The sequence below is a fragment of the Phoxinus phoxinus genome, assembly GCF_949152265.1.
Source record: "Phoxinus phoxinus genome assembly, chromosome: 16".
Classification (NCBI taxonomy): domain Eukaryota; kingdom Metazoa; phylum Chordata; class Actinopteri; order Cypriniformes; family Leuciscidae; genus Phoxinus; species Phoxinus phoxinus.
The window spans coordinates 5,032,647-5,176,825 of NC_136891.1; the positions used below are offsets into that span (position 1 = coordinate 5,032,647).

Genomic DNA, 144,179 nt, shown 5'->3' on the forward strand with positions numbered 1-144,179 from the left:
GCTTGCTTCTGCCTCCACAGAGGATCACGTCTGGTTGTACCTGTCGCGCTAAGGCACAAAAAAATTGGTGAGGTTGGCTCATGAAGGCCACCAGGGAATTTGCACGCACAAAACAACGCCTTAGTGAACTGTACTGGTGGCCAGGCATAGATTGTCTGGTTAAAGAGCACATACAGACCTGTCAAATGTGTCTGTCCTCTGACAAAACTCCCAACACCTCTGCTGCGCCACTGTAGCCAGTGCCTTTTCCATCTGTACCATGGGACAAGGTAGCTATAGATGTGGTGGGCCCATTTGAAACCACTGTGTGGGATTGTCGTTATGCGCTGACATCGGTTGACTATCACAGTAAGTGGTCTGAAGTCACTTTCACCACTTCCATCACTTCTCACAGTGTTATCACCTTCTTGTCATCTGTGTTTAGTTGATACGGCAATCCATGTACTATCGTGTCTGATAACGGAACTCAATTCATGTGAGCCGAATTTGCTACATTCCTCAAAGAGAGAAACATTCGGCACAAACGTACTTCTTTCTTCTTTGTACCACCCTGCCGCGAATGGAGCTGTAGAACGCTTTCATCTCGTGCTGAAAGGCTGCATTCAGTCTGCTGTTCTGGAAACTAAGCCGTGGAAACCTACAGTCACGGAATTTCTCCAAGTGTATCGTGCTACACCACATTCTGCCACAGGACTATTCCCGTTTGAGTTGCTTCATGGCAGAAGGATGCGAACGCGTCTTAATATGCTTCCTCCTCTCACCACGCGTCAGGATGCTACTGCGCTTCTTCAGCGAGTTTCTTTGCAACAAAAGAAAATGAAAGCATACTCTAACTCCAGACGTGCAGCTCGCACTCCTGATTTCAAAGTGGGAGATTGGGTGCGTGTGCGCATTCCAACTCATGTTCCAAAAGCACACCCAAGATTTACCAACCCACATCAAGTTGTTCTTAAACTGGGTGCGTGTACTTATCTGTTATCAGGCGGGAAGAACTGGCATACTTCTCACCTGGCTCCTTCTGTTGCACCTGTTTCGGAGACTACTGACATGGATGCTGTGGACTTGTCTTTTCAATTTCCTCCTCCGGAGCCTCAAGCTCCTAATAGGGTTTCTACCCGTGTGAGACGACCTCCTTGTTGGCTTGAAGACTGTGTTACTTAGTCACCTTGCATTGCGTGACTATAAAGGATGAGTAATTCATTAAGTCACCTTGTTGATGATTTTAATATGAATACTACATTCTTATAATTCTTGTGAAACTTATTTTTGTTCTTTAGTCTGATTGATATAAGTAATTATGTTACATAACCAAGTAAATGCTTTGGTAATTTTGTAACTTTGTTATTGTGTTCCCCTTTTGTTCTTAATTATCTGTGTAGACAGTTTGCTTTAGTTTAAAGTGATGGGGGAATATGTTGTGTTCTTTTTGCACATTGGCCAGTAGGTGGCGGTAGAGGTTCGTGATATGTGTATATTGTGAACAGGAGAATAAGAGAGTCTGAAGCATTGCACCCAAGGGGGTAATCCATCAGCCCGAAACCGAAGCTTTCCTTGGGGCTGCCATTGATTAGCAGACCATCACCTGCTGTTAGCATTCCATTGACTCAAATTCATATTGGTGTCACTTTGACAGCGAATAACTTTACATCTGAGGCGTTTAACATTTAACATCCATATGTCCATTATTTATTTCTATAAAGAAACACGACAATGTGAAGACAATAAAAGGCTCCACTACCTTGTATCTTACGTTATGGCCCCGTAGAAGCAGTTTTTGTAAAAATAGGCTAACGATTGCGTCATAACCACTCGACTCTCTAACGCACAGTCGAGAAATTACCGTATAGACCTGTGGACAATCTCGCAGGCAATCAGGGGGACGTGGAGGCATAAAGTCCGATAAAGTCAAGGGAGAAGCCCACAGAGAGTCATAAAGTTGCTTCTGGTGCTAGCTCATGGACAGCTAATACTCACGCTCTCCGTCTGCAAGATTCGGAAGGGAAGTATTCAGATTTCTCTCGGCACAGCTACTAGAAGACTTACAGCTGTCAGACAGGTTGCTCACGTCACATCTACGTCATCAAGCTCAGTTTGAGCCTGCGCAGTACGCTCAGCCATCAGGAAGTGAGTGCTTCTAATTGACTTCACTTTTCTCCGTTGAAGCCTATGGGGACGTATCCTTTTTATATACTGTCTATGGTTGCACCAGCTGTTATCTGCGCTGTACTATTTTGCTACTTCTTTTGTTCATTAAAGAATTCCTTATTCAAAAATGTCCTTTATTCCTTCTTACTAAGTATATAACAATAAGAAAGCAGAGGATCACAATCTTCTGAATTTTCTGAGAAATATGAATTGTTCGGCTACTTGATTTCATTCTCAAAAAAATAAAAGGTTAGTAAATATTTTTTTGTGTGTGAATATCTGTTCACTTTCATCAGTGCATGATATTTGACATTACATGAAGCTTTTAATTAAACCTATTTTGTTAAGCTTATATGTTTTCACTTAATGTGGCCATGTGGGCCTATATTCACTTGTGACATATTAATCTAACCTGAATTAATTTGAACCGCTTTTGTTTGTTGATGTTGAAAACTTGGAACCCTGACTTATGATTTAGGCCACTAGTTGGACTGACTGACGTATCTTTGACAGTTCATTTATTTACGATTTTAGATCACCCTTTAATCTTAAATTCTAAACAGGGATCACAACATACAACTCGTGTCTGTACTGTACTGGCGTCGGTGCTGTCTCATGTCAGACTTTACATTTTCCCGGCTCTAGTCTAAACATGATGCTGAACAAAACAAACTGTGATTGATTGCTTTCCATGTCGGCCCGACGGCCTCTTGGGCGGTCCTTGGCCAATGAAAGCTGCGATGCAGTCCAGACCTTCTGCTGTCAGTCTGAAGCTCTGGGTACGCAAGACTAGATGCATCCTAACTCTCAAAATATAACATTTACCTTAGTAAAAAACAAACAACAACAACAACATAACGTGTTCTTGTGTTTATTTTGTTAGCAAATATGAAGCAGACTTTATTATGATGTTATTTCCACTCGTGTTAATTATGCTATTCATCATTCAAATTCACAAAAACAGTTACAACACTCTATTATCTCCTAATTATAATGTCTTTTAGGTTACACTTTATTTTAAGGAGTCATTGTTACAGTGTAATTATATATTTAATTACTGAGTAATAATGAGCAACTACATACTTGCTAAAGGGTTAGGATTTGGATTTGGTTCAGGGTTAGTTGCATGTAATTATGCATAATTTACTGTTACTGTGGTAACATGTAACATATGTAAAAAGGACACTGTTAAATATAGTGTGACTGTCTTTCATTTTTGTGAATTGTCATTCTAAGCAAAGATAATAAAGGAGACAATATTTTTAACAAAAGGCCAAATAGATCTCCAATACAAACATATTTTTGTAACAAATACATGCATTTTCATATTAACAGTCTTCAGGAAACAAGTTAAACTGGTTAGTTGCTGTCTGCAGTATTTTTAGGCTAACAATAAGCTTCACCGACCTTTTGAACCAGGGGTAAGATATTGCATATATAAAGGGATTAATGCATGAATTAGTGTAAAATAAACACAGTACAACAGAGATGCTCACAGATGACTTTTGAAATAGTTTGACATTAATAAGCATACCTATATACCAGGGGACCCAGCAAATGAAATACACTAAGACAATTGTGCTCAATGTTTTTGTTGCCTTCACTTCTGATTTCCTGGAGGATTTTAGATTTTTCTTTGTAAAGTTGGAGATGGATTTTGCTTGTCTCAAGGCCACTGCAAGAATTCTTACATATAGGATAAAGATCACTACACGGACCAATGAAGCTCAATATCAAGTCGACTGATCCCCAGACGTTGCTGACAGCCACTGCACATTCTCTAAAACAGATCACAGTTGTCCCTGTCAAGTTTAGGTGTCCAAAATTCACTGGTACAAGATAATAACAGATGGATACAGTCCATCCTAAAATTATGCAGATCAGTGTTTTTCTCATTGTCATTTTGGACATATACAGGAGTGGATCACACACAGCAAAATAACGATCAATAGCCACAAGAACGATGTTGATGAGGGACACAGACAGAAGAGTGGACATAATTATATGAAAGATACGACATTGCGACTTTCCCATATAAAAACACGAGTTAATGCTCCTGACGCTTTCAACAGGCATCACACAAATTCCCACCAAGAAGTCAGATACGGCCAGTGAGAGGATGAGGAGGTTGGTCGGTGTGTGAAGCTGCTTGAAAACTGTTATAGAGATGATGACAAGTAGGTTTCCACACACCGTCAGCACAGAGACTGCAGATATGTACAAGAAAAACAGTACATTGACATAATTCAAATGAAAGTCCAGAGAGCAGCTTGTATTCCAGAAGGGAAAGCAGTGATGCTCAAGATATTCCATGGAGAAAGTCTTCACTGCTTTAAACTTCAATGCACATGTGATATTAGGACCAGGCTAATATGATATGACTGCAGATCCAAAATCCTAAAGATGGTTTCACTGCCAGTTTGCTTATATAAGTCAAATGACAGGTGTCGTTTATGGGAGTGACCAAGAATTGTAAGCATTCATACAGTCATAAGAGTTTACAATTATCATACAACTACTACAATCTATTTTTATGTGTCAATCTTATATTGTGTCATGTTGATTAAAAAAAGTAATATTGCAATTAAAACAAATTTTTACCCTGGTTTCACAGACAAGGATTTAAAGGGGTGGTTGATTATGATTTCACTTTTTTAACTTTAGTTAGTTTGTAATGAGCATAAAAAACATCTGCAAATTTACGATGCTCAAAGTTCAAAGCAAAGGGAGATATTTGCTTTTAAAGAAATTATTTCTATTTTAGGACCTCAACAAATGGCTGGTAGGACTACACGACATTCCTCCAAGGTTGGTGACCTAGAATGTACATAAACCCCGCCCCCGGGAACATGATTTATAGATTATCATGACAGAATATGCTAATCTATGACTAGAAGATAACTACACATAAGCTACATAAATTAATCAATTACCATTCAGAAATGTCCTGTTGATTCTACATGTTGTCACTCCTTCTTGAGTCTCTCCATCATTGTCGGAATCCAGTTTGAACATAAAAGGCTAAAAGTTTTTGAAATTTTCACTGTGAGTGCAAGCTCTTGAAGCTCCGCCCACTGTGCCACGAGCAGCAGCTCATTTGTATTTAAAGGAACAGACACAAAAACGATGCGTTTTCTCGGCAGACGTGACGTGAAGCTCAGGCTTGGCAGACGTGACTCATGTGCTTCCTCCATGCACTCAGAACAGTCAATGTATAAAAAAGGAAGACCACCTTCTTCGCCATGGCAGGACTGATGATGGGCAGTTCTGGGATGACCCCTGGGATGACAGGGGGTTGCACAGGGACGGCCTCTGGGATGACAGCAGGCTGCAAGGGGACGACCACCGGGACGACAGCTGGCTGTTCGGGCACGGCCTCCGGGATGACGGAAGGTTGCACGGGGACGGCCTCCGGGACGACAGCGGGCTGCTCGGAGGGGACGGCCTCCGGGACGACAGAGAACAGAGCTCTGGGCTGGGCGGAATCAGCGGCGGATGGAGCTCTGGACTGGACATCACCAGCCCAGGGTCGAAGAGGGGCCAGAGTGGAGAATGGTGTCGGGATTCCTCTCGACCACCTCCTCCACTGTGGCCTCCACGGGTCCCGCGAAATCTGACCAACCGGGTCCCCTCAAAAAATTGTCTCCTCTCCCGCTCGGTGGCTGGGGAAGAGACATTAAAAAACATACCGCTGGATCTTTGCATGACCTTCTGTCACGATCCACACTCAAGAAGACAAGGGAGATCCAATAGCAGTAAGTTATTTTTAATAGGGTAATCCGTACTCACAAAGAAGTCCAGGCAAGGGTCAAATCCAATAGGGCAATCCAAAAAACAAGAACACAAACAGGGAACACCGGGAACAGAAGTGGCGTGATAATAGCAAAGGAGTCCGTGACAAACATTGAAACAACCAGTGTATATATACACACACAGAACTAACAAAGAACAGGGAACAGCTGGGAACAATGATGAAGGGGAACAGCTGAGTGCAATGAACAGTGATGGTACAGACAAGGATTGTGGGGAATGTAGTTCATCATGTGACAGACACCGTGGGGGATGAGGACCTCTAGTGGACACCAAGGAACATGAACCAGACACCGTGACAGGCAATATATGGCAATGACGTTGCGTTGATGGAGGGGTTTGCATTTGCAATAGAGATGTCTTATTTAAATTTTAGGTCCCACTTTATATTAAGTGGCTTTAAGTACTATGTACTTGTCTACTATTTGTGTTCATGTTTTATTGTAAAACACTTTTGCTGCTATTGCGGTGTGATACGGGTAAGGTTAGGGACAGGTATGGTGGTATGGTTAAGTTTAAGGGTGGGTTAAGGTATAAGAGAAGGGTCAACCGCTGTAATTACATGCAAGTATTTAAAAAATATAAGTACAATGTAAAAACATGTATGTACACAATAAGTCCATTGTATTAAATTATTAATTTCAATGTAAGTACATAGTACTTAAAGCCACTTAATATAAAGTGGAACCAAATTTTACAACATGGAAATGTGTAGCCGCCGCGCTGGTTATATGTTGTGTTATGTACAGCTTTTTTTCGCACTCTTGTCTGCGGCGGTTTCAGAAATAATAATTTTCTGCTCGTCCCGGCACTTTGCAACAACACAGCATTGTTTCGGCATTGGATGACTTTCAGGATGTTTCCTCTAACAACGTCTGAAGTTTACATTTTACGTGGCGTGAGAGTCACATACCACGCAAAATCCGATCGTTCAGTCTGAAGCTGATGTCCTGATATGTGATTTGAATAGGATGTCAAACCACATACACGGGTTTCTGTGCAACGTCATCACATAGATGCGCGCGCATCTAAGAGGCAGAAAGCAACAGTCTTTACGGCTATATCTAGCAGAAGCAGAGATAACGCGGAGCTGTAGTGCTGTAAACTAACCTAAATGCATAGGGTATGTCATGTTTTTATGATTCGCAAACTTAGTTGGACAATTTCATACTAGTCAACTAACTAACGTTTTACATAATGTTATATTAATATGCAAATGAAACACAAGCAAACAGATTCAACTCTGAAATTGCAGTTTATTATTGAGTCAACAAGAATTTACAAACAATGCGAAATCTACGTTAATTACAATGTTCTTTTACAGAACTCGGCATAACATATAGCGGTCTTGCCTCTTGGATGCGCGCGCATCCGGTATTGTTTGTATACAAGAAACCTGTGTATATGGATGTAGCTGGAAACGGATTTCATGTGCTTTTTTGTACTGACAATCTGAACGTAGCCCGGGATAATAAATAGAAGGAAGAATTGCAGTAAGAGCTAGAGAAGCTAACGTTAGCTCGTTCGGATCTTTACCACATATTAACTTTAGTTTGTCAACATTTTGCGCTCTCTCCTGCTTACTAAGTCTTTCTCTATATGATTTCGCACCTACCACGTGTTTTTTCAGTGGTTTATTAGTGTAACAATGTGTTCAGTAGTACATAAACAGTGCAATCCATACTGTTGTTTACATCCGAGTACCTCCATAATGGCCGCGCATCCGGTTTACCGCCCAGTAGGTGAAAAACCTCTATACGAGGGATTTATAGATTACCATGACAGAATATGCTAATTGAAGATAGTTAAATCCACATCAGCAACATAAATTCATCAACTAACCATTCAGAGACGTCCTGTTGCTTCTACATGTTGTCACTTCTTCTTAAATCTCTTCATCATTGACTGACTCAGTTTTAATATTAAAGGCAGAGCAGCTGGTATTTTAGTGTGTCTGCGTGAGGTAATCGCAGCTGCTAACACACACAAGCTCTTGAAACCCCGCCCTCTGCAGCAGCTCATTTACGTTTAAAGGGCCAGGCACAAAGCGGTGCGTTTTTGCAAACCCTCAAAAAGTGACAACTTGAACAGGCTATATAAAAATATCTGTGGGGTATTTTGTGCTAAAACTTCACACACACACTCTGGGGACATCAGAGATTTATTTTACATCTTGTGAAAATGGCATTTTACCACCCCTTTAAGCAACTACTTGCTAAAGGGTTAGGATCATAATTTGTTTAAGGGGTTAGTTGCATGTAATTATGCATAATTTACTGTTATTACTATAAGTAAGTACATGTAACATATGTATCTCCCAGCATGATGAACCACTACATTTAAAAAAAAAATAACAGACATAAGTTACAAAACATTCTTTGTAACAGAGTTTAATAGTAACAAGGACGCTGTAAAAAATAGTGTTACTGTCTTTTATTTCTGTGAATTGTCATTCTAAGCAAAGAGAATGAAGGATGTATAAAGATTAAAGATAATATTTTAAACAGAAGGCCAAGAAGATCTCCAATACACCCTAGTGAAAAAAAGTATACTTTCTTGTATTTGAAATATATTCCCTTTTTCAATAGTACATTGCAAATATACTAACAAAAATTGTACTATCTTTAAATATATTAAAAGTATATTAGCATCATGCTTTTAACTATTTTTACAATACAACTTTTAACACACTTTAAAATAACTTTAAGTATATTTTCTAAAAAGATATTTTAGAAAAATATAGGCTACTTGAAGTGAAAATTCTGTTTATTTTTTTAAAAGTGTATTTATTTGCACTTTATTAATAATTAAAAACAAGCACACTTTTAATATATTTCTAATTTCCTGAACACTTTGGTTTCATTGTAATGATGTAAATGATCTTTGAAAAGTTTGAAAAAAACATTATGAACATAAAGTTACTTTGTCTTTAAAAAAAAACACGTCCAAATGATAAACGTTCAGTCTATGATGGATAAATTTAGTAGTTAATCCGCGAATCACATGCGTGCCGAACCGTGGGGCAGCTGGTCCGTACGGATCATAGATCAACTGCGATCCGTTGCAACACTAATGCATAGGCATTTCATCACCCCGAATTATAGTAAAAATCTGACCCTGTCAAAAAAGCTGCAGTGCTTTCTGCAATTGGGTCGGTTCATGTTCACACCGTAAACGAACCGTACCAGAGTTTGTTTCTAACTGTACCGAGACCACCTCTTCAGCTGGGTCTCGGTTCGGTTGTTTGGTCCGCACCCGAGTGCGAGTGCTGTATTCACACCTGCCCAAAAGATCCGCACCAAGGGGGGAAACAAACTTGAGTTCGATTCAATCGAACCAAACAAGGCAGGTGTGAAGAGATTTTTGAATCAGGCCTATTGAAAGGTGATTGACAGTTAGCAACGTGTCCATTTCAGGCGTCTAATTTGTGCTGCCTTTGAGACTCCAACATTTTGAGGTTTATGTTGGTGGTGGGTTACACCCTGTGGTGGTCTTCTCTGACCACAATCCTCTTACTTTCCTCTCTTCTCTTCAAAATACTAACCAGCGCCTTATGCTATCTTTTTCTATAGCCTAATAACCTGTCTATTAGGCACATCAAGGGGTCCGACAACGTCATGGCCGATGCCTTGTCGTGGGCTCGTGATGACTGTTAAGGGGTGTCTATCTCGTCTCCAGTCTCTGATTCTTTTCTCTTGTCCCCTGTCTTTCCATTCTTAAACTGCTAGGAGGGGGTAGGGGGAATTAGGTGGGTTGGCGGTGGGGTGAGTTCGGTCCTTTCTTGTGGGGGCTGTTGTATTTTGGGTGAAGGGTGATGAGAGTTTGGTTTGGTCTAACATTAGTCTTTCGGGGTAATAGGTTAAAAAGGGTAATGGGTTTAGTCATTTATTGTTTTTTGGGTGTAGTTTGTTATTGGGTTTGTTTTTGTTTTTAGTATTGATTATGGGAAATGGTGTAATGAGTGGTATGTAGGTTTACAGAGTCCCACATGGGTCTCTGTCTTGTGGGGGGAGTGATGTCACGCCCGGCTTTGCCGTGCTGGGTGTGCTCACTCCACCATGAACAGAAAATATTTAGGCCGTCTCTCTCCCCCCAAGCTGAAGGGGGAGCTATCTGTTTTCGGTCCATCTGACAGCAGCTGATTGGCGGGACTGTTAAAAAACATCTCCTGTCAGTTGCTCTAGGATCCGGTTGCTCTGTGCTGCGCATCTCTGCTTTGCTCTGGCCTCCAGGCTGGTGGCAGCATCATCCTACTCCTTTTTGCATTACACATAGTCTACACTTTACTGATCTTCACTACACTTTTGATTAGTTTTCGTTTGCTTCTAATTTACTGACTTGATACACTTATTGATTCAAATGATGATTTCATCATATAATTTAATGTTTAATAGATTATTTTGGATTTAACTTAACAAATGGAGTGGTCTCCCCTATGTCATTGCTACTGTGAGCCAGGTAGTCGTCACATATCAATATACAACCCTCTAATACTCACAGGTTGCTTTATTGCTGCAAAAAATATATCTGTGACTTTTTGATTGAACTTTGCTCACTGTAAATTGTGTTGGGCTTTTTCTAATCTCATGTTCAATGTTCAATGACGACAGACAAGAGGATAAAAATGGACACTGATGTCTAGTTTGATGAGGATATAGTCAAAGTTTAGCAAAGGTAAACTGAGAAGTCAGCGGAATTCTAATGCATTTCTATGCAAATTATTATACATATATTCAAACATGGATACAAAAAATGTTAATCATTGATTAATTTTATAGGAATTATTCTTCCCTTTCACAGATCCTGTGATAAAGAAGTCTTCAAATAAGTGTCTGAACCACAAGCCCTCATTTGCAGAAAATGAGTTGTACTCAAAGTGACTGTCCACTTGAAGATGTGAGATTCAAACTCTTCGGTTTCTTCTTTGGTTCAGCCATTTGTAAGCCTCAGTTTGTAAACAATGCATTATTCACTTCTGCACATTGTTTTTCCGTAACTTTTTTTAATTTATTTTTTTAAGAAAATTGCATTTTGATGCTTATTTATTTAGCGATGTAATATTCAAAGTGTACTTTTCAGTAATACAGGTATAACTGAAATGTTCGACAATTTTTTTAATAAATATAGCTCTGCCATAGCATTTCACTGATCTTTGTTATAATGTATTTTGTTTAAGAGATTATATATGCTGCTGTATTTTTAGCAATTTTTGTATTTTTGCAATGTACACAGCAAGATACTATATTAAAGGTTTCTTGATTTCAATGTCTGTGTATGTCTTAACATTTATATTGAATTATTTTTGCACTTTTAATAGACCATTTTGAATACTGAATAGAACAGCTTTAAACTATTAGTGTAATGCTAATACATTTTTAATGAGCTAAAATGCTATTTAAATGTTCTTGAAGTACATTAAAATTAAGCTTCAAATATATTATAACTGTAGTTTAAGACATATTAATGTATATTTTTAATGAACTGTAAATACACTTGAATGCACAAAACCTACTTGAAGTGCTTACATTCTAGCACAATTGAATACATTAAAATATAGTGCAAATAGCTTAAAATTGATCTTAAGCATATCTTGAAATACACTTAATATACTTGAAGTTGTTTCAAAATAATACATTCAATACGCACTTAGTATAGTACAATTTAAATATATTTCTTTTTTCACCTGGGTATATTGCTTGTTTCGAAGACACTTAATGAATTTGTAATGTATTAGTAGTTGTAACACAAATAAAGTACACTTTAATATCACTAATCAAACATGTAATTAGTCCCTACAGGCATATACTTAAAGTATACTAAGTATACTTAAAGTTGTTCCAATTTAGTACATTAAATACACTTAAAGTTATGCTTTATTTAATTACTACTAAAATATACTTAGTACAAAATTAGTTGTTTTAAAATAGCACACTTCAAGTTAACTAATCATTAACACACTTGAAGTATACTGATAATTAGTCTGGCTGCAAGTATACTTAGCATATTTTTTCTTCACCAGGGCAAACATATTTTTGTAACAAATACATGCATTTCCTATTAACAGTCTTCAGGAAACAAGTTAAACTGCATGGTTAGTTGCTGTCTGCAGTATTTTTAGGCTAACAATAAGCTTCACCGACTTTTTGAACCACGGGTAAGATATTGCATATATAAAGGGATTGATGCATGAATTAGTGTAAAATAAACACAGTAAAGCAGTGAGTTTCACAGATGACTTTTGAAATTGTTTGATGTTAAGCATACCTATATACCAGGGGACCCAGCAAATGAAATACACTAAGACAATTGTGCTTAATGTTTTTGTTGCCTTCACTTCTGATTTCCTGGAGGATTTTAGATTATTCTGAGAGACTCTTTTCTTTGCAAATTTGGAGATGGATTTTGCTTGTCTCAAGGCCACTGCGAGAATTCTTACATACAGGATTAATATCACTGTACACGGACCAATGAAGCTCACTATCAAGTCGGCTGAACCCAAGGCGTTGCTGAAAGCCACTGCACATTCTCTAAAACAGATCACAGTTGTCCCTGTCAGGTTTAGGTGTCCAAAATTCACTGGTACAAGATTATAACAGATGGATACAGTCCATCCTAAAATTATGCAGATCAGTGTTTTTCTCATTGTCATTTTGGACATATACAGAAGTGGATCACACACAGCAAAATAACGATCAATAGCCACAAGAACGATGTTGATGAGGGAAGCAAACAACAAAATGTACATAATTATATGAAAGATACGACATTGCGACTTTCCCATATAAAAACACGAGTTAATGCTCCTGACGCTTTCAACAGGCATCACACAAATCCCCACCAAGAAGTCAGATACGGCCAGTGAGAGGATGAGGAGGTTGGTCGGTGTGTGAAGCTGCTTGAAAACTGTTATAGAGATGATGACAAGTAGGTTTCCACACACCGTCAGCACAGAGACTGCAGATATGTACAAGAAAAACAGTACATTGACATAATTCAAATGAAAGTCCAGAGAGCAGCTTGTATTCCAGAAGGGAAAGCAGTGATGCTCAAGATATTCCATGGAGAAAGTCTTCACTGCTTTAAACTTCAATGCACATGTGATATTAGGACCAGGCTAATGTGATATGACTGCAGATCCAAAATCCTAAAGATGGTTTCACTCAGGTTGCTTATATAAGTCAAATGACAGGTGTCGTTTATGGGAGTGACCAAGAATTGTAAGCATTCTACAGTCATGAGAGTTTACAATTATCATACAACTACTACAATCTATTTTTATGTATCAATCTTATATTGTGTCATGTTGATAAAAAAAAGTAATATTGCAATTCAAATGATATCCCCCGGTTTCAGAGACAAGGCTTTAAAGGGATAGTTTACCCAAAAACGTTTTGTTGTTGTTGTGAATATCTGTTCACGTTCATCAGTGCATGTGTCACATTGGTTTTGTGTTTTGGTTCACGTTCATATCTTTTATTTTGTAGTCATGGTCCCTTGTTTCCTGGTTTTGTCATGTGATTCCCTTGTCCTCATGTGATCGTGTCATGTGTTACGTTCTCATTGGTTCATTGTTTGCTTGTTCACATGTGTTCCTTGTTTTCATAAGTCTTTAGGCTTGTTCGACTTCATGCAGCTCTGCACAGACCGATCGGTGGCTGACCTGACTTGAAGCAGTGCATGCCGGTTAGAAATTTTGTCACGATCACGTGTGTTTCGTGTTTATTCTCACTCCTTTAGTTCCACTAAAGCTCACAAATCAGTTTTTTTATAACAGTAAACACTCTTTGGAACTATACGGTTATTCGGACCACACGTGTGTCTTTTAGTCACGTATAGTCCGTAGTCATCCCTGATTGGTCTTAACCCCAGTGACGGGTAGGTTTAGGGGCGGGGTTAGGGGTAGGCCATGTATTGAAATGTGAATGCTGTTCCATGTTTATGGTTTCTAGTCAAGTTTCTAGTTTGTTCATTTTGTGTTTTATGCTTTGGATTAGCCTAGCTGATGGTTTAGGTTTCATGTTTTTTGATACTATTATAATAAAATGCACTGGTTTTCATCTGCTTCCATGTCAGCATTGTTACAGCAGGATGTTTGACATTATACAGGTGAAAAATATACAAATTTGAATATTGTGCAAAAGTTCATTTATTTCAGTAATTCAACTTAAAGCTACACTGTGTAACTTTTTTAGTTTATTCTTAGCTAAAAACACTTAGTTCTTTCAAAAATATATGTGCTCATTAATGTATATTTACTTCGTTCAAGTAATAAAGTATTCTCGTGAGTGTATAATATGCCATTAAAAAATACATACGGGTGAAGGGTTCGAATGCCGGTCGCCATGTTGTCCCTCCATCTTGAAAGTACATTAGCCAAAGAGGGACATACCCGTTAATTCAAGCTTCGCCTTTCGTGTTTTAACACTAGATGGCACTGTGTCGAATGTGAAGAGGGGGATTGCTTGAGACTGCTATATAAAAACCTGAAAGCATTTTTGAAAGTCTGTTGCTGATGGAGGATCACTCTTATTCTCGAGGATATGTATCAGAGTCGCCAAGGAAGCGAAAAAGAGAATTAAGACGGCAACGCAACAGGCAAATCAACAAGACAAATGAGACGCAAGCACACACACACACAAACTCATTAAAGTTATCAAAGGTGACATTAAAACGTGTGTAATGTTACAAAATATTTCGTTTTTAAATAATTGTTTTTCTTTTTAATTTTTTATTCATCAAAGAATCATGAAAAATTGTATCAGTTTCAAATAGTTACCTGATAGCTGATGTTAGCAATGAAATGGTAAAAAAATAACGAAAACATAAAACTAATATTCACTGGATGGTCGTATACCTTTTCACAGCTAGATGGGGGTAAAAATCACACAGCGTAGCTTTAAAAGGTAAAACTAATTACTGTATATAGCCTCATTACATGCAAAGTGAGATATTTCAAGCTTTTATTTGTTATAAGTGTTGTGATGTGGTCCAAGAACAACGCCTTTGGTTTATCTTAGCTTTATTGAACTCAGCTCCGCATGTCAAATCACTCTCCCTTCCGTTCCCTTCACTTCCCGCTCTCGCAACCTACCGCGATAACACACCCACTATACTACATCACTTCCCTTTTAAATTTTTAAGTTTATAACTTAAAACAACCTATCTACTAAATTAAGTAAACAAAAACTTTTCTTTCCTTCAAAGTAAACACAGAAGGTACTATATAACTAAATAACAACTTCAAGCGACCATATCCTTGAACTTAGCTGGCTTCTTCACAACACGACCACTTCTAGTCGTTAACGGCTTCTCCACAGGAACAGTCTCTGGCAACTTTTCTTCCTTTTTTGACATTTCTTTCTGCCCTAGCTCAGTTTCACTTTTCAGATGTGAGGTAACCCTCTCCTCCTCCAGCTCAGGAACAGGTGGATCCACGGACAATGACGCATGTCTCATGTGTTTAACATTTCTTTTGATCAAAGATCCATCTTCTGTATTTACAAGTTCAAATGAGCTGTCTGACGTTTTGCTCAGAAGGACATACCTAGCACTTTTAAAATCCAACTTTCCTTGCTCCATATTTGCGACATAGACTACATCTCCCACTTTGAATGAATGATCCTTTGCTTTGTTTGTTTTATCTGCATTGTCTTTCATTTTCTCTTTGTACACCCGATGATGTGTTTTTACTTCCTCTGTGATCTGTTCTTGTAACAGGTCCAGGCTTGGTAACTTTGTTTGAATATCTCTAGAAAACATAAGAAATACCGGTGTTTCTCCCGAAGCACGATGAGGAGTGGCACGATAAGACATCAGAATTTTTGGAAGCTCTTCTTTCCACACTTTGCTTTCACACTTGCATGCTTGAAACGCCTTTTTTAGATATCGATGGAATCGTTCAATCTTCCCGTTACTCTTAGGATAGTAAGGTGAAGCGCGTATGTGCTTGATACCTCCATTCTTGAGAAATGTGTCAAACGCGTGACTGACAAACTGTCTGCCATTGTCAGTTACAACTTCTGACGGATACCCAAAACGAGCAAACATTTTCATCAACTCTGCTATAACTGTTTGTGAGGAGATGTCAGCTACTACGACTGCCTCAGGAAAGGAAGAGAAGTAGTCAATAACAGTCAGAATGTATTCACCTTGAATTGGTCCTACTAAGTCAATTCCCAGTTTTGTCCACGGCCTTGGGGGCAGCTCAAGTGGTTGCAGCGGCTGGTCTTCCTGAAGTGGTTGATTCATTATACATGCTGCACAATCTCTGACTATTCTCTCAACGTCCAAGTCCATGTTGGGCCAGTAAAACTTACACCTCAGGTACTGCTTCGTTCTCACTACACCCTGGTGTGTCTCATGAGCGAGTCCCAATGCCTTTTTTTACAAAAGAAGAGGGAAGCACAATTCTACCTCCACGAAGTACAAGTCCATCATATAGTGACAATTCAGTCGCACAACGCTGATACGGAATGAACACTTCTGGAACTGGATTTGGCCACTGGTTTGTGTGAACTGCTTGAATGAGCTGCTGAATAATTTGATCACGTTCTGTTGCCTCTTTAATCACTTCAATTGTCAGCGCCTGTAAGTCATGAGTCTGCACCAACAATACTTTCTTCACATAATCCTCCACATATTCAGTAGTTTCAGTCATGGGCAAGGGACGCCTGGATAGAGAATCAGCAACATTTGTCTTACCGACAATGTGCTCTATTTTATAATCATATGGCTGTAACCTCCATCCTAAACGCTGAATACGTGGTGGAAGCAGTGTTGCTTTTTCAGGATTAAACATGTGAATAAGCGGTTTATGATCAGTCTGTAATGTAAATTTTCCTCCCCACAGATATGTTCTGAAACGTTCAACAGCCCAAACACAGCCAAGAGCTTCACGCTCAATTTGGGAATATCGTCTCTCTGTGTCAGTTAGGGAACGACTTGCATAAGCAACTGGTTTGTTGTCTCCATCGTCTTGTCTTTGAAGCAGTATAGCCCCGAGGCCAACAGGGCTAGCATCGCTCATCACATATGTTGGTGCATTAAGTTGAAAATAGGCCAGACAAGGTTCGCTTGTTAGAGCTACTTTCATGCTGTTGAATGATTGTTCAGTCTGAGTTGTCCACTCCCACTGAATATTCTTCCTTGTTAATCGTCTGAGTGGTTCTGAGATGTTGGCAAAGTTAGGAACAAATTTCATTAGATATCCACATGTACCCAGAAAAGATCTCAACTGACTTACATTTTGTGGCCTAGGTGCTTCACTCACAGCTTCCACTTTCCTGGGATCAGGTTTAATTCCTTCAGAAGTTACTAAATGACCCAGAACCTCTACCTGTTTTAGTCCTAAGGAGCACTTATCTTTGTTCAGTTTAAGTCCTCTTTCTTTGAATCTTTCAAACACTGCTCTCAATCTTTCCTCCAGCTTACTGTCAGTGTCAGCATACACTACTACATCATCCATGTACCAAACTACCCCTGGTAGTCCACAAAGTATGGAGTCCATGGCTTTTTGATAAGCCTCTGGTGCACTAGAAAGGCCAAAAGGAACTTTCCTGAAACGGTAGCACCCTCTATGCGTGATAAAGGTTGTTCGATTTCTTGACTGCTCTGCTAAATCAACTTGCCAAAATCCTTTCCTGGCATCCAATTTGGCAAATACTTTTGCACCTTGCATCGCTTGTAGAATGCTATCAACTGTAGGAACTGGATGCCTTTCACGAATGACTGCTTTATTGACCTCTCTTAAATCAACACACAGTCTCACCTCTGTGGTGTCTTTCTTTGGTATCAATAAGAGGCTGGAGATCCATTCAGCACCTTCATTGACCTCCTCAATGATTCCATCTTCAATCATCTTATCGAGCTCTTGATTGACAGCTTCAATCATGTGATATGGAACTCGTCTTAGTCCTTGTGCCACCGGTACTATTTTCTCATCCACAGTAACTCTGTGGAAATATCCTGAAATTTGTCCAAGTCCTTTGAATAGTGACTCATACTCTTTGGTCAGGTTGCTGAACCTGTCTGGGGAATTGTCCACTTTGTTCACATCCGACACATGTAAAACTCCCAGCTTAAAACATGCATTCCTCCCCAGCAGTGGTTCTACAATTCCATTTATCACATAGATGGTGTCTTTTATGGTTCTGTCTTTGTATTGTAAACAAGCATCAAAGGAACCTATGCATTTCAGTGGATTATCTTGTCCGTAAGCAAAAAATCTCTTATTCGTTTTGCACAGAGTGATGCCTTTCTGTTTGAAGATAGTCTTGTACAGTTGTTCACTGATGACATTTTTTCCACTTCCTGTATCCACAATCATTTTGATTCTTTGGCCTTGCACTTTTACTGTCTCTTTACCTTCTGAGTCGATGGAGTAGATGAATTCCTCTGAATCATCCGAATCTAACTCATGCACAGTTCTTATGTTTTTTTCTTTAAATCCTGGCTTGTCTCTCATCTTCTGATCTGCTTCTTTTTTTCTACATGTCCTTGCAAAGTGTCCGATTTTCTTACAATACAAGCATTTAGCTGTTTTTGCTCCACATTCATTGAAATTGTGCGTGGCTAACCTGCATCTGTGACATTTCCTGTCTTTGTCTGCACGCGATTCATCTTTGTTTACTCTCGGTCCGTTTGCATGCGTTCGCTGCGCGCGCACTGTGTACTGCTTAGTGTAGTGCACTTGACAGTCTATCAAATTGCTTGACTGCTCCGACAGCATCTTTGACTCTGCTTGTGCTGCCTCAAAGATTTGCGCCTTTTCCAAAGTTAATCCTTCCTCTTGCAGCAATTTGTCACGCAGCCGTTTGTCTACACTCTTTTCTACCAGTTGATCTCTCAGCATATCTGACTCCAAACTCGCACGATTTGGCCAACTCCCTCAACGAATTCACGAATGCATCAACTGTCTTGTCCAACGATTGAGCTCTTTGTCTAAATTTATGACGTTCCATAACGACATTCCTACGAGGAGTGAAGTATGCATCCAAAGCAGCCACCGCTTGTTCATATGTATTTTTCTCACCTGGCAGATTGGCAAAAATCCGCTGTACTGGCGCTCCTATACAATGCAGCAATGTGGCTCTTTTCACTTTATCCTCTGCTTCTGTTAATCCGCTCGCTATTTCAAAGAAAGTGTACGACTCTCTCCACATCTTATACTCCGTGTATAAATCCACAACTCCGAGGTTAAACGGTCCTGGCGGTGTTAACTGTGCAGATGCCATCGCGACTTCTTTTTCTTTCTTTCAAATGTAGTCCAATGAGAGTACAGATTTTCCCTTTTAATCCTCGTCGCCAAATGTTGTGATGTGGTCCAAGAACAACGCCTTTGGTTTATCTTAGCTTTATTGAACTCAGCTCCGCATTTTTTTTTTTTTTTTGGTTTATCTTAGCTTTATTGAACTCAGATCCGCATGTCAAATCACTCTCCCTTCCGTTCCCTTCACTTCCCGCTCTCGCAACTTCCCGCGATAACACACCCACTATACTACAATAAGTTTGATGATTATGGCTTACAACTATGAAAAACTTTTCACAATATTCTAATTTTGAATTTGGGGTTTTCATAAGCTGCCATAATCATCAAACTTATAACAAATAAAGGCTTGAAATATCTCACTTTGCATGTCTATAATATATTAGTTTCACCTTTCAAGTTGAATTACTGAAATAAATGAACTTTTGCACGATATTCTCATTTTTCAGAGTTTCACCTGTAAAGCTTTTAATTAAGCCTATTTTATTAAGCTTATGTTTTCACTTCATGTAGCCATGTGGGCATATATTCATTTGTGACATTCATCTAACCTGAAGTAATTTGAACTGCTTTCGTTTGTTGATGTTGAAAACTTTGAACCCTGACTTGTGATACAGGCCAATAGTTGGCAAGCCTTCAAATGCTTGTTAAAGTCTAAAAATGGACAGTGTTTAGTAGTTTATAAATGGAGAAAAAAGTGTAACCATGTTCAAACTTTTTTACACTGTCCATTATTTGTGCACAATGCAAAAATCATTTCAGTAAGAAAGCTAGTGCTAGTGCAAAACAATGTACAAGAGCAAAACAATAAATCAAAATGACATGGAAAAGAAGTCAGTCAGTGAATACATTGATATCTGATGAGTTCGGTTCAAATATTCTCATTGTTATAATGAGAGAAAGGGTTTTTCTAAACCATGGATAGAAAAGGCCATATATGATGGGATTTATGATTGAGTTAATGTAACATAACCAGACAAACACTTCAAAAAGAGCACCTGGGGTGGAAAAGTTGATATAGGGATCAATCATAGAGTTAATAAAAAACGGCAGCCAGCAAATAATAAAGGCACCCACGACCACACGAGTTTTTGCTGCTTTACGCTCAGATCGTCGAGAGCTTTTAAAAACATTCTCATTTTCATGATGGTTTGTTACCAATTGTTCTTACATATTTTTTTGCAACTATACAAATCCTCACAAAATGTCCAACCATGACAGAACAAGGTAAGAAAATAGTTTGAAATGTGTCTAAAACTGACCACAGTTTACTGAAAAGTAGACTGCAACTTATCTTGAATTAATGCAATTTGTATTTAATGTCATGCATAATGCACAATAATACACTGTGTGCCAGAGAAAATACACTGTCTTTTATGTGATCTTCAAAAGGAAGCATGTGCTGCACAGTGAGATCAGAAATGGAATCAAACAGTGAAAACATTGATATCAGACGAGTTTGGTGCAAATATTCTCATTGTTATAATGAGAGAAAGGGTTTTTCTAAACCATGGATAGAAAAGGCCGTATATGATGGGGTTTATGGTTGAGTTAATGTAACATAACCAGCCAAACACTTCAAAAAGAGCACCTGGGGTGGAAAAGTTGATGTAGGGATCAATCATAGAGTTAATAAAAAACGGCAGCCAGCAAATAATAAAGGCACCCACGACCACACCGAGAGTTTTTGCTGCTTTGCGCTCAGATCGTTGAGAGCTTTTAAATGTGCTTTCATTTTCATGATGGTTTGCATCACCAATTGTTCTAATGTGTTTTCTTGCAATTACGAAAATTCTTGCATACAGCCCAACCATGACAGAACAAGGCAAGAAAAAAGTCAGTAATGTATCCAAAACAGACCACAATGCATTGAAAAGTAGAGTGCAACTTCCCACACAGTACATGGATTCAATAAATTCCTCCAGTCCTTCCACATTAGCTTTTGAGTACACTAAACTGTATGAATATAATGCAGCCATGGTCCAACTTATCAGCACCATGACCCATGCAACAGGTAAGGTTATTCTCCTAGGGTATTGAAGTGGATAACACACAGCCTGATGTCGATCAATAGCAATAAAAATGAGATGAAAAATAGACACAGATGTGAGAAATATGTCGAAACTGGAGTGGAGTAAACAATAGGTATCTCCATAGTACCAGCAACCATTGACAGTATGGATCATACTGAAAGGCATGAGCACTAATCCAAGCAGAAGGTCCGCAACAGCCAGAGACATCACCAGGATATTAGTGGGAGTCTGGAGCTGTTTGAAGTGCGCTATGGAGATGATGACCACCGAATTTCCTAGAATAGTCATAGTTATCACTGACACGAACATGAGATATAACACAGTCTGAGTGGACACAAGGTGTGTGCCTTTAAAACAAGAGTTGTTTACTGCAGGAAAACAAAACTCAGTGGGATCGTATTCTTGTGAAGATAAATCCATCCTGCCTGTCTCAGAAAACAAGAACCTATAAAATTGTGTTTTATTTAGTCTAGTTAGGGCTTTAAATACTCTTCATGCTATTCTCTGACCCTCCCACATCATCACAGGGCAAAAAAATGACAATCAAGTCCATTTCACAGACTGAAATTATATTATTTAAAATTTCTGTTTCGTCCATTACTCAATAATCATTCATCTTGGTACATAAAACAATTATATTTCAAGTAAAATTGTGTAATTGGCAAGAGAAATGAAAGCTATACAGCCAGAGTCTCGTCTCGTCACGCCATGTCTGCCACACTAGAGTCTCGTCTCGTCACGTCATGGCCACCACATAAAGAGTCTCGTCTCGTCACGTCATGGCCACCACATAAAGAGTCTCGTCTTGTCACGTCATGGTCGCCATATCAAAATATCGTCACGTCATGGCTGCCATGCCAGAGTCTCGTCTCTTCACGTTATGGCCACCGTGCCAGAGTCTCGCCTCGTCACGTCATGGCCACCGTGCCAGAGTCTCGCCTCGTCACGGCTGCCACACCAGAGTCTCGTAACATCATGTCATGGCCGCCACGTCAAAATCTCGTCACGTCATGGCCACCATGCCAGAGCCTCACCTCTTCACGTCATGGCCGCCACACCAGAGTCTCGTCACGTCATGGCCACCATGCCAGAGCCTCGTCTCTTCACGTCATGGCCGCCACACGAGAGTCTCGTCTCTTCACGTCATGGCCACCACACCAGAGCCTCGTCTCTTCATGTCATGGCCGCCACACCAGAGTCTCGTCACGTCATGGCCACCATGCCAGAGCCTCGTCTCTTCACGTCATGGCCGCCACACGAGAGTCTCGTCTCTTCACGTCATGGCCACCACACGAGAGTCTCGTCTCTTCACGTCATGGCCGCCACACGAGAGTCTCGTCTCTTCACGTCATGGCCACCACACCAGAGCCTCGTCTCATCACGTCATGGCCACCACACGAGAGTCTCGTCTCTTCACGTCATGGCCACCACACCAGAGTCTCGTCTCTTCACGTCATCATGGTCGCCACATCAAAATCTCGTCACGTCATGGCTGCCATGCCAGAGTCTCGCCTCGTCACGTCATGGCCACTTTACCAAAGTCTCATCACGTCATGGCCGCCACACCAGTCTCTTAACATCATGTCATGACTGCCACGTCAAAATCTCGTCACGTCATGGCCACCATGCCAGAGCCTCGTCTCTTCACGTCATGGCCACCACACGAGAGTCTCGTCCTTTCACGTCATGGCCACCACACGAGAGTCTCATCTCTTCACGTCATGGCCACCACACGAGAGTCTCTCTTCATGTCAAGGTCGCCACGCCAGAGTCTCGTCTCTTCACGTCATTATGGCCACAACACCAAAATCTCATCACGTCATGGTTTGCCACAAATCCCCTCTATCACTGGATCAGTTTCAGGATAAAGGAGACTGATGGACAGTGTGATTGATCCACCTCTGAGGTCAGTACGAGCAGCGATTGGGTCGAGTCCAATGATCCCAAATCCAGTGTTCTCATAGCCCCCAAATCTGGTGGAGGCAGCGACCGCTAAAGCTCCTCCTGAGATGGCGGCGTGCGCTTGTGAACTCTGTTTTATATGTGCTTCTTGTTATCTCTGTGTGCCCTGTCATGGCCAAGCAGGCTGAATATTACCTTTCTGTCTGCCCGGTCACAGCCAATAAAGTCAAATCTGAACTCTCTGCCTGCCCTGTTATTGCCAAGGAGGCCATCTATGAACTCTCTGCCTGTCCAGTATTGGCCAAGGAGGCCATTCTTGAACCCTTTGTCTGTCCAGTCATGGCTACAGAAGCTGATTTTGAACTTACTGAGCTCCCTGTTATGGCAATTGAGGGTGTAAATAATCTCATGATCGGTTTCAGCTCCGCCTGCTCTATTGTGGGGGTCTTCAGTCCTGTCTCATCCGCTGTTGTGGTCTCTGCTCCGCCTGCTCTAGTCAGAGCATGGCACACGTAGAATTACTACCATTGAGATAAATTAGGTTTAGGGCAAATATGATGATTCGATTAAATTTTAATCCACAAGCCAGTGGGACTAAATCAAATATCAAACTATTCGATTTTATTTCAATTCCTTTGGAAATTGAATCAGGTTCAGTACTTGTAAAAAAAATAAATAAAAAAAAATCAAGAAAATAAATATCTTAACTTGTGTAAACTTTAGAACCCATTTGGTACATTACTATTTATGACATTACTATTAACATGATACATTTAGGTAAGTTCTAGCCTACTGTATATTTCAACATACCTTCTGATGTTCATTCTTTTTTTTGTGTGTTATAATTTTTTTTTTCAGCATTCAGCATTCATGTTTTATTCTACCATAAAAAATGCAGCAGTAACTCTCTAGGGATTTAAAAAAAAGAAGCTGTTACTTCTCTTTTAGGCTGAACAGGAAAAGTAATCTACTCACAACTCCGCTTTCACAGCCACCTTGAGGGTATAATCGTGCTCTTGCAAACGATTATAACCCATTGCAAACTATATTACTCTTAACTTTCAGGGAAAATGTTTTTAAACGAAGACTGAAAGAGTTGTTTCAAGCTTAGTGATGGTGACGTTGAAGTCAATTGCTCTACATGGAGTAGTTGGTACACTACATGGTGTAGTTTCATTTATAGCCTAAATTTATGTTTTGACTTCTGCGGACTACATTTGCGCTTTAAAATTCATAAAAGGTGTTCATTTGTGAAGATTATTGAAATTAACAAAACATGTAAGTATCATAAACTTTGTTTAGCCACAGAGCTTATTTTCTGTAATAATTCAAAAGCCAAGGGGAAGAAATCCTATTGGATTTTTGTTAAGGGAACCAGCATGATGCGAACTTCTGGATTGGCCTACAAAATTACATATACTGCAGCACTCTATACACATACTGTTTATAAATGTGTGAGGATTTCCTAATTTTTGTTCATACAGGTAAACGAGTGGGCCGGTTTTGGACCTGGCATTTATGTACAGTATGTTTATGTTTAAAATAGTCATGTCTGTTTCACAGTACTGAACTAAGATGGATGGACTGTTTTTTTTTTTCTGTTTTTTTCAAAAGGTTGAATTTTTATATAGGCCACTGTTTTGATATTTTTCACAGATAAAACACATAGTATTTTACACTGTTCTTTATTTATGTGAGGTCAGATCGTTGAGAGCTTTTAAAAACATTCTCATTTTCATTATGGTTTGCCTGACCGATTGTTCTTACATGTTTTTTGCAACTATAAAAATCCTTACAGTCCAACCATGACAGAACAAGGCAAGAAAAAAGTTTGTAATGTGTCTACAACTGACCACACTTTACTGAAAAGTAGACTGCAACTTCCTATACACTATCTTGATTTAATGCAATTTGTATTTAATGTCATGTATAATGCACAGTAATACACTGTAAGTGTGCCAAAGATTAGATAGATCACCCTTTAATTGATCACAGATGAAACATCTGATTTTACACTGTATTTTATGTGATCTGCAAAAAGAAGCTGTGCTGCACAGTGAGATCAGAAATGGAATCAGAAAGTGAAAACATTGATATCAGACGAGTTTGGTGCAAATATTCTCATTGTTATAATTAGAGAAAGGGTTTTTCTAAACCATGGATAGAAAAGGCCATATATGATGGGGTTTATGGTTGAGTTAATGTAACCTAACCAGACAAACACTTCAAAAAGAGCAACTGGGGTGGAAAAGTTGATGTAAGGATCCACCATAGAGTTAATAAAAAACGGCAGCCAGCAAATAATAAAGGCACCCACGACCACACCGAGAGTTTTTGCTGCTTTGCGCTCAGATCGTTGAGAGCTTTTAAATGTGCTTTCATTTTCATGCTGTTTTGTATCCCCGATTGTTCTAATGTGCTTTCTTGCAATTACAAAAATTCTTGCATACAGCCCAACCATGACAGAACAAGGCAAGAAAAATGTTAGTAACGTGTCCAAAACAGACCACAATGCATTGAAAAGTAGAGTGCAACTTCCCACACAGTACATGGATTCAATAAATTCTTCCAGTCCTTCCACATTAGCTTTTGAGTACAATAAACCATATGAATATAATGCAGCCATGCTCCAACTTATCAGCACCATGACCCATGCAACAGGTATGGTTATTCTCCTAGGGTATTGAAGTGGATAACACACAGCCTGATGTCGATCAATAGCAATAAAAATTAGATGGAAAATAGACACAGATGTGAGAAATAAGTCGAAACTGGAGTGGAGCAAACAGAAAGTATCTCCATAGTACCAGCAACCATTGACAGAACGGATCATACTGAAAGGCATGACCACCAGTCCAAGCAGAAGGTCCGCGAGAGCCAGAGACATCACCAGGATATTAGTGGGAGTCTGGAGCTGTTTGAAGTGCGCTATGGAGATGATGACCACCAAATTTCCTAGAATAGTCACAGTCATCGCCGACACCAATATGAGATACAACACAGTCTGAGTGGACACAAGGTGTGTGCCTTTAAAACAAGAGTTGTTCACTGCCGGAAAACAAAACTCAGTGGGATCGTATTCTTGTGAAGATAAACCCATCCTGCCTGTCTCAGAAAACTATAAAATTTTGTTTTATTTAGTCTAGTTAGGGCTTTAAATACTCTTCATGATCTTCTCTGACCCTCCCACATCATCACAGGGCAACAAATGACAATCAAGCACTCATTAAAAATGAAGAGTAAAAAATATACAGACTGAAATGACATTATTTAAAATTTCTGTTTTGTACAGTACTTAATAATCTTACATGTTGGTACATAAACAAATATATATATATATATATATATATATATATATATAATTGTGTAAATGGCAAGAGAAATGAAAGCTTTACTGTTTATGTCATGGCAAATCCCAAAAATATCTGGAATTAATTAGCAAAGATAGCAGCCAATTAGTCACGTTATCACCATTCTCTGATGGTGCGTCCAAATTCAGAGGTTGCATCCTTCAAATGCGGCCTTCGTTTCCTGTGAAATGAAGGATGCAACAGATGGATCCTTCAAGGCCTTGCCTATAGGCCTACCCCAGAATTCATTGTATGCCAGTGACGACAGGATTTTATTTTTGAGAGAAATTGCCGAAATACACTTTTAAACGTAAGTATTGGGTTTCAACTTACTCAAGTATCTAATAATACAAAAAAATAATAATATTTAAAGTGGTTCAAATGTTAACATATTGACTTACTAAGATGCAATACTCTTATATACAGAAAATGACCATGGTGAACCCTGTTTTGAATTCAGACAGTTAAATATAACTTAAAAAAGTCTAGTAGCCTAAAAACGTTACTGCCGCTCGTCAACCGCAGCTGTCACAGTTGCTTGGCGACTACAATCCTCTGTAGGCTAGACCGTCCCATTTAACAATGCTCATAACAAAGGTGTTACCTTTTAAGTCCGTGTCCTTCAATGGAATCTCTGTTTCAGAGATCTGAGAGAGTCCTTCATATCTCTGTTTCATGGACTGTTGTATTTAGTTCCTTTTGCCCTTGACTGAATCCGAAATCGCCCCCTAAACCCTCAATCACTATTCCCTACATTAGTCCACTAATAAAATTCACTTGAATGAGTGAATGAAAAGGAGTGAGTGAATTTGGGTAGCCGTTGAGAGTACATCGGCTGTACACTCGTCATTGCGGTGCAATGTGGGATAGAATGGGTGCACTCAATTACGTCCACTATAGTTTCGGACATCACTGCAAATGGCTGTTCCCTCAAATAATGCCCAATCTGAAGGTATAGGGGGCGATTTCGGATTCAGTCCTTGTCTCCATTGCTGTCTTGTCTTTCTATAACAACCCTTGGTTGCTACCAGCTTCACCTGCTCCAGCATGGGGGTCTTCAGTCCCATCTGCTCTGCTGTGGTGGTCTTCGGCTCCACCTGCTATTTCTAAGATTTTTTTCTGAACTTGTGTAAACTATAGACAGTCACAGAACCCTGTCACATTCAGAGCAGTGGGCAGCGATTCACTGCGGCGCCCGGGGAGTAATTGGGGGATAGGTGCCTCGCTCAAGGGCACTTCGTGCTGGTATTTAGAATCAAACCCTCGACTTGTGGGTTACAAGTCCAACCCTCTAACCATTAGACCACAAATGAAGAACAGGTTAAATTAAAATATAATGAATATGTAATATAGTGCATATATTTAGCAGAACGCTCCTCTCTGGAGTTTATAGCTGACTATCAAGCTATGTAGGCCTACATGAAATGGTTTTTCTGAGGTAAACTTAGAGTGACATGGTTACAAGCTATTATTTTGACGTCTTTCCACAGTCGAAACATTGCTTGAGCGATTATATGAGGCATGAATAATTTTGGTTAGTTGTAGCCTATATTTCAACATACCTTCTGATGTTCATTCATGTTGATGCCCGTCCTTTGGATGAGATGTTAAACCGAGGTCTTGACTCTCTGTGGTCATTAACAATCCCAGGATGTCCTTCGGAAAAGAGTAGGGGTGTAACCCTGGCATCCTGGCCAAATTTGCCACTTGTCAGGGTTCTGTCACCTCTGTTTGGATTATATCTGGTTTGGTGACAGAGCTCTGACATTCCCGGTTTGTCATGTGTTTGTGTTTAGTCTGGTTTGTTGTGAGCACATGGCTTGTCTTGTATTCCTTGTGTCATGTGCTCTCTTGTCAATTGTCTGGCCCCTCCCATCTTGTTACCTGTTTATTGATTAATTTGCCCCACCTGCCTTGTTCGTTACCTTCTTTTGTTTGCTTCCTATTTAGTCTCCCTGTGTTTGCAGTCCTGTGCTGGTTCGTTATCTATGTTCCCTTGTGTTTCATGTTTGTGCTAGATGCCTGTCTCGGTTTCCCCCACGGGGAGTCTTTGTTTGTAGTTTTTTTGTTTTGTTTATTTACTTAATAAATATCCTTCATCAGCACTTGAATCCTCGCTTCACTATTGTACCAATCCGTGACACCCCTTGGCCTCTGTCCATCATGGCCTCCTAATCATCTCCATATACTGATTGGCTTCATCACTGTCTCCTCTCCACCAGTAATGCCTAGTTCACACTACAGGATTTTAAGCCCGATTTAAGCCCGATTTGAAAATCATTGAGCTCGCCGGCAGGTCGGGGTGTTAACGCGTGCAAATCACGGGGGATTAGCGGCCGATGAACGCTCGCCAATCTGTTAGTATGAAGGAGCCAACAACGCATCAAAGACGCTCGCAGACGCCTCGCAGACGCGTCGCCGAGCCCAGAAAAATATCTAGCATGCTAGATATCCGGAGCTGTCGCATGACTCAACCACATGTGATGTCATGAGCTACAGCCAATCAGAGCAAGGCATGGGTTGAGGTCACCGGGAAAATACTTGTTTTTTTTTTCAGAGTAAATCATCGCGCAAACAGTTTGCAGCACTAATTTCTGTCTGACGTCCATATTCAAACAAAGACTAGCGTGTTGTGTACTTGTGTTCTTCTTTGCTGGGTAGTGGCGCACGTGCTGTATTGCGTCATTTCCAGTTCGTTTTAAAGCGTGATTTTTCATGACAAAACGTGGTTTGTAGACAAGATATAATCGTTGGGTGACAGAGTTGTTGTCAACTCGTGTAGTGCGTTACCTTCTGTTGCGGATCAATCAGGTTGTGTAGTGTGGTGTGAACAGCTAACCAACTTGAACACTCCTGATTTCACAGAGAGCAAGTCATGTAGTGTGAACCGCACAGTTCAGCCCGACGTTTTAAAATCCTGTAGTGTGAACTTGTCTTAAGCTGATGTGTGGTGGGCGTTTTGGCGCAATATGGCTGCCGTCACATCATCCAGGTGATGCTGCACATTGGTGTTGGTTGAGGAGATTCCCCCCTTTCCATATGTGAAGTGCTTTGAGGTCCCAGAAAAAGCGCTTTATAAATGTAACATTATTATTAATTATGTTTATTTTGTGTTATAATTGATATTCTTTTTTTTGTTGTTCATAATTTGGGATGCAATATGTATTTTGTCACACATAAAAGAGTGGTGCAGGGCTGACATAATTTTGTAGGCCAAAACCCAGAAACGGGTTAGCATTTTAGCACTTACAGTTCCATTGTTCTGAAGTTTTTTTTTAGTGGGTTGTTGGTTAAGTGCTTGAAATAAGGTCTTTGGCAAACACAAGCTCATTTGTTCATGTTTTATTAAAAAAATAAAATAATAATCATCAGTAATACCCTCTTATGTGTTTTTATTTAAAACAACAAATTAGCTAACAAATGGGACTAATATGTTTAAATGGGACTACAGAGGTTGCAAATGAAATGTCATCAGACAGGACAGAAACTCATCTACTCACAACTCCACTTTCACAGCCTCCTTGTGTTTATAATCGGCTCTTGCAAATTATTAAAACTCTAAATTTCAGGGAAAATGTTTTCAAACAAAGATTGAACGAGTAACTTGTCGGAAGCTTAGTGGTGATGATGTTGAAGTCATGCAACCATGGTGTAGTTCGTTTATAGTCTATGTTTAGATTTTGACTTCTGCCGGCTGTCTTTACACTTGAAAATGTATAAAAGTTGGGTTCATTTGTAAAGATTATCATGATGAACAAAATAGGTGAGAATCATAAACTTTTGTTAGTTACAGAGCTTATTGTCTGCAATAATCCAAAATTCAATGAAAAAAGAATCCTATTCGGTTTTTGTCGAGGGAACCAGTGTGATGCAAACTTCCGGATTGGCCTACAAAAATACATATACTGCAGCACTCTATACACATACTGTTTATAAGTATGCGAGGTTTTCCTAATTTTTCTCCTCATGTCCTACTAAATGAGTGGGCAGTTTATGACCTGGTATGTATGTATGTTTATGTTTAAAAAAACAGTCATGCCTGCTTCACAACATTTCAGTAGGCCTATTGTGTAAAGTAGAGAAGATCTCGTCTCCCCCCCCACCCACAAAAAAAACACAGTAGTGATTGAACTAAAGACGGACAACTTTTGCTTTTTCCCCAAAAAAATGTTTACATTTTTATATAGGCTTATTTTTTTCAAAGATAAAACACATGGGATTTTACACTGTTCTTTATTTATGTGAGGTTAGATCGCAATTAAATAAAGTCAAACAGTGAAAACTGTGATATCAGACGAGTTCAGTTCAAATATTCTCATTGTTATAATTAGAGAAAGGGTTTTTCTAAACCATGGGTAGAAAAAGCCATATATGATGGGGTTTATGGTTGAGTTAATGTAACCTAACCAGACAAACACTTCAAAAAGTGCAACTGGGGTGGAAAAGTTGATATGGGAATCTATCATAAAAATAATAAAAAACGGCAGCCAGCAAATAATAAAGGCACCCATGACCACACCGAGAGTTTTTGCTGCTTTGCGCTCAGATCGTTGAGAGCTTTTAAACACATTCTCATTTTCATGATGGTTTGCCTGACCGATTGTTCTTACATGTTTTTTTGCAACTACAAAAATCCTCAGATACAGTCCAACCATAACAGAACAAGGCAAGAAAAAAGTAAGTAATGTGTCTAAAACTGACCACAATTTAGTGAAAAATAGAGTGCAACTTCCCACACAGTATATGGATGCAATAAATCCCTCCATTCCTTCCACATTAGCTTTTGAGTACAGTAAACCATATGAATATAATGCAACCATGCTCCAACTTATCAGCACCATGACCCATGCAACAGGTATGGTTATTCTCCTAGGGTAATGAAGTGGATAACACACAGCCTGATGTCGATCAATAGCAATACAAACGAGATGCAAAATAGACACAGATGTGAGAAATAAGTCAAAAGTGGAGTGGAGCAAACAGAGAGTATCTCCATAGTACCAGCAGCCATTGACAGTACGGATCATACTTAAAGGCATGACCACTAATCCAAGCAGAAGGTCCGCGAGAGCCAGAGACATCACCAGGATATTAGTGGGAGTCTGGAGCTGTTTGAAGTGCGCTATGGAGATGATGACCACTGAATTTCCTAGAATAGTCACAGTCATCGCCGACACCAATATGAGATACAACACAGTCTGAGTGGACACAAGGTGTGTGCCTTTAAAACAAGAGTTGTTCACTGCAGGAAAACAATATTCAGTGGGATCATATTCTTGAGAAGATAAATCCATCCTGCCTGTCATGTTTTCTTAGTCTACGGAAACATGAATGCATTCTGCTTTAGCTGGACTGGTTAGGCCTTTAAATACTCTTCAGCTCTTCTCTGACCCTCCCATATTATCACAAGACAACAAATGACAATTAAGAACTCATTAAAAATGAAGAGTTAAAAATAAATATACAGACAGAAAATACATTATTTAAATTTTCTTAGCAGACAAACGGCTAATAGTGACACTCAAGTTACCACGCCCTTAATTATGCAGAACTTTAAGGCTTAATACAATTTAAATTGATGAGACATGATCTCACAGTTTTCATGATGGGCAAAATTAGCTATATACATCAAAAGCACTTTTTGTACCAGGCTGTAAACATATTTTTTTCTGCTGTAAAGTTGGGCATTTTAACATGGGGGGTCTATGGGATTGACTCTCTTTTGGAGCCTGTCTCTAGCGGCCAGTCGAAGAATTGCAATTTACTTCACTTCCGTGTTGCATTCAAGAGAGAGACCGGAAGGTTGCCACTTGGTTTATACATATAAAAGTATTGTTTTAATCAGTGATATTTTTTGTCATTGAGATAGTGTTTTATTTTACATTTTTATATTTTCACATAAGTCAGCAGAAAACGGAAGTTTCAATTGTCTTTTCTTCCTTATCTCAAACAAGAAAAAATGTAGGGCGGGACTTTTGTCCAACGGGAATTGATTAGATGGTTGTGGTTTGCTTTTGGTGATTTCATATGTGTGACAGATTGTCCCACCCTCGCGCCAGTAAACACGTCATCAGAATAAATAAATTAATAAGGCATTTATTTAGCGCTTTTCTGATGTACTACTGTACACCCAAAGTGCTTTACATTCATATCAGGGGGTCTCTCCTCAACCACCACCAGTGTGGTGGGGATTTATGTATGGAGGTGTAGTGACACAAGTGACGCTGGTAGGTCACATAATAATGACAACATGGTGGATTGTAGTACGTCCGGATTACATTCATACTATAGAACATACTTTTTTAACGGTCAAGAAGTAAGTTCATATTCAAATGTAGTACCTACTTGGACAGTATGTGATTTTGGACACACCACTGCAGTTCCCTATCAGTCGGTCACTATGATGTATGTCTACTTCCGATCTACTTCAAGTGAAACTAAACGAGCCAATACACATTGGCGTGCAATCATTTGCAACAGCTGCTCAGCCTCACAGCGCGGGTATATATGAGCAGCAGGTGTGATTGCACTTCAGATTTTTGCTTCGGAGCCAACTGATGCGGTTTAATTTATCTAATTTTGAGTGATCAAACAACGAGCAAGCTCTTCAGGAAGATCTCTCGTGTCTGGTGCGGGCGATACAGTGCGGCAGCGGGGTCAACTTTCTTTTCTCTTTTGTCTTTGTTTTTGTGCTACTGGGCAAAACAAAAAAGCTGTTTTCACAGCTGGTAACGGTGCGCCAAGAGCGCTAAATAGCCGTTCTTACAGCTGGTAAGACCGCCGTGAAGAGAGACAGCGCACGACAGGTTGCACATTCCTGTCTGTGTCCGCTGCGACCATTCCCCTGCGTGCTTCAGTACCAAGAAGAGCATTCACCTAAAAGAGCTTACATGGGTGTGAGTTGCGTCTTTCTAAAGGAAACATGTGAGATTGTGTTCGTGGGTGGTTCATGTTTTCACGGGAACATGACCACGTCGGCACGCCGGTTGACTCTGCTTTCTCCAGAGAGCTTGAGTCCCTTCTGTTGTTGGCCAGCCGCTGCTTGTGTGTAAAAGCACAGCTGCAGGTCTGCTCGACACTCTGGGACATCAGCGTGTTGTGTGCCGTCGAGCTGCCGGGCGGTCCCCATGTCTATTATCCGTTGTAGCGCCCTCCCTGGTGGCCACCAGGAGAGGTCTACTTCAGTAGAATAGCTTGGGTGATCCTGAGAGCTGAGGGCAGATGTCGATTGCTACATCGGAGAGAGGGGCTGTTTCTTTCTGGAAATGAGGATGATGCTAAGTTCCCACTGTAATCGTGTGTGTGCTTATGCTGAATCAGATTCAGAACTGACAGCTGATGTTTTCCCGGGTCTTTCTCGGACATGCATTGAAAACTTGTGGTGCTATATTGGTGCCAAAATATGGAACACCAAAAGTGGCAAATTTTGCATAAAGTTTTCACCTCTCTCACTACCATTGATGGTGGGGTGGCTGTGCCTCTGGCAGGCCACCTCTACCCTGCATGCAAGGCCAAGGCACTCTTATTGCACGAGGGTAGTTCTGAGCCGGGGTTGAGCTGTGCTTGTCGACGGAGCGTGTTCAAGTCACAGCGCTGGCCCTCGATCAGACGATGTCCACCTTGGTGGTCCAGAAGTGCCCCTAGCTGTCCTTGTAGAGGTGTGCGAGCTTGTCAAAGTACGCTTTCTCGATACTCCCATCTCATGAGGTGGCCTTTTCGGCGACACTGTTGAGAACTGGCCCAGCAGTTCTGCCACCGGCTGGGGTGCCACGTACAACCGGCATGCAGTGTCAGGGTTTGGACGGGCCCCTATCTGCATTGGCATGTCAACTTCCTTGAGTTGCTAGCAGTACGTCTCTCTCTGAGCAGCTTAAAAAGGCCGCTACAGGGCAGGGACGCGCTGGTCCGTTTGGACAACACTGCAACCGCTGCGTACATCAACTGACAAGGTGGTCTACGCTCCCGTCGCATGTCGCAACTCGCCCGCCATCCCCTCCTCTGGAGTCAGAAGCATCTGAGGTCGCTTCGAGCCATGAATGTCCCCAGTGTGCTCAACCGTGTGGCCAACGAGCTGTCACGAGCTTTCGGGAGAATGGCGACTCTACCCCCAGGCGGTTCAGCTGATCTAGAGAGAGTTCGGGGAAGCTCAGGTAGTCCTGTTTGCCTCTTCAGAGACCTCACACTGCCAGTTGTTTTTCTCCCTGACCGAGGGAACACTTGGCACGGACGCACTGGCACACAGCTGGCGCCGGGGCCTCCGCAAATATGCGTTTCCCCCAGTGAGCCTACTTGCACAGACCCTGTGCAAAGTCGGGGAGGAAGAGCAGCAGGTCCTTCTGGTGGCTCCCTATTGGCCCACCCGGACTTGGTTCCCAGAACTCATGCTCCTTGAGTCAGTCCCTGGAAGGATCTTCTGACTCAGAGACGGGGCACCCTATGACACCCGCATTCGGACCTCTGGAAACTCCATGTCTGGTCCCTGAACGGGACGCGGAGGTTCTAGGTGACTTACCCCCAGAGGTACTTAACACCATCACTTCAGCACAGGCGCTGTCCACGAGTTGTGTTTATGCCTTGAAGTGGAACCTGTTCGTCGAGTGATGTTCTTCTCACAGAGAAGACCCCTGGAGATGTTCGATAGGGTCCGTGCTTTCCTTCTTGTAGCAAGGCTTGGACTGAAGACTGTCCCCCTCCACCCTCAAAGTACATGCTGCTGCTAATCATGACCACATAGATGGCAAAATAGTTGGAAAGCACGACCTGGTTGTCAGGTTCACTAGGTGGGCGAGACGATTAAATCCTCCTCGACCCCCCTCCATACCCTCTTGGGACCTTTTCCCGGTGCTCTGAGCACTTCAGGATGCTCCCTTTGAGCCTTTGCAGTCAGCAGACTTAAAGCTTCTTTCCATGAAGACTTTGCTGCTGGTTGCATTGGCCTCTATCAAGAGAGTAGGGGACCTGTAGGCATTTTCGGTTGACGAATCGTGCCTAGAGTTCGGGCCGGCTGACAACCACGTTGTACTGAGACCCCGGCCTGGCTATGTGCCCAAGGTTCCTACCACTCCCTTCAGAGACCAGGTAGTGAACCTGCAAACGCTTCCCCTGGAGGAGGCAGACCCTGCCCTGGCTTTGCTCTGTCCCGTTCGCGTTCTGCTTTTGTACGTGGACAGAACTCAAAGCGTCAGGACCTCAGACCAGCTCTTTGTCTGTTACGGAGGCCAGCAGAAGGGAAAGGCTGTCTCCAAGCAGAGGATGGCCCACTGGATAGTGGATGCCATCGCCTTGGCTTACAAAGCTCAAGGCGTGCCCTGCCCGCTCAGGTTGCATGCACACTCCACGAGAGGCGTTGCATCCTCCTGGGCACTGGCACGTGGCTCCTCGCTAACAGATATCTGTAGAGCTGCGGGCTGGGCGACACCTAACACGTTCGCTAGATACTATAGCCTATGTGTAGAGCCGGTCTCCTCCCGTGTTCTCACCCTAGACGGGTAGAAACACAGAGAGGCCCGGCTCTGTCGGCTTGCAGCAGCTTATCGGCTTGGCTCCTCAGCAAAAAACTGAAGTGCAATCACACCTGCTGCTCATATATACCCGCGCTGCGAGGCTGAGCAGCTGTTGCAAATGATTGCACTCCAATGTGTATTGGCTCGTTTAGTTTCACTCGAAGTAGATCAGCTCTCTAGCGAGATTCCTATTTGTCATTTACGACATACGTCTCCGTTCCCTCCTTCCGGGAACGAGGGTTACATACGTAACCGAGACGTTTTCCAAGGAGGTCTCCCATCCAGGTACTGACCAGGCTCAACCCAGCTTAGCTTCAGTGGGCAACCAGTCTTGGGCTGCAGGGTGATATGGATGAGAAAAGATGTCACTGCCATAGGGAGGGAAAGTTTTTTTTTTTTAGTTGCCTCCCCAAAAGACAAATACATCCTATCACCCTACGTTTAACAGACATCACTGGTTAAGTGTACAAGAGGGAAAAAGAGCTTTATATTCTTGCCCTAACCAAAAATACGTCTTTGGGACCAATTTATAACCCCATCCCCTATTTTTTATATATATAGGCTACAATACATCTTCAGCTGTATATAATCTAATTTTTTAAATAGCAACTAGAAAATCATGTATTTCTGGCCAGCTATTGCTATTGCTATTGAGAAGAATAAAAATGCAAAGGGATATCTTTCTCCTGGAAGGCATTTATAGACCTCCTTGGGTTAAAATAAATACTGAAACCTACTGAGGAAATATGCACTAAGCTTTACACAAGCATACCACTATTGCATGTGAACTGAAAATTGATTAAAACCTTTTTTTTATTTTTTTTATTCAAGTGACGTTTCATCATTCTGCATGCAACGTGTATTTAATGTCATGCATAATGCACAGTAATGCAGAGTGTGCCAGAGATCTGATAGATCACCCTTTAATTTACAGCAGTACAGATTAAATATGATTTTACACTGTCTTTTATGTGATCTGCAAAAGGAAGCATGTGCTGCACAGTGAGATCAGAAATGGAATCAAACAGTGAAAACATTGATATCAGACGAGTTTGGTTCAAATATTCTCATTGTTATAATTAGAGAAAGGGTTTTTCTAAACCATGGGTAGAAAAAGCCATATATGATGGGGTTTATGGTTGAGTTAATGTAACCTAACCAGACAAACACTTCAAAAAGAGCACCTGGGGTGGAAAAGTTGATGTAGGGATCAATCATAGAGTTAATAAAAAATGGCAGCCAGCAAATAATAAAGGCACCCACGACCACACCGAGAGTTTTTGCTGCTTTGCGCTCAGATCGTCGAGAGCTCTTAAACACATTCTCATTTTCATGATGGTTTGCCTGACCGATTGTTCTTACATGTTTTTTTGCAACTACAAAAATCCTCAGATAAAATCCAACCATGACAGAACAAGGCAAGAAAAAAGTAAGTAATGTGTCTAAAACCGACCACAATTTACTGAAAAGCAGAGTGCAACTTCCCACACAGTATATGGATGCAATAAATCCCTCCAGTCCTTCCACATTAGCTTTTGAGTACAGTAAACCATATGAATATAATGCAACCATGCTCCAACTTATCAGCACCATGACCCATGCAACAGGTATAGTTATTCTCGTAGGGTATTGAAGTGGATAACACACAGCCTGATGTCGATCAATAGCAATACAAACAAGATGCAAAATAGACACAGATGTGAGAAATAAGTCAAAAGTGGAGTGGAGCAAACAGAGAGTATCTCCATAGTACCAGCAGCCATTGACAGAACGGATCATACTGAAAGGCATGACCACTAATCCAAGCAGAAGGTCCGCGAGAGCCAGAGACATCACCAGGATATTAGTGGGAGTCTGGAGCTGTTTGAAGTGCGCTATGGAGATGATGACCACCGAATTTCCTAGAATAGTCACAGTCATTGCCGACACCAATATGAGATACAACACAGTCTGAGTGGACACAAGGTGTGTGCCTTTAAAACAAGAGTTGTTCACTGCAGGAAAACAAAACTCAGTGAGATCGTATTCTTGTGAAGATAAATCCATCCTGCCTGTCATGTTTTCTCAGTCTACGGAAACATGAATGTATTCTGCTTTAGCTGGACTGGTTAGGCCTTTAAATACTCTTCAGCTCTTCTCTGACCCTCCCATATTATCACAAGACAACAAATGACAATTAAGAACTCATTAAAAATGAAGAGTTAAAAATAAATATACAGACAGAAATTACAATATTTAAATTTTCTGTTTGTCTATTAATAATTGTTATGTTTATTCCATAGACTGTAAAAAAATATGGACGTAGTGTCCGTGACATCACCCTTAGGTTTCTGAAGAGCATTTTTGAAGCCCAAAGGCAAAAAGCCGGGATTAGCTGAGGTGACGCTAACAGACAGCAGGTGTAATGGAGGCCAGCTAGTAGTCGCTGTGCGAGTAAACCTCACTCCTCTGATCTCAATAGGCGCTCTAGCGACAGCCGCTAGTCCCGGGTTCGAGGCCCGCACAGAGCGGGGCGAGTAGGACCTGGGTGGAGGGGTTACATTGCACTGTAAAAAAAATTGCTGCGATTATTTATCATAACTTAAAATCCAACATTGTTTCAACTTCAAAAAGTATGTATTCATGTTTGACATTAGTTTTAAGTTTAGTTTAGTTTAGTAGCATTAGTTTAGTTTAGTTAAGTTGGATATTTAAGTTATCTCAACAAATTTTAAGTTGTTATAACTAATCGCAGCCACATTTTATACAGTGTGGTGCCGTGACCCAGATGGGAGTGAGGTTTAAGGGGGTGAGTGTAACGGAGGCCAGCAAGTAGTCGCTGTGCGAGTAAACGCCTGACTCTCACGCCGGAGACCTGGGTTCGAGGCCCGCACAGAACGGGGCGAATAGGACCTGGGTGGAGGGGTTACACAGGCAAACCGCTAGTAGTGACAGTAACGGCAATCCACCTGTCACTCAAGTTACCACGCCCTTAATTATGCAGAACTTTAAGGCTTAATACAATTTAAATTGATGAGACATGATCTCACAGTTTTCATGATGGGCAAAATTAGCTATATACATCAAAAGCACTTTCTGTACCAGGCTGTAAACATATTTTTTTCTGCTGTAAAGTTGGCCATTTTAACATGGGGGGTCTATGGGATTGACTCTCTTTTGGAGCCTGTCTCTAGCGGCCAGTCGAAGAATTGCAGTTTACTTCACTTCCGCGTTGCATTCAAGAGAGAGACCGGAAGGTTGCGCTTGGTTTATACATATAAAAGTATTGTTTTAATCAGTGATATTTTTGTCATTGAGATAGTGTTTTAGTTTACATATTTTCACATACAGTAAGTCAGCAGAAAATGGAAGTTTCAATTGTCTTTTCTTCCTTATCTCAAACAAGAAAAAATTTAGGGCGGGACTTGATTTTGTCCAACGGGAATTGATTGGATGGTTGTGGTTTGCTTTTGGTGATTTCATATGTGTGACAGATTGTCCCACCCTCGCGCCAGTAAACACGTCATCAGAATAAATAAATTAATAAGGCATTTATTTAGCGCTTTTCTGATGTACTGTACACCCAAAGTGCTTTACATTCATATCAGGGTGTCTCTCCTCAACCACCACCAGTGTGGTGGGGATTTATGTATGGAGGTGTAGCGACACAACTGACGCTGGTAGGTCATATAATAATGACAACATGGATGTAGTACGTCCGGATTACATTCATACTATACACATTCATACTATAGAACATACTTTATTAACGGTCAAGAAGTAAGTTCAAATTCAAATGTAGTACCTACTCGGACAGTATGTGATTATGGATGCACCACTTTAGTTTTCCCAGGAGGTCTCCCATCCAGGTACTGACCAGGCTCAATCCAGCTTAGCTTCAGTGGGCAACCAGTCTTGGGCTGCAGGGTGATATGGATGAGAAAAGATGTCACTGCCATAGGGAGGGGAAGTTTTTTTTTAATTAAAGATTATGAGGGCATTGAAAAAAAAAATGTGCACAGATAAATAATTTATAATAAATGCTGCAAAATTCCATATACATTTTTCAAAATTGTTAGTTATATTCATTTTACTTCAAGAAGTGAAAATGTTACTTGATTTTAGTTTTAGTGTTTAAGTTAACTATAAAAACACTGGATTAAATTAAATAGTGTAAACGACTATGCCATTTTATCCCATTGCAAAGCTAAAAGTCCATCCATTTGTTACTAGCAGAATTGATTATGGTACTGATCTGTTTAGTGGCTTCCCCAAAAGACAAATACATCCTATCACCCTACGTTTAACAGACATCACTGGTTAAGTGTACAAGAGGGAAAAAGAGCTTTATGTTCTTGCCCTAACCAAAAAATACGTCTTTGGGACCAATTCTCACACACACACAAACACACAAACACACAAACACACACACACACACACACACACACACACACACACACACACACACACACACACACACACACACACACACACACACACACACACACACACACACATATATATATATATATATATATATATATATATAGGCATTTCATCATTCTGCATGCAATGTGTATTTAATGTCATGCATAATGCACAGTAATGCACAGTAAGTGTGCCAGAGATCTGATAGATCACCCTTTAATTTACAACAGTACAGATAAAATCTGATTTTACACTGTCTTTTGTGTGATCTGCAAAGAAAACCATGTGCTGCACAGTGAGATCAGAAATTGAATCAAACAGTGAAAACATTGATATCAGACGAGTTTGGTTCAAATATTCTCATTGTCAAAATGAGAGAAAGGGTTTTTCTAAACCATGGATAGAAAAGGCCGTATATGATGGGGTTTATGGTTGAGTTAATGTAACCTAACCAGACAAACACTTCAAAAAGAGCAACTGGGGTGGAAAAGTTGATGTAGGGATCAATCATAGAGTTAATAAAAAACGGCAGCCAGCAAATAATAAAGGCACCCACGACCACACCGAGAGTTTTTGCTGCTTTGCGCTCAGATCGTCGAGAGCTCTTAAACACATTCTCATTTTCATGATGGTTTGCATCGTCAAGTTTTCTAGCATGCTTTTTTGCAATCACAAAAATTCTTGCATACAGTCCAACCATGACAGAACAAGGCAAGAAAAAACCTATAAATGTGTCTAAAGCCCCCCACAATGCATTGAAAAGTAGACTGCAACTTCCCATACAGTATATGGATGCAATAAAATCTTCCAGCCCTTCCACATTAGCTTTTGAGTACAGTAAACCATATGAATATAATGCTGCCATGCTCCAACTTATCAGCACCATGACCCATGCAACAGGTATGGTTATTCTCCTAGGGTATTGAAGTGGATAACACACAGCCTGATGTCGATCAATAGCAATAAAAATTAGATGGAATATAGACACAGATGTGAGAAATATGTCGATACTGGAGTGGAGCAAACAGAAAGTATCTCCATAGTACCAGCAGCCATCGACAGAACGGATCATACTTAAAGGCATGACCACCAGTCCAAGCAGAAGGTCCGCGAGAGCCAGAGACATCACCAGGATATTAGTGGGAGTCTGGAGCTGTTTGAAGTGCGCTATGGAGATGATGACCACTGAATTTCCTAGAATAGTCACAGTCATCGCCGACACCAATATGAGATATAACACAGTCTGAGTGGACACAAGATGTGTGCCTTTTAAACAAGAGTTGTTCACTGCAGGAAAACAAAACTCAGTGGGATCATATTCTTGAGAAGATAAATCCATCCTGCCTGTCTCAAAAAACAAGAACCTACAATTCTGTCTTAGTTGGACAACTGGTATTTACAGTAGTAACTTTAACAGTGTGAGAAGAGGCCCTTAAATACTCTTTTTCATCTTCTCTGACCCTCCTACATGACGAGGCAGCAAAAAACAGCTAAGCACTTGAAATACTGTTTGCATTATTTCATCTTAATAATTCCTGGTGCATACACTATACCATTCAGATTATTGGAGTTTGTAGGATTTTTATTGTTTTTGAAAAAAGTCTCACTAATGCTGCATTATTTTAACCAAATGCTTAATATTTTTGTGGATTTAAAAACAACAACAAAAGAACAGCATTTATTTGAAATACAAATATTTTATTATATATATATTGATTATATATATAATACTTTACAAACCTTTTCTGTCACTTATGATCAATTTAATACATCCTGATACTTTATTTACCGGTACATATAGCACTCAACATGGACGTCAACGATACAAAGATTTATTAAGATCATTTACAGTCCCTTTAATGCATTGCGATATGCTCAGTAAAATATATCCAGGATGTTGGATGAAGTGAGACAAGTGTCCATTATAATTCAGTTAACACTGAAAAGAATATTAAAAAATAAAAAGTTTCCTCACTAGGCTTTGGAGCAGATCAAAATACTATTTTTTAAATCTTGTTTATGAATTTAACCCTATATCCTGGGCCTAGTTCTTGCATTATATCCAATTCTACAAACAAATGTTCTATACAAAAACACAACAGGAACACCATATTAAAAGTCCATTTCATTTTCTATACAATTTTTCATGTATATGTTAATTTAGTTTGTTTTAATACATGGACTTTTCTTAGCTTCACTAGACATCTTGTTTGTTTGTTGACTGTATTATCTAATTAGCACAATAACAATGATGCAATCTGAGGTACAGGTGAATGTTTTCACTCCTGTGGGGATCAACCAGAATAAAGTGTGATTCCTTTGTAGTTTAATGAGGACAGGTGCAAATGTGCCAATGAACAGCAGAACATTTTGCAAACATGTTTAACACCTTCAATAAGTCCCTCTGCTCACCAACTTTTTTTAGATGAAGAAAACAAAACTAACCTAGTTATTTCCACAAAATTTCTCTAGAGACAGAAATTACACAGGTATGATGTCAGTTTCACCGAAGGAATCAAAAATTGCTTAGGATATTGTTGTACACTAATGTTCTAATGAAACATATTATATGATGTACAGCTTAACACCAGTGTTGTGGGTAATGCATTACTAACGCGAGTTAGTCAGATCAACAAATCAGATTCGTTTTTCAACACATTCATTTTAAATTCAGTTAATTTTTCAAATCAGTAACACAAGTTACTGTTTTCCCATTAATTGACTGACATTTCTCCTGTCCTGATGTTGAGAAATATCGGGACCAAGTGCAGAGGCGTTGTGTGTAAACATGATGGTTATTGTAGTTCTGGAATAAATGTGAGCAGGTATTTTCTCATTTCACTTGCACAAAAAAAGGTATAGGGCTGCAAGCTTCCATTCATCTGGGCCACAAATAAGAAGCTGGAAGCCGCAGAAGTGGATGTAATCTTGATTGAGAGCCTCTTCGATATAGTTCTCCATGGCTTTCTGTTCTGGGATGGAGAGTGGGCACTGGCTCACCCAGTATCAGGTCGATGGCACAGTCCCATGATCTGTGTGTTGAAAGTTGTAAGGCTCTTTTTGGGCAGGAGAAGTCTGCAAAGGGGGAGTATATACAAAATGTATTCCTGTCAGATTTTGTTTAGGCACTATATCAAAAAAAATATTGATTGAAACTGCATTTCTTATCCTTCAGGAAGAGGTGATATTCTCGTAGTTTTTGAACTACGTTTGAAACGTGTTGGCGATGTAAACTATCACAAACCGAGCACCTCATTCATGAAATCCTGGAATACTGAGGAGGCGTTGACCAGGCCATACGGCGTGACGCAGTACTCAGTGTCCTGAAGGGGTCACAAAAGCTGTCTTCCACTCGTCCCCCTCATGTATCCGGACCAGCGGGGACGAGAGATTTAGGGAAATATCCACTTCTGGGACGCACAGAGTTGCCGGCTCGCGGACCTGGTCAGACTTTTCCTTAGGCTCGGGCTCCGGGGCGATGATAGGCTCAGTCCTCTTGTCTGGCATACTCATTGTGGCAGGCTCTGGCTCTCCATCTGTGGGGGGCTCTGGCTCTCCGTCTGTGGGGGGCTCTGGCGTTCGCTCTGTGTGAGGCAGCTGGGTGGGCTCCGGGTCTGGAGTGGGGCTGATAATGTCCTCCTCAGTGGGGCAGATGGTGAATGGGAACACACAGTTCAACATGACCCACTCCACATGCAGCGAAATCTCCTTGATGACTATTCATTGACAGACTTGCCTTAGTGGGTTATGCCGAGTTAACACTGCACGATTTTAGCGCCGGTTTTAACTCACAGACACGTTTTGCAAAATCGCAGACAAATGCCTGAAATCAGCTGGCAAATCTGTGCTTGTTCACGTGACTGTCAATCATGCAGTGTGCATTCATAAAGACGCGACCTGAGAGAATCGACGATGCGTCGCCGCCTGTGAGATGTTTGACATGCTAAATATCTGGACCTGTCTGCAATTCAATATGTGAAATGTGTTCTGACTGAAAATTACATCGGCGATGACCTACAGCCAATGAGAGAGCAAGATACAGCGGGAAGTTCAGGGAGGAGTTATAGACCAGAATATCAGAATTAATTTGCGTACACAGCTTTACAATTATATCAAACAGAAACAAACCAAAAATATTTGCTCGACCAGCTGCAAAAGCAGCACATTGTAAAACTATTTAATACCCACAACTGTATTTACAGAACACACAATCTTTGCTCCCCACATCTTGCCAACTATTACTTCCTCTATAATCTTTTTTCAGTGCACAGAAAATTTGGATCGCAAGCTTCTTGCGGGCTATCATTTTTAGTAACAAGTACTCTGGGTTCGGGCCGAATACCGAGCCCGGAGCCCTCTCCTCGGACAGCACGCCAAATACGCTTTTATTCCATCTGACTTATTGTAAGTGTGAACTCGTGAAACAACCACATAGAGCAAAGATGAGCCTGAACAAAGAACTGAATGAATTGAAGGCTTAAAAGCACATACTGAGTAATAATGGAAAACAGAAAACAGAACTGGTTTATGTGTGTAAATTAGGAACTATGGAAACTAATAATCACAGGCAAACCAGAACAGGGAAAACAGAACCAAAACACAATGAAACAAAACAGACATAGAACTACATGTTAAAGAAACATAATGTTCAGTTTTGCAGGATGAAATTTGAGTGTTTAAGCTTTTGAATGATACCTAATTTATGATGATTACAAAAATATGTTATAGGGGAAAAAGGCAATAAAAAAGTGGGACACTGACAGGTTAACAGACTGCATTCATTGTTTTATGCAACTCAGTATCCAAATAAAGGGGACATCTCATGGGAAAAGCTCTCTGTTGTTGACAGGTGAAGGATGTAGTGACAGTAGTGATGCAAAGCAGGAGGGGTGAGAGATATAAATATGTGCTTTCGGCACATTCGCTCTTGCATGGACAGGTAATGTCTTTGTCATGAATGTCTAATGGTGATTTCTGTTCAAGCTGAAGGGCTGTTAATGTTTTTGTGTGGTTATAGCTTTGAAATTGAATGTAATAATTATTAGTGGTATTTTATTAGTGGGGAAAATAAAATTGCTGTTATGCTAATGATAAGAAAAACATGTCATTGTTGGCTTATAAATAAACGTATGTTTTTGTTTTTAACAGACCATGTCTGGATATGGACCTGAGACTGGGATCGACCACGGGCCTGTTCTCTGCTTCGAGTCGTTCAACAACTCATGTGTTAAATTTGTCTACCCGTCTGAGATTCAGATTTTGTTCTATTTGTTCTTCAGTGCCGTAGCGCTTACCACAGTATGTGGGAACCTGCTGGTAATCATTGCTATCATTCATTTCAAGCAGCTGCACACGGCAACAAACTATCTCATCCTATCGCTGGCCGTGGCGGATCTGCTAATCGGAGGCTTTGTGATGCCTCCCAGCATGCTGCGCTCTGTTGAGACTTGCTGGTACTTGGGAGACATGTTCTGTAAAATACACAGCAGTGTTGATATCATGTTATGCATCACATCTCTCTTGCACATCTCTTTTATCTCTATCGATCGATATTATGCTGTATGTCACCCGCTTCAGTACCGGAATAAAATCACACCACCCATTTCCCTCATTATGATTTCCCTATGCTGGGGTCTGGCAGCCTTTGTTGGATTTGCTATGGTTTTTCTAGAATTTAACATATTGGGTGCAAATGAGTTTTATTTTGATAATATAGCTTGTAAGGGAGCATGTATTATCTTTCAAACCAGCGCAGCCAGCACCATTTCCTCAATTCTTGCTTTTGGCCTTCCTGCAATAATTTCTGTCAGCATATATCTAAAAATTCTCCTTGTTGCACGAAAACAATCAAAATCTATACAGCATTCAGCACACGTGGGCAAGAAAACCAGCATATCTGTGAACAAAACTGAGGGGAAGGCAACAAAAACACTGGCTATCATCATGGGGGTATTTTTTGTGAGCATCGCACCCTTTTTCTTCTGTAATCTAGTAGATCCGTATCTTGATCACACAATACCACCGGCTGTATTTGATGTTTTGTTGTGGATTGGATATTTTAATTCTCTGTGTAACCCTTTTGTGTATGCATTCTTTTATAGATGGTTTAGAAAAGCTCTCAGAATTATTCTTTTGGCCAAAATATTTCAAGTTAATTCTTCTCAACTTGACTTAATGGAAATACGTGATTAGATCTTTTTTTGTGTAAACAATATATAAATGTAAATAAACCAAAATATCCTGGATATGTTTTATGTGTCCACATTATAACTATAAATAATTACACCTCTGTGCAGTAACCATGATGCCAAATAACCAGATCACACATGCATTATTTATAACCTGAGCATTTGTTTTTAAATAAATAAAAAATAATAATGTGAGATCAGAATCAGGTATTGCATTACTTTTCCCCCCTCACTGAGGTACTACATTAAAACTGTGTAGGTTAAATGTAGACTATAATGCTTTATAACATTACATGACAAATGTGAACTAATATCAAAGTGCATAATGTATCATGCTTTGAGACCCATCCATTACATGTATACATAATGTTCAGTTTTGTAATTCTGAATATTTTGATATGTCAAATAAATCACATGTACTATATTCTCAATATTACACAATACATTTATTTTTATGTTTGTCATGAATAGAATCTTCTCCTAAAAAAACACTTATTTTTTAGTATCAAAGACAATGCAACTTCCCAAGAAACACAGGAGAATATAGCCTGAGCAAGTGAAGCCTCCCCTTGTTGTAGAAAATTCAATGAAAGATATCCAAAATCCAATATATATTTTTAATATATAATACAGTGCTTTCAGTAAGCATTTAATCCTTTGCATTTTTCTCATTTTATTTTAAACATTGAAATATTCTTCATTTAATAACTCAAATTCAATAAGCATATGAATATTTACACACACACACACACACACACGTATATGTGGTTTTCATAACAGAGGACTTTGTGATGTACAGATTCGGCTCCTGGATCTGTACATCACAAAGTGATGGGCCAGGCCTATTATTCACCCAGTCGATCAGTTACTGCTGCTTCATCCGAAAATTGTAATGGGAATTTTTAACCCATTAAATCATGGCTCCCTGAAGGGGAGATTACTGTTATGATAGTCTATGTGACTGCACTAATACTGAGTGGCGCTTCTGTCACTGCAGGAGTGGTAGAGGAGGACCTTTCCCCTAAAATATTTGTTTGGGGGAGTGAGCATCAAGCCCTGGTGGCCACAGAACTTGGCCCACCACAGTTCCCAGCACTTCCCAGTCGGATTATCACAAGTCCAGTGCTTACAGCGCTTCCAAGTTCAATGATCCCAAGTCCAGAGTCTCCAGCCATCATGGCCGCCATGCCAGAGTCTCCAGCCGTCATGGACTCTGCACCTGAAGCTACTAAGGCGGTCCCTAGGTGTTTAAGACTGGCTTCCAGTTTGGTGGACCCACCGCTGATGTCTGTGCGAGCAGCTGGCATCCCGGTAGTCCCAGCACTTTCATGTCCGGCAGTTCCAGAGTCCCTACCATTGTCGTTTGCACTGGTGTTGATGGCAACTGCCATTCTGTGCGTCTGGGCCGTGTACGATTCAGCTTCTACCGAAGCGGCAGCACCTGATCTAGTTTTCCCTGAGGCGGTGGCGTCCACTTGTGAACTCTCAGTCTGCCCTGAAACGGCCTAGAGGTCGTCCATAAACTCTCAGTCTGTCCAGTCACGACCACAGAGGTGACCTATGAACTCTCCGCCTGCCTCGTCACGGCCAGTGAGGCCGTTCTGGTCCCGAGTCTTGGCCAAGGAGGCTGAGCGTTATTTCTGGTCTTCCGTGTCATGGTTTTGATCTTCTGCCTGTCTCCCTGGATTTCCCTGTTTGCCTGTGTCTTGCACTCTGTTATTTTCTGGATTGATTGCCCTGTGGTTTTGACCCTATGCCTGTTATATGGATTACGATTGTGAATTACCCTCAATAAAGGGGAGTTTGGATCTCCAACCCAAGTCTCGGGGCAATTGGTTACTGATACGTTGTAATACTCATGTCATTACACAAATTTGTGTCCTCATAAATCATATATGTACGGTAAGTAATCAGAGGATTCAAATGCAAGTAAAAGCAGTTTATTGAACACAAGGTCAGATGAAGTGAAAGTCGCAAGGATTTGCAAGTGTCCAGGAAATGATCCCTCTTGGCAGCGCAGGGACGCTGATGAACAACCCGGTCTCCCAGATGGTGATGGGATGAAGAATGTCCAGTTCGATTGCTGCGTAGACTCGGGAACCAGAAGATCAGACCCTCCGTAGAAGAAGGCAGAGTGAAGATAACAGGAATACTGGATACAGGTGCCACTCAGGAAACACACAAAGACAGGCAGGACACGAAAAACACACTGGGAAACATCCGATGATCAGGTGCCGATGATCAGTGGTACTGATCAGTGACTACGCCCACATGCACACACAACAACACATAGCGAGAAAGAGTCAGTGAATTCATGAACCGTGACAATATATACAAGAGCACACACATGATTTACAAATTTCGATAATGACAATTATGAAATTATTTACCCTCTCTCATGTCGTTCCAAACATGTATGCAGTTCGTTTTGAGAGAATGCTTTAAAGCGGACAAAAGGCCATGATTTTAGAGGTATACTGCCCTAGCAAAAGCCAAATTTAGAGCAAATAGATCTTTATTAATTCATGCGGATCCATACTCTCATTTTCTTCATAGTGAAATGGCAGTGACGCACAAAGAAAATGTTATAGACAGTATACATAAAACGGAAATTGTAACGTGAGCACGCAAAGAAATTGGAAAAGTTTCTCATGCGCACGCAACATTTTCTCGTGCGCACTCGAAAGTCTGTATACTTCGAATTTTTGCTGAGGTCGCTTTAGGGGCTCCGTAGGTCATTTCTGGTGAAGGTTAAATGAAGCTTTGTGAAGCACCGACACATTCCTCTCAAGCATTTCAACATGTGATGGTGTACGTACACTGTAAAAAATTTCCTGTAGAAATTACAGGAATTTACTGGCAAAAAAGTTGCCAATAAAGTCCTGTAAAAATGTTGGTAATTGCTGTAAAATTGATTACAGTATAATACTGTAAATCAATTTACAGGTAATTGTTGTATATAAAATACAGTAATTAGTAGTTTTTTTTACAGTAACATTGAATTAAACTTGTATTTTATTTTACAGCAATATTTTGTAATTTCACTAAAGTACAGTATTTACCTGGCAATAAAGTTGCCAATAAAATCCTGTAATTATATTTTACAGCAATTTTTTGTAATTTCACTAAAGTACAATATTTACCTGGCAAAAAAATTGCCAATAAAATCCTGTAAATACCCCCAACATTCAAGAAGATGCTGTAATAGTTTAACATTTAAAAAGCTGAAAAGAATCATTTTAACAGTAAACTATACTCTATTATTTACCATTATATTGATGTAAATGCATTAAAATACACATAAAAAAAAAAACAGAAAGTCAAAGCTGTTGTTGAAAAATATTTATTAAAATAATAAGCAAATACTGCAAGACAGGTAACAACAATTTTACTTTTCAAGTACAGAAAATATTTTCAAAATCAGTCACAAAATAACTACAAATAACTTGTAAGACTTAAAAGCAAGATTCTGGGTTCAATAAAAGTTAAAGGAAAAATGCATCCAAAAATTCAAATTCTGTCATCATTCTGTTTACTCACCCTCAATGTGTTCCAAACCTGTATTAGTTTCTTTCTTCTGTTGAACACAGATGATATTTTAAAGAATTTTGGTAACCAGACAATTGAAAGTAAATGGCTACAATCAACTGTTTGGTTACCAACGTTCTTCAAAATATCTTCTTTTGTGTTCAGCTGAAGAAAGAATCTCATACAGGTTTAGAACAACAAGGGGGTAAGTAAATGATGACGGAATTTAAATTTTTTGGGTGAACTATCCCTTTAAAGGATTAGTTCACTTTAAAAAAAAACTTTTGCTGATAATTTACTCACCCCGATGTCATCCAAGATGTCCATGTCTTTCTTTCTTCAGTCGAAAAGAAATTAAGGTTTTTGATGAACACATTTCTCCATATAATGGACGTCAATGGGCCCCAAACGGTTCAAGGTCCAAATGACAGTGTCAGTGCCGCTTCAACGGGCTTTAAACGATACCAGACGATGAATACGGGTCTTATCTAGCGAAACGTTCGGTCATTTAAAAAATAAATAAAAAAGTTTAAGTTTTATAAGCACAAACGCTCACCTTGCTCGGTTCTGTGATGCGCGTTCGTGACGTCACGTAATACGCAATTACGCTGAAAAGGGCACGCTTGACGTACCGAGTGTTTACAAATGTGCGGAAGGAGGACCATATACACATATTCAAATGTCTTTGTGTCAGTTTATCGTTTAAAATGCCCATTTCGTGTGCGTATCCTGGGTGTTGTAATATTAAAAAGCCTAAAAGAAAATTTTCGTCAGGACAGAAATGTTTTACTTTTCATAGAAGCGTGACCTTTTCAACATAACTGCGTATTATGTGACGTCACGAACGCGCATCCCAGAACAGAGCAAGGCGAGCATTTGTGCTTATAAAACTTAGACTTTTTTATTTATTTTTGAAATGACCGAGAGTTTCGCTAGATAAGACCCGTATTCATCGTCTGGTATCGTTTAAAGCGGCACTGACACTGTCATTTGGACCTTGAACCGTTTGGGGACCATTGACGTCCATTATATGGAGAAATATTTTCATAAAAAAACCTTAATTTCTTTTCGACTGAAGAAAGAAAGACATGGACATCTTGGATGACATCGGGGTGAGTAAATTATCAGCAAAAGTTTTTTAAAAAGTTAACTAATCCTTTAAGCTCAATCAACAGAATGGCATTATGTTTAACTCACATCTGTTAAAACAAACATTTCTGCTCTTTTTGTTTACAGTGCTGGTCAGAATTATTTGCCCCCTTGGTAAATATGATCAAAGATGGCTGTAAAAAATAAATCTGCATTGTTAATCCTTTTGATATTATATTTTAAAAATGTGCAAAAATGTAACCTTGCATTGAAGTAAAATAATTGAAAGTGGGGGGGAAATCACATTATGAAATAAATGTTTTTTCTCCAAAACACGTTGGGAACAATTATTTGCCCCTTTTATTAAATATGTTTCGCAACCTCCTTTTCCCAAGATACCAGCTCTGAGTCTTCTCCTATAATGCCTGATGAGTTTGGAGAACACCTGACAAGAGATCAGAGACCATTCCTCTGTACAGAATCTCTCCAGATCCTGCAGATTCCCAGATCCATGTTGGTGCTTTTCAGTTCAGTCCACTCATTTTCTATAGGGTTCAGGCCAGGGACTGGGATGGCCATTGCAGATCTTGGTTTTGTGCTCAGTGACCCATTTTTGTTTTGATTTTGATATTTGTTTTTGGATCATGACATCAAACATGGCCCGTTATAAGATTTATAGCACAGTCTGTTAGGTTTAGATTTTTTATCTGTTGGTATTTGATCCAATCCATGATGCCATGTCTCTGAACAAGATGTCCAGGACCTCTGGCTGAAAATTAGGCCCACAGCATTAAAGATACAGCAGAGTATTTCATTTTTATCCTTGTGTGCACTAAACCCATCTTAAGTGTTTGCTGCCAAAAAAGCAATTTTTTTTTTGTTTCATCTGACCATAGAACGTTTGAAAAGTACCTGACACGACTGGAACGTCAAACGGGACGGGTTCTATGGTCAGATGAGACCTAACAGACTGTGCTAGAAATCTTATAACGGGCCATGTTTGATGTCATGATCCAAAAACAAATATCAAAATCAAAACAAAAATGGGTCACTGAGCACAAAACCAATATCTGCAATGGCCATCCCAGTCCCTGGCCTGAACACTATAGAAAATGAGTGGACTGAACTGAAAAGCACCAACATGGATCTGGGAATCTGCAGGATCTGGAGAGATTCTGTACAGAGGAATGGTCTCTGATCTCTTGTCAGGTGTTCTCCAAACTCATCAGGCATTATAGGAGAAGACTCAGAGCTGGTATCTTGGGAAAAGGAGGTTGCAAACATATTTAATAAAAGGGGCAAATAATTGTTCCCAACGTGTTTTGGAGAAAAAACATTTATTTCATAATGTGATTTCCCCCCCACTTTCAATTATTTTACTTCGATGAAAGGTAACATTTTTGCAAATGTTTTAAATATAATATCAAAAGGATTAACAATGCAGATTTATTTTTTACAGCCATCTTTGATCATATTTACCAAGGGGGCAAATAATTCTGACCAGCACTGTACATTTGACAACTTACATGCTTAACCACTCAAAGTCCATTAGTCTTCTGAGAAGAGTAGACACATGAGGATTGACTGTTGTTCCTCTTCTCTGAGGTCTTTCCACTTGTTTTGACTGTCTTGGTACCAGTGGATGGGTTGATTCCAACAAAACATCTGCACAAAAATCAGTCAGAAAAACACAAGCAGAAGCTTTAGGAGCATGACATGTGCAGACTAATGAAAATATACCACTTTACAATAAGCATTCGCTGCACTACTAATCTATTATAAAGGGTTAGTTCACCCCAAAATGACATTTCTGTCATTAATTAACTACTGACCTTTCATTTTCAGGAACACACTTTAAGATGTTTTTGATCAAATCGGAGAGGTTTCTGAACCACACATAGACCACAACGTCATTACAACTTTCAAGGCCCAGAAAGGTAGTAAACACATCATTAAAATAGTCCATGTAACTCCAGTGGATTTACCATAATGTTATGAAGTGATGAGAATACTTTTTGTTCTAACGTAGAACCTGGAAGCGCTGCACTGTGTTTACTTAATTAACAGCGTCAGAGACTGACACAGAAGAGAAGAGATTGTTGAATAAAGTCATTATTTTGGGGGGGTTTTGCACACAAAAAGTATTATCGTGGCTTCATAACATTAAGATTGATCCACTGTAGTCACATGGTCTATTTTAACAATGTCTTAACTGCGTTTCTGGACCTTGAAAGTTGCAATGATTTTGCTGCCTATGTGTGGTTCAGAAACCTATAGGATTTCATCAAAAACATCTTAATTTTGTGTTCCCGAAAATGAACAAAGGTCAGTAGTTAATTAATGACAGAAATGTAATTTTTGGGTGAACTAATCCTTTAAAATATACACATTTATATAAAGTAAACTGTTACCTTTGAACAAATTCAAGTGTGCAGGATGCCTTGTGCTGGTACACCAGATTAAAGTTGTAGTAAGTTGCCAACAAAGCAGCAAATCCAGCCATAAAATTGGGGTGTGGATTCATAACCACTTGCCCCTTAATACTCAGCATCCACTGGGTTGCAGTGAGAATTTCACCTAAAAATAATACATATAAGAAACACTTTATAAAAATGTATGCTAAAATACTACAGGCAAAATGTATTAAGTACCAGTAATTTAAAGATTTTGGGAACCTACATTACCTAAGACAGTCAGTCTCGTAGAGTCTGAAAGTGTAGAACTTTTTTTTCACATCAGCTGCTGTTGCTGACATCTACAAGAAACAAAATTAAAAGGAAACAATTGTAAATGTAATTAAATGCAGTATGAGAACAAAATATAACCCCACAACAAAATCTGGCAAATCAGTGTTGTGTCTATTTGGTCAAATCTGGTACCTTTACCAGACTTTTGATAACCTGTAAAGTCTCTAAATAGATGAGACTTAAAAGCTGCAAATTTTGTAAATGCACGGGAACAGTCAGGTGGCCTACACCACAGGTAAAACACCAGTTTGGAACATTACTGTGACCTTTCATATGCTGCTTAGTAAAACCTACAATGGTATTGCTTTCATGTTGACAATTTACAGTAATACATTTCTCATTTAGATTTAGGTTCAAGTTATATTAAGAAAACGATAACTATGGGAACTTTGAACAGAAAATAAAATGAACTTTCAAATCTTTTGCCAGTCATTTTGAATTTAGTTATGACGCAGGGATTTGTTAAACACTGTTTCAAAACTGGTGAAATAAATGAGAAAATGGCAGCATCCAACAAAGATTGCAACAATGTTAATATCATATAGCCTATTCTAATGTTTTTAGTCAAGAAAGCTAACTGCACGTGCGTATAGTTTTGTCTCACCAACACTTCATTGGATTTGTCTTGTCTGCCAAACTGCAACTGCTCTAAAAACACTCTCTTGTGAGCAAATGCGAATAAAACTGTAACAAACTGCAGCATTTGTCCATAACATTTACGATGGTTTTACCTTGTAACAGTTCAGCTTCGTCTCTCACCACTGTAATGGCGCGCGCCGTCGCGATGCCTCGCCTGCAACAAGAAATTTAAAATTAAAGACACAAAATAAACGTAACGTTTCGGGGGAAAAAATATTGGAATCTAACACTTTACATCCCACTAAATGTCCTGATAACACGCAGTTGTTAACAAGTCGATATTAATTGCGTCTGACATTGTTATATGGACGTATCCAACGATGTTAATATCATATTCTAATGTTTTTCGTCAAGAAACTAACTGTAGGCTACGTGCGTATAGTTTTGTCTCACCAACACTTCAGTGGATTTGTCTTGTCTGCCAAACTGCAAATGCTCTAAAAAAATACTATCTAGAGCAAATGCGAATAAAACTATAACAAACAAACTGCAGCATTTGTCCATAACATTTACGATGGTTTTACCTTGTAACAGTTCAGCTTCGTCTCACCACTGTAATGGCGCGCGCCGTCGCGATTCTATGCCACGCCTGCAACAAGAAATTTAAAATTAAAGACACATTCCTTTACTAAATAAACGTATAGTTTCGGCTGGGAAAAGTATTGGAATCAAACACTTTACATCCCACTAAATGTCCTGATAACACGCAGTTGTTAACAAGTCGATAGAATTAATTGCATCTGACACTATGTTATGAATTATATTCAAAATATGAATCGCAAACAGCATTAAGTAATACAGTAGATTGTAATATTTATGGACGTAAATTTAAGTTAACTTACCAAAAATGTAGTGCCTTTTCTCTTCAACTCTTCTTGCCCTGCAGCTGCTCCAGTCCACCAGTTTTCAAACATTCAGCCCGCGCAATCCCATAATGCCACACCACAGTAAATTGTTGTAAAACGTATGAAATACAGTGAAAACACCTCTTACCTGTAAATCAATTTACAGTTGACAGGGAAATATACTGTTAACAACTGTAATACTCTTTTTGACCCATAATGCATTGCGAATTACAGTAATAACTTGTTAAATGATAAAACAATAAATTTCTGTAGAATTTTGCTGTAGAATCTACAGCAATTTGTTACAGTGTAGCCATCTGGTGGTCAAAATGAAGAATAGCACCTATCAAATGGCTGTGTCCGTCACAGACCCTAGTTTCACTTAAAGGGTCATGAAACCCTAAACTAAATTTTCTGAGATTTTAACAGAGGTATGTGTGTGGAACATCATTGAAGACAATGTTAGCATCTGTTAGATAACTGGTTCATTTTTTTCATCTTCCGAGTTTAAAATCGACATCATGTCAGTGCACTATATTCGATGACTCGTCTGTGTCTCTTGTGTATAATTATTAATGAGAATGAATTTTCTTATCCTATTAGAACACACTGTCTCTCTAAGGTGCAGTATTTGAGATTGACAGCTAGCAGTTGAAATGGGTACTACAGTCCTAATTCAATTTTGAGAGAGTTGTTTCCCTCGCCACCTCCTGCTCAGACCTAACGCTCACGCGGGTTCCCAGATTAAGGACACGCAACAGAAACAAGACTGGGTATACTCAGGCCGATCTACCGGCGATTTGATTTCGCCTTGCAGCTCAGGCTGGAAACAAGTACATTTTTCTATCCTGCTTCAGTTACAAATCTGCGGGAACCAATCACTGGCTTATCCACCTGGTGTGGTATTGGCGAGTTTAACACGATGATAGAGAAGCGATGAATCCAATTCCTTTTAACCTCTCGACGATGCTCAATGGCTTCTTTAGTTTAGCAAACAAATCGCTCGAGTTGGTGTAAATACCACTCACTTTCATGTGTTTTTTTGCACATCCTGCAAAAATCGCTCAATGCCATTGCTGCCTCTGCAAACCGCTGATCAATGCTACAAACCAACACGTTTCCTGCCTGGAGTTTTCGGATCTGATTGGTTGAAGGATTATCCAATTGCGTACAGAGTCATTTGAACTATGCCTGATCACGCCTCTTGTGCAGTTGAAAATACAGAGCAGACTCACCAGGCTAATGTTCAATCTTAAAAGATTGAGCTTGGTCTGGTGATAGCCAGAACAAACGCAATTGATAATGGAATGTGAGACTTACACATGAGTCAGTCGGTAAGTTCATGAGTTGATTTTTTCTATTTATGATGAGTTTTAATATGCTCCCGTTCATAGAGATTTTTGCAGAGGCATTTCAGGTCGGGTAGAATCTGCGATCTTTGACCAAGTTTGTTCGCTGGCTTCCATGGCTGCAATATGCTGTGTTTCCCGCTAACTGACAACCTATGGGGCGAAATACTATTGGGTAAATTTGCAACGTACGGTATCACACACACCAAAACAAAAACAGACATTCCGACACAGAACACACATTTCAAAGTAAAATAACTGGCTGTAGCATTGTTTTTCAGAGAAACAAGTATGTGAACTCAGCATATTTCCTAAATATCTGCAAACAAATTGTGCTATTTTTATGCTTTAGTAGTACCGTCAAAAACTTACATACAGCACCTTTAATTATTCATGACACCATATGGTGCTTTCCAATGACAGACATGTCAAACTGTGAGATCGCTGCGGCATAATAGATGAAAGAGGCATTCATGGGTAGCAAAGTGTTTGTTTTTCCCTGTGACGCTGCCATGGCTAGACTCTAGAAAGCATTTTTCTTGAGAAGTGCATGTGTTTTGTCATTTAAAAACCTTTATAATGATCATGTTAGCTTACGCCGCAGTTCAGAGAATCGGATTCATCCACTTCTCTCGAAATACATGAAAGTTAGTGGCCGATGAAGTTGGAGATGAATAGAGGAAACTTTATAGTTACTTACACTATGTGTTTCTGATATGAATAAAACGCGTCATCAATTTATAATTGAAAGGATTGATATATATATATAATAAAAATAAATGTTTACTAAGCAGTCTGGGGGGGCTTTCTGTGTCACAGACAATGAGGTAAGGCATCATAGAGATAAGGCCATCCAATCGATGGCAAAGGGGATGTACTATTGGGATTTTGCTTTACTATATATCTGGTCTCTCAGACTCCATGAGGTGCCTTTGCCACTTGAAAAAAAAGAGGTACGGGTCTGGATGGTTAAGTCATGCTATACTGAACTTTGTTTGCAGATAAATATAAAGTAATCTGTGATAATTTTTTCATCAAAACCAATTTACAGTTTAGATTTATTTTATTTTAATATGCCTAAACTGATTTTATTGTACATTTGCAATGTGTGTGCAATTAGAAAACCAATTTAAAAGCTTACTGTCATTATGAGTAGTATAGGACAACAGTAATATTTGAAACACACAATAAGCTTAAATATTTTATAGTGCATGTCGGCAGCTAACCTTTTTCTTTACTACAGATCGGTGAATCAGAATTGTGTAAATGGATGCACAAATCAACATCAGCCAAAATGGACTCCTGGAAAAGCCTTTTCTTTGTTATGAGTTTAGTAACACGTCTTGTCTGAAGTTTGTCTATCCTTTGGAAACGCGAATATTACTCTACATCCTTTTTAGTGTCTCGTCGATTGTCACAATCATAGGAAACCTGTTGGTGATCATAACGGTCATTCATTTCAAGCAGCTTCACACACCAACTAACTACCTCATCCTGTCGCTGGCCGCGGCCGATCTGCTTGTAGGAGGAGTGGTGATGCCTCCCAGCATGCTGCGCTCCATCGAGACCTGCTGGTATCTGGGAGATTTGTTCTGTAAAATACACAGCAGTCTTGATGTGACTTTGTGCACTGCGTCAATTTTAAACCTTTGTATTATTTCTTTAGACAGATATTATGCCATATGTCACCCCTTTCAATATCACAGTAAAATGACTTCACTGGCCACACTAGTTATGATTATTATCAGCTGGACTGTTTCAGCCGCTCTGGGGTTTGCCATGATCTTCATGGAGCTTAATATTCTTGGCATTGAATATTTTTACTATGAGAACATTGACTGTGATGGAGGCTGCTTTGTGTTTCAGAGTAAAGCTGGAGCTAGTGTATTCTCATTAATCTGTTTTTATGCTCCCGCTTTTGTCATGCTCTGCATGTATCTGAAAATCTTACATGTGGCTAAAAGGCAGGTGCAGGCCATTCAGAGTGTGAATTCTGAATTAAAAAAAGAGGGAAAAGCCACTAAGACTTTAGCCATCATCATGGGGGCGTTTCTGACTTTCTGGATTCCCTTTTTTCTTTGTAATATTATAGATCCCTTCATTGGGTATTCTGTACCTCCACTGCTGTTTGACTTGTTCCTGTGGGTCGGCTACTATAATTCTACATGTAATCCCATAGTGTACGCCTTCTTTTACACCTGGTTCAGAAATGCATTCAGAATCATTCTGTCTAGAAGAGTATTTCAGAATTCATCAAGCACAATGCTGTTGTAATAATGAAACACTTATAAAAATCCATTTGACGTTTCACCTTTTGAGTAGGCCTAGTACATATTGCAATTCAACTGAACCTTTCTCAGAGGAGTGCAAAACAAATAGTTTTTTTAAGACTCTTGTATGTGATTGAAGTGTCTGCATATATGAGTGCTGGATGTCTTTGCATTCAGGGCCCTTCTGAGTCCACCAGTGTTGATCTTTGGCCCTCTCATGGACCCTTATGAATTTAATTCTAATAAAGTGTGTAAAAACTGCATGGTCAGTGCTAGAATAATTAATAACATAAAAACCAACCCGTACACATATTTCTAAATGCATTTTATATAAAAAAATGTATTAACAAATTCAACATGACAGAAGCACCAAGTACATATTTCAGAAAATGATGTAAGATGTACAAACCGCGTTTACAAAGGTATTTGTAATATACTTCTTGTTGTCTACTGTAACTATTTCAGGTTATTTCAAACTAAATAATATACTGTATTTCACAAAAATATTTTATTTAAATAATTTGAGTTTCAACTTGCTCAACTAGTTTAATTTGGGGGGTGTTTACGTGATTAGGAATAATTTCTTGAATGCAGTGGTTCTCAAATCTGTTTCTACAGGCCCCTCGCTATCTGACATCCAGTCAAGTTAGTACAGCACTTAAGTGTATTGTGAGCTGATGAGTTGAATCAGCATGATAGATAAGGGAGATTTCCTATAGGAATGCAACCACTGCTTTAATTAATCTGCTGTTACAACAACTCAGAGACAACACATGCAAATAAACAGTCATTCCACAAAAGGAGTGCCACTTGTGTACCCAACATTTAATGAACTGCACTAATTATGTATTTTGCAAGCTTAATATATTCATCCAAAAACTAATTACAAACGTATCAGTTTTCAGGCCAGAATTGAGATGTTTAAACATCATATCTGCAGTTTATTTAAAAAGACAGCGCCTATCTGAAACTTCGCTCCAAAGTTTTCGGAGTTTTGAGGTGCGGGACCGCAGTCAGCGGTCATATGCCCCGCAGTAAACAGCCTTATCTCGGCAAGTCCTTCTGACTTTTGCCATGGGCTCTGATGTCTTGGACACGAGATATAACTTGTTATAAGTTATAACACAGAGATATAACTCACATAAACTGTGTTTTTCAACGAATACAGTGGAGGTTGCATTCTTACGCCAGTAGGTGGCGACAAGGGACTATCTGTGTAGACCATTCAGTCAATTCAAAAATGCTGATTTATTCAGGAATAAAACAAGGTTTTAAAAAAGGAAATTGCTTGAAGTTTGCACACCAGACAACATAATACAAATAATCGTCAGATAGTTAAGACAGACTCAATCGTAACGAGAAATGAATCCGTGCTCGCACGTGTGACGCACATGGAAATGCAATACATCTTATAACACTTTCAACAACCGTGTTAAAGTGCTAAATGCATTATCTATCTGTTCACATATACATGCATGAAATAGGCTATATTGCGTCGAAAAGATTCACTTGAAACGTATCATTTTCACAATTAATTTGTTAATGCGTCAGACTCAGAGCATGAAAAGCCATACATACCCACAGCATCGTCACTTGAATCTGCTGCGGTACGGCAAGAGAAGAGCGACAAAATCCAATAGGCCTATCTGCAGTACCATTAATAGCCACAGGAGGGAAGCCTTCTAACACCAATATACAGCCAAATGCCTTATTTTATGAAATTCACACACAATAGCCTACTCTTTAAATCAAATGTTCTTTTTAACCCTGTTACGCACCGGCGGCACCACCGGCGTCCGGATACGACAAGACGCTGTTTAAAATCCTGCTACGTTACGCCACTAACATAGTTTTCTATTAAATTACATTATATTTGTCCCAAATCGTCATGAATGTACATTCACCCTGTGCTGCAAGATACATTACCTACATTTATTTTCACCATTAGCCTATAGTTTTACAGCTTGAATAAAGTCTGAACATGTAGGAAAAATGTATGGCTTAATAAACATAATCCTTTCTAATCTTTCATTTTGCTCGGTTTTGCCTTTTTCCCCATACTAACCTGAGTGCGAAATATACTAGCCTACTGTCATGATTACATTTACTGGCGTGTGCTTCCGCCGACTGGAGATAAAGTCAACACACTAGGCCTACTTCAATAGCGTGGATTAGCGTAGCAATAACAAAAACGACGAAATACTCAATGAAGTTGGGAAATACCCAGCATTAACCAGAATTTTTACAGGCAAAGTACGGAAATCATAGGAAGATTACTGATGTCGTCGGATTTTCAGGTGGGATTCTGAATTAATTCAGTTAATGTACGCCCTATGCCTGAGGTAAAATGTTTAGGAGGATGTTCAAAATGTTGAGGATAGCAACCAACGATTAAGATTCAACTGTACAATGTACAGTCATAACATAACAGTACAGACATTATCTTACTTTCATAATGCCCTTAAACATAACAATAGCATTGACCAGGGGCGGTATTTTTATTTAAAGGAATTAATTAATTGTAAAAGCGATTTAAGGGAATACAGAAAAAGAAAGGCTTATTGTAGCCTATTAGTGAAATAATTTTAACTATTTGCAAATAATATTTTATTTTTAAGTGTGCATACATTCCCTCTGAATCAAGAAAATTACAGCATATTTTCAATTCAAAAAAGGCTAAATTTAATAAAAACAAAAGGTTGAGTAATTTGTGTCACCGGATAGGCTACTGTCGGTAGTTGAACATTTCTATTCTAAAACTGTTGTCAAATATTAAATGGTTATCTACTTACATTTTACCAGGCATTCATTTACTGTAAAACACCTTTCTGTGAACGGTAAGCCTTCTTTAATCATTTTGACATACATGAACTAGACCGCTGAACTTTTAGTCATCCTAACAACAAACAGAGCGGTGCGTAATGCAGTGCATCAGAGCAGCATAAAGAATATCAAATATATTAAAACACAATAAAATCAATGTGAAATATCACAGCAAGTACTAACCACTAGCTAAGATAAGTCACTGATCTTAAGATAAAAAAATAAATAAATCAATTTGTAGCCTACCTGATTTTTCTCTGTACAAGTGCAATTGTATATAAAATATATAGCAACTGCCACCATTTCTGATAAGGTGGAACTAAGTATTATGGAGGATGTTTCTAGAAATGAAGGCTGTTTGGGATGCTGTTGTTGTTGCTGCTATTTTACAAGTACACATTGTGTTTAAAAAAGTGTATTGTAAACTATGATGTATAAAAATATATTTTTATTTTATATTTAAAATTTCAAAATAGCAACATGCACATGGAAAGTCCTTTCATGGAATGACTCCTGTCAGAAGCATAGACAGTGAAAAAAATGGACACAGCGACCCCACATATTTCAATGGAGAAAAGTGAAGTAAATTAGAAGCACTCACTTCCTGATGGCTGAGCGTACTGCGCAGCCTCAAACTGAGCTTGACGACGTAGATGTGACGTGAGCAACCTGTCCGACAGCTGTAAGTCTTCTAGTAGCTGTGCCGAGAGAAATCTGAATCCTTCCCTTCTCTCACTGAGACGGAGAGCGTGAGTGTTAGCTGTCCATAGCAGCAGAAGCAACTTTATAACTCTCTATGGGCTTCTCCCTTGACTTTATCGGACTTTATGCCTCCACGTCCCCCTGATTGCTTGCGAGCTTCTCCTCCTGTCTATACGGTAATTTCTCGACTGTGCGACAGAGAGTCGCGCGGTTATGACGTAATCGTTAGCCTATTTTTACAAAAACTGCTTCTACGGGGCCATAACGTAAGATACAAGGTAATGGAGCCTTTTATACATTGTCGTGTTTCTTTATAAATAAACAATGGACAAATGGAGTCTTTAAACGCCTCAGATGTAAAGTTATTCGCTGTCAAAGTACATGGAAGGTACGCTTTCCGGGTGCTGGATTACCCCCTTGGTCAGAAGGTAATTCTTTTTAGTGAATTAACTGTTTTATCAGAATAAAAACCTTTTCAAATGAAATGCAGTTTCAGGGCCTTGTTGATATTTTGAAAGGCATTTTGTTGACTGTTGGGAAGACAATGTTACCTTGGAAGCTCAAATGTTGCGTGATTTGACCGGAGGGAGGTTGTTATGAAACGCTTGTGCTATAAATGTGCAGCACTCAAAATCTGCTTCATGATGTAGTTTTTGTAGAAGAAAAGGTAAGAACATGGACGAGAGTCTGTGAAACAGATTTTACTGTTTCTGAACAAAAACTGTTTTTATGATTTAATAACATGATTTCAGTGCATATTTATTCTGCTCTATTGGTAATTTAAGTGAAACAGAAGTTTTTTTTAATTTTTATAACAACATGGTTTTCTTGACTTTATGCAGAGCAATGCCGTGTATTTTATGTTCTGAATTATATGTAATGATCATACATTTTGAACTTTATGTTGCAGGCTGAAATTAAGTTTCCCCTTGTTTTAAACAGAGAAGCTGAATTGTGTAAATGGACGTAATAATCAGCAGCCAAAATGGACTCCTGGAAAAGCCTTTTCTTTGTTATGAGTTTAGTAACACGTCTTGTCTGAAGTCTGTCTATCCTTTGGAAACTCGAATATTACTCTACATCCTTTTTAGTGTGTCGTCGATTATCACAATCATAGGAAACATGTTGGTGATCATAACGGTCATTCATTTCAAGCAGCTTCACACACCAACTAACTACCTCATCCTGTCGCTGGCCGCGGCCGATCTGCTTGTAGGAGGAGTGGTGATGCCTCCCAGCATGCTGCGCTCCATCGAGACCTGCTGGTATCTGGGAGATTTGTTCTGTAAAATACACAGCAGTCTTGATGTGACTTTGTGCACTGCGTCAATTTTAAACCTTTGTATTATTTCTTTAGACAGATATTATGCCATATGTCACCCCTTTCAATATCACAGTAAAATGACTTCACTGGCCACACTAGTTATGATTATTATCAGCTGGACTGTTTCAGCCGCTCTGGGGTTTGCCATGATCTTCATGGAGCTTAATATTCTTGGCATTGAAGATTTTTACTATGAGAACATTGACTGTGATGGAGGCTGCACGTTGTTTCAGAGCAGAGAAGCAGCGACTATAATGTCATTAATCTGTTTTTATGCTCCCGCTTTTGTCATGCTCTGCATGTATCTGAAAATCTTACATGTGGCTAAAAGGCAGGTGCAGGCCATTCAGAGTGTGAATTCTGAATTAAAAAAAGAGGGAAAAGCCACTAAGACTTTAGCCATCATCATGGGGGCGTTTCTGACTTTCTGGATTCCCTTTTTTCTTTGTAATATTATAGATCCCTTCATTGGGTATTCTGTACCTCCACTGCTGTTTGACTTGTTCCTGTGGGTCGGCTACTATAATTCTACATGTAATCCCATAGTGTACGCCTTCTTTTACACCTGGTTCAGAAATGCATTCAGAGTCATTCTGTCCAGAAGAGTATTTCAGAGCAATTCTTCAAGAACAATGCTGTTGTAAATGTGATATCTCAGCGATACAAGCCAAATGTGTTTATTGGAACTTAATGAAACGTGACATTCTGCATTTGTTCATCATGTTTGTTAGCTCTCACATTGCTGTATTTTGCTGATTGCTGATACCTGGTGGTGGGCCTCAGAATTTTGCCTCAGCAACGCAGAAATAAAGTCCATCTGCTATGTTTCCTGATCATCCTCTAAATCATAACTCGCCCACACTGCAAAAACCGATATGTGTTTATATGTGTTGTTTGCCTTATTCAGTAAAAATAGCTTTTTTAAGAAAGTACACTCTGAAGATTTTTAGACTTGATTTTGGAGATTGAATCTTGAATAAAAGTGTATAATTTCACATGTGTGATAGCAATCCGTCTAAATTTTCATCTTTGTTGCTTTTTCATCTTTGGGTGAGCGTGATTTGAACTTGAATAACATACCGTAGTCCAGAAACCTCTTTTAAGCAAAGTTTAATAACAGAATTAACTGGAAAAATGTTACACGGTCAAAAGACTGTATTGCTCCAATATTGCACCACAAAAAACAAACTGTCATTGCCGGAAATGACCTCATCGTCAATACAAAATATTATATTACACATATACAATTATTTACTCCTAATTATTTACTGATTGTTTAATGCACAAAATTATTTACTCCACATCTATATAAAGAAATGTGACTTATGGCTCTTACAACATGGAAGTGAAAAAAAAATTCACTGAAATAAGACAAAGTATAGTTATTTTCAAGATTCATTCTCTAAAAACAAGTCTTAATATGTTATACAGTTAGGTCCATATATATTTGGACACAGGCACAATTTTCATACTTTTGGTTCTGTATACCACCAGAATAAAATTAAAATGAAACAATCAATATGAATTTGAAGTGCAGACTTTCAGCTTTAATTAAAGGGGTTGAACAAAAATATCAAGTAAACATTTTAAGAACTGCAACCATTTTTATACACAGTACCCCTATTTTCAGGGGCTCAAATGTAATTGGACAAATTAATATAATCATAAATAAAATGTTCATTTTTAATATTTTGTTGAGAATCCTTTGCAGGCAATGACTGCCTGAAGTCTGGAACTCATGGACATCACCAAAGACTGGGTTTCCTGCTTTGTGATGCTTTGCCAGGCCTTAACTGCAGCTGTCTTCAGCTGTTGTTTGTTTGTAGGTCTTTCTGCCTTTAGTTTTACCTTCAGCAAGTGAAATGCATGCTCGATCGGGTTGAGATCAGGTGATTGACTCGGCCATTGCAGAATATTCCACTTCTTTTCCTTAAAAAACTCCTGGGTTGCTTTTGCAGTGTGTTTTGGATCATTGTCCATCTGTACTGTGAAGCGCCGTCCAACCAACTTTGCTGCATTTGGCTTAATCTGGGCAGACAGTATATTCCTATACACTTCAGAATTCATCCGGCTGCTTCTGTCTTCTGTTACATCATCAATAAACACCAGTGATCCAGTGCCACTGGAAGCCATGCATGCCCATGCCATCACACTGCCTCCACCATGTTTAACAGAAGATGTTGTATTCTTTGGATCATGAGCTGTTCCAAGCTTTCTCCATACTTTTTTCTTCCCGTCATTTTGGTACATGTTGATTTTAGTTTCATCCGTCCAAAGAATGCTTTTCCAGAACTGGTCAGGCTTGTTTAGATGCTTTTTGGCAAAGTCTAATCTGGCCTTTCTATTCTTGATGCTTACGAATGGTTTGCACCTTGTGGTGAACCCTCTGTATTTGTTCTCGTGAAGTCTTCTCTTGATTGTAGACTTTGACAATGACACGCCTACCTCCTGGAGAGTGTCCTTCACTTGGCTGGATGTTGTGAATGGGTTTTTCTTTACCATGGAGAGGATCCTGCGATCATCTACCACTGTTGTCTTCCGTGGACGTCCAGGCCTTTTTATGTTGCTGAGCTCACCAGTGGATTCTTTTTTTCTCAGAATGTACCAAACTGTTGATTTGGCCACTCCTAATATTCCTGCTATCTCTCGGATGGATTTATTTTGTTTTTGAAGCCTAATGATGGCCTGTTTTACTTGCATGGAGAGCTCCTTTGAACGCATGATGTAGGTTCACAGCAATATATTCCAAATGCAAATACTACACTTAGAATCAACTCCAGACCTTTTACCTGTTTAATTAATGAATAAATAACGAAGGAATAGCCCACACCTGTCCATGAAATCACTTTTGATTCAATTGTCCAATTACTTTTGGTCCCTTGAAAAAGGGGGGGTGGCTCTCCCAAGAGCTGTAATTCCTAAACCCTTCCTCCAATTTGGATGTAAATACCCTCAAATTAAACCTGAGAGTGTGCACTTTCAGCCCATATCCATTAAATAACTATAGCTTGAATATGTGTTGGTAAATACCTGAAAAAAAGAAAAATTGTGCCTGTGTCCAAATACATATGGACCTAACTGTACATTGTTTTTTCTCAAATGTATTTTGTTTCATGGAATTTTAGATACTTGAAACCTTACAGAAAAGAATTCATTAAGAATTGGACTTTTTTCAGAGCAAAGACTTGTGGCAAAACTGCATGATCAGTGCTTAATCCAGTCTATCTCTGTCACACAAACTGAAGTGAATATACATAAGCAATCTCATGTTATAAAAAGCCTTAAGTGAGTTTGTTCTTGTGTCATTTTTAGCCAGTGTGTAAACAGAGTGAATATACACTTAACTTCAACTACACTTACAACAAGCTCAGTCTTACAGGTCCTATCATGTGTTTTTTAACCTTTTTATTACTGTGTAATGTTGCGGTTTGAAATGAAAACGGTCTGAAAAGTTACAAAGCACAAAGTCCATTCCAAAGGGAGTTATTCTCTATATTGTATCGGAGAGCACTGTTTCTAAACTCCCTGAAACGCCTCCCGCCCAAGGCATACGCAATAAAGGGGCGATGCCTGGTTGACCTGCCTTAGTAGTGTATTGAAACTCATGTTTATGGCAAGATACGTGACATTTCCAAAACTTGGTGGAAGCGGTTGACCAATCACAACACATTGGTCTAGCGGACCAATCAGAGCACATTGCGCTTTTCGGAAGGAGGGGTTTCATAAAGACGGGAACTAAACAGGATTCCCTGTACAATGATGTAACACGCTGCTTAACCACCATAGTACGATACATCGTTGTAGAACGTCACGACTTTCCCAAAAAATGGTCGCACTTCTGTTGTTTTAACATTATAGGTAATTTACATAATCAATTGAAAGCCGTTCATTTTTTATTCATGTTAATATGCAGTATTTGACATACTCCCTTATACATGCGGTTCATTCTGTCAGCTTTCTCCACGTAATGTAATAATGAACTGAGGATTACTTCACTGTTTCGTTCCCTGTTGATTTTTGAGCATGACTGTAACGAAGGAGGCGGGAACCAGCGAACATTTAAAGACTTTAATAAAAAAACACAAAATGAAATTAAAGCAACACATAATAAAACAAAACATCAAATAAAACAGTCCAGGCCTGGTCCTCTCTCGTCCTTCACAATCGTCGCTCCGTTTATGCTTCCGCTCCTCCGTGAGAGATACGAGACCTGTGCATCGTCAATCACGCCACCGGCCAGTGCCGTTCTTCTCCTGCGGCCCTCAGCCTCGTCCTGCTCGCCACAATGACTTATGTAAGTCCACATGTCATACTAACAAGAAACTATACTTCTAACCACAGCTCGAGTGCTGTAGTTCCAACCACACAAGTTTCGAGGCTGTTTGCGAATGTACGTTGGAACTGAAAAACCAAATCGTTCAACTATGTTGGTAATGATAGAACTTGCGACCATATTTGGCTAACAATGATTTTGGGAAATGACCCCAAAGCGTTATCTGGGACAGACTGGGACGAGAGGTGCTGGGTCATTCTACGAAAATGGTGGCTTTCCTGTCCCGGCCTCAATCACCAGGAAAAACACTTAAAAGTGTCAGATAATGACACAAAATATATGTTTTTTGTTTTAATTGAAGTGTTTTATTGTTAATAAAACATTTGTAAGACAGTTATATTGCAAACTATTTGTATATATATATTGTAGAACACGGTCAGCACCATGAAATTGCCTTGTCCCTCGGGTCAGGAGTCGTGGTTTAGTGACATATTTTGAGTTAAATAATGTATTTTTCTCCCCCTTTAAATGTCATAATACAAAGGGAAGTAGTATAGTTATTTAGTGGACTACTTAAAAAACTAAAATATAAACTAAATATTATAAATAATTTACAGGGAATACCTGTCCCTCAATTTCATGTCACTGGTGTTACAATTTAAAAAAAACACCACTTTGAAAAAATTCAACATCCTTGCCAACTTCTTCCTGGGTCAAAGGCTCATTGTAGGCGTGGCTGTTTTGAAAAGCACATTGTGAGTGTGAACTCTCTCTTCACCTCTTAGCAATTTGATAAATAATTTGCTAATTTCATGCGAGGACTTAAGATGTGTCACTGGTGTTCTACAGTTTATAATAAGGGGAAAGGAAATTGTATTAATATAATTTTTCAAATTGCATGATTAAGTGATTCATTTACAATTTAAGAAGTGTGGTTTGAGCTACTGTGGCCGCCATCTTAGATATGCCATTTTGTCTGCAGATTTGTCACTGGTGTTATCGTCACTGGTGTTACTGTTGCTGCTGGTAACACCAGTGACATGATGATAACACCAGTGACAATCAATAACACCACTAACTTTTTTCTCAACATAAGGTTTCATAAAAGCCTCAACAATTATATTAATAAAGACTTGTTAGCATTTCATTACTGTTTTAATATTGTAAACACAAAAAATTGCTATGCTTTTGACAGATATGTCACTGGTGTTACATTGCGTCACTGGTGTTACCGCATGGCATATTGGTTTTCTGGCATCAGAGTTGCCCAGTTTCATAGAATATGGTTTTTGTATCTACCTAACTGTTGCTGCATTCATTAGTAAGCATTTTAAGGATATGATCATTCAATTTTGAACACTCAACTTCAATTATTTCTAATGTTACTTACAACAAAAAAACACAATGGTAGAAATAGAAAAATGTCACACAATAGAACTTTACACATGCCTGTTTAAAATTATTACTAATTAAGACAATTTCTTAATATTACATTAACTTTTTCTTTATGATTATGTATGCAAATTAAATAGTCAAATTACATTCTGGGAAGCCTGAATTGTCATCTAAAATATAGGTAACACCAGTGACAAAAAAGCAGCACAAGCATTTTTGAATGTAATGTAGTAAAAATATAAAAATACATTAAGCTGTCATTTAAGTTTATTTATAATGTTAAGAGGTTGACTATTATCTGACTATAGATTTTGGTATAAAAAAAAGAATTACATTTTTAAAAAGTTGTCTGTTCAAAAAGCCACCATTTTCATAGAATGACCCTGCTGCAACAATGTAAAATATGTAAAAATAATGTTTGGTTGATTAGTATGACACAGTTAAGCTGCGTTCTTTTATTTAGCAACAAACTTTTATTAAATGTACATTTTGCTAATCTAGTTAGGAAGCTCAAAGTAAAGATTGGCTTTTATTTTAGAAATAAATCTAGCTTTACTTTCAATGCCAAAAAAAACTTATGGAAGCTACTTTTTTGTCTGTGATTGATTATGGTGACATATTATATATGCACGCAGCCTCCTCCATCTTACGGAGCCGTGATTCAGTTTATCATGCGTCTCTACGCTTTATTACAAATTCAAAGTCCCTCACTCACAATTGCATTCTTTATGATCTGGTGGGTTGGACAGCACTGACCACCCGCATACATTTTTTATTTATAAAGCCATGCTAGGTAAACTTCCAGCTTACCTCTGTACCCTCCTCTGTCTCAATTCTGCTAGTTTTCATCTACGCTCCAAGTTGCTTTTTAATGTACCCAGGGTTTGGATAGATTTGGGGAAAACTGCATTTTTCATACTATGCACCATGGGCATTGATTAATAAGCAAAAAGATCTTAAACTAGAAACGTATATATCAACTGATACATTTAAGACCATCATAAAAAAGTTGCTAAAGGAGACATGTAGTTGTTTTTCTTGAGAGGCCATTGTATTTGAGTGATTTTTGCATGATTGTATGTATGTAGTTTTTTTTACTATGTTGTGTATGGCTGCTACCTTGGTCTGGTCTCTCTTGTAAAAGAGATTTTTTAATCTCAATGAGACTTCCTGGTAAAATAAAGGTAAAAAAAAACAAAAAACAAAAAAACATGTTCATGATATTAAGGATTTAAGAGGTATAGGTAGATATAGAAACAATAGGACAGAATTAGGATGTTATATGAGTCAAAAGGCCTCAGTTGGTCTTTAGGGAATGAAAACACACCAAATGTCTTATTTTATGTATTGCATGATTTATACACAAACACAGGTTTGATTCTCAAGAAGCATTAAATTCATTAGATTATGCAAGAACAAATTATTAAGAAGGAAAGGCAGTAGGAAATTTGCATCATTAAAGCAATGATCAAAACACAATAGAAATAGAAACATGTAACAGTGACTGGATAAGTGCATGCATGTTCTGTATATTAAATTAAAGTATCACAGTTCATTATAATGATTTATTAATGATTATTTTAATTATAATGATTATGATGTGGTTCAAAAACATTTTATAATAAATAGAAACTTCACATGCAATGAAAATGTTATGTTAATGAAAGAAGCAGAAAACATTTAGAAGGGAAAAAAATTAAATAACATGTGCTTCTAGATTTTAAAATAGGCACAATTTATATAGTTTTTTGTATAAAAGTTTGGATTTGTCTCTGAACCAGCCGTAAAAGAAAGCATAAATCAACGGGTTAAATACTGCATTCAAATAAGCCACCCACATTAGAACCTCATACAAAAGTGCCGGTATTGTGTGGTTAACAACAGGATCTATGATGTTACACATGAAATAAGGAGTCCAGCAACACATAAAAACTCCAATGACAATAGCAAGCGTCCTAGTGCCTTTCAGATCCTTTTTACTAAGTGATGAGCTATTTATAACACGAACATGTTTCTGTGCTATAACAAAAATCCTGCTGTAAATGCTGACAATTATAAACATGGGGAGGAAGTAAAACACAATCGAATATGTCACTCCGATTTCTCTTCCATGCAATGCTAAACACCCTCCCTTGCAAGCAACATGCATCTCCTCGGTTCTTTTTACCTCGATTTTCAGCTCTGAGAATATGATGCCAAAGCCAATAAAGGCAGAGAAGCACCAGCTGAACAGGATCATGGCTATGCTCACACGCGTGGTAATTCTGCTGTGATATTGCAGTGGTTGGCAAACTGCATAATAACGGTCAATTGAAATGAATGTGAGGTGCAAAACAGATGCGTTACACAGCGTAAAATCAATGCCGGAGTGAAACTTGCAGAAGAAGTCTCCAAAATACCAGCATGACTCCAAAGAGCGCACCATACTGGGGGGCATGACCAAACTGCCCAGGAGCAGGTCGGCTGCGGCCATCGAGACGATCAGGTAGTTGGTGGGTGTGTGGAGCTGCTGGAAATAGGAGATGGTGCAGATGACCCACAGGTTGCCAAACACAATCACAATGATGGTTATAGCAAAGAGGAAGTAGAAGGGAGCACGGATGACAGGAGAATAGACAGTCTTTACACACGAGTCGTTCAGTCGTTCGAAACAGAGGCCGAAAGACTCTGCTGTCCACAGTTGACTCAGAGTCATTGTACAGGCACTTGAATACCTATGAAAAAACAACTTGATTAGGCCTATTTTTTTTGGTGTAAATGGAAAATGTTAAATATAAAATGTTGTATAAAGACCAAGTGAGGCAATTAATTAAATATTTTTTAAAATATAGTTAAATTACAAAAAAAGATACATTCTTAAAATATAAACATTTGTAAATTCGATATGTGAGTGTCTTGTCTGTGTTTTTTTTTATTTTTTGTAATCTTACCACAGAGAGACTTCCTGCGCCCTGAGCAGATGATGGGACGTCTGTATGTTCTTGCCTTTTGAATACTTTCACACAGAGAGTGTGTTTCTCTGAACCAATAAAAAAGGGCTTTGTCTTGTCATGTGATAATAAGGAATTCCTAATTGGCTTTCGGGTCTCAAGATGCCGTAAGAGTAAACCGTGTGTGTTTCTAGTGGTCAGTTTGTCTGGTTGTCCAGTTAGCCCCTGCTGGTAGATAATGTAACTGCACCATCTGGAGGAAAAAGCATGTTTTTCTATTGATGCCTATTAAATAAAAATTTGTTTTGAAATATGAAATTATAATAAAGTATGTTTTGCCAGTTACACAACACTGTTTTTATGCATTTTGGGGGCCTGAAAACGCAAACTTTTTGTAAACGGGTTTCAAAGTGAACGTTTTTGAAAACGATTGCATTACCTCCATGTAAACTACAAAAACGTGAGTTTGTGAAAACAGTGACGGTATGCACATGCGTATTATGTGTTCAGTCTATAGGCGTGCATTTGTTTCTTTACAAAGTGACCTCGCCAACTACAGGCCTGACAGCATTATACAGCGGAAAGTGTATGCAATAAACTACGTAAACGTAGCCTACTACGGTGACCCAGTAGTGCACAACACTACGAAACTTAAAAAGCAAACATAAATTCACAACTCAACGGAAACAAGCCACAACACAATGAAATCAAGCCAACACAATGGAAATGCTCCCAACCAATACCCGGACCGCAGTAAAGTTCGATTTCCTTGCCACGGTTTTATAGAGTCGGCAGTCTTACAAATATATCAATACCACGATTAGTTTTAACAGTATGTAACAGTTTTAAGTTGTTTTACAACTTAAAACTTTTAAAAAGTTCTAAAAAACTTTCTGAAACAAAGGTGACGTTTGCTGATTAAATCATGTGACTTTAGCAGTTTGATACCCGCTCCGAACCACTGTTCATGAACCACTGTTCATGTATGCTATTACAAATTCAGCATTTGCAATAAAATCAGCTCTAAAAATATTTTTGGATGTGCCTTATGCAATGTTGCTGGTAAAAAACACACACATTATATCTCATATCTAAGAACAAACTTTTTCAAAAATAATGCTTTACCTGAGAAGGAAGTGAAGTGATGGCCAAGAATGGCCCTCCTCTTCCTCCTCTTCTCGTCCTCTGCATTTAACCCATCCAAGTTTGTGCACACACATTAGGAGCAGTGAGTAGTGGGATTCACCTCAGTCGTTTTTCTGCCGGTATTGAGATTCGAACCCATGACCTTCAGGTTACAAGTCCGACTCTAACTATTAGGCCACAACTGCCCCAATGATATTACTGTCATAATTTTGTAGTGACCATGGCTGTCAAGCTCAAAAGTTGGAAAAAAAATTAACCCCATAAAAACATAAACATAGTCTACACAGCATGTTCACTACATTTCTAGTCCTCTGAAGTTTTATGTGATGAAAAGTTATTATTCATTGAAAATATTACCCTCTGCTGCAGCTCTTAAATGTCTTTTTACAGTTGTTATTTGTCATATGGCGTCAGAGGATTCAATTATTTATATGTTCATATTTAAATAATTTTATGGTGCTATCCTGGTAAGCTATACCAGGAGTCGTCGGTGTCCAAAAGAGAGTCACTGCATTATTAACTGGTTGTTAGAACATGATTTAAATAGTAACAAAAGCAGCTCATTTGAGAACATTTTCTGCATTGATGAAACGGTATCATGTGTGCTATCATGCTAATTGTCACTTAAATGCATTTACTTTATGCTGATAATTTATAATAATGCACTACTGTATGATTTAATAGTAAATGTTTATATAAACTAATATATGCCATTTTATTTCATGCTGTTTGTGTTGTTTTTAGAGTCCAAGGCCATCTGATGATTGTTTGTTAATTATCTCTTAATGATACTAAGCTCTTTCATTCTACTCATTTAATCTGCTGCTGGATTGGGAAATTTGGATTAAAGTTCGTCTCTTGACTGGCATTTCATATCACGCCTGGGATAAAGATCAGTGGGTGATTATGGTAAACAGGCTGATGTCATACTGCACCTAATGGGTTATTAGTGCTGAGGAGCCTGTTGTTGTATTCATCCAAATGACTGACAGTGTTAATGATGGGACTTCACACATTTGGATTTTGAGGCATGTTATAGAGTCATTAAAATGGAGTGGTTGTAGCAAGTCTCATGGGAACTTTTGCTCTCCAAAAAAACATTACATCACTATACAGAGGAGTGTGTTTAGTCCTTATGTATGTGTGTTTATGTGATAATAGGCATGAAGCAAACGCAATTGTAATTTAATGTAAATTAGATTAATTGTCATGAAATTTTAAATGTTTGAAAAAAATCTCTTATTAGAAACAAGAATCCTTTAGTGAACCAATTGCGTTCATGTAGAACAGGTCCACCCAGATCTTTGATCGGCCACATATTTTGATTCTAAACTGTGTTTCTACAGTTTAGAATCATAATTTTATGATATTCTGAATAGCTTTGAAAAGTGAAAATAAATATTATTTTTTAGATGCTGCCACGTGCTGCCAATACAGCGACGTCACGCTGAGGCATGGACTCTACAAGACTCCCCTAAAGGTGTCCTGTGGTCTCTGGCACCAAGACGCTCAAGTCCCAAGATCCTTCAAGTCCTGTAGGTTGAGGCGGAGCCACCGTGGATCGAACCTGTTGGTCCAGCACATCCCACAGATGCTCAGAGATCTGGGGAATTTGGAGGCCAGAGGAACACCTTGAACTCTTCATCATGTTCCTCAAACCATTCGTGAGCAATGTGTGCCGTGTGACAGTGTGATTATCCTGCTGAAAGAGGCCGTCAGGGAACACCATTGTCATGAAGAGTACCTGGTCTGCAACAATGTTTAGGAAGGTGGCATGTGTCAAGTTAACATCCACATGAATGACCGAACCCAGGGTCTACCAGCAGATCATTGACCAGAGCGTCACACACTCCCTCCACCGGCTTATCGTCGCCCCACAGTCCATCCTTGTGCATCACTTGGTAAAAATCACACATATAGGCCTAAATGGCCGTTCTCGTGATGTAAAATAAAACGGGACTCATCTGACCAAGCTGCCTTCTTCCACTGCTCCAAGGTCCAGTTCTCACACTCACGTGCCCAATGTAGAAGCTTTCGTTGGTGGACAGGGGTCAACATAGTGAGATGCAGCAGAGTGAGATGCACTGTGTGTTGTGACATATTCCTTCCATAATCTTCATTACATTTTTTATTAAAAAAACTTCTGTTGGCTCAGACCAGACGGGATAGCCTTCGTTGCCCTCGTGCATTAATGAGACTTGGGAGCCCAACAGCCTGTCGCCGGTTTGTACCTCCTCGGACACCGCTGGTAAATTCTCAGCCTCTGCTGACCGGTAGCAACACACAAGCCTTGACGTTTACCCAGTCACCTTGCCATAACAATTTGGTGCTTGTCAAAAGCCGCGTTTCCACCGTGGGAACTTTCCCCAGGAACTAGGAACTTTGGGGTGGTACTCGGTGTGTTTACACCGCAGGAACCAGGGTCTAAATGAAGTTCCGGGTAAATATTTCCCCCTCCGAAAGTCCCTGCTGGCGAGGTAGTACTTTTTCAAAGTTCAGGAACTTTCGGGGGTGGGACTTGTGGCTGAACATGCTGATTGGTTGTGTTCACGCCGCATTTTGATTGGATGACTCCACGCAGCATTCTATTTTAACCGGCATTTTTAAAAATCTATTGCAGTTCTGTCTGCAAATATGGAATTTAATAAAAAAAAAAACACACAGCTGGACCGACGACGAGGTTCAGGCTTTATTAAGCTTATTTGTGTAACAGGAAATTTTCTGCACGTTCGTCCCAGCCATCTCATGGTCAATGTCCGCATCGTCTAACTTTACGAGCTTTCTGAACACGCTTTAGTATCAGTTTGCAGTTTAGTATCAGTGCTCGTCTCTTTTCTGCCGTTTTGTTAATTACCTCGTTAGTAAACCAATACATCACAAACAACTGCAGCACAGTTTGAATCTCCTCCATACTTATTATAAATGTTGCGCTCAAAACTGATTACTGTCCGTCACTTGTTGGAGGTGATAAACGATTTTCACTTCACCTGTGACTGGTAAGTATGTTGTTAAAAATAATATGTAATTTTTGATGGTGTGTCCAGTGAACATATTGGCAGGGCAAGTAAACATTTTCTGATAAGAAAAACTAATAAATAAATAGAAATCCTTTCTAGTACATGGCTCATTTAAACATTTATTTATTATTTATACTTGTCCAATCTCTATTATGTATCTGATGTTGTAGGTTAGATTGAAGTACAAAGAAGTTAAAAGTTTGTTTGTCCTGTCTGTCTCCCTAATGATAAAAGTTCAACTCTTTTGGGCATTATGGGTAAACAAGTTGGCTGTGATAATAATGTGACAGGATATAGTTAATAAGCTTCAAGTGTAAAGCAGGTGAGAGGTGGTATTAACACCTTTGATTGGTCTTGACTCCTTTGAGAGTCACTCCAATGAAATGGAGGACTGATAACAAGTCTCATGGGTCCAAGACACAAAGCATCATTAATGAGGTGTGTGTGACTGGCAGCTGTGGATTTGAAGGCCCGATAGACATTTACTGTGCAAATATCTCTGGAATGGTTTTGAATAAATAATAAAAGTGTTATTATAAAAGTGTTAATAAAAGTGTTAAGCAGAGCATTATAACCTCTTCTAAAGGACAAGAGATAGGCAGACCAGTGCAGAAGTTTACTTACTGTATAGGCCTTATATAGTTTGTACTTAAGCAATTTAAAGATTAAAAGGACCTAAGTCTTAAGCCTGGAACACACCAAGCCGACGGTCGGCCGAGGGCAGATTTTCTCAGTGTGTTCCGCACCGTCGGATGAAATTGGTCCTCGTCAGTGGCGCCTCTATTGCATGTGCTATGGGGATGCTCAACACTTAAGAGAAGGTGCTTTGAATTTTGGGGTGTTTCATTATGGAGGTCGCATCGGACCACCCTTGGTATATATATATACACATGTGTATACACGCCCGCATTAACTATACTCGTTTCCGCGACTATAAGCATATATATATATATATGTGTGTGTGTAAAAGTATTCAACGCAAGGGCTATAGACAGGGGCGCAACTACCCAGTGTCAGAGGGGTATGCAGCAACAATTTTGGGACCTCTGAAAATCTTGTGCTTTAGAAATGTTAAATTCAACAATCTGGTGCACTTTGAGAGTTAAAAATTAAAAGCTCCAACCCATATTCAGTGTGCAAATTAAACAAAGAAAAATTCAAACCTCTTTTAGTTACAGTGTCTACTCTGTCTACATTACACTACTACATAATAATAGTTATAATATTAATCCCATGATAGTAATAGCCATATATTGTAAAACAAATGCACTGAAAAATAAAAGAAACTTTCATAATTAGTTTTGTACTAATTTCTATACTTGAAAGAGTATATTTCTATACTTCACATTAAAGATGTGATTGGCCCAGTGTCAATCAAGAAAATAACCAATTGGCACAAACCCAGCGCCGTCAATTAAACAAAACAAAACAAAACGAATGGGCCGCCGATGTACGAGTTTTATGGGCCGCCAATGTACGAGTTTTATGGGCCGTTAAGACAAAAAGAAAAAAAAAGTATGAAATGTATCGTATCGGCCCAAAAAAGCACGTCGGCCCATCGGGAATCTCCCGGTAGTCATGATGGCCAGTAGCCTACATGCCTGGACTGGACGTCACACTTTCAATCCTACCTGTTGCCTTTCACCATCCACTTATTTAGCTGCTGTCACATCAATTGACATGCCATCTCCTTTACCCTCTTTTTCTATTTTTTAGCCCCGACACCTTTTTTGCTTTATCCATCTTTTTCGACGACATCATACTCGTAGCCTACAGCACTCATGGCGCCCCCTCCCGCTCGCGATTTTTTAATTATTATTTAATTCCCATTTTTAACAACATGAAAAAGACTATTCAAACATGACATTAAAATATAAATATAAAAAATTACAGACTACTCGACATTTCTTGGGGGTGCTGGGCAGGTGCTATGCTATTATAGGGGGAGCTATAGCGCCACCTAGCTCCTCCCTGGCGCCGCCACTGGTCCTCATCGGCTTTGTTTCGGCCGATTTGACATGTTGAATCGGCGTCGGGCCGTCGGTGAAAGAGGGAACTCTGATTGGCTGTTCAGCTTACTGAGCGAGTCAGTGCACGAGAATAATAGCAAAACAACGAGCAAAGAAGTCAAAACGGTAAAGATAGAAGCTGTTCTAATGTTACGTCATCTTACCTGAGTGTTCCTTGGTGAATATTTCAATATCAACATGAGCGGAGTGGGAAAAAGAAAGTGTTTAGCAGAATTGATATTCAAAAAGGTAAGCACGCACCGCTTTGTGTACGGTGTGTGTATCTGCAGCCGGCAGCGTCAGTTTTCGAATATAGACGAATATATCTGCAGAAATAGACAGTTGTCACATTTATATGCCGGCGCAGAACGCAAATTCTAGCTGACAGTCGGCAGTAGTTCTCTAGATGTGTTCAAGTGCAGCTTTTTACCCCGACGACCCAGGCGACAGCACAGCGCTAGTTCGTCGCCGTCTGCTCGGTGTGTTCCAGGTTCCAGGCTTTATAGCTACTGTAAAGGCCAATTCACACTGCACCGATACAGACTTCATCGGGTTTTGTCGGATCGGTGTTATACCCCTGTTGGCGTCCGTTGGCGTTTGTCCGCGGCTGTTTTCACTGATTGAACATGTTGAATCTGCATTTCTCGGGTCATGGAGTGAGAAGTGACGTGCTGTAATCTGGTGACTGATAAAATTTTTTTGCATGTTTAATTCGATGCGTTACTTAATGTTTCTTTATTTGTGAAATGTAATAGCAATTTCTGAATGAAAATTGTTTCAAAGTAAATCCTGTTTGTTCTCGGCGGTTGTTATGTGGTTGCTAGGGCATTGTTGTGGAGTTGGTTGATTTTTTTGTTGTTGTTATAATCTCCAGAGTACATGATGTTTTTGTAACCCTAAGTTAAATTGACAGGTGTAGGAGGGTTACTTTGAATATGAGAGTATATATGGAGACAAAGCAGCTTTTAGTCCATTTATGGAGTTAAATAAGGGCATGTACTGTATATCTTTCTTTGGATATTGGTCTTTGCCAAACTCTAATTCATGAAATTGTTCTTTTTATTCTTTTGTTTAGAATTGTCAGCCTTTTACGATTTGGGACAAATGTGATGAATTCAAATGTGACTGACACTGAAAATATGTTTCTCTGCTATCCACTCCTGCTGGACTCCTGTGCGAAATTGCATCGTCTTGCTGTAGTTAAAGTGGCAATGTATGTTTTCATGGTGCTGATGATCCTCACAACTGTTTTTGGCAATCTCCTGATCATCATCTCCATCTCTCACTTCAAACATCTACAGTCTCCAACTCATCTGATCGTTCGCTCTCTGGCTGCCAGTGATTGTCTGCTGGGCTCTTTGGTCATGCCGTACAGCATGGTGCGATCTGTTGAAGGCTGCTGGTATCTGGGGGATTTTGTGTGTAAAGTGCATTCAAGTTTGGACATGACCTTCTGTATCTCTTCCATACTGCATCTCAGTTTAATATCTATTGACAGGTACTGGGCCATTTGTGATCCTTTAAGATACAAAATGAGGATCACAAACAACATTGTGACTGTATTTACTACCTTCACGTGGCTGTTTTCATTTCTCTACAGTTTTTCTGTTGTGTTTTCAGGTGTGAACAAAATTGGCTTGGAGTCGTTTATCATGCAGGTTTACTGTGTGGGAAGTTGTGTTCTGTTTTTTAACAAACAGTGGGGTCTTATATGCCCAATTCTCACATTCTTCCTTCCCGGAACGATCATGAGCTCTCTTTATATGAAAATCTTCCAAGTTGCAAGAAAGCATGCAAAGGTTATGTCAGAAAGAGTGACTGTGGCGGCAGCAGGAGGATTGAAGAGCCAAAGCTCTGCGCAAAGAGAAGGAAAAGCAGCAAAAACTCTGGCCATTGTCATGGGTGTTTTTTATCTTTGCTGGCTGCCTATTTTTATTGCTACAATCATTGACTCTTGTCTTAATTTTGTGACTCCAGCTAGTGTCTTTGATGCTTTGGTTTGGTTTGGATACCTTAACTCCACTTGTAACCCATTGATATATGGTTTTTTTTACTCTTGTTTTCAGAAGGCCTTTATGATTCTCATATCATCCTGTATTTATGGCTTCAGTGACTCACACACCTTGACATTTGAATTAATATGTCAATAATTTTTACATCAGGATATCATGTTATGCTTCACAATAGAGATTTTCCTTCTCTTATTAAGCTACATGCTTTTATATGCTATTTATGCTGACGTCGCTGATTTTGGACAATATGAGACAATATAAATAAGATTTTAGAAACATTGAAATAAACTGATCCAAGGAGGTGTTCTATATGGAAGAACCTTTGATTTAAAGTTGTGATCTTATTCTTAATAATATTCCTTATAACTGGAAGTTAGATATGCAACAGTCAATCTTAACCTAAACTGTTGCAAGGTTATGCTACAATTTAAGCTAATTTAGAAATGAAGTAGATAAAGATACAAAACGATGTATGACATACAGATGCAAAAATATTGATCACATATTCAATGTTTTTTTTTTTTACATTAAAACGATCCCTTTAGATAGAAGAACACTTGTGTCCTAGTGTGTATTTGATTTACTTTTAATGGATAAAATGTGTAGGTAAATGTAAAAATTGTATTCTTCAATATTTTAGACAAAAAACATCATTATCCTCTATAAGCTCCAAGAAATCTGTGCAGAAAAACTGTTATCTTGATCATCATGATGCCACCATGCCCTACGGTTAAGGGTATTTTCAAGGCATTATGCTAAGTATGCTGAAAGGGATACTTTTTAAAAATCAAATAAAAAGAAATTCACCCTCAAGTTGTTCCAAACCTGCATGCGTTTATCTTCTGTTGAACACAAAAGAAGATATTTTAAAGAATGTTGGTAACCAGACAGTTGACGGTAGCCATTGACATCCATATTAGGGAAAAAATACTATGGAAGTCAATGGGTGCTGTCAACTATCTGGTTACCAAAATTCTTTAAAATATCTTATTTTGTGTTCAACAGAAGAAAGAAACTCATACAGGGTTGGAACAACATGGGTGAGTAAATTATGACAATATTTTCTTTTTTTGGTGAACTATCTCTTTAAAGCAGGCATGGGCAAACTCAGGCCCTGCAGAGTTTAGCCTCAGCCCCCAACCCTAACCAAACACGCCTGAACCAGCTAATCTATGTCTTCAGGATTACTAGAAAGCTACAGGCAAGTGAGTTTTCTCAGGGTTGGAGCTAAACTCTGCAGGAAAGTGGTTCTTCAGGACAGAGTTTGCCCATCCCTGCTTTAAAGTAATATACTTCACCCATATTTTCTGTTTTCATAGTTGGTTTTAGTCATTTTATTGTTTTTGTCATTCTTATCAATTTTTGTTTGTCAATATCCTTAATTTTATGTAAATTACAGTACATTAATCCATTCTGCCATGTTCCAACGGTTCAGTCTGATGGTAGTGTAATGTGTCTCCAACCCATCCATTTATCTTCAAATCACTACACAGATGAAGTATTCATTTTTCTCTTTTTAATCTCCTGAGCTCATGTTATTTTTGTACCTAGCATTACATGGACTGGTGTACAGGGATTACCTCGAATCTAAGCATATATATGAACAAGAATGAGCTGCTCTGAGCACATTTAGGGAGTTAACTAGATGGGCATGTACTATATAAATGTTAACCTTTCTTTGGATATTTGCCTTTACCAAGCTATCATTTACAAAATTACCTTGCGTATCCTTTGCCTTATTACAATTAAAGAAATCATCTCAGCATCTGGAGCAGACGTGATGACGTCAAATGAAACTAAAACTGAGAATATGTTTCTCTGCTATCCACTCCTGCTGGACTCCTGTCCTAAAGTACATCGTCTTACTGTAGTTAAAGTGGCAATGTATGTTTTCATGGTGCTGATGATCCTCATAACAGTTTTTGGCAATCTGCTGATCATCATCTCCATCTCTCACTTCAAACATCTACAGTCTCCAACTCATCTGATCGTTCGCTCTCTGGCTGCCAGTGATTGTCTGCTGGGCTCTTTGGTCATGCCGTACAGCATGGTGCGATCTGTTGAAGGCTGCTGGTATCTGGGAGATTTTGTGTGTAAAGTGCATTCAAGTTTGGACATGACCTTCTGTATCTCTTCCATACTGCATCTCAGTTTAATATCTATTGACAGGTACTGGGCCATTTGTGATCCTTTAAGATACAAAATGAGGATCACAAACAACACTGTGACTGTATTTACTACCTTCACGTGGCTGTTTTCATTTGTGTACAGCTTTTCTGTTGTGTTTTCAGGGATAAATGCAGTTGGACTAGAGATGCTTATATTGCAGATTTCCTGTGTGGGAAGTTGTGTTCTGTTTTTTAACAAACAGTGGGGTCTTATATGTCCAATTCTCACATTCTTTCTTCCCGGAACGATCATGAGCTCTCTGTATATGAAAATCTTCCATGTTGCATTAAAACATGCAAAGGTTATGTCAGAAAGAGTGACTGTGGCGGCAGCAGGAGGATTGAAGAGCCAAAGCTCTGCTCATAGAGAGAGAAAAGCAGCAAAAACTCTGGCCATTGTTATGGGTGTTTTTTATCTTTGCTGGCTTCCATATTTTACTGTTACTGCTCTCGACCCTTTTTTCAATTATTTAACCCCAGCTGATGTTTTTGATGCTTTGGTTTGGTTTGCATATTTGAACTCCACTTGTAACCCCTTGATTTATGGATTTTTCTACCCTTGTTTCCAGAATGCATTTAAGATTCTTATATGCACTTATGTCTGTGGCTTTAAGGATTCAAACACCTTCACCTTTAAATGAATATGACGCATCACAATAAAGAACAGTGGTCTGTGATTTGAAATATTTTCATAAAAATTCTAGAAATTTGTTTATACTATGTTCAGAATTTTTTTTTAAGTTATTATAATACAACATACTATCTGTTTTGTTTTTGTTGTAAACTTAACAGTTTAAATTGAACACTAAACTAACATTTTAATCAATTTACATTAAATGGTCTCCCTTTAGAAAAACATTCTGATTTTGGCAGTTTGAATTAAATTTCCCGATTTGGATCCAGGTGATTAAAAAGTATCCTTAACTGAACAGCTGAAGCTGACCACACTTACATGATCTGATCAAAAACTGAAAAGAGAAAAAATATTATAGCTAGGAAACAAGTTACAATTTGAAAGTTCAAATTTATAGACATCTAAAGAAGGCCAGAAGGATATCTCGTACCTGTTGAGAATGTGTCGTCTGTGTAGTTGGATGGTTGAGTTTCAGAAAATCAGTATAAAATTGGTTAACAGTTGCAGATAAATAAAGGTGGGTTTAAAGAATAGTAAACTCAACACAAAGAACCAATTATCATAAAATGCTTCTTTAGAACGACATCATTCTAAAAAAAATTTGTAAAGAACCTTCATTTTTTACAGTGCACAGTATATGACTTCAGGAAAATATCTATCTTTTATTGAACATTGATGGAGTATTTTGTGCACTCTAAAAAATGCTGGACTCAGCCCGTTTGTCATTTCATTGTTTATAATAGTTTCATTATTTTTTACCCAGTTTTTGTGTAACTCAGTTGCTGGGTCAATTTGACTGAGAATACAAATGATGATGAGTTGTATTATTAAAGACTGTTCCCATCCTTTACATTCTGAACTCCAGCTCCGTCCCTTTTGTCAGTTTGTGGCCTCTAGGTGGAAAACAAAATACAATATAGTAATACTTTTAGCGATTGCATTATTAAATAAAAATAGTATGAGATGACACACTTTGCCATGCATGGCACTTTATGCTTTTTAGGTTTGGATAAGTGTGTGTGTGTGTGTGTGTGTGTGTGTGTGTGTGTGTGTGTGTGGAGGCACATGACCATTTTCTTTTCTTATGAGTTTTTATACTTTTAAATTTTTTATATTATATTATAATGGTTTATAATTTAATGCATATTCTGATGTTTTATGAATTTGTCTTAATTATGGATTGCTTATTCTCCTGTCTGCACAACAAATTTACCCACGGGTACTAATAAAGACACCTTAAACCTTGAACCCTCTCACACATCAACCCAGCGCTGGCAGGCTCAGTGTCATTAAATGGATTGGTACAGACATAGGCTTGTTCGACTTCATGCAGCTCTGCGCAGACCGATCGGCGGCTGACTTGAAGCAGTGCATGCTGGTTAGAAATTTTGTCTGACCTGATACCATAGACAGTATAAGAAATGGACACAGCGACCTCATAGGTTTCAACGGAGAAAAGTGAAGTAAATTAGAAGCACTCACTTCCTGATGGCTGAGCGTACTGCGCAGGCTCAAACTGAGCTTGATGACGTAGATGTGACGTGAGCAACCTGTCTGACAGCTGTAAGTCTTCTAGTAGCTGTGCCGAGAGAAATCTGAATCCTTCCCTTCTCTCACTGAGACGGAGAGCGTGAGTGTTAGCTGTCCATGAGCTAGCAGCAGAAGCAACTTTATGACTCCCTATGGGCTTCTCCCTTGAAGTTGACTTTGTCGGACTTTATGCCTCCACGTCCCCCCGATTGCATGTGAGATTCTCCACAGGTCTATACGGTAATTTCTCGACTGCGATAGAGAGTCGAGTGGTTATGACGCAATCATTAGCCTATTTTTACAAAAACTGCTTCTACGGGGCCATAACGTAAGATACAGTACAAGGTAATGGAGCCTTTTATACATTGTTGTGTTTCTTTAGAAATAAATAATGGACTAATGGAGTCTTTAAACGCCTCAGATGTAAAGTTATTCGCTGTCAAAGTGACGCCAAAATGAATGGGAGTGAATGTAATGCTAACAGCAGGTGATACTCTGCTAATCAATGGCGGCGCCCGGGGAAGCTTCAGTTTCCGGCTGATGGATTACCCCCTTGCCTGATAGAGCGCCGATTCCATGTGACTGTGACGTATGCCATCAAAGTACCGCGATACAAGAGTAGCCGGAGAACTCATCCTGCGCAGCTTCTCAAGAGCGGCTGCACAAGCTCTGATGACGACACAGCTGTTCCACGATTGGCCGGATTCACCGCATAACAACAATCACGTGTGTTTCGTGTTTCTCACACCTTTAGTTCCACAAAAGCTCACAAATCAGTTTTTTATAACAGTAACCTATTTTCATGTAGTCGCGATGTTGTCATGTATCAAAATAAAACTGATTAAAAAACGTAGACTCCACTTCACTGATAGAAGGCCTGCCTAGGCTTATGTTGAACTTTATCTTGTTCAAACAGATGCTATATGAAGCAATACATAAAGTATTGAATGAAAATGTCTCTGAAACATCTGTGTATTTGACACATATTGCATTTATTTCACTTCATCTGTGGTAAAGTACAGATGTGGTTAAGTACAGACCATGAGCGGTCACTACAGGAACCAGAAAGTGTCCGACTTTACGTCTCCGTTTGCAGCTCCTCCCCGCATGCACGCGGCAACTCTCGCCGATCGGTTACATCCAGCCGCAGTCGATGTCGAACACACCTATAGCCTACTGATACCATGCAGAGGAAGCATGTGAAACCTGAGGGAGGAGTTCTAGCAGACCAATCACAGCGCTTGCGTCCGCGTAGAATTGACACGTTGTTACATCTTTGGAGAGGTGCACGTCAGAGTGCCATACTTCTGCGTCGAACTCACGCTGTAGCTTCACTGAACAGGGTAGACGCAGAGAGAGGGGTGACGGCAGGGAGAAAGCAAGACCTCGCGCCCGACTGTGCTTGCAACATTTAGAGGGCACTGAGGTTTGTCAGAAAAAAAGTCGCTAAATTTGTCACTAGTCGCTTTTTTGAAAAAATGGTCTAAAATAGCGACAAAGGCGCTAAGTTGGCAACACTGATCTTCGCTGAACTTAACAGATTCCCATGAACGAGCGCCACCGCGAGCATGCGTGAAAAACAGACTAAGCACAGTGAGCGAATAGGAGGGCCATAATTCTAACAAAAATATACATATTTGTATCATATGTATAATTTTAAACCTACAAGTTATTACTTCTAATAACTTTTACTTTAAATAAATTATACAATATGAATGTTTTTGTGCACTAAAACGTAATTTTTTCATCTAGATTTTGGATGACGTGTTTTGTGTATTTAATATTTAAAGGTACAATATGTAAGAATTTTGTAATAAAATATCCAAAAATCACTTGAACAGTGTGATATATTTCCTGCAGTTGTGTACTTACAATATCCCAAAAGTTCCACGTCCTTGACAAACTTCGACTTGATAGAGCTCTTAGTTAAGTTACTTTATTAGACAGATGAGCACATGTACATACGACTAATCAATGTTGTATACATGATGAAATGTTAGAATATGATCAGTATGTTATTCTAATGTTGATCTAGCTTACTGCTATTCTCATACAGAAAAACTAACACATAGAATAGCATTATAACTTTCAACACACTCAAATGCAGTTTAGTGTGATAGTGTAGAGCAAGTGAAACAGCGCTGCGTTACCTCACAAGCTTAATCCGTCTAAGAAAGTGACCTGTGTGAGTAGTAATTCAGCACTTGCGGGTAGTTTGGTAGAAAGAAATGTCCTTATTTCTTTAAATCCGCAGGATTCGCATTGAAGAATAACAAATTTATTAGATGGTTAATTTAGGAAACTGCAAAAGTGAAGAGACTAAATGTTTAGATCAGCTGCGAAACTTCCAGCAAGAGAGTCCGGTCAGTCCTGTTTTCTGTATTTGTTAGATTACTGAAAACTGGCTCTTGGAGCTCCTGTTTCAGCAAGAGAATCCTGCCAGCCCTGTTCTCGCGTCTCAGCGTTTGAATAGTTATGCTTATTGGATCTAGGGCAAGTTTCAAAACCTGTAATACTCCATTTCTCATCACAATGTAAATCCCTGCCCCTAAATGTATATACATTTAATGTACACTGTTACAGTTCAGACTGTTGGACGGACCTACAGCAAAGCACAAGCGAAGCCCTCAATAAAGAATAACTTCTGCTTGAAAGATATCCCAACGTCTCCTGGTCTCTGCTTTGATGAAGGAAAAAGTTTACTGCTGCGTGTGGCGCTGATATCTGTCTCTTATTAGCAATCGCACCCTGCTTCATTCCACAGTCATGATAAAAACATCAATGTATTCACTCATCCATAAACATTAATAGATCCATCGGCAGGACGACAAGTTCCATAATTCCGCAGGAAATTTTGTGTCATCAACCTCCGCCTTTGTTATTGGAAGAGGTTAGTGACCCCTAGCGGCGAAAAAAATGACATATTGTATCTTTAACGTAGGCTATAGATACATTTTTAAGTGCACTGATTGGAGAGGCTTGTGTTTTTCAATAAATGTTTAATTTAAGCAATGTTCTGTAACACTTCTTATTAACTGGTAGATTTTATGAGATGAAAAAAAAAAAGAAGGAAAATCGGCTAAACATATCGGCAAAAAAAAAAAAAAAGCATCATATATTGGCCATTGGCTGCCTTGATTTCTAAGCATCGGTCAGATAAAAAGCCATATCAGTCGACCTCTAACACACATTTCTTGTATCGTCTCTGGCCCTCTATAGCCTTGGACACCCCATGTTTAAAACTCCACCATTGATCTGTTGATCACTACACACAGTATTAATTTTATCATTTTAATCTCCTGAGTTTGTTGTTTTTGTAACTATGAGGAGCCATGGTGGAGACTTTACAGATGACACCCTGGGGTCGACCGCCGGAGATGGAGCTGCTGGAGATGGAGACCCAGGTTGAGCTGAAGAACTAAGGAGCCCATGCGACTTCTCTGGCACTGGAGACCGAGGTGAAGCCACAGCGATGGGCGTCCGAGGTGGAACATGGGTGTTCTAAATTCCCTATATAAGAGTATACAAGAAGGACTTTTATTATGAAACGTTTTGCTGTGTCCGCTGCTTGGCAGCGTTAGTTTCCGATATTCCGCTATTTAGTTTACTATCACTTTCACCAGCCGTTTGCTCCACCATTACCTCAGGTGTTAATGTGCGTGATTGAATGTAAGTTTATTTATTTATACACAGTTATAAGTGATTTATGTTTGTTACGTTGTTGTATTCAAATATTCAGCTAGTGCAACCGAACTTTACATTGTGAACAACATCATAATATGAGAGTTATATACAGTGATTCACGTGTATATGGTCGCAGCTGTTAATCCTATGTTATGTTGGTTTATATATATATATATATATATATATATATATATATATATATATATATATATATATATATATATAACGTGTCAGTAGTGAGTTACTGGTTATGTTGGTGTAACTTAAAGTTATTAGAAATACACTGATGTATGTCTTTATTCTGTTTATTCCAGAAAAACCACATTAAATACCTTGTATAGTAAAGCTGGATGATGCCAATGTGTGTGAACATTCAAACGATAAAGAGTTTAACAGTTCCCTGTCTCCTGTCACGCTTCTTACTGGAGCCCCGTATTGGATGAGCATTCACCTACCTATATTTAAACCCACAGTCCACAATATGGGAGCCTGAGGACTGAAGTGGAGCCAGTGGGACTGAAGACGAAGGTGTAGCCGGGGGGAAGATGTAGACTGAGCCAAAGTTGCAGGCAGGACGACGTCTGACCAAGGTGAAGCCGGTGGGACAAAGTAGCCTGGTGAACCGTCAGGACGATGGTTTCTGGTGGAGCCGAGGGAGGGAGGCGCCAAGGCGGACAGGCCATGGTGGAGTGATGGGCTCATAGGCAGGAAGCGGAGCCATGGGAACCTCCTTAGTGGGCAGAGCTGGAGGACTGAAGGTCCGAGGCCATTCCTCATAAAAAGAATTGGAAATGCAGAGGGGCTGAAGGGAACCAGCAGAAGCGGGCTGAGGAACTGGGTGATCTTGGAAGAGGAGCTAGGAGAAGGAGGCTGGGAGGGATCATAGGGAGCACAGGCGAGAAGGGACTAGGCGGAACTAGCGGAGAAACAGGAGATTCAGGGCTGGGAAGAACCAGCAAGGATCAGGAGATTCAGGACTCGGAGGAACCAGCGGGGAAACAGGATATTCGGGGATGGACAGAACCAGCAAGGGTAGGAGAAACAGGGAATTTACCTCCTTAAACACCTCCAATAGTTTGTCCATATAATTTACAGAGGCCATATACCATATACTCAAAAGTGGCGGGGTTGTGGGCAGGGTCTGCTGTGGGCTCTTGCAACTCCACCATGCAGCTCGTGGTTAATGGATGGCTGGTCTCCGGATGTGGAGTGGGGCTGGTGTGGTCCTCAGCCAGGCAAATGGTGAATGGGGAATCACGGTTCACCAGCACCCACTCCACAAATGTGGCGAAGTCTTCCTTTTTATGGTTGTGATGTCAGAACTGGTCATTCTTTCAATGGTCATTTTGGAGTGAGGAGGATTTTTGTTTCTAGTTCTGGAAGTTAGAATATGAATATGTATATTATATTATATAATTTTTTATACGATCAATGCGGTTAGAGGACACGTTTCAATAAATAACTTATTTTTTTGTAACTATGGGTTAAATGGACTGGTGTACAGGGGTTACCTCGAATCTGAGTGTATATATGGATACAACTGAGTTGAGTCCATTTTAGGGAGTTAAAGTAGATGGACATGTACTATATATATCTACACCTTTCTTTGGATGATGGTCTTTACCAAAGATTATTATTTAAAAATTATTTTAATTATACTTCTGTTTATGATTTCTTGCCTTTTTTACAATTAAATAATTTATCTCCGCACCTGGAGCAGACATGATGACTTCAAATGAAACTGAGAATGTGCTTCTCTGCTAAGCACTCCTGCTGGTCTCCTGTCCTAAAGTACATCGTCTTACTGTAGTTAAAGTGGCAATGTATGTTTTCATGGTGCTGATGATCCTCACAACAGTTTTTGGCAATCTGCTGATCATCATCTCCATCTCTCACTTCAAACATCTACAGTCTCCAATTCATCTGATCGTTCACTCTCTGGCTGCCAGTGATTGTCTGCTGGGTTACATTCTAGTTTAGACATTACCTTCTGTATCTCTTCCATACTGCATCTCAGTTTAATATCTATTGACAGGTACTGGGCCATTTGTCCTCCTTTAAGATACAAAATGAGGATCACAGACAACACTGTGGCTGTATTAACTACCTTCATGTGGCTGTTTTCATTTCCCTACAGTTTTTCTATTGTGTTTTTAGGTGTGAACACAATTGGCTTGGAGTTGTTTGCAGGTTTTCTGTGTGAGAAGTTGTTTTGTTTTTTAACAAACAGTGGGGTCTTATATGTCCAATTGTTACATTCTTCCTTCCCGGAACGATCATGAGCTCTAGCTTGCAAAGGTAATGTCAGAAAGAGTGACTGTGGCGGCAGCAGGAGGGTTGAAGAGCCAAAGCTCTGCTCAAAAAGAAAGGTTTTCTGGTTTGCTGGCTCTCTCCCTTTTTTTTTTTTTTTTACCCCAGCTGATGTTTTTGATTCTTTAATTTGGTTTGCACATTTGAACTTCACTTGTAACCCTTGTTTTCAGAATGCATTTAAGATTCTTATATCCACTTACAGTATATCCGTGGCATTAAGGACTCAAATACCTTGACTTTTGAATAAATACGACCAGTGGCGCCTCCAGAAATTTTTCATAGGGGTGGCCAGATGGGGCCACTTCAAATCTTGGGGTGGCACACCAAAACAATAAACCATAATTTCAGAATTTTATTCTACTGTTGTAGTAAACCGGCCTGAAGAAAACTATCAGAAAGACTTAAGGAAACTCCTACTGATATACTTTGGTTTATTGTGTTATATTTAACGGACAGTGCATCACGTTGCATGAATTTCTTAAATGAAATAAACAGAGTTCACAAGCAGGTTAATAATACACACACTCCATTTCATCATTGCAAATAACACATATGACTCGACTGACAGAACTGGAACTAACAGACACATGGAGTAAACTTGTGTGTAGTTTATAAAGTCCAACCTTGCACTTGAAAACAATCTAAACTCTGTTTTTATTACGCAGCTCTTATTGATGCGACTTACCAGCAGCGAGAGATGTGAGACTCTGCTGGTGACGTAGCTCCGCCCGCAATATCACGCACACAAATGCGAGTGATGCAACAGCCAATGTCGAGTTTTCCCAATTAATGCATGAATTTAACAGCATTATTTAAACTCTGTTACACATATACATGCACCAGAGCAACGTTAGCTAGGTAACTCTTGTCAAAACGTGTTAAAGACGCATCAAAAAGCTGCTGTAACAGTATACTGTAACCATTTGGCACTTAAAAAGCACGTCACGACACATAATTCCCCGTCTTCTTTTACTAAAGAATATTTTTTACTTATTTACTTACCGGTAGTCTTCGTCTTCTTAACTTCTTTTAAAATTGTTGACCGACGGGCACGCGCTGAGCTGTTGCTGTCTGAGCGCGCAACAGCGGCATGTACGGAGGGGTTCGGGGGAGGGGCGGGCTACTGTGTGCGATCGTAAGTCTAGAGCGGCTTGCCTGCCTGGCTGTGCATTAGGGATGAAATGCATAACTGATGCTACTAAAATGTATACTGGCCAGTGGGGTGGCCAGTGGGGTGGCCAGTGGGGTGGCCAGGAGTCGGCCAAGGGTGGCCACGGCCACCCCTGGCCACCCCCTGGCGGCGCCACTGAATACGACACTCAGACTTATTTCAGGCATCACAATGAATTATGTTATTTTTTTTAGTTCATATATATGCTGAAGCCATTTTGCAAATGTTTCTGTTTCTTATTAACTTTCTGAATTTAGTGGAAGTAATGATATTAATATTTCTGGTGGAAGAGAGGGGCTGGAACATGACACATGCAGGGCTAAAATGTGTTACTATATTCAGAATCTTTTTTTTTTTTTTTTTTTTTTTTTACATTATCTTGCAATCTAGCTCTCCCTTTAGAAAAATATTCACATTACAGCCAGTATGTTTGTTAAATTGCCTGATTGTTGGTTCCAGCTGATTAAATATATTTGTATAGTTGTAAATGTTGTGTATTAGATGGGGCATTGTGCATTTTGAGGACAGGAGAGGACATCGCCCTGAAGCCTGAGCGCCTAACAGTGTCTGACCAGGTGTGTGAGCCGGCAACACCGTTCGTCACAGAGGGAGTGCTTGTGGAGCTCGAGGGCTGTGAGGAAAGCTCCACACACAACCCCACCGCTGTGGATAAGATTATGATGGACTCTGGTAATTATTATGCTGAAGCGAACGACATTTTTGAGGAGGATTTAATAGACTTTTTGGAGGGACTATTCCCAGTTCCCCTCTATCTCCAGAATTCCTAGTATCTCCATCGTCCCCTGTATCTCCAGAGTTCCCAGAATCTCCATCGCCCCCTGTATCTACAGAATTCCACCTCCTCAGTCAGCCAGTTCCCCAGCCTCTGCTGCTGTCCTTCATCCCCTCGGCATCTCCCACGTGCTGTAAAGATCTGCCAAGTGTCCTCAGGCCATCAGCTCCACCCAGCACTGAGGATCCCGTCTCCTTCTCCAGCCTCTGTGCCCATCACTCGACCTCTGCCTGTCGACACATCAGCTCCTCCCTCCCTTGGCTCCACCGGAAACCATCAGCCATACGGCTTCTCTAGGGTCCCTCATCCCTATGGCTCCGCCTTAGTCAGCTGTCAACCTGCCTACACCTTCGGCTCTGTCTGGCTCCGCCTTCCCCCCCGGCTCCACCGGATCAGCCTCTGTCCTCTGGTTTTCCAGCTCAACCTCGGACGCTCGTCGCCGCGGCTCCACCTCGGTCTCCAGGACCATCGGTATCGCCGGGCTCATCGGCTCTTTGGCTTCACCAGCGTCTCCAGCATGGGTGGCTGCATCTACGTCGTCATCCCCAGGGTGTCGCCTTCCATCAAGTCTTCTACACCATGGCTCCTCCCACCTTCGACTCCGCCCTGGGGCCTCGTCCTGGCTGGCCTCGTGTCTAACATCTGGCTCCTCCTGTTTTTATTATTAAAACATATTCGTTTACTTTCTTCTTCACCGTGCACTTCATTATATCAACCAAACCATTACAATTGGATGATGAGGCAAGACCATTTATATCGATATACAGTTGTTTGATATTATGAGCGCATCAGAAAAAGAGAGATCCTACATTTACGTGACAATGCATATTCCGATTTGTCCTAAACATGAGACACTTTGTATTAAAGGCTTCAAAATAACTAATATAGCCTAGTTTAAATTAGCTTGCCCCTTCAGATGCTCTGACAGATAGGTTACTTGTGCTGTTTAATGCCTTTGAGATGTGGTTTTTTCCTCATCATTTTTTAAAAAATAAAAACGAACGATATATACCATATTATAGCCATTCAGACAAAAAATATTTTTTGCCATATTACCCAGCTCTAGGCATATGAATTAGAACAACACCAGGGTGAGTAAATTAATACTTTATTTTCATTTTAGGTGAACTATTCCTTTAATGTTTAAACAGAAATGGCAACTTTGTTGTGAAACCAGTGGAAGTTGAACCTCTACAACATGTAGTTGCACTGGCAGGAAAAAACTGTCTGAAGCCTGTCTTGTCTTAAGCATTCTCGCGACCTGTTTAAATAAGTATTAATGATTTAAAGTGTAAATGAGTAGAAAATATAATTCATTATTTGAATGTATATCTTTAGAAATATCTTTCAGGCGCTAGGGGACAACCTCAATCTCCATTACAGGATAGACGGGAGATTTTTTTAATCTCCTGAGTTCATGTTGTTTTTGTAACCATGGGTTACATTGACTCGAATCTGAGAGTATATATGAAGAAGACTGAACTGCTCTCAGTCTATTTAACAAATTACCCTATATTGTGTGGGCATGCACTGTAGGCCTATTTATATTCATCTTTCTTTGAATATTTGTCTTTACCGTATCATTATTTATGAAATAATTCTGGGCTCAATTTGGTCAATTTTTGTGTGTCTTTTTACATTTACAAAACAAAAATTGTGTTTTAATCCTGCATATCAGTCATTATCTGGGGCAGACGTGATGATTTCAAATGAAACTGACATTTACTCTGAGAATGTGCTTCTCTGCTACCCACTCCTGCCGGACTCCTGTCCAAGAGCTCATCGTCTTACGGTCCTTAAAGTGGCAATGTATGTTTTCATGGTGCTTATGATCCTCACAACAGTTTTTGGGAACCTGCTGATCATCATCTCCATCTCTCACTTCAAACATCTACAGTCTCCAACTCACATGATTGTTCAGTCGCTGGCAGCTTGTGATTGTCTGCTGGGCTCTTTGGTCATGCCGTACAGCATGGTGCGATCTGTTGAAGGCTGCTGGTATCTGGGAGATTTTGTGTGTAAAGTGCATTCAAGTTTGGACATGACTTTCAGTATCTCTTCCATACTGCATCTCAGTTTAATAGCTATTGACAGATACTGGGCCATTTGTGATCCTTTAAGATACAAAATGAGGATCACAAACAACACTGTGGCTGTATGTATTACCTTCACATGGCTGTTTTCATTTGTGTACAGTTTTTCTGTTGTGTTTACAGGGGTAAACAACGTTGGTTTGGAAGAACTTATATTGGCGATTTCTTGTTTTGGTGGCTGTGTTCTTTTTTTTAACAAAGAATGGGGTTTAATTTGTGCACTTTTTGTGTTCTTAATTCCAGGAACTATCATGAGCTCTCTGTACTTGAGCATCTTTAATGTTGTGAAAAAACATGCAAAGGTTATGTCACAGAACGTGTCCATTGCCCCCACTGGAGGTGGAAATTGCCAAACCTCTTCACAGAGAGAGAGAAAAGCAGCAAAAACTCTGGCCATTGTCATGGGTGTTTTTTATCTTTGCTGGCTGCCTTTTTTTACCGCCACTGCCGTTGATCCTTTCCTCAATTTTGTGACTCCTGGTGATGTTTTTGATGCTTTGGTTTGGTTTGGATACTTTAACTCCACTTGTAACCCATTGATCTATGGTTTTTTCTATCCACGATTTCAGAAAGCCTTTAAGATTCTTATATCCACTTATATCTGTGGCTTCAATGACTCAAACACCTTGATACTTGAATGAATAAGAAATTATATTAACTTTACTTGCCATTTAATAGAATGAAGAATTTATTGTAGTTTTATCACCCACTAGTCCAATACTTGTTTCAACCCATGTTTGGGTCAAATATGGACAAACCTAACCGTTGGTTTACATTTTAAAATTCCAAGTTGAGATTGTCCATATTTGACGCAAACAGCAACCCAGCATTTTTTTGAGTGTATGATTAAATGTTCCACGTATTTAAGATGTTCTTGAACTCCGTAATAAAATGTATTCTTGGCCTGACATAAGGCTGTTGAAGGAGCTTTCAGACTTTTGTATTGATTTAGATGGAATAAAATGTAAATCAAGGTCAATGACCACTTCCAATACCTCAACTATCCCCCCAATCCCCCTCCCCCAATCCCCCCCCCCCCCCCCACACACACACACATATAGTCAAATGGATCTCTTCCCTTGGAAGTAATTAAAAAACGGATCCTTGTTTGTCATTTAAAGAATAAAAGTCATGCTTATAAGCTAATGATACTTTATCTGTATCTGTCAGTCTAATGGGTTGATTTGATGTGAGATGTGACAGTCAACCACTCTGGATCCTGTTTCAAAATAAAATTGGCTGAATGATTTTCAATTTATTTTGACCTTTGAGAGTCACACTGTCATTAAAAAATTGAGAAATTATAATAAGTCTCCTGGGTACTCTTCTGGACTAAACACAAACATTGCATCATAACCAAGGTGTGTGTGTGTGTGTGTGCGCGTGTGTGTACAGTGAATGAGAGACATTTATGGAAGATCAAAAATTGTGAACAATTGCCGCAAAATGTTAATTTACAAATATATATCTGATAATGAGTTTTAATTTATAATGGGTTTCAAATTATTCTGTGTATCCCATTTGGAGAGGTTTAAATCAAAGAAAACATTCTTTACATAATGTATATTTTTGGTGTTACATGGCTTGAATTTCGGTGTGGGATTGTGCGTTTTGCTAAATTTTTGCAGATTTTGAGCTCACACCCAAGATGCGCGCACATAAAGCCGCCTCTCAGTACTAAATTGAGTTATTTTTCTCTTAAACAGTCAAATACTCACAAAATAATGTCAAAATGCCAGTCTTGGCGAGTATTCACTTAAACACTGTTGGTTATGTTTGAAGTGAACATAAACAGTTGAGAAAGAAAACGCATGTGTAACAGTATAATGGATCTGTGCGTCAAGTCTTAAAGTGACGGTATAGCCTAATATATCTGCTGCCAAATTATGAGATAATATAAAAAATATCTACAGTATTTTCCTAATGGTATTCAATGTTTTGGCCAGCGAAAATGCTGAATGGCTAGTAACTTTAGAAAACCACTAGCCACATTGGCTGGTGAACAAAAAAGTTTATCAAGCCCTTATTATATACACATCTTAAGTTCATATAGTTCAAATAAACCATGGTGCACCAGGAACCACAATCAGTTCCTTGAATTTCATTTTTTCTGGTTTATGGAAGGGCTTCATTTGAATAAAACATTTAATAAATGTAACTAAACTGAGAAAACATGTTCAGTCTTGACAACTCTCGGAGTGGGTACATTTCAATTAGCATTTATTGGCATGGGGCATAAAATATACATAGGCTTGATTTTGGCGGACAAAATCTGCTACACTGCTGCTGCTGAGTAAATCCAATAATTTGTTTAGCTTAGCCAAAAATAACAAAGGAAACAAAGGAAAGGCTCACTATTCCTCTGCGCTGCTTCCATTAACTCTTTCCCTTTGGCTCATTCAGTAGAGCATTGGTTTTGTAGCTAAGGTCATGGGTTCCTTCTACTAGGAACTAGTAACGATAAGACCTAGCGTGTTTTGAAATATAGTAAAAGTCGCTTGGACGGAAGCGTCAGCATCAGATAAACGTTTTTTGTATATCCAGCAGCAGAAACTAAATGCATATGCATATTACACATCTACGCATTATACTTTTCAGGTTCCCTGTTCTAATTACGATGGAGTGGCTCATGTCTCATAGCCGATAGCTAATTAATAAATCACGTTCCATGTTCTGGCTTATTATGTTAACTTTTTCTCTTTCATGTTTTAGGAACGTCAGGATACACAACCGGTGGGTATACTTATTTTACCATTCTTTGGGGGTGGGCTCCGTCCCAGTGGGATTATCTCCCACCTATTTTTGGGGGTCGGCTGCACCCCTGCCTTCGTCTTCAGGCAGGATTTGCAGAGTCTACAGACGGGTTTGCAAGCTACAGACGGGGCCTACGCCAAAGAACTTGATTGCTTGCTGTGCTGTTAATAAATGATTAATTGTCACAGTATTTATTCTCTCAAGTCTTTCTGGTAGAAATGAAAGCATTAGCATAAGTTCTGCCGGGAAGACTCAATTGTTACGTCACTTATTACCTTCTCATCTATCCAATCATATTCTTATACTTGTGGTATAAAAGATTGGTACTTACACACGTCTGAGTTCGCAGATGCTGACGCTTCCATTCACCTCCATCCTCCCCACCACCACCAAGACGGATCTTTCCCTCCATCCTCCCCAACACCACCAGGATGGTCCCTTCCCATACCTCGCTGGGGGTCGGCTGCACCCCTGCCTTCATCTTCAGGCAGGATATCCAGAGTCCGGACCCTCGGATTGCAAGCTACGGACTTGATTGCCAAAGAACTTGATTGCTTGCTGGGCTGTTCATAAATGTTTAAATGCAACAGTATTTATTCTCCTGGGTCTTTCTGGTAGAAATGGGAGCTCTAGCGCAAGTTCTACAGGAAAGACTCAAATTTCACGTCCTTCATTAACCACAGATTTAGCCAATCATCACTCCACATATGGAGTATATAAGCCCAGTTCACACCCATTGCTACATTCGTAGCTATTCGGTCTATCGAGGCTAACTCACGCACCCTCGCCATCTTCTCCACACCACAGCCTAATGTGGCCCCCTTTTCATGACCTATGCGGCTTCTTGCACACCGGCCTATCGGGGCCTCTTTCACGGCCAACTTGGCCTTTCTCTTACCTCGGCCTATCGTGGCAGTCTCTCACGGCCTACGCGGCTATTTACCTCGGCCTATCATGGCAGTCTCTCCTGGCCTATGCGGCTATTTACCTCGGTGTATCGTGGCAGTCTCTCCTGGCCTACGCGGCTATTTACCTTGGCCTATCATGGCAGTCTCTCACGGCCTTCGCGGCTATTTACCTCTGCCTATTTTGGCAGTGTCTCACGGCCTTCGCGGCTATTTACCTCTGCCTATTTTGGCAGTCTCTCACGGCCTACGCGGCTATTTACCTCGGCCTATTTTGGCGGTCTCTCACGGTCTACACAGCTATTTACCTCGGCCTATCGTGGCAGTCTCTCCTGGCCTACGCGGCTATTTACCTCGGCCTATTTTGGCAGTCTCTCACGGCCTACGCGGTTATTTACCTCTGCCTATTTTGCCAGTCTCTCACGGCCTACACGGCTATTTATCTTGGCCTATCGTGGCAGTCCCTCACGGCCTATGCGGCTATTTACCTCTGCCTATTTTGCCAGTCTTTTCACGGCCTACGCGGCCTTTCGTACTCCTGTCTAGCGTGGTCTTTCACGGGCTTCGTGGCATTACTCACAGCACTTTAGGCAATAGCCTAATGATTCACTCTGTTTAATGATTATAACACCTATATGTCAAGGTCTGTATATTTTTCAATAATATAATACATTTTTCTTTGGCTAAATATTTTAAGAATACTCCAATGGGTATCAATTTCCTTTTCCCATTTCTTTTGGGGTAGGCTCCGCCCCTGCCTTCATCTTCAGGCAGGAACTGCAAGAATCTGCTACCCTCCGGACTCGGACCACGGACGGGGCCTACGCCAAATAACTTTATCATTTAATCTATTCAATACTAATTTGCATACAACTGTTAAATAAATCGTATTCATACTGTTACGTCCCCGCGTGGTGGTGCGTGCCTGTGTGTCTCTGTCTCTCCCTCTCTCTCTTTTTCTGACACATTCTCAGGTTCGCTCCACCTCGAGTCTGCTGGAGGGCTATCATTCGCTACCATTGTGTGACGTCACCTCCCCCGCAGCCAATCAAGCTTCCCGCCAGTGGTTAAAGGGACGCTGAAAGAACGCGACGATGCAACTTGTTTTCGGACGCTCTGCTTTGGTGTTGTTTTGCTCGCCTGTTATTCTTTTTCTGTTGCCATCTCGTTTTTGAATATTAGTATGACACTTTCCCTTTACGTTCAGTTTTTCCCTTTTTGACCAGTGTTTTGAGAAGCTTTGACAAGTGTTTTGAGAAGCTTTTGACAAGTGGAAAGAGGACAGTTAGATGTCACGTGACTTACATACTACATCACGTAGGAAACTCAATGTATATACACCCCAGGTAAGAATGTGAATGCCACCTCCTGTATGTTTTGTTTGTTAGTTAGAGTACTTTATTTAGGGCGCCCGGCGCTGAAGATTTGTTGTCTTTTCTTTTCTTTTGTTTACTAGTTAGATTAGAGGTTTAACAATAAGTTAGATTGAGTTTTGTTTTGTTATTTTCATTTCTTTGGCTTCACTAACTAAGTCCCCTTTTCCTCTCGGGTTATTTATCTACTATCTTTTGATCTGTAGAGTTTTGTTTATTTTTCATTACCTATTGTCACTATTATTATTATTATTATCATTATTGCTATTATTCATCGTTTTGGATAATTGTTTCCTTTCTGTATAATAAATTATCTTTCTTTCACATTTATTCGTAACGTCTTGTCTTTTGCCACCCCTAATCACAATGCCCTTTTGATCACAACCTCAATGTTACTCTTTGATGACTTTGTCACAAGGGTTCGTAACACATACGTTCTCTTGTCTCCTGAGTCTTTCTGGTAGAAATGGTAGAACCCCGTAGCAGATCTCTACAGGTGGCTCTGGGGAGAGGAGGGATAACAGAAGCTTTCATATCGCACAGCGTGCCGATCGCAGGTTAGTGTACGATATATATGGTTTACGTGGATTTGGAAGTACTTCTGATTGGCTGGTGCTGCGCCGTTGAAAGAACCAATTGCCGTTCAGTTAGAGTTTCATGTCATCACTGCAGCACTCTATTCAAAGAAAATTATGTAGTTGAAAACTTACAATTTACAAACTAAAAAGAGGGGGAAATTATTAAAAGAATACCAGCATATATCATATTGACATTTAGAAATTAGAATGTGTTTTCATGTTACTAATGTATACAAATTGTCATTCCAGGTCAAACATATAAATGATTAAAATCCCCCCAGTATTATGTCATACTGTAAGCAGGCTACTTCTTTAGTCTGGCTGATTAAAAATATTTTGAGGTGAACTCAAATATTATCTGTTTTTTTATATCGCTCAACTAGTTTTTTGCACTTTTTCGTTTGCTCATGGGCTAAATTTGTGGTGTGCTCACTCTCCTATAGAGAATTACAGATAGATAGATAGATAGATAGATAGATAGATAGATAGATAGATAGATAGATAGATAGATAGATAGATAGATAGATAGATAGATAGATAGTAATATTGTGGCCACCTGAGGGCGCCTCGTGTACCAAGATTAGTTACAGGACCATTGTTAGCATATTAAAATATGTTAATGAGGGTCGGGGCGTTTCCTGTTTTGGAACCTGAGTGTATATAAAGCTCAAACTGAGCTTCTGAATCCAGACTATAGTTATGTGCATGTACTGTATATTTTCTTTGTTTTTTGGTCTCTATCTGACTGTGGTTGATTCCCCTCAGAGTTTCAACTATATCTGTGTGATTTTATTTTTTACATTTACAAAGGAAATATTGTGTTTTGATCCTGCATATCAGTTTATATCTTCGTAATGACCTCAAATGAAACTGACATTTACTCTGAGAATGTGCTTCTCTGCTATCCACTCCTGCCGGACTCCTGTCCAAGAGCTCTTCGTCTTACTGTCCTTAAAGTGGCATTGTATGTTTTCATGGTGCTGATGATCCTCATAACAGTTTTTGGGAACCTGCTGATCATCATCTCCATCTCTCACTTCAAACATCTACAGTCTCCAACTCATCTGATCGTTCGCTCTCTGGCTGCCAGTGATTGTCTGCTGGGCTCTTTGGTCATGCCGTACAGCATGGTGCGATCTGTTGAAGGCTGCTGGTATCTGGGAAATGTTGTGTGTAAAGTGCATTCAAGTTTGGACATGACTTTCAGCATCTCTTCTTTAATACATCTCAGTTTAATATCTGTTGACAGGTACTGGGCCATTTGTGATCCTTTAAGGTACAAAATGAGGATCACAAACAACATTGTGACTGTATTTACTACCTTCACGTGGCTGTTTTCATTTCTCTACAGTTTTTCTGTTGTGTTTTCAGGTGTGAACACAATTGGTTTAGAGTCATTTATCATGCAGGTTTACTGTGTGGGAAGTTGTGTTCTGTTTTTTAACAAACAGTGGGGTCTTATTTGCTCACTTCTCACATTCTTCCTTCCCGGAATGATCATGAGCTCTCTGTACATGAAAATCTTCCATGTTGCAAGAAAACATGCAAAGGTTATGTCAGAAAGAGTGACTGTGGCGGCAGCAGGAGGATTGAAGAGCCAAAGCTCTGCGCAAAGAGAAGGAAAAGCAGCAAAAACTCTGGCCATTGTCATGGGTGTTTTTTATCTCTGCTGGCTGCCTTTTTTTACCGCCACTGCTGTTGATCCTTTCCTCAATTTTGTGACTCCTGTTGATGTTTTTGATGCTTTGGTTTGGTTTGGATACTTTAACTCCACTTGTAACCCATTGATCTATGGTTTTTTCTATCCACGCTTTCAGAAAGCTTTTAAGATTCTCATATCCACTTATATCTGTGGCTTCAATGACTCAAACACCTTGATACTTGAATGAATATTATCATATTTACTTTTATGCATATTTTAATGCCAGTCCATCCATGAATAAATAATGTTAACTTTGTTTATTAAATGTATAATATGTAAATTATTATATCTGGCATGCATTTTCCTCTCCATCCCAAATGTTAAACAGTAATGTCTTGAATTGAATTGAATCAGGACAATACTGAAATAATTTAATGCCTTAATGTTACAGTGTTTAAATTAATAAATTTGTAGCTAACTGTGATTTGCATATGTACATTTCTGAAATACATAACTTAGACAGTCACCTTTTATAACAGATCACTCTAAATTGTAATGTGGACTCATTACAGAGAGAGAGAGAGAGAGAGAGAGAGAGAGAGATACTGATATAGATCCTAATAGTTATTTAGCATTTTTTTCTGTAAATATAATTTAAAAAATGTTAAAAAAAATCATTATTCTTTGCAAAGTGCTGATGAATGTGTGCCAAAACGGACACTCATAAACTTAACACAAACAGTGTAAATACTACAATATTGAAATACTTTTATTGAAAAAGCTTTTAATGCAGGTTTTATGCAATTAGTAGAATAAATAACATTTGTTTTTTTTTTGTTTTTTTCTGCAATATCTAAATACTAAATACTTGTGTGGGAGAGATACACTGGACTAACCAAGATGGACAGGTTTATCCATGGTATAACATCTAACATAACAACCAAAGAGAAGATGGGGTTTAGGGTCAATTTGTGCATAAATGAATAAATAAAATCTGCAATTGAAAATGCCTTAATGCGTATAGCCTATTAAATAAAATAAAAAAAGTTTAAGTATCAAGTATTAGTCATTTAAATGTTACCAATGAGTTAACATGTCCATTTCTAACCAATACAGAGGGTTACCATGTGTTACAATGTGACATACCAGATTAAAATGGTCAAACTAAAATATAAACCTCTGGAACATGCTTGAATTATTCATTGACTTATTCACGTGCTGTAGGCTATTTGACTGGTAGTTCTGAAGCATTTAATATGAAATTATATCACAACCTTCTTTTCTTAAAAGGAGATACACAGTACAAGAAATCAAATTTCACGTAGCACTCGGGCAGCGATTGCACTACACATTTCTGTTATTTCTGTTAGTGAGAGTGCACATCACAGTTATCTCACTTTTGCAATCAATAAAATGTCATCTCAGGAAGAGGGAAATCCAGACTTAGAAGATTTGTTTGGCCTACTATTGCTATAAAAAAAAAAAAAAAAAGCCTTATCAGTATAACTAGTTTTTTTGTATTATGTGTCTCAAATTTTGTAAAATAGCTATCATCTGCATAAAATAAAGCTAGTTTTGGAAATGTTGTCCCTAAACTGTGCAAAATAAATCTCAAGTGCAAATAGTGCAGTTACAACCTACTATTGTCCCTGTCCCAAATGGAATGGCCTACTGGTTATAGTGGTAATTTAGTTTCTTTTTTAGTTTGTTTTTCACCAAGTGTTAGTTTACCTATACATTGTAAAACGTAGTTTTACAAATGGGGACAACCTTTGAAGGATATTCAAAAAACGTTTTTGGTCATCACATTAAAAATAATAATTGGATAATATTTAGACTTTTGAGTTATGAAGTGTGTCACGTTTACAGTCCGATGCTGACGAGCAGAGGAGAGGAAGGTCAAATATAAATACTTTTATTAAAGAAAGTAAACGCCAATAGAGAAAAACATAAATGAAACAGCGTGTAGAACACAACAATACCTGACAATGAACTGAAGAAACTGAAAAGCTTAAATAAACAGAGTGATGAATTCAATTCCGAACAGGTGATAACTAATTAATCAATAACCAGAGCAAAAAAATTAAGAGCGGGAAATTGAAAAACAGGTAACCAAGGAAATACAAATGAAAATGAAGACAAGCAGGCAGACTGTGTCAGCCTTTTCCCCTAGAGAAGGCACAACCTCACCCCATAACAGTTCGACTGAGGGAGCAAGGGCGGGGGCTCTGGAGGTGGACAAGGAGCTGGCGAAGAGATGGAAACAGGTAGGGATGCTTGTCGAAGGAACCAAGGTAGCGCTGACGGTGGAAGAACCCCTAGAGGAGTGGATGGTGGAAGGGCCCATGAAGATGTGGATGGTGGAAGGGCCCATGGAGGAGTGGATGGTGGAAGGGCCCATGAAGATGTGGATGGTGGAAGGGCCCATGGAGGAGTGGATGGTGGAAGGGCCCATGGAGGAGTGGATGGTGGAAGGGCCCATGGAGGAGTGGATGGTGGAAGGGCCCATGGAGGAGTGGATGGTGGAAGGGCCCATGGAGGAGTGGATGGTGGAAGGGCCCATGAAGGTGTGGATGGTGGAAGGGCCCATGGAGGAGTGGATGGTGGAAGGGCCCATGAAGATGTGGATGGTGGAAGGGCCCATGGAGGAGTGGATGGTGGAAGGGCCCATGGAGGAGTGGATGGTGGAAGGGCCCATGGAGGAGTGGATGGTGGAAGGGCCCATGGAGGAGTGGATGGTGGAAGGGCCCATGGAGGAGTGGATGGTGGAAGGGCCCATGGAGGAGTGGATGGTGGAAGGGCCCATGGAGGAGTGGATGGTGGAAGGGCCCATGAAGATGTGGATGGTGGAAGGGCCCATGGAGGAGTGGATGGTGGAAGGGCCCATGGAGGAGTGGATGGTGGAAGGGCCCATGGAGGAGTGGATGGTGGAAGGGCCCATGAAGGTGTGGATGGTGGAAGGGCCCATGGAGGAGTGGATGGTGGAAGGGCCCATGAAGATGTGGATGGTGGAAGGGCCCATGGAGGAGTGGATGGTGGAAGGGCCCATGGAGGAGTGGATGGTGGAAGGGCCCATGGAGGAGTGGATGGTGGAAGGGCCCATGGAGGAGTGGATGGTGGAAGGGCCCATGGAGGAGTGGATGGTGGAAGGGCCCATGAAGATGTGGATGGTGGAAGGGCCCATGGAGGAGTGGATGGTGGAAGGGCCTCCCGAAAAGGTCCACTCCGTCTTCCTACAAGGTCCAGTCGTTGACAGGAAGACCATTAATCAAGAACTGTGTGCGTCACAGTGTCGGACCCCTTCAACTTCAAAGAACCAGAGCCCATTCCCTCGAGCCTGGTGGTGAGCCCCATCCAATGGTCCCGTGATCAGCCTACCTCCTCCAATGACTCTGAAGCCGCTCCACCGGGGTATCCACCACCTACAAGAGCCCACGCCACCTACCAACAGACAAATTTCGGTCGACCACTGTTTCCGAGAGAGCGAGAGGGTCTGGGATGCAGCCTAGCATCAGCTTCAGCAGGCAGTGCGACGTCAGAAGACCCAAGCCGATGTTGAGGGTGATGCGAACTTCTGGGTTGGCCTGCAAAAATGTGTCATCACTGCAGCACTCTATAGCCAAATAAAATGATGTAGTCAAAACTTACATTCTACTAAATTAAAAGAAGGGAAACTTATTAAAAGCATATCAGCATATATCATATTGACATTTAGAAATTACGTGTTTACATGTTAATATATAAAAATTCTCATTCCAGTTTAAATGTAAATGATCCAAATCCCACTGAATAGTACAGTTTTTCCGAGTCATACTGATGAAACTGATTTTGAGATAAACTAAGATATTATCTGGTCTTTTATATCTCTTACCTCAGTTTTTGCCCTTGTTCGTTTGCTCATGGGCTAAATTTGTGGTGTGCTAACTCATACCGTAGGTGGGAAATAAAAAATAAAACTTACAGAGATGGATGGATGGATGGATGGATGGATAGATAGATAGTTTTTTATTATTATTTGTCGCCATCTGGTGCCCCTCGTGTACCACGATTAGTTACACCACCATTGTTATATCATGTTCAAATATGTTCATGAGGGTCGGGGCGTTACCTGTTTTGGAACCTGAGTGTACTGTATATAAAGCTCAAACTGAGCCTCTGAATCCAGACTACCGGTATGTAGTTCCTTAAGTGCATGTACTATTGTCTTTGTTTTTTAGTCTCTATCTGACTGTGGTTGATTCCCCTCAGAGTTTCAACTATATCTGTGTGATTTAATTTTTTACATTTACAAAGGAAATATTGTTTTTTGATCCTGCATATAATTTTATATCTTCGTAATGACCTCAAATGAAACTGACATTTACTCTGAGAATGTGCTTCTCTGCTATCCACTCCTGCCGGACTCCTGTCCAAGAGCTCTTCGTCTTACTGTCCTTAAAGTGGCATTGTATGTTTTCATGGTGCTGATGATCCTCATAACAGTTTTTGGGAACCTGCTGATCATTATCTCCATCTCTCACTTCAAACATCTACAGTCTCCAACTCATCTGATCGTTTTCTGTCTGGCTGCCAGTGATTGTCTGCTGGGCTCTTTGGTCATGCCGTACAGCATGGTGCGATCTGTTGAAGGCTGCTGGTATCTGGGGGATTTTGTGTGTAAAGTGCATTCAAGTTTGGACATGACTTTCAGCATCTCTTCTAAAATACATCTCAGTTTAATATCTGTTGACAGGTACTGGGCCATTTGTGATCCTTTAAGGTACAAAATAAGGGTCACAAACAACATTGTGACTGTATTTACTACCTTTGCATGGCTGTTTTCATTTCTCTACAGTTTTTCTGTTGTGTTTTCAGGTGTGAACACAATTGGTTTAGAGTCATTTATCATGCAGGTTTACTGTGTGGGAAGTTGTGTTCTGTTTTTTAACAAACAGTGGGGTCTTATTTGCTCACTTCTCACATTCTTCCTCCCTGTGGCAATCATGAGCTCTCTGTACATGAAAATCTTCCATGTTGCAAGAAAGCATGCAAAGGTTATGTCAGAAAGAGTGACTGTGGCGGCAGCAGGAGGATTGAAGAGCCAAAGCTCTGCGCAAAGAGAAGGAAAAGCAGCAAAAACTCTGGCCATTGTCATGGGTGTTTTTTGCATCTGCTGGCTGCCTTTTTTTACCGCCACTGCTGTTGATCCTTTCCTCAATTTTGTGACTCCTGTTGATGTTTTTGATGCTTTGGTTTGGTTTGGATACTTTAACTCCACTTGTAACCCATTGATCTATGGTTTTTTCTATCCACGCTTTCAGAAAGCTTTTAAGATTCTCATATCCACTTATATCTGTGACTTCAATAGTTCAAACACCTTGATACTTGAATGAATATTATCATATTGACTTGTATGCATCTTTTTAATGCTATAGTCCATCCATTAATAAATAATTTCAACTTTTGTTTATTAATTGTAAACATGTTAATGCTATTGTAAGAAATTATTTGATTTTCCTCTACAGTCTAACCATCCCAAATTTTAGACAGTATTGTCTTAAAATTAAACACGACGAGACTGAAATATCGAAAAAGTTAAGTATTTTGATTCAGACACAAAAACTAAAGTATGACTGGACAGGCTACCCTTACGTAACAAAAATATATGGGAATATACTGCAAATATAATGTGATATATTACTTAATACATTTCCATGTATGTAAACTACTGCTTATATTTTTCAATATACTGCAATATATGCATTGACTATGTGTGGCTATATAATGATACATATAAAATATTTAGAAATGAAGACAAACATAGCATTACATGTAATATTCATAAAGTTTTATCCTTTGTTGTGTACATATATTACACATACATGTTCCCATATAAATGTGAATGTATGTAAACACACACACACACACACACACACACACGGAATGAGTTACAATCAGTTGTTACAACAGAACAACAGCTTCCTGAAGTGAAATTTGCATATGTGAAAACACAGTGTGTTATGCTCTTCCCTCCCCAGATCTAATAAAGTAAGTGAAGCTTCCCTACTCCCTAGCAGCTCTCAATAAAAAGATACACTGTAAATAATTGCAAAAAAAAAAAACAATCAAACAGAATTTATTTCTTTAGATTTCTTTTTCTTATGAGAGGTTACTTCTTCTGTCTAAGTAAAGAATAAAATAAAAAAATGTACAGTCTTTATATTGTCTTTTGAATTCACACCAACACTTTCAACACTCAAGTTGTAAAACCCTTTCACTTGAGGTGTAACAAATCCCTTACGGAACTTCAAAATCAGATAATTCACAATGTGTCAATTTCTACACTAACAAACCCTCACCTTTTCAAAAGATCACCTTCAAACAATCACATTTGAAAACAACAAACATAAAAAAACAAAAACATTCCACCTCTGAATAAGCACTTATGAAACGTCCCTTTAAATGTCTACTCACAGTTCACCGTTTATCAGTTCAGTCACTGGAAAATAATAAGGAAAAATTAGGAAAATACCAGTTCGTAGGACGATGAATTAGAGTGCGTTGTCTGGACGTGGGGTGCGTTGCAATAACTGAAGATCACGTGTTTAAGTGTGCAAGTTCAAAAAACACATTCAACTTTGTCCAAAACTTTCACAGGTAAACTGTCTCAAAAAGAAAACCAACCTGAAGATGAATCAAACTGAGATGTCACTTGAATGGCAGGGTAACGACAATCTTCAACCTTGTATCAGCGGAAGAGTTATGTCTCTGCATTAAGTGCGTACTGCGGCGATCTCAGTCTCACCGTGCTCTGAGACGTGCGGAAAACTTGTGTACACATGAACAGTCCCTTGGAACTATTAACTCGACGATGCTATTCGATCAAAACACAAGAAGTGCAAAATACAGCACAAAGACATGCAACAAGTCTCTTGATGACAAAAATCAAGCAGGGTTTGCACTTTAAACGTACTCACAACTTCCGTGGTCTTCACAATGTCACTGCATCATTCTCACAGCCAACACATACCACCGGAAAAAAAATGTCTTCAATACCAAACGTGGGTCACTATAACCCCCTCACTTAGTGCTGTCATTCTTTATTCGACTCCATCCTCGATAATCTTCCATTGAAACAACTTTAACAAACGAGCTTCTCGATCACGACACTGCATTTACTTCTGTATCAGTCGCATACTCAGAACCCACGCTCTTCTTCGTCTCTTCCCGCTGCACTTTCAGCACTCGCCCCAAAAAGTAGACCGCTTGCCAAAATAAGAGTACCCCCCCCCCCAAAAAAAAAGCTGCTTTCAAAATAATATACCCGTTACATTTCCCCCCTGCTAAACCCTTCCACTTCATTGACATCTCTGGCAGATTCATCTCTGAAACATAAAACAACATGTTAGAAAGATATCACATTGTACATGACTTTTTCTCCCAATACCTCACAAGTTACAGAACCTTCTGGACTCTTATTTCAGAATGTAATCATCCTTATATCTCACAGGTATCCTACCCTGGGTTTCCCTCTTCGAACGTCTGAGATCAGGTACCACACTAGTGTCAGCCTCTGAAATGTCAGAGTCTTCAGATTCCCCATCTTGACCTGTGTCTACTCTCTCACTCCCAGCTACATTACCCCCCTCATATACCACTCCACCCTCGACTTCCCCAGGTAAGCACGTGTTTGGTAAGTGTGAAGTATATGGAATGTAAACAATGTCTTGTGAGTGTGAGTCTGACAATTCTTTTTCTCTTCTTGTATGTGCAACCTGCCTTGTGGGTGTGGGGAAAGTACAGTGTCTCAATTGATCCCTGTGAACGACCTTTGTGGAACCTCCCTGCTCAGGACGTACAGTAAAGACTGGTAAACCTGCGTGATTTTCCTGCTCTACCAAATACGGCACAGACTCCCACTTATCTTGGATTTTGTTTCGTCCTCTAAACTTGTGGTTACGCAACAATACTCTGTCACCAGGTCTAATGAGCGCTCCTGAAGCCTTGCGGTCATAGACCCTCTTCCTTCTCCTGGAGGCTTCTTGAGCAGTTACCTTTGCCATCTCCACTGCAGTTCTCAGGCGTTCATGGTGATTCTTCACCCACTCATCTAGATCATCCACCTCATCATCAGATAGGTCTTTTCTTCCTAGGACATCCATGGGCAGCCTTGCGTCCCGTCCAAACATTAAATAAAATGGAGAGTAACCGGTCGATGAATGAACGTGGCAGGTAAGTTTTCCAATCCTTCTTCTTTTCCGCAGGTAATGTTCGCAGCATGTCGTGCATCGTGCGATTGAACCTTTCACACTGCGCGTTCCCTTGTGGATGATAAGGACTGGGGCGACTCTTGCTGATTCCATACAATTTACAGAGCTCCTTGATTACGCCTGCCTCGAAACATCTGCCTTGATCCGAGTGCAATCGGGCGGGACACCCATAGCAGACAAACCAGTGTCGTATGAGGGCTTTGGCGGTGGTAAGTGCTGTCTGATTTTTGGTCGGGATCGCCACAGTAAATCTTGTAAACATGTCCGTAAGCACTAGAACATTCTCATAACCCCCTGCTGATCTCTCAAGCACAGTGTAGTCCATGGCAAGAACTTCTAGAGGTGCGGTTACGTTGGTGCAGGTCATAGGCGCACGAATCTTGGGGAATACATCCTTAGCTAGGGTACATCTTCGACACTGAGTTACCCAGGTTTGTACGTCATTGGCCATTGTGGGCCAATATTAGCTCTGTCGCATCTGCTCTAATGTACTCCTGCTACCAAAATGTCCTCCATGTTCATGGACTCCCTTATACACTTTTTCCCACAAAGACTCAGGCACTACCAACTGCCAAATCTCCTCCCCGTCTCTTGGGTCTGTAATCACTCGGAACAGCACTTCATGTCTTAATTTCAAACGCTCCAACTGTCTAGCTAGCTTCTTTTGCTGGGTTTCCATATCCCGGAAACTACGTGTCACAAGCCTCCTGTTCTCGAGGACAGCTTTGTACACAGGTGCTATACAAGGATCATTCCTCTGTTGCTCTTTGATGGATGACCAGCTATAACCATCAACGCCCTTCCTTATGGCTGCTTGTTTGGCAACTCGGACTGAAGACTTGTCAACCCCTTCTTCTTTACCTGGCCACAGGCATGCCCGTACCTCGTCAGATGTCAACCGAATGAAGTCTTTCCCATTGTCATCCTCCTCGGGTTCCATACCCCAGGGAATCCTAGAAAGAACGTCAGCATTGATGTTCTGTCTGCCAGGCTTGTAACAAACATCAAAGTTGAACTCTGCTAACTGTGCAGACCAAAGCTGTTCCACTGCTCCGAGGTTGGCTGTCTCCAGGTAGCGAAGAGGGTTGTGGTCAGTAATAACCTGAAATTTTGCAAATATCAGGTATTCCTTAAATTTCTCAGTTACTGTCCATTTAAGGGCAAGTAACTCCAACTTGAAGGCAATGTAATATTTGTCATTTCTCTCCGATCCCTTTAGACCTCTGCTCGCATAAGCAATGACACGTTCAACACCCCCCGGCTTTTGACTGAGAATGGCTCCAAGTCCATTGAGGCTCCCATCCGTCGTAAGTATGAACGGACACTGGAAATCAGGGTAAGCCAGAATCGGAGGTGACATGAGACAACTCTTTAACTTGCTGAATGCGGACTGACACTCATCACTCCAGACAAACGCTTCTGCGGACTTGCCTTTGTTACCTTTTCCCACCAGGGCATGTAGGGGCTTTGCCAGCTGTGCGAATCTTGGAACAAATCGACGATAGTAACTCATAAATCCCAGCAGCTGTCTAACCTCCCTAACATTCGTAGGTGAAGGCCACACATCCAAGCACTGAACCTTGTCCTTGTCCACCTGAACTCCCTTCGACGAAATGATGTGTCCCAAGAACCGGACCTCTGGTTTCAGGAGGAAACATTTACTCGGTTTCAGCTTCAGTCCGTGCTGACGCAACCTTGAGAACACAAGCTCCAACTTCTCACAATGGCTCTTGAAATCCACAGAAAACACGATAATATCGTCAAGATAGATCAATAGAATGTCAAAGGCCAGATCACCTAATGCTGCACTCATCAACCGCTGAAAGGTGGCCGGAGCGTTGCATAATCCAAACGGCATCCGTGTCCACTCAAACAACCCGAACGGAGTTGTGACAGCAGTTTTCTCCTGATCTGATTCATTTACCGCCACTTGAAAATAACCTGCCGTGAGATCCAGTGTGGAAAAAAACTGTGCATTCCCCAAAGCATCCAAGGATTCCTCCACACGTGGAAGGGGGTAGGCATCCTTAAATGTGACTTGGTTGAGTCTCCTGTAGTCGCAGCAGAAACGAACACTTCCGTCTTTCTTTATCACAATGACTGCAGGTGAGGCCAACGGACTGCGACTCTCGTTTAGTACACCTTGACTGACAAGATCCTGCACATGTCTCTTAAACTCTTGAAAAACGTGAGGTGGGACTCGTTGATGGCGTTGTTTTATTGGCTGAGCATCTCCAGTAGGTATGCTATGTGTCACTGTTGTTGTGTATCCATAGTCTGTGTCACTCTTGGAGAACACATCACTATAACGTGTCAGCAGAGTATTTAGCTCCTCCCGTTGCATCTCAGACAGTCCGTCCTGATTCATCTGAACTGGAATTGACAGTTGTTCGGGCTGGCTCTCACTCTTAATGCTGCACTGTACATGTCGTTTAACACGGAACTCATCATCGTCTTCTTCTAATTCCACCATTTGCTTTGGGACTACTTTTTGAGGCTTAGACACAACTGCAATCCTGGATCTCGGCATCAACTTGACAGTTTCTTGACAGAGATTTAACACTCACACCGGAACTTTACCCTTTTCTTGGCTACTAACAATCCTTTTGGAAGGGTAACAGAACCTGTGCTCTCCACCAACACCTGATGTTTGACTTGATGAGGTATACTGCAGTGGCCTTCCACAATCTTCTCACTTAAGGGTGGGATTATCACAACTTGCTTCCCAGACACCTTAACAAATCCTATCCTTCCCTCTGGGCCCAAGAGTCCTTCATCTTTTTTCACTTTTGCTATCACTCGCCTGACATTTGCATCTGCACGTTGGCTCACTTTGCTTTCCTTATCCAAATCCTTTCCAGACAGTAAAAGGTTTTTCAATTCACTAAGCACATTCATCCCCACGATTCCAGCCAATCCCTTCATCTCCTTCACATCGGGGTTCGAGTCTGAAAACACACTTCCCTGGAAGCAGACTTCCCATGCACTCTATATCTGCCTGTAGACATCCAAGGAAAGGAATGTCTAGTCCGTTCGCAGCAGTAAGGCACACCCAGTTAGCAGACGACAGCTGTATCTCTTGTCCTCCGAAATGATGTTTAAAGTGAGACTCTGAGATGGTGGTGACCTACAAGCATTTGGTGGGCACCCCGGCTATTTTTACATCCACTGTCAAACAGTCTCCAAAAGCACTATCCCTTAAGGTTTCTGGTGCTATAGCTGCATTCCAGTCAGCTGTATGGCTCCGGATTACTGAAGGCCCACTGGTGCTTGCCATGTCACCCGATGAAGCTCCTCTTAACACCTCCGATACTTCCCCCATTTGTGATGATGCAGTGCCCCGGTTACCCAACTCCTGAAACTGCCTACAACGTCGACTGGTGTGACCTGGTTGACCACAGGTGTAACAGATATATTGCCCTTCACTGTTTCTCAGAGGCTGTCTTCTCATAACACCAGGCTGGGGATCGACTCTCCCCTGACTATGGACTATTCTATACAATTCTTCCTGCCGTGCAGCTATCTTCTCTATTGCCTCGTGCAACTTCCCTAAGGTCAGTGAGGATGAATTGTCACCAGTCGCAACTGTAGTGTGAACAGCCACTCTCGCACGCACAGGGGTCTTCAGGTTACCTTCAGGTTGTTCTTCCTCTTCCTCAGACCATGTGATGGCGTCTTGCATCAGCTGTGCAAAAGTCAATCTTTGCTCTTCCTTGACCCTTAGTTTCATTTCTCTTCTTAGGAAATCATCCCTCAGTCCAAGGACTAACTTCTCTTTCAGAACACTCTCTTCATCTGAAACTCGTCTGGGCTCTCTGTGCTTCACCTTGTGGAGCTTTTCACGTAAATCATAAGCATAGGCATGTATGGTCTCACCAGGTGCTTGTTTTCTATCATAAAAGTCTTTCAACCTAGTGCCAATAGGTACCCTGTCTCCATAGGTTTCCTGGAGCAGCTGGAAGATGGACTCGACACTGTTATCCACTTCTTCGATCATGAACCTCACAGTATCTTTAGCCTCTCCCTTTAAGTGCTGCTTTATCAGCTCCACCTGATCTTCTTCTGGCACCTTCATGACTCGAAATGCTGATTTCATAGAGACAATCCACTCTTCCACACTTCCTTCTCCAGGTTTTGTGGTGCAAGTTTATGATCTCTTGGGATATAGATTGTTGCTGGGGGTGCAAGAGTGGATGCTTGCTGCTCCGTTACTGCTCTGGCCAGTGACAGGGCTGCCCGCTGTTCTGTTCTGGCAAGATCCAATGCCCCAGCTTGCTCCGCTAACCTCCTCTGCATTTCAGCGAACTCCTTCTTCAGTTCTTCCAGTTCTGCCATTTTTCTTCTTGCTCACAGACCTGGGACAGAATACTACAGCAACAACAAAAATTAGGCTAAGTATGATCCTGTTCGTGACGCCACTTATGTAACGGGGAATCTAGCCCGTCATGTAGGGAAAATGGATTATGACTGCTCTGGAAGTTTGGACAACGAAAGGATCTTGGTCCCCGTTTCCCAAACGTTTTAGCCTTGTTACACACTAATGTGTGAATGTGGTTTCTTACTTTATTGTGTTAGAACACTATAGATTGACAAGAGTAGGCTTCAGGTATGATAATGTCACACAGTGGCTTCCTGAAGTGAAATTTGCATATGTGAAAACACAGTGTATTATGCTCCTCCCTCCCCAAATCTAATAAAGTGAAGCTTCCCTACTCCCTAGCAGCTCTCAATAAAAAGATTCACTGTAAATAATTGCAAAAAAAAACAATCAAACAGAATTTATTTCTTTAGATTTCTTTTTCTTATGAGTGGTTACTTATTCTGTCTAAGTAAAGAATAAAATAAAACAATTTACAGTCTTTATATTGTCTTTTGAATTCACACCAACACTTTCAACACTCAAGTTGTAAAACCCTTTCACTTCTGGTGTAACAAATCCCTTATGGAACTTCAAAATCAGATAATTCACAATGTGTCAATTTCTACACTAACAAACCCTCACCTTTTCAAAAGATCACCTTCAAACAATCACATTTGAAAACAACAAACATAAAAAAACAAAAACATTCCACCTCTGAATAAGCACTTATGAAACGTCCCTTTAAATGTCTACTCACAGTTCACCGTTTATCAGTTCAGTCACTGGAAAATAATAAGGAAAAATTAGGAAAATACCAGTTCATAGAACGATGAATTAGAGTGCGTTGTCTGGACGTGGGGTGCGTTGCAATAACTGAAGATCACGTGTTTAAGTGTGCAAGTTCAAAAAACACATTCAACTTTGTCCAAAACTTTCACAGGTAAACTGTCTCAAAAAGAAAACCAACCTGAAGATGAATCAAACTGAGATGTCACTTGAATGGCAGGGTAACGACAATCTTCAACATTGTATCAGCGGAAGAGTGGGGGAACGGATTCTGACAGTTTTTTTTTTTTACAGGGGGAACGGAATCCGACAGCAAAAAAACAGCCGTCGGAATCCGTTCCCCCTGTATTTCTTACACGAGGATGATCTTCTTATATCTATCACAGTGCTGTTAAATGTTAGGTCCCCACAGCCTAGTGGTCAATTCAATGACATTAAGACCAGATGACTTTTATGTGACACAAGTTTTATGTGACACACTTTTTTTGATCCCATATTTTCCTATCATGAGAAAAGGCAAAAGCTCCTAAATATATTTCTTTAAACTGGTGCCAGGTAAGCTCCATCCACACACAAAATAAAATGTGATTTTTTTAAAGCCACTACAACAACACCTCTCATAATGGGAGTGGGGGAGTGGATTCCGACCTCAGTTTTTTAACAGGGGTAAAAGAATCCGACGGCAAAAAACAGCCGTGGGAATCCGTTCCCCCTGTATTTCTTAAACAAGGAGGATCTTCTAATATCTATCTTAGTGCTCATAATTTTTAGGGATACACAGCCTAGTGGTCAATTCACTGCCATTAATAGCGGACAATTTTTAGGTGACACAAGTTCCGACAGCTTTTTTTTTTTTTACAGGGGGAACAGAATCCGTTCCCCCTGTATTTTTTACACAAGGAGGATCTTCTAATATCTATAAAAGTTCTGCAGATTAATAGGCCCACACAGTTTAGTGGTCAATTCACTGACATATAGAGCTGGTGATTTTTAGGTGTCACAGGTTCAAGTCCCGGCTCATGTACTTTTTTTAATCCCATATTTTCCTATCATAATAAAAGGCAAAAACTCTCAAATATATTTATTTAAACTGGTGCCAGGTAAGCTCCATCCCATACACAATAAAAAAAGCATTTTTTAGGCCACTACATCAACACCTCTCATAATGGGAGTTGTGGAACGGATTCCGACAGCTGTTTTTTTACAGGGGGAACGGATTCCGACAGCAAAAAAAACAGCCGTCGGAATCCGTTCCCCTTGTATTTCTTACACAAAGAGGATCTTCTAATATCTATCAAAGTCCTGCTAATTACTAGGCTCCCACAGCCTAGTGGTCAATTCACTGACTTTAATAGCTAACGGTGGCCCAACTTACCTGGTGGCCCACTTTACCTGGTGGCCCACTTTACCTGGTGGCCCACTTTACCTGGTGGTCCACTTTACCTGGTGGCCCATTTTACCTGGTGGCCCACTTTACCTGGTGGTCCACTTTACCTGGTGGCCCACTTTACCTGGTGGCCCACTTTACCTGGTGGCCCACTTTACCTGGTGGTCCACTTTACCTGGTGGCCCACTTTACCTGGTGGCCCACTTTACCTGATAGTCCACTTTACCTCATGGCCCACTTTATCTGATGGTCCACTTTACCTGATGGCCCACTTTACCTGATGGCCCACTTTACCTGATGGCTCACTTTACCTGATGGCCCACTTTACCTGATGGTCCACTTTACCTGATGGTCCACTTTACCTGATGGCCCACTTTACCTGATGGCCCACTTTACCTGATGGTCCACTTTACCTGATGGTCCACTTTACCTGATGGTCCACTTTACCTGATGGCCCACTTTACCTGGTGGCCTTGAAACAAGTTCAAGCCCCGGCTCGCAGACTTTTTTTGATCCCATTTTTTCCTATCAAAATAAAAGGCAAAAACTCTAAAATATATTTATTTTACACTGGTTCCAGATAAGCTCCATCCCCACACAAAATAAAAGATGCATTTATTAAGCCACTACATCAACACCTCTCATAAGTGAAGTGGGGGAACAGATTCCGACAACTGTTTTTTTACAGGGGGAACGGAATCCGACAGCAAAAAAACAGCCGTCGGAATCCGTTCCCACAGTATTTTTTACACAAGGAGGATCTTTTAATATCTATAAACGTTCTGCAGATTATAAGGCCTCCACAGCCTAGTGGTCAATTCTCTGACATATAGAACTGGTGATGTTTAGGTGACACAAGTTCAAGTCCCGGCTGGCAGGCTATTTTTGATCCCATTTTTTCCTATCAAAATAAAAGGCAAAAACTCTAAAATATATTTATTTTACACTGGTGCCAGATAAGCTCCATCCCCACACAAAATAAAATATGCACTTTTTAAGCCACCACATCAAAACCTCTCATAATGGGAGTGGGGGAACGGATTCCGACAGCTGTTTTTTTTTACAGGGGGAACGGAATCCGACAGCAAAAAAACAGTCGTCGGAATCCGTTCCCCCTGTATTTTTTACACAAGGAGGATCTTCTAATATCTATACAAGTTCTGCAGATTAATAGGCCCACACAGCCTAGTGGTCAATTCACTGACTTTAATAGCTAAAGGTGGCCCACTTTACCTGGTGGCCCACTTTACCTGATGGCCCACTTTACCTGGTGGCCCACTTTACCTGATGGTCCACCTTACCTGGTCTTTACCTGATGGTCCACTTTACCTGGTGGCCCACTTTACCTGGTGGCCCACTTTACCTGATGGTCCACTTTACCTCATGGCCCACTTTACCTGATGGTCCACTTTACCTGATGGCCCACTTTACCTGATGGCCCACTTTACCTGATGGCCCACTTTACCTGATGGTCCACTTTACCTGATGGCCCACTTTACCTGGTGGCCTTGAAACAAGTTCAAGTCCCGGCTCGCAGACTTTTTTTTATCCCATATTTTCCTATCAAAATAAAAGGCAAAAACTCTCAAATATATTTATTTTACACTGGTGCCAGATAAGCTCCATCCCCACACAAAATAAAAGATGCATTTTTTAAGCCACTACATCAACACCTCTCATAATGGAAGTGTGGGAACAGATTCCGACAGCTGTTTCTTTTTACAGGGGGAACGGAATCCGACAGCAAAAAAACAGTCGTCGGAATCCGTTCCCACTGTATTTTTTACACAAGGAGGATCTTCTAATATCTATAAAAATTCTGCAGATTAATAGGCCCACACAGCCTAGTGGTCAATTCACTGACATATAGAGCTGGTGATGTTTAGGTGACACAGGTTCAAGTCCCTGCTCATGTACTTTTTTTGATCCCATTTTTTCCTATCAAAATAAAAGGCAAAAACTCTAAAATATATTTCTTTAAACTGGTGCCAGATAAGCTCCATCCCCACACAAAATAAAATATGCATTTTTTAAGCCACTACATCAAAACCTGTCATAATGGGAGTGGGGGAACGGATTCCGACAGCTGTTTTTTTTTTACAGGGGGAACGGAATCCGACAGCAAAAAAACAGCCGTCGGAATCCGTTCCCCCTGTATTTTTTACACAAGGAGGATCTTCTAATATCTATAAAAGTTCTGCAGATTATAAGGCCCCCACAGACTAGTGGTCAATTCTCTGGCATATAGAGCTGGTGATGTTTAGGTGACACAAGTTCAAGTCCTGGTTGGCAGACTTTTTTTAATCCCATATTTTCCTATCATAATAAAAGGCAAAAACTCTCAAATATATTTCTTTAAACTGGTGCCAGGTAAGCTCCATCCCACACACAATAAAAAAAGCATTTTTTAGGCCACTACATCAACACCTCTCATAATGGGAGTGGGGGAACGGATTCCGACAGCTGTTTTTTTACAGGGGGAACGGATTCCGACAGCAAAAAAAACAGCCGTCGGAATCCGTTCCCATTGTATTTCTTACACAAAGAGGATCTTCTAATATCTATCAAAGTCCTGCTAATTACTAGGCTCCCACAGCCTAGTGGTCAATTCACTGACTTTAATAGCTATAGGTGGCCCACTTTACCTGGTGGCCCACTTTACCTGATGGTCCACTTTACCTGATGGCCCACTTTACCTGGTGGCCCACTTTACCTGATGGTCCACTTTACCTGGTGGTCCACTTTACCTGGTGGCCCACTTTATCTGGTGGCCCACTTTACCTGATGGCCCACTTTACCTGGTGGTCCACTTTACCTGGTGGCCCACTTTATCTGGTGGCCCACTTTACCTGATGGTCCACTTTACCTCATGGCCCACTTTACCTGATGGTCCACTTTACCTGATGGCCCACTTTACCTGGTGGCCTTGAAACAAGTTCAAGTCCCGGCTCGCAGACTTTTTTTGATCCCATATTTTCCTATCAAAATAAAAGGCAAAAACTCTCAAATATATTTATTTTATACTGGTGCCAGATAAGCTCCATCCCCACACAAAATAAAAGATGCATTTTTTAAGCCACTACATCAACACCTCTTATAATGGAAGTGGGGGAACAGATTCCGACAGCTGTTTCTTTTTACAGGGGGAACGGAATCCGACAGCAAAAAAACAGCCGTCGGAATCCGTTCCCCCTGTATTTTTTACACAAGGAGGATCTTTTAATATCTATCAAAGTTCTGCAGATTACAAGGCCCCCACAGCCTAGTGGTCAATTCTCTGACATGTAGAACTGGTGATGTTAAGTTGACACAAGTTCAAGTCCCGGCTGGCAGACTTTTTTTTATCCCATATTTTCCAATCAAAATAAAAGGCAGAAACTCTAAAATATATTTCTTTTACACTTGTGCCAGATAAGCTCCATCGCCACACAAAATAAAAGATGCATTTTTTAAGCCACTACGTCAACACCTCTCATAAATGAAGTGGGGGAACAGATTCCGACAGCTGTTTTTGTTACAGGGGGAACGGAATCCGATAGCAAAAAAACAGCCGTCGGAATCCGTTCCCCCTGTATTTTTTACACAAGGAGGATCTTTTAATATCTATAAAAGTTCTGCGGATCATAAGGCCCCCACAGACTAGTGGTCAATTCTCTGGCATATAGAGCTGGTGATGTTTAGGTGACACAAGTTCAAGTCCTGGTTGGCAGACTTTTTTTAATCCCATATTTTCCTATCATAATAAAAGGCAAAAACTCTCAAATATATTTATTTAAACTGGTGCCAGGTAAGCTCCATCCCACACACAATAAAAAAAGCATTTTTTAGGCCACTACATCAACACCTCTCATAATGGGAGTGGGGGAACGGATTCCGACAGCTGTTTTTTTTTACAGGGGGAACGGAATCCGACAGCAAAAAAACAGCCGTCGGAATCCGTTCCCCCTGTATTTTTTACACAAGGAGGATCTTCTAATATCTATCAAAGTCCTGCTAATTACTAGGCCCCCACAGCCTAGTGGTCAATTCTCTGACATATAGAGCTGGTGATGTTTAGGTGACACAAGTTCAAGTCCCGGCTGGCAGACTATTTTTGATCCCATTTTTTCCTCTCAAAATAAAAGGCAAAAACTCTAAAATATATTTATTTAACACTGTTGCCAGATAAGCTCCATCCCCACACAAAATAAAATATGCATTTTTTAAGCCACTACATCAAAACCTGTCATAATGGGAGTGGGGGAACGGATTCCGACAGCTGTTTTTTTTTACAGGGGGAACGGAATCCGACAGCAAAAAAACAGCCGTCGGAATCCGTTCCCCCTGTATTTTTTACACAAGGAGGATCTTCTAATATCTATAAAAGTTATGCAGATTAATAGGCTCCCACAGACTAGTGGTCAATTCTCTGGCATATAGAGCTGGTGATGTTTAGGTGACACAAGTTCAAGTCCTGGTTGGCAGACTTTTTTTAATCCCATATTTTCCTATCATAATAAAAGGCAAAAACTCTCAAATATATTTCTTTAAACTGGTGCCAGGTAAGCTCCATCCCACACACAATAAAAAAAAGCATTTTTAGGCCACTACATCAACACCTCTCATAATGGGAGTGGGGGAACGGATTCCGACAGCTGTTTTTTTACAGGGGGAACGGATTCCGACAGCAAAAAAAAACAGCCGTCGGAATCCGTTCCCCTTGTATTTCTTACACAAAGAGGATCTTCTAATATCTATCAAAGTCCTGCTAATTACTAGGCTCCCACAGCCTAGTGGTCAATTCACTGACTTTAATAGCTAAAGGTGGCCCACTTTACCTGATGGCCCACTTTACCTGATGGCCCACTTTACCTGGTGGCCCACTTTACCTGGTGGCCCAGTTTACCTGGTGGCCCACTTTACCTGATGGCCCACTTTACCTGATGGCCCACTTTACCTGATGGTCCACTTTACCTGATGGCCCACTTTACCTGGTGGCCTTGAAACAAGTTCAAGTCCCGGCTCGCAGACTTTTTTTGATCCCATATTTTCCTATCAAAATAAAAGGCAAAAACTCTCAAATATATTTATTTTACACTGGTGCCAGATAAGCTCCATCCCCACACAAAATAAAAGATGCATTTTTTAAGCCACTACATCAACACCTCTTATAATGGAAGTGGGGGAACAGATTCCGACAGCTGTTTCTTTTTACAGGGGGAACGGAATCCGACAGCAAAAAAACAGCCGTCGGAATCCGTTCCCCCTGTATTTTTTACACAAGGAGGATCTTTTAATATCTATCAAAGTTCTGCAGATTACAAGGCCCCCACAGCCTAGTGGTCAATTCTCTGACATGTAGAACTGGTGATGTTTAGGTGACACAAGTTCAAGTCCTGGCTGGCAGACTTTTTTTTATCCCATATTTTCCAATCAAAATAAAAGGCAGAAACTCTAAAATATATTTCTTTTACACTGGTGCCAGATAAGCTCCATCCCCACACAGAATATAATATGCATTTTTTAAGCCGCTACATCAACACCTCTCATAAGTGAAGTGGGGGAACAGATTCCGACAGCTGTTTTTTTTACAGGGGGAACGGAATCCGACAGCAAAAAAACAGCCGTCGGAATCCGTTCCCCCTGTATTTTTTACACAAGGAGGATCTTTTAATATCTATAAAAGTTCTGCAGATTATAAGGCCCCCACAGCCTAGTGGTCAATTCTCTGACATATAGAGCTGGTGATGTTTAGGTGACACAAGTTCAAGTCCCGGCTGGCAGGCTATTTTTTCCTATCAAAATAAAAGGCAAAAACTCTAAAATATATTTATTTTACACTGGTGCCAGATAAGCTCCATCCCCACACAAAATAAAATATGCATTTTTTAAGCCACTACATCAAAACCTCTCATAATGGGAGTGGGGGAACTGATTCCGACAGCTGTTTTTTTTTACAGGGGGAACGGAATCCGACAGCAAAAAAACAGTCGTCGGAATCTGTTCCCCCTGTATTTTTGACACAAGGAGGATCTTCTTATATCTATAAAAGTTCTGCAGATTATTAGGCCCACACAGCCTAGTGGTCAATTCACTGACATGTAGAGCTGGTGATTTTTAGGTGACACAAGTTCAAGTCCCGGCTGGCATACTTTTTTTTATCCCATATTTTCCAATCAAAATAAAAGGCAGAAACTCTAAAATATATTTCTTTTACACTTGTGCCAGATAAGCTCCATCGCCACACAAAATAAAAGATGCATTTTTTAAGCCACTACATCAACACCTCTCATAAATGAAGTGGGGGAACAGATTCCGACAGCTGTTTTTTTTACAGGGGGAACGGAATCCGACAGCAAAAAAACTGCCGTCGGAATCCGTTCCCCCTGTATTTTTTACACAAGGAGGATCTTTTAATATCTATAAAAGTTCTGCAGATTATAAGGCCCCCACAGACGAGTGGTCAATTCTCTGGCATATAGAGCTGGTGATGTTTAGGTGACACAAGTTCAAGTCCTGGTTGGCAGACTTTTTTTAATCCCATATTTTCCTATCATAATAAAAGGCAAAAACTCTCAAATATATTTCTTTAAACTGGTGCCAGGTAAGCTCCATCCCACACATAATAAAAAAAGCATTTTTTAGGCCACTACATCAACACCTCTCATAATGGGAGTGGGGGAACGGATTCCGACAGCTGTTTTTTTACAGGGGGAACGGATTCCGACAGCAAAAAAAACAGCCGTCGGAATCCGTTCCCCTTGTATTTCTTACACAAAGAGGATCTTCTAATATCTATCAAAGTCCTGCTAATTACTAGGCTCCCACAGCCTAGTGGTCAATTCACTGACTTTAATAGCTATAGGTGGCCCACTTTACCTGGTGGCCCACTTTACCTGATGGTCCACTTTACCTGATGGCCCACTTTACCTGGTGGCCCACTTTACCTGGTGGCCCACTTTACCTGGTGGCCCACTTTACCTGATGGTCCACTTTACCTGGTGGTCCACTTTACCTGATGGTCCACTTTACCTGGTGGCCCACTTTACCTGGTGGTCCACTTTACCTGGTGGCCCACTTTACCTGGTGGCCAACTTTACCTCATGGCCCACTTTACCTGATGGCCCACTTTACCTGATGGTCCACTTTACCTGATGGCCCACTTTACCTGGTGGCCTTGAAACAAGTTCAAGTCCCGACTCGCAGACTTTTTTTGATCCCATATTTTCCTATCAAAATAAAAGGCAAAAACTGTCAAATATATTTATTTTACACTGGTGCCAGATAAGCTCCATCCCCACACAAAATAAAAGATGCATTTTTTAAGCCACTACATCAACACCTCTTATAATGGAAGTGGGGGAACAGATTCCGACAGCTGTTTTTTTTTACAGGGGGAACGGAATCCGACAGCAAAAAAACAGCCGTCGGAATCCGTTCCCCCTGTATTTTTCACACAAGGAGGATCTTTTAATATCTATCAAAGTTCTGCAGATTACAAGGCCCCCACAGCCTAGTGGTCAATTCACTGACATGTAGAACTGGGGATGTTTAGGTGACACAAGTTCAAGTCCCGGCTGGCAGACTTTTTTTTATCCCATATTTTCCAATAAAAAAAAAAGGCAGAAACTCTAATATATATTTCTTTTGAACTGGTGCCAGATAAGCTCCATCGCCACACAAAATAAAAGATGCATTTTTTAAGCCACTACATCAACACCTCTCATAAGTGAAGTGGGGGAACAGATTCCGACAGCTGTTTTTTTTAACAGGGAACGGAATCCGACAGCAAAAAAACCGCCGTCAGAATCCGTTCCCCCTGTATTTTTTACACAAGGAGGATCTTTTAATATCTATAAAAGTTCTGCAGATTATGAGGCCCCCACAGCCTAGTGGTCAATTCTCTGACATATAGAGCTGGTGATGTTTAGGTGACACAAGTTCAAGTCCCGGCTGGCAGACTATTTTTGATCCCATTTTTTCCTCTCAAAATAAAAGGCAAAAACTCTAAAATATATTTCTTTTATACTGGTGCCAGATAAGCTCCATCCCCACACAAAATAAAACATGCATTTTTTAAGCCACTACATCAAAACCTGTCATAATGGGAGTGGGGGAACGGATTCCGACAGCTGTTTTTTTTTACAGGGGGAACGGAATCCGACAGCAAAAAAACAGCCGTCGGAATCCGTTCCCCCTGTATTTTTTACACAAGGAGGATCTTCTAATATCTATCAAAGTTCTGCAGATTAATAGGCCCACACAGCCTAGTGGTTAATTCACTGACATGTAGAGCTGGTGATGTTTAGGTGACACAAGTTCAAGTCCCGGCTGGCATACTTTTTTTTATCCCATATTTTCCAATCAAAATAAAAGGCAGAAACTCTAAAATATATTTCTTTTACACTTGTGCCAGATAAGCTCCATCGCCACACAAAATAAAAGATGCATTTTTTAAGCCACTACATCAAAACCTGTCATAATGGGAGTGGGGGAACGGATTCCGACAGCTGTTTTTTTTTACAGGGGGAACGGAATCCGACAGCAAAAAAACAGCCGTCGGAATCCGTTCCCCCTGTATTTTTTACACAAGGAGGATCTTTTAATATCTATAAAAGTTCTGCAGATTATAAGGCCCCCACAGCCTAGTGATCAATTCTCTGACATATAGAGCTGGTGATGTTTAGGTGACACAAGTTCAAGTCCCGGCTGGCATACTTTTTTTTATCCCATATTTTCCAATCAAAATAAAAGGCAGAAACTCTAAAATATATTTCTTTTACACTTGTGCCAGATAAGCTCCATCGCCACACAAAATAAAAGATGCATTTTTTAGGCCACTACATCAACACCTCTCATAATGGGAGTGGGGGAACGGATTCCGACAGCTGTTTTTTTACAGGGGGAACGGATTCCGACAGCAAAAAAAAACAGCCGTCGGAATCCGTTCCCCTTGTATTTCTTACACAAAGAGGATCTTCTAATATCTATCAAAGTCCTGCTAATTACTAGGCTCCCACAGCCTAGTGGTCAATTCACTGACTTTAATAGCTAAAGGTGGCCCACTTTACCTGGTGGCCCACTTTACCTGATGGCCCACTGTACCTGATGGCCCACTTTACCTGGTGGCCCACTTTACCTGGTGGTCCACTTTACCTGGTGGCCCACTTTACCTGGTGGCCCACTTTACCTCATGGCCCACTTTACCTGATGGCCCACTTTACCTGATGGTCCACTTTACCTGATGGCCCACTTTACCTGGTGGCCTTGAAACAAGTTCAAGTCCCGACTCGCAGACTTTTTTTGATCCCATATTTTCCTATCAAAATAAAAGGCAAAAACTGTCAAATATATTTATTTTACACTGGTGCCAGATAAGCTCCATCCCCACACAAAATAAAAGATGCATTTTTTAAGCCACTACATCAACACCTCTTATAATGGAAGTGGGGGAACAGATTCCGACAGCTGTTTTTTTTTACAGGGGGAACGGAATCCGACAGCAAAAAAACAGCCGTCGGAATCCGTTCCCCCTGTATTTTTTACACAAGGAGGATCTTTTAATATCTATCAAAGTTCTGCAGATTACAAGGCCCCCACAGCCTAGTGGTCAATTCACTGACATGTAGAACTGGGGATGTTTAGGTGACACAAGTTCAAGTCCCGGCTGGCAGGCTTTTTTTTATCCCATATTTTCCAATAAAAAAAAAAGGCAGAAACTCTAATATATATTTCTTTTGAACTGGTGCCAGATAAGCTCCATCGCCACACAAAATAAAATATGCATTTTTTAAGCCACTACATCAACACCTCTCATAAGTGAAGTGGGGGAACAGATTCCGACAGCTGTTTTTTTTACAGGGGGAACGGAATCCGACAGCAAAAAAACCGCCGTCGGAATCCGTTCCCCCTGTATTTTTTACACAAGGAGGATCTTTTAATATCTATAAAAGTACTGCAGATTATGAGGCCCCCACAGCCTAGTGGTCAATTCTCTGACATATAGAGCTGGTGATGTTTAGGTGACACAAGTTCAAGTCCCGGCTGGCGGACTATTTTTGATCCCATTTTTTCCTCTCAAAATAAAAGGCAAAAACTGTCAAATATATTTATTTTACACTGGTGCCAGATAAGCTCCATCCCCACACAAAATAAAAGATGCATTTTTTAAGCCACTACATCAACACCTCTTATAATGGAAGTGGGGGAACAGATTCCGACAGCTGTTTTTTTTTACAGGGGGAACGGAATCCGACAGCAAAAAAACAGCCGTCGGAATCCGTTCCCCCTGTATTTTTTACACAAGGAGGATCTTTTAATATCTATCAAAGTTCTGCAGATTACAAGGCCCCCACAGCCTAGTGGTCAATTCACTGACATGTAGAACTGGGGATGTTTAGGTGACACAAGTTCAAGTCCCGGCTGGCAGACTTTTTTTTATCCCATATTTTCCAATAAAAAAAAAAAAGGCAGAAACTCTAATATATATTTCTTTTGAACTGGTGCCAGATAAGCTCCATCGCCACACAAAATAAAAGATGCATTTTTTAAGCCACTACATCAACACCTCTCATAAGTGAAGTGGGGGAACAGATTCCGACAGCTGTTTTTTTTACAGGGGGAACGGAATCCGATAGCAAAAAAACAGCCGTCGGAATCCGTTCCCCCTGTATTTTTTACACAAGGAGGATCTTTTAATATCTATAAAAGTTATGCAGATTAATAGGCTCCCACAGACTAGTGGTCAATTCTCTGGCATATAGAGCTGGTGATGTTTAGGTGACACAAGTTCAAGTCCCGGCTGGCAGGCTATTTTTTCCTATCAAAATAAAAGGCAAAAACTCTAAAATATATTTATTTTACACTGGTGCCTGATAAGCTCCATCCCCACACAAAATAAAATATGCATTTTTTAAGCCACTACATCAAAACCTCTCATAATGGGAGTGGGGGAACGGATTCCGACAGCTGGTTTTTTTTACAGGGGGAACGGAATCCGACAGCAAAAAAACAGCCGTCGGAATCCGTTCCCCCTGTATTTTTTACACAAGGAGGATCTTCTAATATCTATAAAAGTTATGCAGATAAATAGGCTCCCACAGACTAGTGGTCAATTCTCTGGCATATAGAGCTGGTGATGTTTAGGTGACACAAGTTCAAGTCCTGGTTGGCAGACTTTTTTTAATCCCATATTTTCCTATCATAATAAAAGGCAAAAACTCTCAAATATATTTCTTTAAACTGGTACAAGGTAAGCTCCATCCCACACAATAAAAAAAGCATTTTTTAGGCCACTACATCAACACCTCTCATAATGGGAGTGGGGGAACGGATTCCGACAGCTGTTTTTTTACAGGGGGAACGGATTCCGACAGCAAAAAAAACCAGCCGTATTTCTTACACAAAGAGGATCTTCTAATATCTATCAAAGTCCTGCTAATTACTAGGCTCCCACAGCCTAGTGGTCAATTCACTGACTTTAATAGCTAAAGGTGGCCCACTTTACCTGATGGCCCACTTTACCTGGTGGCCCACTTTACCTGGTGGCCCACTTTACCTGGTGGCCCACTTTACCTGGTGGCCCAGTTTACCTGGTGGCCCACTTTACCTGATGGCCCACTTTACCTGATGGTCCACTTTACCTGATGGCCCACTTTACCTGGTGGCCTTGAAACAAGTTCAAGTCCCGGCTCGCAGACTTTTTTTGATCCCATATTTTCCTATCAAAATAAAAGGCAAAAACTCTCAAATATATTTATTTTACACTGGTGCCAGATAAGCTCCATCCCCACACAAAATAAAAGATGCATTTTTTAAGCCACTACATCAAAACCTCTTATAATGGAAGTGGGGGAACGGATTCCGACAGCTGTTTCTTTTTACAGGGGGAACGGAATCCGACAGCAAAAAAACAGCCGTCGGAATCCGTTCCCCCTGTATTTTTTACACAAGGAGGATCTTTTAATATCTATAAAAGTTCTGCAGATTATAAGGCCCCAACAGCCTAGTGGTCAATTCTCTGATATGTAGAACTGGTGATGTTTAGTTGACACAAGTTCAAGTCCCGGCTGGCAGACTTTTTTTTATCCCATATTTTCCAATCAAATTAAAAGCCAGAAATTCTAAAATATATTTATTTTACACTGGTGCCAGATAAGCTCCATCCCCACACAGAATAAAATATGCATTTTTTAAGCCGCTACATCAACACCTCTCATAAGTGAAGTGGGGGAACAGATTCCGACAGCTGTTTTTTTTACAGGGGGAACGGAATCCGACAGCAAAAAAACAGCCGTCGGAATCCGTTCCCCCTGTATTTTTTACACAAGGAGGATCTTTTAATATCTATCAAAGCTCTGCAGATTACAAGGCCCCCACAGCCTAGTGGTCAATTCTCTGACATGTAGAACTGGTGATGTTTAGGTGACACAAGTTCAAGTCCCGGCTGGCAGACTTTTTTTTATCCCATATTTTCCAATCAAAATAAAAGGCAGAAACTCTAAAATATATTTCTTTTACACTTGTGCCAGATAAGCTCCATCGCCACACAAAATAAAAGATGCATTTTTTAAGCCACTACATCAACACCTCTCATAAATGAAGTGGGGGAACAGATTCCGACAGCTGTTTTTTTTACAGGGGGAACGGAATCCGACAGCAAAAAACTGCCATCGGAATCCGTTCCCCCTGTATTTTTTACACAAGGAGGATCTTTTAATATCTATAAAAGTTCTGCAGATTATAAGGCCCCCACAGACTAGTGGTCAATTCTCTGGCATATAGAGTTGGTGATGTTTAGGTGACACAAGTTCAAGTCCTGGTTGGCAGACTATTTTTAATCCCATATTTTACTATTATAATAAAAGGCAAAAACTCTCAAATATATTTCTTTAAACTGGTGCCAGGTAAGCTCCATCCCACACAAAATAAAAAAAGCATTTTTTAGGCCACTACATCAACACCTCTCATAATGGGAGTGGGGGAACGGATTCCGACAGCTGTTTTTTTACAGGGGGAACGGATTCCGACAGCAAAAAAACAGCCGTCGGAATCCGTTCCCCTTGTATTTCTTACACAAAGAGGATCTTCTAATATCTATCAAAGTCCTGCTAATTACTAGGCTCCCACAGCCTAGTGGTCAATTCACTGACTTTAATAGCTAAAGGTGGCCCACTTTACCTGGTGGCCCACTTTACCTGATGGTCCACTTTACCTGGTGGCCCACTTTACCTGGTGGCCCACTTTACCTGGTGGCCCACTTTACCTGGTGGCCCACTTTACCTGATATCCCACTTTACCTGATGGTCCACTTTACCTGATGGCCCACTTTACCTGGTGGTCCACTTTACCTGGTGGCCCACTTTACCTGGTGGCCCACTTTACCTGATGGCCCACTTTACCTGGTGGCCCACTTTACCTGGTGGCCCACTTTACCTGATGGCCCACTTTACCTGATGGCCCACTTTACCTGATGGCCCACTTTACCTGATGGTCCACTTTACCTGATGGCCCACTTTACCTGGTGGCCTTGAAACAAGTTCAAGTACCGACTCGCAGACTTTTTTTGATCCCATATTTTCCTATCAAAATAAAAGGCAAAAACTCTCAAATATATTTATTTTACACTGGTGCCAGATAAGCTCCATCCCCACACAAAATAAAAGATGCATTTTTTAAGCCACTACATCAACACCTCTTATAATGGAAGTGGGGGAACAGATTCCGACAGCTGTTTTTTTTTACAGGGGGAACGGAATCCGACAGCAAAAAAACAGCCGTCGGAATCCGTTCCCCCTGTATTTTTTACACAAGGAGGATCTTCTAATATCTATAAAGTTATGCAGATTAATAGGCTCCCACAGACTAGTGGTCAATTCTCTGGCATATAGAGCTGGTGATGTTTAGGTGACACAAGTTCAAGTCCTGGTTGGCAGACTTTTTTTAATCCCATATTTTCCTATCATAATAAAAGGCAAAAACTCTCAAATATATTTCTTTAAACTGGTACAAGGTAAGCTCCATCCCACACACAATAAAAAAAGCATTTTTTAGGCCACTACATCAACACCTCTCATAATGGGAGTGGGGGAACGGATTCCGACAGCAAAAAAAACCAGCCGTATTTCTTACACAAAGAGGATCTTCTAATATCTATCAAAGTCCTGCTAATTACTAGGCTCCCACAGCCTAGTGGTCAATTCACTGACTTTAATAGCTAAAGGTGGCCCACTTTACCTGATGGCCCACTTTACCTGGTGGCCCACTTTACCTGGTGGCCCACTTTACCTGGTGGCCCACTTTACCTGGTGGCCCACTTTACCTGGTGGCCCACTTTACCTGGTGGCCCAGTTTACCTGGTGGCCCACTTTACCTGATGGCCCACTTTACCTGATGGTCCACTTTACCTGATGGCCCACTTTACCTGGTGGCCTTGAAACAAGTTCAAGTCCCGGCTCGCAGACTTTTTTTGATCCCATATTTTCCTATCAAAATAAAAGGCAAAAACTCTCAAATATATTTATTTTACACTGGTGCCAGATAAGCTCCATCCCCACACAAAATAAAAGATGCATTTTTTAAGCCACTACATCAAAACCTCTTATAATGGAAGTGGGGGAACGGATTCCGACAGCTGTTTCTTTTTACAGGGGGAACGGAATCCGACAGCAAAAAAACAGCCGTCGGAATCCGTTCCCCCTGTATTTTTTACACAAGGAGGATCTTTTAATATCTATAAAAGTTCTGCAGATTATAAGGCCCCAACAGCCTAGTGGTCAATTCTCTGATATGTAGAACTGGTGATGTTTAGTTGACACAAGTTCAAGTCCCGGCTGGCAGACTTTTTTTTATCCCATATTTTCCAATCAAATTAAAAGCCAGAAATTCTAAAATATATTTATTTTACACTGGTGCCAGATAAGCTCCATCCCCACACAGAATAAAATATGCATTTTTTAAGCCGCTACATCAACACCTCTCATAAGTGAAGTGGGGGAACAGATTCCGACAGCTGTTTTTTTTACAGGGGGAACGGAATCCGACAGCAAAAAAACAGCCGTCGGAATCCGTTCCCCCTGTATTTTTTACACAAGGAGGATCTTTTAATATCTATCAAAGCTCTGCAGATTACAAGGCCCCCACAGCCTAGTGGTCAATTCTCTGACATGTAGAACTGGTGATGTTTAGGTGACACAAGTTCAAGTCCCGGCTGGCAGACTTTTTTTTATCCCATATTTTCCAATCAAAATAAAAGGCAGAAACTCTAAAATATATTTCTTTTACACTTGTGCCAGATAAGCTCCATCGCCACACAAAATAAAAGATGCATTTTTTAAGCCACTACATCAACACCTCTCATAAATGAAGTGGGGGAACAGATTCCGACAGCTGTTTTTTTTACAGGGGGAACGGAATCCGACAGCAAAAAACTGCCATCGGAATCCGTTCCCCCTGTATTTTTTACACAAGGAGGATCTTTTAATATCTATAAAAGTTCTGCAGATTATAAGGCCCCCACAGACTAGTGGTCAATTCTCTGGCATATAGAGTTGGTGATGTTTAGGTGACACAAGTTCAAGTCCTGGTTGGCAGACTATTTTTAATCCCATATTTTACTATTATAATAAAAGGCAAAAACTCTCAAATATATTTCTTTAAACTGGTGCCAGGTAAGCTCCATCCCACACAAAATAAAAAAAGCATTTTTTAGGCCACTACATCAACACCTCTCATAATGGGAGTGGGGGAACGGATTCCGACAGCTGTTTTTTTACAGGGGGAACGGATTCCGACAGCAAAAAAACAGCCGTCGGAATCCGTTCCCCTTGTATTTCTTACACAAAGAGGATCTTCTAATATCTATCAAAGTCCTGCTAATTACTAGGCTCCCACAGCCTAGTGGTCAATTCACTGACTTTAATAGCTAAAGGTGGCCCACTTTACCTGGTGGCCCACTTTACCTGATGGTCCACTTTACCTGGTGGCCCACTTTACCTGGTGGCCCACTTTACCTGGTGGCCCACTTTACCTGGTGGCCCACTTTACCTGATATCCCACTTTACCTGATGGTCCACTTTACCTGATGGCCCACTTTACCTGGTGGTCCACTTTACCTGGTGGCCCACTTTACCTGGTGGCCCACTTTACCTGATGGCCCACTTTACCTGGTGGCCCACTTTACCTGGTGGCCCACTTTACCTGATGGCCCACTTTACCTGATGGCCCACTTTACCTGATGGCCCACTTTACCTGATGGTCCACTTTACCTGATGGCCCACTTTACCTGGTGGCCTTGAAACAAGTTCAAGTACCGACTCGCAGACTTTTTTTGATCCCATATTTTCCTATCAAAATAAAAGGCAAAAACTCTCAAATATATTTATTTTACACTGGTGCCAGATAAGCTCCATCCCCACACAAAATAAAAGATGCATTTTTTAAGCCACTACATCAACACCTCTTATAATGGAAGTGGGGGAACAGATTCCGACAGCTGTTTTTTTTTACAGGGGGAACGGAATCCGACAGCAAAAAAACAGCCGTCGGAATCCGTTCCCCCTGTATTTTTTACACAAGGAGGATCTTTTAATATCTATCAAAGTTCTGCAGATTACAAGGCCCCCACAGCCTAGTGGTCAATTCTCTGACAGGTAGAACTGGTGATGTTTAGGTGACACAAGTTCAAGTCCCGGCTGGCAGACTTTTTTTTATCCCATATTTTCCAATCAAAATAAAAGGCAGAAACTCTAAAATATATTTCTTTTACACTGGTGCCAGATAAGCTCCATCCCCACACAGAATATAATATGCATTTTTTAAGCCGCTACATCAACACCTCTCATAAGTGAAGTGGGGGAACAGATTCCGACAGCTGTTTTTTTTACAGGGGGAACGGAATCCGACAGCAAAAAAACAGCCGTCGGAATCCGTTCCCCCTGTATTTTTTACACAAGGAGGATCTTTTAATATCTATAAAAGTTCTGCAGATTATAAGGCCCCCACAGCCTAGTGGTCAATTCTCTGACATATAGAGCTGGTGATGTTTAGGTGACACAAGTTCAAGTCCCGGCTGGTAGGCTATTTTTTCCTATCAAAATAAAAGGCAAAAACTCTAAAATATATTTATTTTACACTGGTGCCTGATAAGCTCCATCCCCACACAAAATAAAATATGCATTTTTTAAGCCACTACATCAAAACCTCTCATAATGGGAGTGGGGGAACGGATTCCGACAGCTGTTTTTTTTTACAGGGGGAACGGAATCCGACAGCAAAAAAACAGCCGTCGGAATCCGTTCCCCCTGTATTTTTTACACAAGGAGGATCTTCTAATATCTATAAAGTTATGCAGATTAATAGGCTCCCACAGACTAGTGGTCAATTCTCTGGCATATAGAGCTGGTGATGTTTAGATGACACAAGTTCAAGTCCTGGTTGGCAGACTTTTTTTAATCCCATATTTTCCTATCATAATAAAAGGCAAAAACTCTCAAATATATTTCTTTAAACTGGTACAAGGTAAGCTCCATCCCACACACAATAAAAAAAGCATTTTTTAGGCCACTACATCAACACCTCTCATAATGGGAGTGGGGGAACGGATTCCGACAGCTGTTTTTTTACAGGGGGAACGGATTCCGACAGCAAAAAAAACCAGCCGTATTTCTTACACAAAGAGGATCTTCTAATATCTATCAAAGTCCTGCTAATTACTAGGCTCCCACAGCCTAGTGGTCAATTCACTGACTTTAATAGCTAAAGGTGGCCCACTTTACCTGATGGCCCACTTTACCTGGTGGCCCACTTTACCTGGTGGCCCACTTTACCTGGTGGCCCACTTTACCTGGTGGCCCACTTTACCTGGTGGCCCACTTTACCTGGTGGCCCACTTTACCTGGTGGCCCAGTTTACCTGGTGGCCCACTTTACCTGATGGCCCACTTTACCTGATGGTCCACTTTACCTGATGGCCCACTTTACCTGGTGGCCTTGAAACAAGTTCAAGTCCCGGCTCGCAGACTTTTTTTGATCCCATATTTTCCTATCAAAATAAAAGGCAAAAACTCTCAAATATATTTATTTTACACTGGTGCCAGATAAGCTCCATCCCCACACAAAATAAAAGATGCATTTTTTAAGCCACTACATCAAAACCTCTTATAATGGAAGTGGGGGAACGGATTCCGACAGCTGTTTCTTTTTACAGGGGGAACGGAATCCGACAGCAAAAAAACAGCCGTCGGAATCCGTTCCCCCTGTATTTTTTACACAAGGAGGATCTTTTAATATCTATAAAAGTTCTGCAGATTATAAGGCCCCAACAGCCTAGTGGTCAATTCTCTGATATGTAGAACTGGTGATGTTTAGTTGACACAAGTTCAAGTCCCGGCTGGCAGACTTTTTTTTATCCCATATTTTCCAATCAAATTAAAAGCCAGAAATTCTAAAATATATTTATTTTACACTGGTGCCAGATAAGCTCCATCCCCACACAGAATAAAATATGCATTTTTTAAGCCGCTACATCAACACCTCTCATAAGTGAAGTGGGGGAACAGATTCCGACAGCTGTTTTTTTTACAGGGGGAACGGAATCCGACAGCAAAAAAACAGCCGTCGGAATCCGTTCCCCCTGTATTTTTTACACAAGGAGGATCTTTTAATATCTATCAAAGCTCTGCAGATTACAAGGCCCCCACAGCCTAGTGGTCAATTCTCTGACATGTAGAACTGGTGATGTTTAGGTGACACAAGTTCAAGTCCCGGCTGGCAGACTTTTTTTTATCCCATATTTTCCAATCAAAATAAAAGGCAGAAACTCTAAAATATATTTCTTTTACACTGGTGCCAGATAAGCTCCATCCCCACACAGAATATAATATGCATTTTTTAAGCCGCTACATCAACACCTCTCATAAGTGAAGTGGGGGAACAGATTCCGACAGCTGTTTTTTTTACAGGGGGAACGGAATCCGACAGCAAAAAAACAGCCGTCGGAATCCGTTCCCCCTGTATTTTTTACACAAGGAGGATCTTTTAATATCTATAAAAGTTCTGCAGATTATAAGGCCCCCACAGCCTAGTGGTCAATTCTCTGACATATAGAGCTGGTGATGTTTAGGTGACACAAGTTCAAGTCCTGGCTGGCAGGCTATTTTTTCCTATCAAAATAAAAGGCAAAAACTCTAAAATATATTTATTTTACACTGGTGCCAGATAAGCTCCATCCCCACACAAAATAAAATATGCATTTTTTAAGCCACTACATCAAAACCTCTCATAATGGGAGTGGGGGAACGGATTCCGACAGCTGTTTTTTTTTACAGGGGGAACGGAATCCGACAGCAAAAAAACAGTCGTCGGAATCTGTTCCCCCTGTATTTTTGACACAAGGAGGATCTTCTAATATCTATAAAAGTTCTGCAGATTATTAGGCCCACACAGCCTAGTGGTCAATTCACTGACATGTAGAGCTGGTGATTTTTAGGTGACACAAGTTCAAGTCCCGGCTGGCATACTTTTTTTAATCCCATATTTTCCAATCAAAATAAAAGGCAGAAACTCTAAAATATATTTCTTTTACACTTGTGCCAGATAAGCTCCATCGCCACACAAAATAAAAGATGCATTTTTTAAGCCACTACATCAACACCTCTCATAAATGAAGTGGGGGAACAGATTCCGACAGCTGTTTTTTTTACAGGGGGAACGGAATCCGACAGCAAAAAACTGCCATCGGAATCCGTTCCCCCTGTATTTTTTACACAAGGAGGATCTTTTAATATCTATAAAAGTTCTGCAGATTATAAGGCCCCCACAGACTAGTGGTCAATTCTCTGGCATATAGAGTTGGTGATGTTTAGGTGACACAAGTTCAAGTCCTGGTTGGCAGACTATTTTTAATCCCATATTTTACTATTATAATAAAAGGCAAAAACTCTCAAATATATTTCTTTAAACTGGTGCCAGGTAAGCTCCATCCCACACAAAATAAAAAAAGCATTTTTTAGGCCACTACATCAACACCTCTCATAATGGGAGTGGGGGAACGGATTCCGACAGCTGTTTTTTTACAGGGGGAACGGATTCCGACAGCAAAAAAACAGCCGTCAGAATCCGTTCCCCTTGTATTTCTTACACAAAGAGGATCTTCTAATATCTATCAAAGTCCTGCTAATTACTAGGCTCCCACAGCCTAGTGGTCAATTCACTGACTTTAATAGCTAAAGGTGGCCCACTTTACCTGGTGACCCACTTTACCTGATGGTCCACTTTACCTGGTGGCCCACTTTACCTGGTGGCCCACTTTACCTGATGGCCCACTTTACCTGATGGCCCACTTTACCTGATGGTCCACTTTACCTGGTGGCCCACTTTACCTGGTGGCCCACTTTACCTGGTGGCCCACTTTACCTGATGGTCCACTTTACCTGATGGCCCACTTTACCTGGTGGCCTTGAAACAAGTTCAAGTACCGACTCGCAGACTTTTTTTGATCCCATATTTTCCTATCAAAATAAAAGACAAAAACTCTCAAATATATTTATTTTACACTGGTGCCAGATAAGCTCCATCCCCACACAAAATAAAAGATGCATTTTTTAAGCCACTACATCAACACCTCTTATAATGGAAGTGGGGGAACAGATTCCGACAGCTGTTTTTTTTTACAGGGGGAACGGAATCCGACAGCAAAAAAACAGCCGTCGGAATCCGTTCCCCCTGTATTTTTTACACAAGGAGGATCTTTTAATATCTATCAAAGTTCTGCAGATTACAAGGCCCCCACAGCCTAGTGGTCAATTCTCTGACATGTAGAACTGGTGATGTTTAGGTGACACAAGTTCAAGTCCCGGCTGGCAGACTTTTTTTTATCCCATATTTTCCAATCAAAATAAAAGGCAGAAACTCTAAAATATATTTCTTTTACACTGGTGCCAGATAAGCTCCATCCCCACACAGAATATAATATGCATTTTTTAAGCCGCTACATCAACACCTCTCATAAGTGAAGTGGGGGAACAGATTCCGACAGCTGTTTTTTTTACAGGGGGAACGGAATCCGACAGCAAAAAAACAGCCGTCGGAATCCGTTCCCCCTGTATTTTTTACACAAGGAGGATCTTTTAATATCTATAAAAGTTCTGCAGATTATAAGGCCCCCACAGCCTAGTGGTCAATTCTCTGACATATAGAGCTGGTGATGTTTAGGTGACACAAGTTCAAGTCCCGGCTGGCAGGCAATTTTTTCCTATCAAAATAAAAGGCAAAAACTCTAAAATATATTTATTTTACACTGGTGCCTGATAAGCTCCATCCCCACACAAAATAAAATATGCATTTTTTAAGCCACTACATCAAAACCTCTCATAATGGGAGTGGGGGAACGGATTCCGACAGCTGTTTTTTTTTACAGGGGGAACGGAATCCGACAGCAAAAAAACAGCCGTCGGAATCCGTTCCCCCTGTATTTTTTACACAAGGAGGATCTTCTAATATCTATAAAAGTTATGCAGATTAATAGGCTCCCACAGACTAGTGGTCAATTCTCTGGCATATAGAGCTGGTGATGTTTAGGTGACACAAGTTCAAGTCCTGGTTGGCAGACTTTTTTTAATCCCATATTTTCCTATCATAATAAAAGGCAAAAACTCTCAAATATATTTCTTTAAACTGGTACAAGGTAAGCTCCATCCCACACACAATAAAAAAAGCATTTTTTTAGGCCACTACATCAACACCTCTCATAATGGGAGTGGGGGAACGGATTCCGACAGCTGTTTTTTTACAGGGGGAACGGATTCCGACAGCAAAAAAAAACAGCCGTATTTCTTACACAAAGAGGATCTTCTAATATCTATCAAAGTCCTGCTAATTACTAGGCTCCCACAGCCTAGTGGTCAATTCACTGACTTTAATAGCTAAAGGTGGCCCACTTTACCTGATGGCCCACTTTACCTGGTGGCCCACTTTACCTGGTGGCCCACTTTACCTGGTGGCCCACTTTACCTGGTGGCCCACTTTACCTGGTGGCCCAGTTTACCTGGTGGCCCACTTTACCTGATGGCCCACTTTACCTGATGGTCCACTTTACCTGATGGCCCACTTTACCTGGTGGCCTTGAAACAAGTTCAAGTCCCGGCTCGCAGACTTTTTTTGATCCCATATTTTCCTATCAAAATAAAAGGCAAAAACTCTCAAATATATTTATTTTACACTGGTGCCAGATAAGCTCCATCCCCACACAAAATAAAAGATGCATTTTTTAAGCCACTACATCAACACCTCTTATAATGGAAGTGGGGGAACGGATTCCGACAGCTGTTTCTTTTTACAGGGGGAACGGAATCCGACAGCAAAAAAACAGCCGTCGGAATCCGTTCCCCCTGTATTTTTTACACAAGGAGGATCTTCTAATATCTATACAAGTTCTGCAGATTATAAGGCCCCAACAGCCTAGTGGTCAATTCTCTGATATGTAGAACTGGTGATGTTTAGTTGACACAAGTTCAAGTCCCGGCTGGCAGACTTTTTTTTATCCCATATTTTCCAATCAAATTAAAAGCCAGAAATTCTAAAATATATTTATTTTACACTGGTGCCAGATAAGCTCCATCCCCACACAGAATAAAATATGCATTTTTTAAGCCGCTACATCAACACCTCTCATAAGTGAAGTGGGGGAACAGATTCCGACAGCTGTTTTTTTTACAGGGGGAACGGAATCCGACAGCAAAAAAAACGCCGTCGGAATCCGTTCCCCCTGTATTTTTTACACAAGGAGGATCTTTTAATATCTATAAAAGTTCTGCAGATTATAAGGCCCCCACAGCCTAGTGGTCAATTCTCTGACATATAGAGCTGGTGATTTTTAGGTGACACAAGTTCAAGTCCTGGCTGGCAGGCTATTTTTTCCTATCAAAATAAAAGGCAAAAACTCTAAAATATATTTATTTTACACTGGTGCCAGATAAGCTCCATCCCCACACAAAATAAAATATGCATTTTTTAAGCCACTACATCAAAACCTCTCATAATGGGAGTGGGGGAACGGATTCCGACAGCTGTTTTTTTTTTACAGGGGGAACGGAATCCGACAGCAAAAAAACAGTCGTCGGAATCTGTTCCCCCTGTATTTTTGACACAAGGAGGATCTTCTAATATCTATAAAAGTTCTGCAGATTATTAGGCCCACACAGCCTAGTGGTCAATTCACTGACATGTAGAGCTGGTGATTTTTAGGTGACACAAGTTCAAGTCCTGGCTGGCATACTTTTTTTTATCCCATATTTTCCAATCAAAATAAAAGGCAGAAACTCTAAAATATATTTCTTTTACACTTGTGCCAGATAAGCTCCATCGCCACACAAAATAAAAGATGCATTTTTTAAGCCACTACATCAACACCTCTCATAAATGAAGTGGGGGGAACAGATTCCGACAGCTGTTTTTTTTACAGGGGGAACGGAATCCGACAGCAAAAAAACTGCCATCGGAATCCGTTCCCCCTGTATTTTTTACACAAGGAGGATCTTTTAATATCTATAAAAGTTCTGCAGATTATAAGGCCCCCACAGACTAGTGGTCAATTCTCTGGCATATAGAGCTGGTGATGTTTAGGTGACACAAGTTCAAGTCCTGTTTGGCAGACTATTTTTAATCCCATATTTTACTATTATAATAAAAGGCAAAAACTCTCAAATATATTTCTTTAAACTGGTGCCAGGTAAGCTCCATCCCACACAAAATAAAAAAAGCATTTTTTAGGCCACTACATCAACACCTCTCATAATGGGAGTGGGGGAACGGATTCCGACAGCTGTTTTTTTACAGGGGGAACGGATTCCGACAGCAAAAAAACAGCCGTCGGAATCCGTTCCCCTTGTATTTCTTACACAAAGAGGATCTTCTAATATCTATCAAAGTCCTGCTAATTACTAGGCTCCCACAGCCTAGTGGTCAATTCACTGACTTTAATAGCTAAAGGTGGCCCACTTTACCTGGTGGCCCACTTTACCTGATGGTCCACTTTACCTGGTGGCCCACTTTACCTGGTGGCCCACTTTACCTGGTGGCCCACTTTACATGGTGGCCCACTTTACCTGGTGGCCCACTTTACCTCGTGGCCCACTTTACCTGATGGCCCACTTTACCTGATGGTCCACTTTACCTGATGGCCCACTTTACCTGGTGGCCTTGAAACAAGTTCAAGTCCCGACTCGCAGACTTTTTTTGATCCCATATTTTCCTATCAAAATAAAAGGCAAAAACTCTCAAATATATTTATTTTACACTGGTGCCAGATAAGCTCCATCCCCACACAAAATAAAAGATGCATTTTTTTAAGCCACTACATCAACACCTCTTATAATGGAAGTGGGGGAACAGATTCCGACAGCTGTTTTTTTTACAGGGGGAACGGAATCCGACAGCAAAAAAACAGCCGTCGGAATCCGTTCCCCCTGTATTTTTTACACAAGGAGGATCTTTTAATATCTATAAAAGTTCTGCAGATTATAAGGCCCCCACAGCCTAGTGGTCAATTCTCTGACATATAGAGCTGGTGATGTTTAGGTGACACAAGATCAAGTCCCGGCTGGCAGGCTATTTTTTCCTATCAAAATAAAAGGCAAAAACTCTAAAATATATTTATTTTACACTGGTGCCTGATAAGCTCCATCCCCACACAAAATAAAATATGCATTTTTTAAGCCACTACATCAAAACCTCTCATAATGGGAGTGGGGGAACGGATTCCGACAGCTGTTTTTTTTTACAGGGGGAACGGAATCCGACAGCAAAAAAACAGCCGTCGGAATCCGTTCCCCCTGTATTTTTTACACAAGGAGGATCTTCTAATATCTATAAAAGTTATGCAGATTAATAGGCTCCCACAGACTAGTGGTCAATTCTCTGGCATATAGAGCTGGTGATGTTTAGGTGACACAAGTTCAAGTCCTGGTTGGCAGACTTTTTTTAATCCCATATTTTCCTATCATAATAAAAGGCAAAAACTCTCAAATATATTTCTTTAAACTGGTACAAGGTAAGCTCCATCCCACACACAATAAAAAAAGCATTTTTTAGGCCACTACATCAACACCTCTCATAATGGGAGTGGGGGAACGGATTCCGACAGCAAAAAAAAAACAGCCGTATTTCTTACACAAAGAGGATCTTCTAATATCTATCAAAGTCCTGCTAATTACTAGGCTCCCACAGCCTAGTGGTCAATTCACTGACTTTAATAGCTAAAGGTGGCCCACTTTACCTGATGGCCCACTTTACCTGGTGGCCCACTTTACCTGGTGGCCCACTTTACCTGGTGGCCCACTTTACCTGGTGGCCCAGTTTACCTGGTGGCCCACTTTACCTGATGGCCCACTTTACCTGATGGTCCACTTTACCTGATGGCCCACTTTACCTGGTGGCCTTGAAACAAGTTCAAGTCCCGGCTCGCAGACTTTTTTTGATTCCATATTTTCCTATCAAAATAAAAGGCAAAAACTCTCAAATATATTTATTTTACACTGGTGCCAGATAAGCTCCATCCCCACACAAAATAAAAGATGCATTTTTTAAGCCACTACATCAACACCTCTTATAATGGAAGTGGGGGAACGGATTCCGACAGCTGTTTCTTTTTACAGGGGGAACGGAATCCGACAGCAAAAAAACAGCCGTCGGAATCCGTTCCCCCTGTATTTTTTACACAAGGAGGATCTTTTAATATCTATAAAAGTTCTGCAGATTATAAGGCCCCAACAGCCTAGTGGTCAATTCTCTGATATGTAGAACTGGTGATGTTTAGGTGACACAAGTTCAAGTCCCGGCTGGCAGACTTTTTTTTATCCCATATTTTCCAATCAAATTAAAAGCCAGAAATTCTAAAATATATTTATTTTACACTGGTGCCAGATAAGCTCCATCCCCACACAGAATAAAATATGCATTTTTTAAGCCGCTACATCAACACCTCTCATAAGTGAAGTGGGGGAACAGATTCCGACAGCTGTTTTTTTTACAGGGGGAACGGAATCCGACAGCAAAAAAAACGCCGTCGGAATCCGTTCCCCCTGTATTTTTTACACAAGGAGGATCTTTTAATATCTATAAAAGTTCTGCAGATTATAAGGCCCCCACAGCCTAGTGGTCAATTCTCTGACATATAGAGCTGGTGATGTTTAGGTGACACAAGTTCAAGTCCCGGCTGGCAGACTATTTTTGATCCCATTTTTTCCTCTCAAAATAAAAGGCAAAAACTCTAAAATATATTTATTTTACACTGTTGCCAGATAAGCTCCATCCCCACACAAAATAAAATATGCATTTTTTAAGCCACTACATCAAAACCTGTCATAAATGAAGTGGGGGAACGGATTCCGACAGCAAAAAAACAGCCGTCGGAATCCGTTCCCCCTGTATTTTTTACACAAGGAGGATCTTCTAATATCTATAAAAGTTATGCAGATTAATAGGCTCCCACAGACTAGTGGTCAATTCTCTGGCATATAGAGCTGGTGATGTTTAGGTGACACAAGTTCAAGTCCTGGTTGGCAGACTTTTTTTAATCCCATATTTTCCTATCATAATAAAAGGCAAAAACTCTCAAATATATTTATTTAAACTGGTGCCAGGTAAGCTCCATCCCACACACAATAAAAAAAGCATTTTTTAGGCCACTACATCAACACCTCTCATAATGGGAGTGGGGGAACGGATTCCGACAGCTGTTTTTTTACAGGGGGAACTGATTCCGACAGCAAAAAAAACAGCCGTCGGAATCCGTTCCCCTTGTATTTCTTACACAAAGAGGATCTTCTAATATCTATCAAAGTCCTGCTAATTACTAGGCTCCCACAGCCTAGTGGTCAATTCACTGACGTTAATAGCTAAAGGTGGCCCACTTTACCTGATGGTCCACTTTACCTGATGGCCCACTTTACCTGGTGGTCCACTTTACCTGGTGGTCCACTTTACCTGGTGGCCCACTTTATCTGGTGGCCCACTTTACCTGATGGTCCAATTTACCTCATGGCCCACTTTACCTGATGGTCCACTTTACCTGATGGCCCACTTTAC

At 40.3% G+C, this 144,179-nt stretch overlaps 15 protein-coding genes, 2 long non-coding RNA genes and 1 pseudogene across 18 annotated transcripts; 8 read left to right on the top strand and 10 right to left on the bottom strand.

The window, feature by feature from the left end:
* Nucleotides 1-3,473: 3,473 nt before the first annotated feature.
* On the bottom strand, nucleotides 3,474-4,458 carry LOC306983409 (trace amine-associated receptor 13c-like; annotated as a pseudogene). Its single transcript has one exon. The product of its transcript is annotated as a trace amine-associated receptor 13c-like (transcript).
* A 7,576-nt stretch (nucleotides 4,459-12,034) lies between these two features.
* Nucleotides 12,035-13,015, bottom strand: LOC306983413 (trace amine-associated receptor 13c-like; the record flags this gene model as incomplete). Its single annotated transcript, XM_079583767.1, has 1 exon — nucleotides 12,035-13,015. One exon carries the CDS (start codon nucleotides 13,013-13,015, stop codon nucleotides 12,035-12,037), a length of 981 nt encoding a protein of 326 aa, XP_079439893.1.
* A 7,038-nt stretch (nucleotides 13,016-20,053) lies between these two features.
* Nucleotides 20,054-21,540, bottom strand: LOC306983649 (trace amine-associated receptor 13c-like; the record flags this gene model as incomplete). The annotated part of the gene is made up of 2 exons (XM_079584205.1): nucleotides 20,054-20,217; nucleotides 20,811-21,540. The coding sequence occupies 2 exons, from the start codon at nucleotides 21,538-21,540 to the stop codon at nucleotides 20,054-20,056; spliced, it is 894 nt and encodes a 297-aa protein (XP_079440331.1).
* Nucleotides 21,541-25,228: 3,688 nt separating this feature from the next.
* Nucleotides 25,229-26,254, bottom strand: LOC306983650 (trace amine-associated receptor 13c-like; the record flags this gene model as incomplete). Its single annotated transcript, XM_079584206.1, has 1 exon — nucleotides 25,229-26,254. One exon carries the CDS (start codon nucleotides 26,252-26,254, stop codon nucleotides 25,229-25,231), a length of 1,026 nt encoding a protein of 341 aa, XP_079440332.1.
* Nucleotides 26,255-30,772: 4,518 nt separating this feature from the next.
* On the bottom strand, nucleotides 30,773-31,798 carry LOC306983481 (trace amine-associated receptor 13c-like; the record flags this gene model as incomplete). Its single annotated transcript, XM_079583903.1, has 1 exon — nucleotides 30,773-31,798. The coding sequence occupies one exon, from the start codon at nucleotides 31,796-31,798 to the stop codon at nucleotides 30,773-30,775; it is 1,026 nt and encodes a 341-aa protein (XP_079440029.1).
* Nucleotides 31,799-37,027: 5,229 nt separating this feature from the next.
* Nucleotides 37,028-38,053, bottom strand: LOC306983528 (trace amine-associated receptor 13c-like; the record flags this gene model as incomplete). The annotated part of the gene is made up of 1 exon (XM_079584029.1): nucleotides 37,028-38,053. The coding sequence occupies one exon, from the start codon at nucleotides 38,051-38,053 to the stop codon at nucleotides 37,028-37,030; it is 1,026 nt and encodes a 341-aa protein (XP_079440155.1).
* Nucleotides 38,054-40,727: 2,674 nt separating this feature from the next.
* Nucleotides 40,728-41,753, bottom strand: LOC306983540 (trace amine-associated receptor 13c; the record flags this gene model as incomplete). Its single annotated transcript, XM_079584046.1, has 1 exon — nucleotides 40,728-41,753. The coding sequence occupies one exon, from the start codon at nucleotides 41,751-41,753 to the stop codon at nucleotides 40,728-40,730; it is 1,026 nt and encodes a 341-aa protein (XP_079440172.1).
* A 3,812-nt stretch (nucleotides 41,754-45,565) lies between these two features.
* taar10 (trace amine-associated receptor 10) lies at nucleotides 45,566-46,606 on the top strand (the record flags this gene model as incomplete). The annotated part of the gene is made up of 1 exon (XM_079584207.1): nucleotides 45,566-46,606. One exon carries the CDS (start codon nucleotides 45,566-45,568, stop codon nucleotides 46,604-46,606), a length of 1,041 nt encoding a protein of 346 aa, XP_079440333.1.
* A 1,608-nt stretch (nucleotides 46,607-48,214) lies between these two features.
* Nucleotides 48,215-60,700, bottom strand: LOC307012503. The gene is made up of 4 exons (XR_013800630.1): nucleotides 60,648-60,700; nucleotides 58,288-58,391; nucleotides 56,771-56,952; nucleotides 48,215-48,863 (listed from the first exon to the last, which is right to left on the bottom strand). It is a non-coding gene; the product is annotated as an uncharacterized lncRNA (long non-coding RNA).
* On the bottom strand, nucleotides 52,405-55,212 carry LOC306983537. The gene is made up of 5 exons (XR_013794383.1): nucleotides 55,130-55,212; nucleotides 54,698-54,759; nucleotides 53,904-53,974; nucleotides 53,631-53,796; nucleotides 52,405-52,884 (listed from the first exon to the last, which is right to left on the bottom strand). It is a non-coding gene; the product is annotated as an uncharacterized lncRNA (long non-coding RNA).
* Nucleotides 58,041-59,073, top strand: LOC306983612 (trace amine-associated receptor 1-like; the record flags this gene model as incomplete). The annotated part of the gene is made up of 2 exons (XM_079584173.1): nucleotides 58,041-58,393; nucleotides 58,466-59,073. Exons 1-2 carry the CDS (start codon nucleotides 58,066-58,068, stop codon nucleotides 59,071-59,073), a joined length of 936 nt encoding a protein of 311 aa, XP_079440299.1. The 5' UTR covers nucleotides 58,041-58,065.
* Nucleotides 60,701-63,554: 2,854 nt separating the features above from the next.
* LOC306983652 (trace amine-associated receptor 1-like) lies at nucleotides 63,555-64,562 on the top strand (the record flags this gene model as incomplete). Its single annotated transcript, XM_079584208.1, has 2 exons — nucleotides 63,555-63,879; nucleotides 63,952-64,562. The coding sequence occupies 2 exons, from the start codon at nucleotides 63,555-63,557 to the stop codon at nucleotides 64,560-64,562; spliced, it is 936 nt and encodes a 311-aa protein (XP_079440334.1).
* A 6,366-nt stretch (nucleotides 64,563-70,928) lies between these two features.
* Nucleotides 70,929-72,541, bottom strand: taar11 (trace amine-associated receptor 11). Its single transcript, XM_079583904.1, has 2 exons — nucleotides 72,517-72,541; nucleotides 70,929-72,300 (listed from the first exon to the last, which is right to left on the bottom strand). Exon 2 carries the CDS (start codon nucleotides 72,279-72,281, stop codon nucleotides 71,307-71,309), a length of 975 nt encoding a protein of 324 aa, XP_079440030.1. The 5' UTR covers nucleotides 72,282-72,300; nucleotides 72,517-72,541; the 3' UTR covers nucleotides 70,929-71,306.
* A 7,190-nt stretch (nucleotides 72,542-79,731) lies between these two features.
* LOC306983653 (trace amine-associated receptor 4-like) lies at nucleotides 79,732-80,838 on the top strand (the record flags this gene model as incomplete). The annotated part of the gene is made up of 1 exon (XM_079584209.1): nucleotides 79,732-80,838. Exon 1 carries the CDS (start codon nucleotides 79,798-79,800, stop codon nucleotides 80,836-80,838), a length of 1,041 nt encoding a protein of 346 aa, XP_079440335.1. The 5' UTR covers nucleotides 79,732-79,797.
* A 1,642-nt stretch (nucleotides 80,839-82,480) lies between these two features.
* Nucleotides 82,481-83,509, top strand: LOC306983654 (trace amine-associated receptor 4-like; the record flags this gene model as incomplete). The annotated part of the gene is made up of 1 exon (XM_079584210.1): nucleotides 82,481-83,509. One exon carries the CDS (start codon nucleotides 82,481-82,483, stop codon nucleotides 83,507-83,509), a length of 1,029 nt encoding a protein of 342 aa, XP_079440336.1.
* An 11,183-nt stretch (nucleotides 83,510-94,692) lies between these two features.
* On the top strand, nucleotides 94,693-95,727 carry LOC306983925 (trace amine-associated receptor 4-like; the record flags this gene model as incomplete). Its single annotated transcript, XM_079584786.1, has 1 exon — nucleotides 94,693-95,727. One exon carries the CDS (start codon nucleotides 94,693-94,695, stop codon nucleotides 95,725-95,727), a length of 1,035 nt encoding a protein of 344 aa, XP_079440912.1.
* Nucleotides 95,728-101,550: 5,823 nt separating this feature from the next.
* LOC306983924 (trace amine-associated receptor 4-like) lies at nucleotides 101,551-102,585 on the top strand (the record flags this gene model as incomplete). The annotated part of the gene is made up of 1 exon (XM_079584785.1): nucleotides 101,551-102,585. The coding sequence occupies one exon, from the start codon at nucleotides 101,551-101,553 to the stop codon at nucleotides 102,583-102,585; it is 1,035 nt and encodes a 344-aa protein (XP_079440911.1).
* A 4,090-nt stretch (nucleotides 102,586-106,675) lies between these two features.
* Nucleotides 106,676-107,710, top strand: LOC306983655 (trace amine-associated receptor 4-like; the record flags this gene model as incomplete). Its single annotated transcript, XM_079584211.1, has 1 exon — nucleotides 106,676-107,710. One exon carries the CDS (start codon nucleotides 106,676-106,678, stop codon nucleotides 107,708-107,710), a length of 1,035 nt encoding a protein of 344 aa, XP_079440337.1.
* Nucleotides 107,711-144,179: the final 36,469 nt, after the last annotated feature.

Coding starts and splice junctions, on each gene's coding strand:
- taar11 (XM_079583904.1), bottom strand. CDS start 72,281: ATGACTCTGAGTCAACTGTGGACAGCAGAGTCTTTCGGCCTCTGTTTC.